This window comes from Cyprinodon tularosa, unplaced genomic scaffold (genome assembly GCF_016077235.1).
Source record: "Cyprinodon tularosa strain WSP-4 unplaced genomic scaffold, ASM1607723v1 ctg373, whole genome shotgun sequence".
Taxonomy (NCBI): domain Eukaryota; kingdom Metazoa; phylum Chordata; class Actinopteri; order Cyprinodontiformes; family Cyprinodontidae; genus Cyprinodon; species Cyprinodon tularosa.
Window position 1 is genome coordinate 399,682 of NW_024039089.1, and position 144,179 is coordinate 543,860.

The 144,179-nt window shown below is 39.5% G+C and overlaps 4 protein-coding genes across 5 annotated transcripts; 2 read left to right on the forward strand and 2 right to left on the reverse strand.

The window, feature by feature from the left end:
* Window positions 1-460: 460 nt before the first annotated feature.
* klhl22 (kelch-like family member 22) lies at window positions 461-14,400 on the forward strand. Of its 2 annotated transcripts, none has more exons than XM_038296624.1 (8): window positions 461-553; window positions 893-1,181; window positions 6,873-7,038; window positions 11,534-11,857; window positions 11,944-12,353; window positions 12,433-12,625; window positions 13,194-13,427; window positions 13,498-14,400. In XM_038296624.1, exons 2-8 carry the CDS (start codon window positions 946-948, stop codon window positions 13,837-13,839), a joined length of 1,905 nt encoding a protein of 634 aa, XP_038152552.1. In that variant the 5' UTR covers window positions 461-553; window positions 893-945; the 3' UTR covers window positions 13,840-14,400. The 2 variants fall into 2 exon arrangements, with proteins under 2 accessions (XP_038152552.1, XP_038152553.1); XM_038296625.1 differs by having other exon boundaries at window positions 11,534-11,845.
* Window positions 14,401-24,739: 10,339 nt separating this feature from the next.
* Window positions 24,740-27,288, reverse strand: tbx16 (T-box transcription factor 16). Its single transcript, XM_038296616.1, has 9 exons — window positions 27,051-27,288; window positions 26,785-26,941; window positions 26,592-26,694; window positions 26,163-26,327; window positions 25,938-26,084; window positions 25,782-25,852; window positions 25,614-25,702; window positions 25,326-25,539; window positions 24,740-25,252 (listed from the first exon to the last, which is right to left on the reverse strand). The coding sequence occupies exons 1-9, from the start codon at window positions 27,064-27,066 to the stop codon at window positions 24,829-24,831; spliced, it is 1,386 nt and encodes a 461-aa protein (XP_038152544.1). The 5' UTR covers window positions 27,067-27,288; the 3' UTR covers window positions 24,740-24,828.
* A 16,646-nt stretch (window positions 27,289-43,934) lies between these two features.
* On the reverse strand, window positions 43,935-120,711 carry cabin1 (calcineurin binding protein 1). The gene is made up of 39 exons (XM_038296626.1): window positions 120,536-120,711; window positions 118,446-118,506; window positions 118,275-118,367; window positions 118,070-118,183; window positions 116,906-117,040; window positions 116,627-116,807; window positions 109,284-109,413; window positions 108,726-108,875; window positions 108,247-108,551; window positions 107,873-108,050; window positions 107,662-107,795; window positions 107,365-107,582; window positions 107,076-107,148; window positions 104,383-104,570; window positions 104,157-104,294; window positions 103,850-104,038; window positions 101,763-102,005; window positions 101,531-101,684; window positions 101,332-101,447; window positions 98,728-98,889; window positions 95,281-95,487; window positions 95,004-95,149; window positions 94,544-94,805; window positions 93,157-93,327; window positions 90,404-90,493; window positions 90,142-90,302; window positions 89,847-90,058; window positions 83,895-83,960; window positions 83,208-83,387; window positions 81,955-82,340; window positions 80,064-80,177; window positions 63,295-63,458; window positions 63,111-63,207; window positions 62,317-63,006; window positions 59,087-59,161; window positions 47,898-48,162; window positions 46,527-46,685; window positions 45,301-45,551; window positions 43,935-45,213 (listed from the first exon to the last, which is right to left on the reverse strand). Exons 2-39 carry the CDS (start codon window positions 118,446-118,448, stop codon window positions 45,070-45,072), a joined length of 6,744 nt encoding a protein of 2,247 aa, XP_038152554.1. The 5' UTR covers window positions 118,449-118,506; window positions 120,536-120,711; the 3' UTR covers window positions 43,935-45,069.
* Window positions 120,712-125,088: 4,377 nt separating this feature from the next.
* On the forward strand, window positions 125,089-127,675 carry LOC119790892 (neurofilament light polypeptide-like). The gene is made up of 4 exons (XM_038296635.1): window positions 125,089-126,243; window positions 126,340-126,464; window positions 126,565-126,962; window positions 127,155-127,675. The coding sequence occupies exons 1-4, from the start codon at window positions 125,092-125,094 to the stop codon at window positions 127,352-127,354; spliced, it is 1,875 nt and encodes a 624-aa protein (XP_038152563.1). The 5' UTR covers window positions 125,089-125,091; the 3' UTR covers window positions 127,355-127,675.
* Window positions 127,676-144,179: the final 16,504 nt, after the last annotated feature.

The window sequence follows — 144,179 nt, forward strand, 5'->3', positions numbered from 1 at the left end:
TGAGATTAAAGTCAGAATGCTGACTTTTTTCCCATATTAAACTGAAATAATATTGAAAAATTAGTTAACTTTTTTTTTTATTTTCTCCAGAGGCCATAATCATCAAATCCGTAGATTTGTTAGTATATCTATGGTTAAAAAATTAGCAGGCTTGTTTTTAACCATTTTAGCCAAGATGATGAAGGGTCATTGTTGAGAATCTAAAGAGTCACTTTAGTTTGATAATCAAACCTGTCAAAGAGTGTAGGGAATCTACCATTACATTATATAACAAAATATAACATTTCCAGATTATTTTTATTTTATTTATCTATTTATTCTCCTTATATCTGGGAGGCCAAAACGTGCAGAAAACATTACTTTACTTTGACGAAGTTGAACAAGGCGTCCCAAAAGTCATTGAGCTGTGATTGGCTGAGCGGCAATAAGTGGGCGGGATTATAGAACAGTAAGTACCAATTGCGTTGAGCCCTCGAGCCCATACTAAAAGTAAACAGACTTGTTTTGATCTGTCAGAAAAAGAAAAACAGACAGCTCTCCTATCTGGAAGCAGGTATTTCTTTTGGTCCTAGCTGTGATTTTAGAGTGATTTTATATTTAAAGAAACGACGACATTTATCGAATATTATTCCTGTTGCATTTTTATGCCTTTTTTAAACATTCCGTTACAGCAGCTAACCTATTTTAGCTTAACACCTATCTACTAGCTTAGCAGGAGGAAAACAACTAACAGCTTTACGATAGGATGTAAGAAACGTTTTTAGATGTTCGTGTTTTTAGCTGCTTTGTATTTTAAACAGGGAATCGCCATGTAAACGTGTCGCCATGAATGTGAAAGCTGAAAAAGCAGCTTCCTCTGTGGCTAACTGAAGCCTTTCCTCCTGGTTGTTAGCAGTCAGACAGCGGATGATGGTGCTGCCAGGCAGTTAACCCCCCCCCGGCGGGATGAAGCCTGAAGCACAGCGCTTTGACATGGAGGGACAGCAGCTGGTTGGCTCCATCAAACAGCCGGGCCGCCCGGACCGGCAGGTGTTCAGGTGTAGGAGCCACTTCCCCGACCTGATGGACGGCATGCAGACCCTCAGGCAGAGCGGAACCCTGTTCGATGTGGTTCTGCTGGTGGAGGGTCGCTCCATCCAAGCCCACCGCGTCCTGCTGGCCGCCTCCTGTCATTATTTCAGGTACACACAATTTCATCTTTAGCTAAAGTTTTTCTTTCGTTTTCAAATTGATTCAGTTAATTTTTGATAGATGTCACGCGAGAGAAATAGTTAGGTACTTTCCTAGAACTTTTAGTTTCATTATTTTAAAAACGTCAATGCAGACCAGGGGAGGATCTAAGATTTGAGTGGATCAGGGGCTTAGCCCTGAGTGGCAAGATTAGGGTGTAGATTTTCAGGTAAATCCCGTTCTAATCTAACAGATTACTAGATTAAAGACATTTCTAGTATTCTACATGCATCACACATAACAATTCCCCTCTGTAACATGGGAAGAAATTATTTTAACTGCAAGTCTTTAACTGTGTTTGTTCCTCTCTTCATCAAGATCAAATCCCATGATTTTGGTAGCATTTGTTAGCCTGATGAAAGAGACTAGATGTGAAATTAAATGTGTGATTTAGTCTGGCCCTGATGAAAGAGACATGGGAAGATTGTTGATCAGAACTGTCGATAAAACAGCGAATATGTTCTTCTTAAAAATGAATGAGCGTAGAGCCTCTTCCAGCTCACGTTTCAATGAAAACCCCAAGTCTAATCCTTCCAAAACTGATTCCAAAGCTGAGTCAAACGAGAACTGTTCAATAGTTGCTGCCATCTTCCTTATTGTGCTTTCTTGTCACGCCCTCAAAACCCCGCCGGCTTTGCATCCAGAAATTCAAAACACTCTCTCTGCGTTGTGATTGGCCAGCCAGTTCTAGGGCCTGAAGCATTGTTCGAGGCAAGACCCACTCGCAGGCAAAAAAGATTTTGGCTGCTGGTGGGTGGGGCTGGTTTATTAGGCTAAGCATTTGTTCCTTATTTGCCAGGGTTAAGGGGGCACCAAATATTTTTTTGAAATAATCCGTTCCCCCTCCATAACATGGGATTAAATAAATGTACCTGCAACTCTTTAACTGTGTTTATTCCTCTCTTCATCAACAACAAACTCTGTGGATGTGGGTACATTTGATCATTATTTGCCAGTTATGAGAGTGAAATCTAATATTTTAGCCACCTGATATAATCTGTTCCCCCCCATAACCTAGGGATAAGATAAGTGGGTAATGAGAACTGGCTGGAGCTAAGCAGGTGTGTGAAATGAGTAATCAGCCCAGGCAATATTGCCAAGTTCATGACACAGTCTCCTATTGTACAGAATATGGCTACACTGATGCAACTCCACTTTCATCCGTTGTTCAGGAAAACACTGGATTATTTATCCTCCACATCCTCAACCTTTCCAGTACTGAACATTTTACTCAGCTCAGAGGTGAGATCTGGGGCTCTTTGGGAAACATCCAGGGCTGTAGCCCAAGTAACCGTCCCCTAAACCGCCACTGATGCAGACCCAATTCTTGAGTTTTTATAGAAATAGAGCTGCTAGGATATTGAAATGATTTATTTTAAGAGTTTTTCAAATTGGATTAAAAAATGCATGATGCAAGCTGATCGGATGTTGCAAATATCTGTAGTCTGACATCATTAAATTTAGCAACATGGTGCAGAGTCCAGTTTGAGCAATTCTTCTCAGCACATCCCAGGGCATCTTATCAACCTTGCCATATGATAAACACATGAACATTTAGGCGCTGTCCTCTTCCAACCTGGGAGTTATAAAGGTTTATTATGGATTGAAATAGTTTTCCTTTGCTTAGATTGAACTCAAAGATGTTAAAAAATGCATCTATGTTAGAAAATAACAACTGTACAGGTTCAGATTAATATTTTAATGGGTTTTTTTTGCCTTGTAAAAATTGGAAGCAGAAGATTTAATTTCAACCTTTTTTTTTCAGGTGAAATGTTATTTTTTTCCTGTATAAATCAGCTGAAAAACAAGTTGATCAGAGCAGGATTTTTGGGTTAAACGAATAAACCTCAACCCTGACTTTGCTGTACCATGAACCTGGGTTAATTCCTAGCAAGGCTAGTTACCTGGGTAACAGCACTAAACAAAACCTGCGTCATGGTAGGCTAACTTTCAGGATTGATCTGAATCCTTGTTAAACACTCCATCCAGCAGCCAATCAGCTGATCGGGAAACAATGAGCTGGTCCTTCATCGAAAACCCCATTTAATTCACATTAAAATAACTTAAAAATCAAATAACAGTAAAACTGAACTTAATTAAAGTTGAACTTAAAAAATAAATGTTCTTGAAAAATGTAGTATACTTTTAAATTATTCTTCCCTCCTTTTTGACATACATTTTACGACTGTGTATATGTTTTCCCCTGTAATGCACTTGTTTATTTTATAATTGATATATGAAGCTAAAAAAAAAGAAAAATATATAAACAGAGGGTTAATTCTGAGAAGATCATTTGGATCACTATGAAAATTACTTGTATAAGTGATAAAGGTTTAAATAAGCCAGACTGGCGTATATGCAAGATACTGGAACCAAAAATATATGAATATATATATATTTTTACAATTTTAGCATAATTACTGCTCTAAGTGGGTTTCTCTGTCAGCTAAAGGTATGTTTTAGAGTCTCTATACTTCAGTTAACAATTAATCTATTACTAAATTAGTTGATAATTAGTTCAATAATCAGTTAATCTGGATTAATCCGATTAAATATTTCAGCCCTAGTTGCCACCGAGTTTCCCTGTTGATATAGAGTTCTCATTATGAGCAGAGTGTCTTTATACCCATTTGCACTAATGGCATAAATGTTCCAGTTTAAATTCAGCATTCAACATCACATTCGCTCACATCTTTTTGGGATTTTTCTTGGGTGTTTTCTTAAGAGAAAAATGCAGAATGATGTTTTGCAGCTCTGCTCTTAAGTCCAGACTCATGGGGAACACAGGATATTGCTGTTAGAGGTGGTTGACCTCTTAGCATCCGTCCTCACCAGCTTCTATTTTTTCTGTCTTATTATTTTCGGTTAATTTTCCACTTACATAAACCTGCCTTTTTAATAGAGTTTTAACACTTTATTAATTTCCCCTCATTTAATAAATGCCTGTAATGCAGCAATGAAACTATTCCTATAGTTTATGGGAAGCTTTATATTTGCTTTCACTGGTATTTTTTATCATTGGTGATCAGCTCCATGTCTTCCAATTCAGGACTTGTTACCATCATCCTAATCTGTAGTTTGCTCCAAAGACTCTCTGTCCGAATAAAGTTGGGACTCTGCGTTAGCGTGTCTGTGATGCCCTGTACCTCTTGGATGGGCAGGCATGTTGGAATCTTTAATGACATTTAAAGCTTTGTTGAGCGAACTACTTTTAGTTCTAAAAATCCTAGCATATGTTGGTAAAGATTCTCACTAATCCAGGTCATAATCATTCCAAAGAAAGTAAAAAAATAAAATAAAAAAAAATCCACTGGAGTTGGGTTCCAGTTCAAATACCAACTGAAATGTCTTAAAACTTGGAAACCAAGCCCAGTGGTTGTTTTTTTTTTTACTTTTTTGAAAAATCCAAGCAATTAAAATCTTTTTCTAAAAGTTGTCATGAACCGAGGACAGATGGACACATTATTCAAGGAGAGACAGTCAGTAGGAAAGTTCAAAACGTTTATTAAAGGCTCAGTGGAAGAGGGTAGCCGAGACAGGATGTGGAACCAGAACTTGATGCAGGACTATAAACTGGTCTCCTCCCTGGAGCCAGCTGAGATAAAAACTGAACCTCCCCACATATAGAGCCAAAAACCCAGAGGGCTCCGCGGGGGAGGAACAGTGGACGATCAGGAGACGAGACAAACACAAAAACTCTCTTTTTACTGGCAGCTAGGATCCAGGACATGAACCATGAAATAAAACTGAACAGACAGACAAAAACAAATAATAATATGGCACTGAATGCTCAGGCTGAACCGAATATAACCCAGAGGAAACAGGTGAGAGGAATAAATTATAATTGAGGCAGGGAGGGAAAACGACAGGTGAAAGAAAAATCCAATTAAGGAGGAGCAAACAGGCCAGATCATGTCAAAAGTAGCAAATGCCAATCCTTAAACTGACTGTCAATCCTAGTGAATTGGTTGGAGATCTTAGTCTAACAGTATGAGTGAACATCAGATCAGATTCAGCGGTTATTGAGTCCATCTTTCAGTTTATCCCTTATTCTACAGTGAATAACTGATAATATTGCTTGAATCATGGACTACACTAAAAACAGGGAGCTGTATCACAGTCAGTGTCATTATAAATTAGTGTCTACTTCATTGAAAAGTAGTAACAAACAGTCTGACTTATTTCTAGATCGTTATTGCAGTGTAGTGAACACATAATATTTAGAACAAACATAAACTATAAGTGGTAACAGAATAATTGAACCGATCTAATCTCCAGATATTCATGACAGAGTTTTACAAAATGTACCGCAATATTGCACCATTTAGACATAAATACCATATAATATAACCCCATAAAGCACAACATAAATACACATATCCCAAAAAGTATTTACACCACTGCAGCCATTTTCAAATCACATTGTACAAGGATAACAAGGAGGACTTCGCTCAAATTACACATACTAAATTAAAAATGGCAGCAGCAGTAAGATTTCTTACCGGCTTCCTCTTCAGTTTTTTGACATGGTTCCTCAATTCTCTGCAATTAGTTTGCAGCAAGAATCTCTTACACAACTTGCAAGATTAACAGCTGCCTTCCTAGGTGCCTGTTATGTCTTCAACCACACACCAATAGCCCCGTCCTGGCCTGCCACCAATTAGCAGGTCAGTGCAACAATAATAAAAGATGAGAAGAAAGTGAAACATCATTTTTAAGGTACATAGATGTAGAACTATCATTAAAAGACAGGGTATGACGCTCAGACTTGCTGTCAGACTATCTGCTGCTTTGCTTCAATCAAGTAGAGGCTAACTGTGATATAGCGCTCTGTCCAGCAATTTAACGTGTTTCTTAAAAGTTAACCAGATGGAACAAATTTGTTTCTAATAAACCATTAGCCTACTGTGAATCATAAGTCGATTATTTGTTTATATCCCTTCCAGAGTTATGTAGAGGAACTGGCTGCTGGCTGGAAGCAGCCCATTTTAATTAGGAGGTTTAAGTCTAAAAAACTGATCTTTTACCAATCAGTGATCGCAGGACAGCGGAGCAAGTTAAACTCTAATGACTCCTTAGCGTGGAACGTTCTATAGTAGCCGTTTCCGCTACTAGTGAGAGGATCAACATGACGCCAGAGGATAAGATAAAAGAAGGAAGCTGTATTTTCTCTGACATGTCAGACAGAGAGACTGAACAGAGAGCAGGAAATGTCCTGTTTTCTAGCCTGGTTTGCTTTTAACTTCAGTCTTTGGGAGTGTTGTAATCCTAGCCTTGCTCATCTGCAGAATTAGATGGATCACTGCACCTCTAAACAACACTGGAGCTATTAAAAGCTGACATATCTGGCAGCTGGAATGAACAACAAGTTATGTGCAGTTTGACTTTTAGCTGATTTGCATGTTTAGCATTCACATTTTATCCAGCCAACAAACCAGCTTATTCTTACATTCATCTTATTTCTGCTGCTCTAACCCACTAGAAGCATAAGTACTTTACAACCCAAACAGGTTCTCGCATCAAAATATATTTCATAGATTGGAATAAATCAGAGAAGGTCAATTGAAATAAATCTGATTTAGTTAATTGATTGATTGTACTCAAACAGCATCTGGGCCTGTGCTTTAAACTTTCTCCACTAGGGGCATGTTCACTGGAGGCCTGCGGGAAACGCAGCAGACAGAGATTCCTATTCACGGAGTATCCTACACCGCCATGAAGAAGATCCTGGACTATATCTACACCTCAGAGATCGAGTTGGACCTGGAGAACGTTCAGGAAATCCTGATAGCTGCGACGCTCTTCCAGGTAAGCCGGGTCCAGTCTGTCAGGACCACTGATCTCTTTTTATTCACTAGATTGCTGATAGCATGTTGGTAGTACTGGGTTGAAGTGAAGCCACCGGCCACCATATTGGTACTCCCTAGTTAGAATTTTTTGTTTTTTTTTTATAAGCTCTATGCCAAAATCATCTGTATTAAGACAATAAAAGACCTGAGATATTTCAGTAAGTGTGCAATGAATCTAAAATATATTTATTTATGTGTTTATTTGAACAGGGACAGTGCACATTAATAAAAATTTCTGTAAATGAGCCAGTGTTAGCTAAGTAGCTAATTTTCAACTGTAGTCCCTGGGCAAGGTTTAAAATGCCAACATAATAAAAACAACAACATTAAAAATTAGCGCAAACAATAAAATACATAGGTAGTAATCTACATAAAAGTTGGACATTGATCTGTAAAAAACAAAGACGTTATTATAAATATAAGATTTAAAAAGCATTGATAAAAGTGCATCAGACAGGCAGACAGAAGTTATTGATTATGATTACAGGTTTGATTCTCCTGTAACCATGCTTTTAACATGTTTTTGAAAGTTCTGTATGTGTCTGCATTGCGTATATGAGTTGGAATGGTGTTCCAGGACTGAGCTGCTCGCACTGAGAAGGCTGACTGACCAAATGAGCTTTTTCTCAGTGGGACTGTAAGGTTATTTGAAGAGACAGATCTGGTGAGTCTGCTACCTTGTGTGAAAAAAGCAGTAAGTGGTGGTGGAGCAAAGCCATGTAAAATTTTAAAGACCAGATTTGCATCATGAAATGTAACTAAATTTTCCCAGTTTAACAGGACATGTATGTCCAGTATACTGCAATGATGAAAACGAAAGGGTTTCCTGTCCAAAACCTTTAGAGCCTGCTTGTAGACAGACTGGATTGGTTTTAATGTTGTTTTACAGCCCTGTGACCAGCTGCTAAGACAGTATGTTAAATGAGGCATAATCATTGCGTTAAAAATTTTTGCTGCATCTGTGTTCAGATTATTTCTTATGTATCTGAAGTTTACAAGGTTGAGTTTGACTGTTTGAGTGACTTTCTTTACATGTTTTTTAAATGTGAAACTTGAATCCAGAATGAGTCCAAGATATTTATACTCTGACACTACTGTGATGGACTGGCCTGCAACAAACACATCTGGGTCTGAGCAGTTTGATACTCTTTTGTAAAGAACATAGATACAGTTTTTTTAACATTTAAATTAGCCTTTTAACCATAATATTTGCGTTGCCTTAGAATTCGTTATTTATAATTACATAGGAGCGGGTCTCGCAGCCATGGAGGCAGACATCTTTGCGCTACGGCAGCGCAGAGGCAACAAACTAGCGATTGCGAGATCGCCCATTACGCTCGAAAATAACTACGGCAAGTTGAGAGAGATTAACTGAGACGGTACTGAACAGTAGATGGCAGTATTATGCCTGAGAAGCGTTTAGTCTGCCTGAAACCAAAGACGAAGAAGAAGCAGGTATACTGCGCCTCAGTAACAAGAAAGGTGAACAAGGCGGCAGGTGTGAGTTACTTTGCAAACTGTTTGGCAATTATTATTATCTAAAGTCTACATGAAATCTATACCCTACACAGACTAATGAAATACTATCTGTAAAATTATCTATGTAAACAAACCTCATCACTTGAGAAGGTAGGTGATTCCGACGTCGTGGAAGACATTTTGTCCCGTAACGCTCGCCGTACTGTTGGGGGGGAGAAGCGGTGGGGGGGAGACGTTCATGTTGCTGCGGTCTGCAGTCTGACCGCTAGATGTCGCTGAAAATTACACACTGTAGCTTTAACGGAGCATAATAATACAGATGTGTAAAGTGCTGAATTGGATGTATATATATGTGTATAGATATAGATATATATATCTATATCTATATATATATCTATATCTATATCTGTAACTCCCATTTTGGACTTTTTTTCTTTTTTGATAAATTGATACGATTGGTCAGTCCCCACGTGTGAACGTATGTTTTGGAAAATATTAACCAATTAAAAGTGTTGAAAAAGGGTTGGGACTTAATCTCGTTACTCCATTGGACTCTTCCGCTTTCGTTGTTTTTACAATTTCCTGTAAACTTTATGGTTTTGGACATACGAGGTTTCCGTCCGACAGCGACGATATATATATATATATATATACGTATATATATTGTCACTGTCGGACGGAAACCTTGTTACGTATATATATATATATATATATATATATATATATATATATATATATATATATATACGTATATATATATATATATATATATATATATACATATATGTATGTGTATGTATGTATATATGTATGTATGTATGCTTATATATATATATATATATATATATATATATATATATATACATATATATATGTATGTATATATATGTATAAATATATATGTATATATACATATATATGTATGTATATATATGTATAAATATATATGTATATATACATATATATGTATGTATATATATGTATAAATATATATGTATATATACATATATATGTATGTATATACACTCACCTGCCACTTTATTAGGTACACCTGTCCAACTGCTCGTTAACACTTAATTTCTAAGCAGCCAATCACATGGCGACAACTCAGTGCATTTAGGCGTGTAGACATGGTCAAGACAATCTCCTGCAGTTCAGACCGAGCATCAGTATGGGGAAGAAAGGTGATTTGAGTGACTTTGAACGTGGCATGATTGTTGGTGCCAGAAGGGCTGGTCTGAGTATTTCAGAAACTGCTGATCTACTGGGATTTTCACGCACAACCATCTCTAGGGTTTACAGAGAATGGTCCAAAAAAGAAAAAACATCCAGTGAGCGGCAGTTCTGTGGGCGGAAATGCCTTGTTAATGCCAGAGGTCAGAGGAGAATGGCCAGACTGGTTTGAGCTGATAGAAGGGCAACAGTGACTCAAATAACCACCCTTTACAACCAAGGTGGGCAGAAGAGCATCTCTGAACGCACAGTACGTCGAACTTTGAGGCAGATGGGCTACAGCAGCAGAAGACCACACCGGGTGCCACTCCTTTCAGCTAAGAACAGGAAACTGAGGCTACAATTTGCACAAGCTCATCGAAATTGGACAATAGAAGATTGGAAAAACGTTGCCTGGTCTGATGAGTCTCGATTTCTGCTGCGACATTCGGATGGTAGGGTCAGAATTTGGCGTCTACAGCATGAAAGCATGGATCCATCCTGCCTTGTATCAACGGTTCAGGCTGGTGGTGGTGGTGTCATGGTGTGGGGAATATTTTCTTGGCACTCTTTGGGCCCCTTGGTACCAATTGAGCATCGATGCAACGCCACAGCCCACCTGAGTATTGTTGCTGACCATGTCCATCCCTTTATGACCACAATGTACCCAACTTCTGATGGCTACTTTCAGCAGGATAATGCGCCATGTCATAAAGCTGGAATCATCTCAGACTGGTTTCTTGAACATGACAATGAGTTCACTGTACTCAAATGGCCTCCACAGTCACCCGATCTCAATCCAATAGAGCATCTTTGGGATGTGTTGGAACGGGAGATTCGCATCATGGATATGCAGCCGACAAATCTGCGGCAACTGTGTGATGCCATCATGTCAATATGGACCAAACTCCCTGAGGAATGCTTCCAGCACCTCGTTGAATCTATGCCACCAAGAATTGAGGCAGTTCTGAAGGCAAAAGGGGGTCCAACCCATTACTAGCATGGGGTACCTAATAAAGTGGCCGGTGAGTGTATATGTATAAATATATATGTATATATACATATATATGTATGTATATATATGTATAAATATATATGTATATATACATATATATGTATGTATATATATATGTATAAATATATATGTATATATACATATATATGTATGTATATATATATGTATAAATATATATGTACATACATATATATATTTTTTATATGTGTGTGTATATGTATGTAGCCTATTTATGTATGTATGTATAGGGCTCAAATGTTTCAGTTTATTTTTTTTCGTCAATATAGCGTGCAATATATTGAAATGTATTCAAATGAAATATACAACAAACATTACAAAAACGACAGCTTCATAACAGTGAATTACTTTCTATTTACTTACTTTCTATTTTCTTACATTAGACACAATGTCAATAGCTGATTTAGTGAATAATTTGAGTTAGGCTGGGATAGCCAGACTGTTACGCTGTTACGCTACATAGTATGCTATAGAATACATCACCGTATATATGAATTTTCTTGGTTAGTACATCCAATGACTGAAATTACCTCAACGTTAACAGAAAACTGCTTGTTTTTGCAGCCAAATGCTCCACAAGTAGGCATTTTTACTGCGTGTCTCCCTGGGAAGGGGGGAGTACCAGCATGGTAGACGGTGGCTTGATTTTTTTCGGCCAATCAGAATCCAGTGAATGAATAGAGATCAGAATCCAGAACCCGCTGTTCATCTAAAACATTTCTTCTTATAGCTCGATACCGTCATCAGCTTCTGCTGTGACTTCCTGATCTCCTGGATGGATGAAAGCAACATTTTAGAGGTGTTTCACTTGGCTGATGTCTATGGACTTGAACATCTGAAAGAAAAGGTGCAGTCCTACATCCAGAGCAACATTCAGACTTTGTCTCGGATGGACGTGTACCGGCAGCTCCCAGAGGAGGATGTCTTTGAAGCGCTGAGCAGCGACACGCTTCAGGTGGTCAGTGAGAACGAGGTGTACGAGGCCGCTCTTCATTATCACTACAGCCCGGAGGAGGTGGAAACTGACCAGGTTTACTTGCAGGTCAGTCCAAAGGTGCGTTTGGATATTAATATTTACATTAAATTTTTTTATTCAACATCAGCTTAGAAAATGACCATTTTTGCTCTTCTGACTCAAAGGCCAACCTCAGGATGCTCGACGCTGTCCGCTTCAGCCTGATTGAAAAGCAGGTGCTGCAGCGACTCCACAGCAGACTGAGTCCATGTCCGCTGAAGGACTCCGTGTCGGCGGCGCTGACGTACCACGAGCAGGAGCTGTTGCAGCCCGTCCTGCAGAGCCCCCTCACTCAGCCGCGCTCCACCTTCCACTGCATCCTCGGTTTTGGGGGGATGTACAGCTCCAGCTCCTACGTGGAAACGGATCACGTCTTTCAGCTGTTCCACCCGAGCTGGAGCGAGTGGAGGACTCTCAAAGCGTCTCACGCTCCCCGAATGTCCAACCAGGGCATCGCCGTGCTCAACAACTTCGTTTACCTTATTGGAGGAGATAAGAACAGCAGCGGCTTTCGTGCCGAGAGTCGTTGCTGGAGGTCAGGGAGGATTTTTTTTTCTCTGTTTTAATAACATCACTAGTTTGAAGTCCGTCTTCTAAGACTCAGCTTCTTTCAGATATGACCCTCGTTACAACAGCTGGTGCTCCATCCAGCCTCTGCAGAGGCAGCATGCAGACCACTGCGTCTGCGTGGCGGGCGGCCATATTTACGCAATCGGAGGACGCGACTACAGGAGTGAGCTGAACTGTGTGGAGCGCTACGATCCGAGCACAAACACGTGGGAGTTTGTAGCCCCGATGAAGAGAGAGGTAAGAGTTTAAAACACAATTATTCAGACTCTGTGAACAGCCTCTTCTGCCTGTTTACTCCAGATTCTCAGTTGGCTCTAGATCTACTTTGATTAGATCACAACCATACATTCTTATCCCACATCTGTTGCCCAAACAAGTTGTATTCTAGGATCCTAATGCCTTTACCTCCATCCATCTTTTCATCATCTCTGATGAGCTGATTAAAATTATTCTCACCACATGATGCTGCCACCACCGTGCTTTGCTATTGCTATGGACGGTATAGCATTTTGGATGGGTCCTTTTCCCTCTCTTCCATTAGAGCCTGTTATGTGGAGTCCACAGCTGATAGTTTCAGAGTCTATTTTGGTGTTTAAGTGTAAAGGAAGTAGAAATTTGTAAAATCAAACTTCTTTGTGTTAATTTATCACATGTAAAGCCGTGCATCCAGGTCCAAGGTTGTGTTAATGCTGCTGCCTACATGGTGGTGCTCTACACCAACCTGCTATCAATTCTCTGACCCAAACCCTTTGTACCTTTTAAGTTTCTTTTTTCTCCCTAATCTTCTGTGGAAACTTCCCTCTAGGTGTATGCTCACGCTGGGGCGGCGGTAGACGGCAAGATCTATGTAACGTGCGGCCGTCGAGGAATGGCGTACCTCAGGGAGACGTACTGCTTTGACCCCGCAGCCGATAACTGGACGGCGTGCGCAGACGGGCCGGTGGAGCGGGCGTGGCACGGCATGGCTGCTGTAAACGGGCGCCTCTATGTCATCGGCGGTAGCAACGACCAGCGCGGGATTCGCCGTGATGTCCTGCAGGTATGTTTATTTTATTTCTGTTTATCGCAGTCAGTCAGTTTGTTCTTCTTCTCTTCCTTTTTTTAATCAGGTGGCTTGCTTTGAGCCCAGCGCCAACTCCTGGTCTTTAGTGACCCCCCTCCCTTCTGGACACGGAGAAACCGGCATAGCTGTGCTGGACAGCCGCATCTACGTCCTGTGTGGGCGCTCCCACGACAGGGGCAACAGGATGAAGTACGTTCACGTGTACAACACAGACACGGGAGAGTGGGAAAGCCAGACCGAATTCAGGAGGCGCGTGTCCGGCCTGGCCGCCTGCGTGGCGCTCATGCCCCCCGCTGTGATCGCTCAGGCCCGGGGCTGGGAGCAAAGCTCAAAAGCTCCATCAGACGAAGCAGACATAGACAACTCGGAGGAATCCAGCGATGATTGAAAGGAATTCTGTGTATTTCCTATCCGGGGCGTCACCACTTTTAAGGGACGGAGCATTGATAACTCGTAGTGCCTCTGAATGAGATTTGCTTAGCACCTTATGCACATTTTTTTGTTACTTCTCAGATTCGAGGTACAGCACTCCATCCCACCTGCCATTATTTGCTCTTTATTCTTTATTTCTGTTCTCATCTTTTTGTAATATATGTTATTAAATTTGCTTAATTGCACAAACTCCTTAATCAAAGGGAGTGTCTTGATTGTCAAGTTTGAAACGTTCTTCCAAGTTTGATATGAGGATTAAATGCTAATATCTGCTCTAGTTCTTGTTGCATAAAAACTAAATATTCTTCACCATGATATCCATAACCGTGCCTTGTTTTGTGATCGCATCCTCTGTGTTTGATAATTTCAGAAGAATGGAGTTAATTTTGGTCCATTATTCTTGTAAGCAAAGAATATGTTTTGTAAATGGAAATATGGGGGGGAAAAATCCAGAAATTAAACTTTGGAAAATTTTAAAGAAAGCAACTTTGCTCCTTTCTCAGGATTTTGTTTTTGCATATTTTTTTTTTTTTTCATATGTTATTGTTTTTATGTTGTTTTTAACTGATTTTAGTATTTAGTTTTCAAATTTCTCTTTTGCAGATTGAGTTTCACAGATTGCTTTTTTGTTTTGAATTGCATTTTATAAAATTCACTCTGAAAATGGGAAAGTTGGAAAAATGAAATAAAAAATAAAATGTAAAAAATCTGGAAAAATATAGAAAAAAGTAATCAAGAAAAATAAAATAAAGTGAAATTGAATTTTGAAAAAAAAATGCTGAATATGAAACAAAAAGGAAACAGCAAAATTACTCTCAAAACCTTGTTGGATTTCTTGATTGTATCTGTTTCTTTAAATTTAATTTACAAAACGCTCTTTTCTTGCAACATTAATGGAACAAAGTTCACTCCATATCAGAGACCACCGTGTTTCTGGAGGTCCTTTAGCTTTACATGCCTCTAATCAAACACATGTCTTGGTTTACTCATACAGGAGCCATTATCAGAAGTTTTGTGTCGAAGACTTTTTTCAAGCTGCATGTAAACAAAATAAATATCCTGTTCTTCAAGAGTCGTCCTTAAGATCAATTTATTTACAAACGCAGAGCCTTTCCAAAGGGTTTGCAGCCTTGAAACATTGTTCTCACTTTAGGACGTGAGTGTAATAGGTTGATTAATGCAAAGATGTACAACACTTTAATAACTTTTATTGTCATACAGATTGTATACAGAACAAAATTTCATTTTTTCCAATTCTTAAAGGGCAGCAGTGATCAAATGTAAACATCATGGTGCAAAAAAAAAAATGCACTGATATGGTCAGAGATGTGATCAGCTGGTTTCTAAAGTTTTCAGCCTCCTGGGAAAGACTAACCGTCCCCAGTGATCGGTATTTTCTATTAGGATCAATTATATTATTTACACTCGCATCACTTCACATAAAACCAAACTTTTCATTGGGTTTTAAGAACACAGAAAAAAACACGGTGGAATTCCGTGGAGCGAAGACAAAACGTATCGTTTGGAGCTATTGGGGAGTAAAACAAGGTCTCCATGTAAACAAGAACAGGGAAGCTGGTTAAAGTTTATTGGGAAAATAAACTGAATGAAATGCTGAGAATTAGGCTGAGGAAAATCTGTTATTGATGTCTTATTCTGGGGCAGAAGGTTATTGTTTGGTCTAAAAGACCCAATGCCAGTGGGGGGGGGGGGGGGGGGGGGTGTCTTGCTGTAATTGGATTCTGATCGGACGTCCTGAGAAGTGCTCTGTAATCTTTTGCATGTTTATGAAGTGAATTTTCATCCATTAGTGTTGCAAGCCAAGATTTTTTTGCGAATGGAAATTTAAAAACAAATTAAGATTAGATTAGATTAGATTCAACTTTATTGTCATTACACAGGTACAGCTACAAGGCAACGAAATGCAGTTTAGGTCTAACCAGAAGTGCAAAAGCAGCAGCAAGTGCAGGATAAATAATGGTTCCATAAATACAGGACGTGGGTATTTCTACTGAATGAGTATAGAGATGAATACTATTATAAATAATGAATATAATATATAGATAACTAGTGTTATGAACTAAATTTACGGCTGGATATGTTCGAATATAATATACAGATGGGTTTTACTATAAAATGAATAAATAGAGTTTGACCAGAAGCTATCTAAATTAAAGTGCAGTGGAAGGTCATTGCATATTACAGTTAACCCCTAGAACCCTACGGACCCACCGGTGGGTCCAGCTGCTACGTGACCTCGTAATTTTAACAAACCCCCAGTATTGATGTAAAAAACACATTTGGCACAGTTTGGTGACATTTTTGGATAAATGTACCAAAATGGCCCCTCCGCCTAAGAAATTTCTCACTAATACCATTCTAAAATAAATATGATTCATCTGATTGAGTCCAAATTTGGTATATTTTTACACAACATTTAGATTTAAAAGTCTGTACTACTTTTTTGTGCTATAAATAATATTTTGGTAGTGTTTTGCAATGTTTATTTCAAAGAAAATTTTGGCGAGGTTCAAAAAATGCAAAATATTTTGTATTTTGTCCCTAATATTTCAGGCAGGGTCAAAGCTACAATGGTGCTGACACCAGAAAACCATTCTATGACATCTTACCTTTACAGACGTACCAAAAGTTTCTTCTTAAATCTAATAGCTGTGAGGCTATAAGTGATTTACTTTTGTGTGTTTTTGTCAGGCAGAAATTTATTTATACACCCTGAAGGTGTAAGAGGTTAAAGTACGTTATAGCAGATGTAAATTAAATCCAGAAAGGAAACTTTTAAAGCCTTTTTGAAAAAAATAAAAAAGGTTGCTCTTTTCTCTGATTTTATTTCTTCCAGAAATTTTCCTTTTTTTTATTTTTATTATATCTTAAAATGTTTGTATTTTTTTTTTTTACAGATTTTATGTTTTTCTCTTTTTCAGTTTGAGATTTATAAATTGTTTTCTTTTCAAGTAGTTCTTTACAGATCACATTCTCTTCATTTCAGCTTTTCTGACCAATAGAAAGGCATCTTCACTCCTCGCTGTGGAGGAAAGTCCACCGCTGGAGGGGAAGAAAATGTGATAAAAATGCAAATTAAATCTGAAAAATGAAAGAAAAGAAATGTACAGAAGAGGATTAGGGCCACTGAAAAAAAAAAAAAGTTAACTGATTTTTACATTTTATGTCAGTTTAACATGGGGAAAAAAGTCAGAATTCTGACTTTAAAGCTACAGTGTGTAATAATTACAGGGATATACAGTCAGAAATGTAATATATTATACATAACTATGTTATTTATCATAATCTACGAGCTCAGCCTCTTAACCTTAATATTTGCGTTGCCTTAGAATTCGTTATTTATAATTACATAGGAGCGGGTCTCGCAGCCATGGAGGCACACATCTTTGCACTACGGCAGCGCAGAGCCAACAAACTAGCGATTGCGAGATCGCCCATTAACGGATATATTTATTATCTTAAGTCTACATGAAATCTATACCCTACACAGACTAATGAAATACTATCTGTAAAATTATCTATGTAAACAAACCTCATCACTTGAGAAGGTAGGTGATGCGGACGTCGTGGAAGACATTTTGTGGGGGGGGGGGGAGACTTTTTTCTCAGAATTCTGACTTTTTTCTCAGAATTCTGACTTTAATCTCAGAATTTTGGATCTTAATGTAGATGGGCACCATGAAGGAAGAGATGTGGAGCACTCAGCTTCACTGACAAAGATGTGAGTTGTTTGAGAGGGGCCAGTGACACATTGGTGGAAAATGACTGAATTAGGTGAGTTTTTACGTGCCCGAGGGGTCCACTCATTAATGGAGGAGCAGAAGGTCATTAAAACAAGAGAGCTAGTCTCTAAAACAGACATGGCTATGGCTTGATGATAAAATATTTGTTATCTCTCAGAATTCTGAGAAAAAACTCAGAATTCTGACTTTTTTCCCATACTAAACTGAAATAAAATTCAAAAATCAGTTAACTTTTTTTTTTTTTTCAGTGGCCCTAATCCTCTTCCGTAGAAATGCAATCAAACAATCATTTTATTTTTTACATTTCCATTTAAAAGAAATGTTCTTTGCTTGCAGCAATAATGGAACAAAAAGATCCCCAGTGAGCAAAATTCAGGATGTATATCACTATTATTATTGGTCATTCTTAGGCATATTGGAATCGTTTCAATAAGTAAAACTGGGCCGATAATAAAAACTAAGGCTTATTTTCATGCAGTTGTTATTTTTGTTTCAGAAGGGGGAGGGGAAGGTTCAGATTTTGTTTGGTTATGTGATTATGATGCAGCTCAGGCTTATTGGTGTATAACAGAATCGGCCTTTAATAGATATTCTTATATCTCCCAAATTCCTTACTGATATTGCCGACTTTCCTGAGAAGCTTTTAACATTTATTTTCTGTCTGAAACAAACTTTTCTCAGAAAGTAATTTAAAATCTTTCAAGTGTGAATATTTCTAAACATCTCAATATTCAGGAAATATTCTCCCAAAAAATCTGTAGTTTCACATCATTTATTTACAAAAGAATGGATTTATTTTATAATCATCCTGTTTATTATAACACTTTGCATTGCTCTTATCATTTAAAATCCTAATAAAAAGGATTTGTGATATTAATGTGAAAATACTGCTTAAAGTTTTTTTCCTTCAGTAAATCATGAGGTGAAATAAGATGAGTCACACAGACTGATGCCTTTTATTGGAGTTATCATTATGAGGAAGTGTATTATAATTGATACATGAGTTTTGAGACCTCTGCATAATCGGTGTTTTTGTTGTTGAAACACATATTCTGACACACGTAGTGAACAGAAAATGTATAAAATATTATACTGAATTTCCTTATGTGTCAAATTAAATGCAAATAAATCATCTAATTTGACTTATACAACGTTTTCCAGAAAGTTCAATGACATTCTAATTTTGAAAAATGTGAATGTTCTTTCAATTATTTCCTGGTTCAGGCTTGAAAGGGTTAAAGAAAACATTAAATGAAGTTAAATATCATTTCAAAACAATAAAAAATGAACATTTTAATGCAGAATTGTGACCTTTTTTAAAAGTGTGTTTAAAAGCTGCTTAAAGGTTTTTTAAATTTTCTTTTATTCTGAGCCTCACCTTAACCTGTTCGTTGATTTACTGAGATGTGATCTGTAGGGTTAATCTGAGGGTTATTTAATCACTTCTTTCAGTGACTGAGCTGAAAGGTTTAAATGAATTGGAGCATTTTCCAGGTGATTTCGCCAGGTTACATGCACTGAAAAAATTATGCAACCACTTTTGGCATTTATTTAATGATATTTAGTTATTTTAACACAATTGTTTTATGTCCTTAGACTTAGATTTATTTTTGCCATTTTGTATACACAAGTGTAAACAAAAAGAAATTTCATTAAGTACAGCTCTCTAGATAATTTGATTTTTTTTAACCCTGTAATGCCAAATGTGTCATATTTGATACATACGGTTTCTGAAATGTTTTGCGTCTGACACCTTTTGCATAATTTAATGGTAAAAACGTTGCTCAAAATCCTATTGTACACAATCAGATAAACCTGATAACAGCCAGTAGAAGACTACACAAAAAATAATCTTGACTTATCGCATAGTAATAAATTATTAATATCAAAAATGTATTTCTGTTTTTTTTTTTTTTTTTTTTTCATATTTTGTTAAAAGGCCAAATAAGGACTTCAAACCCAAAAAAAGTCATTTTCTGTTTTGTTTTATTCTTGGATCAGGCTTTAAAGGGTTAAGTGCAGCCTTGAAAACAGTAAAAAATACATAAAAACAGTAATATAAACATATGACTATATTTACACTTCTATCATTTCGTTTTACATACTTTAACACAATTGTTTTATGTCCTACCCAGCTAACATGAAGCAGTTATGTTAAAGTATCTAAATATGATTAAGTTGCATTATCTTTTACGATCCCTTGTTTCTCTCCAGTTTGCTCGTCCTCGTTTGAACCTCCGGCAGCAGCGGCTGTTTACTTCCACCCAGTCTCCACCAGTTCCTCTCCATTTGGCTTTATGAAGGCTGACTGCCGCTTTCCTTTTCGGGGCTGTTTCATCTACATCTGTTACCCCCCACCAGCTCTAAGTGAGTGGCCCCCCCTCCCTCTGTTTTCACACTACTGTGCCAGCCCCCAGCGAGCTGTCTGCTGTGATCTGCTGACAGCAGCTCTGGACTTCCAGGATCAACAGTCTGCTGGCTTTACGTGCTCGTCCTTTTTATTATTATTTATTCCAGTGCTGTAGAGCCAACTGGGGGACACTTAAGACACACGTCCAGCACTTTAGTCACAAACATCTGAGCACGGGTCGATCAGCTGCTCTTTGCAGAGCAATTAAAAGGACAACATTAGCCATTGATGTAGAGCTATGCAGATTGAACCCAGAGGAGTTGAGGATGGTATATTTGTGAGTGAAGGGAATTTAGCAGATTGCTGGCTTTTACTGCTGCTGACCCCCCTGCTGTGGTGGAGTGAAGAAGGTGAATGGAAATCAATGCAAAACAAAAGAACGTTCACTTTCCTCCAGGAAATCTGCCTCTGATCAGAGCAGCTCCTCCTGCATGAACAGGAAACATGAAATGGCTCCCTTTGAATATTAGAGCAAACTTCACTGACATGGCATGCAGGATGGATGGTGCACAGTTAAACAAATACAAAAATCTTAAAAATCAGTGCATTTGATCTTGAATTGAGGAGGTATGTGAGAAATTTTGCAAATGGAACAAGACAATTTACTTAAAATAAGAAAACACAATTGCATTGTCTTATTTCAAGTCCATTTTATCTAATTATTTTATTTTAAGAGTAAAAATACTCATCGTATTGGCAAACTATCTCATTTACCTGCTCAAAATAAGACTAAATACACTTAATTTAATCAATTCGTTTTTCCAGTGTAAAGGTTTGCTTCCCTCTAAGAAGGCTAAAAACTGGAATATGGAATAACTGGTTTCTTCATTGTTGCGTGAGGTTTGCTTTTGTAGTTCAATCTGTAAAAGAAATCTAAAAGTCATTTTGTCTTAAAATAAGTGCATTTTTTCTTGAAATGAGTAACCAAGTCACACAGTTATACTTAAAATAAGGAAAAAACAACTGCATTTTCTTATTTCAAGTGCACATTATCTAATCATATCATTTTAAGATTAAAAATACTTATTCCATTAGCAAATCATCATATTTACCTTCTCAAATTCTGGGTTAATATGTCTAATTTAAGAGATTTTTACTTCTATCTAGATCCTTTTTGCAGCATATGAAAGGATTTAACAGCATTACAACAACTGAGCTTTAAATCAATTATTTTAAAATAAGTTCTCAATAAATGTTTACACAATAAGAAACTGTCCAACCTTCAACACATTTTAGTAAATTAAAACACCTACTTATTCCTCTGTGTCACTCAGTAAAAAACTTAAATTGAAAATTTTAAGTCGACAATTAAAACCAGACCTTGTTATTTATTTGTCATTCAAAATATGTTATCGTGGCCAAAAAGAGGTCAGTTTTATTATAAGTAAATATAAACAGACACTTATGGTAAAAAACAAAAATCACTTTTTTATGAAATTTGTGATAAAAACAATCAGAGAAAGACAGAAGCTCATTCTCCTGTGACAACATAACCTTTAGAACATGTTTTTTAACGTAGATTACGTAGATTATAAACTTCTTAAATTACCTGTTTAAATTTTTGCTAAGCTTATTGAGTTTTTAACTTAAATTGTCTACTTTTTTAAGCTAATTTACAGTAGATTACTGGTGTTAAAGTTTTATAAAGCAGCTTTGCAGATCACATTTGATCTGGTCTGCAGCCTTCTTTGCTTTTGTCTTCTTTGCTGCAAAGTTCCTTTTTTACATCAAAGTTACCAAATGTGTAATTTGGATTAAAACCAGTTAAATGCATTTTATTGGAATCTAATACGAAGGGCAGCAGGAAGTAGAGCATGCATTGAAGTGAAAGGAAACTGATTAGTTAAAAGTTTTGTTTAAGGTTTATTCTTTTTTTTCTCTGCAATGGTTGCTTGTCCATTTTAGAGCTCATTTTCATATTTCTCTGTTTTTAAACCTTTCTGTCTTTATTTCCCTGCTCCCTCCTTCAGATCAGCTGATGTTAGAAATATCAAAGTCTTGATTAAAGATGGACTGATGCAGGTTTCTTTTAAAGACCGATGTCGATTATTTAGCATCCGCTGAACTTATGCCTTATACATGCTGCTGATTGATTTAGGCTGATATTTATTTTCTTTCATGATAGAAAAAATTTTATTGGCCGATTTAGTGGCAAAGAATCAGATATCAGCCAATATCCTGCATTCCTACAGTTATTAAAACCCCTATCCCTAATCCGTACAGTAGTGGCAGCATCATGCTCAGGGAATGCATTTCATCAGTGACGTTGGTCTGAGTTGGTGGAAAGATAATTTTAAATATACTACAGGAGAATGCGGAAAAATAAAAAACTATTAGAGGCTGCAACATATTTTAGACCAGGAAAGAGATTAAGCTTCCGGTTCTGCATCGACTTCTGAACCAGAGCTACGGCGTGTTTTACATCACATCTGATGGAGCAGCTGGATGTTTTTTCAGTCCAGAAAGATAAAAACAAAGCAACAGCTTTAAACTCTAGATGTACAAACCTCAAAGAGACCAAATCAAAAAGACTTCCTTACTGCATGAATCCAAAAACAACATAAAAACACAAAATCTTCGTGGAAAGCAGTGAAACTATCTGTCCATGCTGGAAAAATAAATTCATTTAACCAGATTTCTTGAATTAAGATTATAGAGTACAGTTGGATACTTAAAAAAAGGAATTAACTCTTAAAAAAGATCAATTCTGTGATATTTTAGTAGCGATATATGTTTTTATTATTTTGCAGGTAGGATCTATGCTGCAAATTATGATATATAATCAAGTCATTATTTTTTTTTTTAAATAAGGGACTTTTTTTGCTAATTGAATATGATGATTTATTTTTAAAATAAAATGACTCCCTTAACCAATTTCAGCTGCTTAAGACATTAAATAATTATTCCATTGACAGACCTGCTCAAATTAATGGCAAATAAAATCATATTGAGTAATTTTTACATATTTTGAATCAGTTTTTGCAGTGAAGCAACATTTTCCAGGCGTAAATGTGTAAAACTTTTAAACCATATCTGTTAACCATCACTTTGTGTTTGTCTTGTGCATAAATCCAACTAAAATAGATGTTTTTTGTTCCTTTTAATTAAAAAGAAATAGTTTAGCTTCACATTGAGTTCCTCTGTTTGATGATTTTAATTCATTTTATTGTGTATTTTTAATACATTTATTTTGTGCTTCTTCTAGAAAGGGGATTAGTTGGTACAAATTAATTCTTTCAGTTGGGATTATTTGACTAAATGGTTATTTAAATTCAATATCACTCAAAGCCAAACCACGGTTAGGTTATTATTACTTTTATTTTGGAATTCAACCTGTGAGATTTAAACCTTTTTGTCAAAAGTCTTTGACTCTCTCCATCTTAAATGAGCAGGAGATGCTACCTATGCTAATGAAAAGCACTGAGTAAAACCCACATTACAGTGGGTTCCCCTCCCCGCTGTATTTTATAGCGGTCATTAGCGGCTCATCTCCACTCAGGATGAAGGTGATAGGCCCTGCCTGTGTTTTTTACCAGTGAAAAGGAGCCAATGGCCCCCATTTTCATGCTTTTTAAGGCTCATTGACGTGCAGAACGAGGGCCGTACAATGCTTTATGTGATGGTGGGTAAACCTCAGCAGGTGAACCGGAGTCACATTATAACAGAGTCTTTAAAGCATGCTGGGCTGGTCCAAAAGCACAGAGCAGACCCCATTAGTAGAAACACAAACAGGCGGCACCGACGGCCCTGACTCTGCAACACACTTACTGCAGGCCAAAGGTTTTACTGGATCAAAGCAGATAGAAAATCTCATTTTGATAAATTATTGAGCTAAAAAGAAGCATTTCTGCGAAAGGATCTAAAGCTTTGATGTGAAGCTGAAGGGTTTGGTACTTCAGGATAACTAAACTCTTAAGTTCTTGGAGATTAAAATGTTATTTCCCTGCAAGGCAAGTGAGAAATTCAAGAACAAGCATTTTACAGCATTGGGGTTTTATTTTCACGTCACATTACACGGCAAAGACACACATTATTTCCACACTTATGTTTAATTCTTATTATTCTGTACAAAAATAATATTTACGCTGGAGATGAGACAAAGTAGGAAATAAATAGACGGGGGCGAGCAGCCTGCAGGGCTGAGCAGGCCTTAAGCCAGGCATTTTTTGCCCTTTTCGGGCTGATTTTCCAGTTTATTTCGAACGGGTCATTAGTATACAGCGATTAACGAGGGGCGATCAGCCTCTGGCGACCACCTCCTGATCAGGAATCTTAAGGTCAGGAGAAAATCAAACATTTTTGAATCCCAATCGGCTGTTGTAAAGTCTTAATGGGCAAATCCTTCAGTTGAAGTAGAGCTACAAGCCGATTTACCAGAACCTTGAACTTTTCACTGTTAAACAAAGGAGTTCTTCTTCCAAATTGACGAATGCGACGAGTCCGATTTGTGGATTTTGGACGTTTAGTGAGAGCAGGTAGATCGCATTAGAGCCATACAGTTTAAGAAAAACCATCATGAGCTGTGTACTGTTAAACTCTGCGGTTTTGTCGTATAGTTTAAGCTGTAGCTGAGTGCAACGTTTGAAAATATTGTACAGTGTAAGCCCGGCTTTGGTTGTCCAGATTCTGCTTCCATACAATCGGAGCTGAAAACGTTTTCCCTGGTTTCAGAACCTGCGTCTGGCTGCAGGCGTTGTGGGCCTGTGTTCTCAGATCAGCCTGGCGCAGTAGACTCTATAAACGCTCACTCAGTCCACCCAGAACATCCTCCTCACCAGCAGGAGTAAGAGAACAGAGGATACTGGCTCCACTCGCTGACGTTGCCATGGTGATAGCCATGGTGCACGGCCTGTGCAGTGTAGTCGGCGGTCAGTGGGTGAGGAGGGGGATACTGGGCCGGTCCCGGACCGCTCCACTGGCCCAGCGGCTGCTCCGTGCCGTAAGGGCCGTAAATGTGGTGGCCGATGACCCCCGGCTTCCCACTCGGGGCCATGGCCATGTTCAGAACTCCGCTGTAGTCCTGAGGGCCCGCCAGGTGCTGGGGGCCACAGTGGGACGGGCCGGGCTTTGAGGAGTCATGATCGGGGACAGTGGAGATTTCCGGGACCCTGGACTCAAAACTCCTCCGTCCCGATCCGCTGATGCTGCTGCCGATGCTGGAGGAGGGGGACGGAGACTTCCCGTACTCCTGGGTCCTGCATATAACAGACAGTGAGTGTTCCGCTCATCACTACATCATCATCATCATCTTAAGGGCGCGGTGATCACCTGTACGGCTGGTAGGCCGCAGGAGCGGGAACTAGCTGCTCCGTGTTGTAGATATCTCTGGCGTCCGGCCCAGCAGGAGACTCGGGCCTCACACCCTGCTGCCTCTCGGCACCCCAGGGAGAGTACCGCTCTGCCTTCAAGGCGTCCTCGTCCTTCCTTTTGGCCAGGCCTCCTTCCTCTGCATCATAGCCATCGTAGGATGACTGGCAGAAGCCTGAAAAGACACGGATTAACAGATGGCATCAAAAAATACCAGGAAGATGTGAAGAAGTGAACTTAAAGCGGTACCTGGTGAGCTTCTCTCCTTGGAGTCCTCGTTCAACATGTCGGACATCTTGGCTCTTTTATCCATGCATGGAGGGTTTTTGTTTGCACGCCTGTAAGAAGTTTATCAGCTTCGTTAGAACGAGCAGCACTTCCTGGTCAGTAAGCTGCAGAGTAGCAACTGAAACCCACCTTTTCTTATTTGTGCCTTCATCCCTGAAACCCTTGGCGAAGGGGTTGTGGTCGATCTTCAGCTTTGTGATCTGCTCCAACAGAATTACAGTTTAAAGCTCTGTAATAGCCGATGGCCTCAGCAGAAGGCGGGGAAGGTGGAGCCAAGCGACTCACCTTGGTGTTCTGGTAGGCAGTGACTGCAGTGAAGGACATCTCTGGGAAGGTGAAAGTCTGGAAGACGCTCCAGCGGACGCTGAACAGGTCATCTGCTTGGACGACGTGGAAGCGCGGGTGGTAGCGATGCATCGAGTGCAAAATGATCTGCAGGCAGAACAGAAAGGTTTCCCTCAGAGATCCTAAACTCATCATCCGCCGGAAAGTTTCTGTTCTCTTGCTTACGTGCCCATGCTGGTCAAGTGTATTGTTGGTGAGCTTGAGCTTGAGGAAGGAGATGCTTTGCTTCATCCAGTGGCTCCCCAAGGCAGGAGAGTCTGGGTGGACGTAGGTCCTGCAGGGGGGCTGAGGCTCCGCTTTTCCTGCCACCTCCCATTTCTCTTTATTCCACTGCAGGGGAGGAGATGCATCGTAAGTCAATCAGCTTCAGAGAAAAGGTGATTTACAGAAGCAACTTCATCTTCCCTAACTTCCCACGATAGATTGGAGAGTGACGGCTCGGGGGATACCACCCACAGAGGTGGAGGAGGGGGGTACAGTGAGCTCCCAGCAGGGGATAGAAAAACAGGAAAAGATAGAGGTCTTTGATGTGCAACGTGAGGGGAGGGGGGCAAGGGATAAACAGAGGGGTAACTGCTGATTTATAGGCCTTACCTTATACCTGAAACCATCCTCAGGAACCATGTCAACCAGTAAGATGTACTTGGCACATGGAATAAGACCAGATAAACTCACTTTACAGTGTGGGAACATCCTCCTAAACAAAAAACAAAGCAAACACAGGTTAGAAAAAGGAGGATATTCCCAAATATTCAGAATGAAGATCAGCCTTTTCTTCCGGCCTTACCTGCCCGGTTTGGTGATGATCATCTCCGTTCCAATTTCATGGAAAGTCTTCCAGAGTTCAAGGTCTTCCAGAGTCATCCTGATGCTGCCCTGCAGATATGCATCAGGGCCGGCCGCCATGGAGGCAGGAGGTGCGCCACTGAAGTTAGACTTCAGCTCTGCAGAAAGTAACATTGACTAAACGGGTTGAGTTTCTGATCAGGGATGAGGTGAGGAAAATACTTTTGATTTGACTTCAAAATTGGGTTAAAGAAGTCGGACACTCACCCCTGATGGAATGCATGTTCCACTTTCAAAGGCAGCACGGAGAATGTCTCCTGTTTTTATGCATGAGATGACGAGTAATCCCAATTTCACATAGATCCAAAACAGTGGCCCCTGGCCCCCCCCTCCCTGTCTTGAGTTGAAGATAAATCCAGCAGTTTAGTTCAGTCCAAGCAGCTCAGTCCTGTGGCATCACATAGATGCTGCAGCAGAGGGATGACCATGACTTTTAAGGGAAACCCTTCAGTAGGTGGAGCCAGGAGGGCCATTCCCAGGCTTTGAAGTGACACAATGATGAGTCAGGGTCCAGCTGTGATTGGAGGGGCGCTGGAAATCAAAGAGACTTAACAGAGCCCTGATACCGTCCCCACAGGAAGAGGGAAGGAGGAAATGCGCCTTTATTAACTGCTAAGAGACTTTAAAACAAATATGGACGGACTCCCCTGCTGCAGAGCAGCTCTGGCTGCAGCTCCAGCAGCAGCGTGGATATCATTGACAGAAATGACATTTAGTGTGTTTGTGCAATGTGGTAAACGCTCACAGCCGGTCATTTCACACTATTAAGACAAATGGAGTGGAAAGAGTTGTTTTAAAGGATCTGTTTTCTCAAAAAGAAAAAAAATCTGTCATAGATTCATCCATAAGGGAACGGACAGATGTGAACCTGGGTGAAATGTCCCTGATTGAAAAAATACCTTTTCGCTTCCACGCTCTCGGATCTCCACCAATTTACAGAGTGGGTGGGGAAACTCTGTGTAAACCCATAATGGTGTGGTGATACCATGCAATCTTCCTGCAGGTAGGTTTTACCTGAGGGCATCCTCTGAGGCCCCCAGGGGACCACATGGCTGCTGGTTGTGTATTGGGTTGTCTAGACAAGCCCACGCTCTGAGAGATAATCTCATTAAAGGTAGTTTCCCCCTTGAAGAAACCAGTTTCTGCATCTGGAGAAAGCTCAGTGTATGGGGTGGGCAATTAACAGCCAGTTAGCACCGCATGCTCAATGTCAGGCTTGAATGATTGGGGTGGGGGGGAGTAAACCAAGCCGTATAAACTTCCAGGTGAAATCCGCAGGTGTCACAGTTGGTCGTACTGCCTCACTGCAGGCCAAACAGCTGCTATACATCAGTTATTAGCATAGAAAGGCAGGAGAACGGAGCGTTTCTTTTCCTGTTTCCTCTGCCGTGACTTCAGAAAACACAAACCATCTTATAGGTTTCCTCTTGAGGTCTGACGTCCGTGCTGCATACAATGCCCTCTGTAAGCGCGACGGTTTTACACCCCTGCACCAAGGAGGGCCTGAGATGAAACTGAAAGGAGAGCAAACTGCAGACGTAGGGTGAATGAGGGCGATGTTCACAGCAGCTTCCTGACACCTCAGGTAGTTTGGTGCATGAGGCCAATCTGGAAACGCTTTTTAATTTGGATTTTAGGTAATAGATCAGCACTAGATGGGTCATTATTAAAGGAAATAATAAATGGCTTTAAAATGTTTTAGAAGGAGGTGTGCATATCTATCCCATTGCTTTTATTATAACAGCCCTAAATCAAATCCAGTGTAAAACAGGGAAAATAAAATCATAATATAATGAGAATAAAGCGATACTTCTAGGGGGAAAAAATATTAAAAGTATGACTAGGAAAATAATGTAATAATATTATTAGACAGCAAAGTTGTGTTATTAAGATGAGATATTAAGATTAAGCTCATGTAGAAATACATAGAAAAAGTTTACATACTAAATCAATCTCACCTCAACTGAGCAATTTAACTATTTTTAATTTAACTATTAAAGTAAGCTTCTTCTTTAATCTCATAATATGTTTTTATACTCATTATATTACAGTTATATACATATATAATAAATGCATTTTCACCATCATGTACCATGATGTCATTATAATCATTTATCTAAAATATGATTCAAATATTAATGTTCTATTAAATAAACAATTACAAGAATAAAAAATATATTTTCTATTAAATAGTCATATTAATCAAATGGAAAAAAAAAACACTTTGGGCAAATAACTAAAAATACTTTTCAAATGACAACATAAGTTATTAAATGTAATTTAACAGTGACTTTATTTTACTTTAGATGTATAAATACAAATATTGAATTAATTGAAGGTGTAATTATGGGGCCACTGCCTGTTGCATGGTTATTTTGGGGTCATAGGGTGAAATGCTTTGGGGCCCCTGATATAGAGAGTTCCCAGACTCCGTCATGTTAGCTGCAGCACAGCAGCATCATCCTATTCACAACTCCATGGTGAGTTTTTGTTGGGTTCAGAGGTGTAAAAACCGAGCTGATAAAACAGCAAAGAGACGTTTTTTTCACACCGGGGATCAGAGGATGTAAATGTGAGCAAACTTTGCATCTAAGCATCGAGGAGCGTCGCTGGTTAATAGACAGACAAGCCGTCTAAAACATCACAGATTTGCTTTATTGATGGGAAGGACATTTTTAAAATTCAGAAAAATGGATGCAGTTTTTAAAATGTAAAGCTACAGCAATGTACACTGCAAAAACGATGCAGAAATAAGAAAAAATTTCTTAAATTAAGTGTATTTAACCTTAATTTCGGTAGGTAAACAAGATGATCTGCCAATGAAATTAGTATTTTTACTCTTAAAATAAGATAATTAGATAATATACACTTGAAATAAGAGAATGGAATTGTTTTTTCTTATTTTAAATGTAAATTGTCTTGTACCATTGGCAAAGTGTCTCATTTACCTCCTCAATTTAAGACAAAATGCACTTATTTTTAAGAAAAAAATGACTTATTAAGATTTACATTTTTTGCAGTGTAAAGATTAGAAAGTAGAACGGAAACGCCTCATTGTTTCATATAAAGGCACATATTTCTGCTACTTTCTTGTAAAAACAAATCATATTAAATTCACTTTTACTTTTAATTTTTAGACAATAAAGACTATTTATCAGTTACTTTGAGAAAAAAAAAAACCAATTTTATTAAAACCTGCTATTAGCATGTATCCATTTAAACCATAACAGCCATCTTCACTGTATCTCTGTCTAAGGACGCATCATCTAATGCGTCTCTGTAACCTGCTAAAGCCACAGCTCACATAATTCATAAATAAATATTGAATAAAGCCCGTTTGATGTTGCTTTTAATGCTATTCCCATGTTATAATACGTACCTGTATTCTACCAATATGCATTTCTAGGTCATTTACTTCCACTTCCAGACTTGTGAAAACAATCTGTACTCGTACACTGCAAAAAATCTGAATCTAGATAAGTCATTTTTTCTTAAAATAATTGCATTTGTTCTCGAATTGAGGGGGTAAAAGAGACATTTTGCCAATGGAACAAGACAATTTACATTTAAAATAAGAAAACACAATTGCATTGTCTTATTTCAAGTGCATTTTATCTAATTATCTTATTTTAAGAGTAAAATTACTCATTCCATTGGCAAACTATCTCATTTACCTACTCAAATTAAGGGTAAATACACTTGATTTAAGAAATTTTTACTTATTTCTAGATAGTTTTTGCAGCGTAAAATTAAGACTTTATTCCGGTTTTAGTTTAATCTCATAATGTGATCTTACAATAGTCCAACTTTATTCCACTATAACTTCATTTCTTCTAACAACTTTCTGCTTGTCACGTTATGACTGTATTCTGCTAGTATTACAACTTTAATCTCATAATGTTTTGATTCTAATCTTGAAATATTCCGATTTTATTCCAACACTTTGTAAAACTTTTTATGACGGCGTAACAAGTTTAATCTCCCTATGTTACAATTTTATTCTTGTAATTTTACAACTATATTGTGGAGATATTATTGCCTTGATCCCGTAAAGTTTTCATTATAATATTGCAATGTTATGACTTTTTATTCTAGTGCAACTTGATCTCATAATGTAATGATTTTATTCTTGTAATACTACAACTACCTTTTTGTAATAAATAAATAAAACTATATATTAGTGTGGCACTAAGACACAGCCATGCTCAGTTTCCTTTAGAAGTTACATTAGTTAGTAATCAGTAATGAAGACCATGGGACACTCATCACAGGTTAGGTAACAGTCAGTAACAGATCTCTACCGACCGTGAAAAAACTCAGCAAACCTGTGGTCCAACATGTGGTGCTTCTTTAAAATGAGCCCAAAATCGAATGTTTTGGCCGACAAAACCCTGAACAAAGCTCTCCCCCACTGTAAAGCACGGCAGTGGGAGCATCATGCTTATACTCAGCATGCACAGGGAAGCTGACCTGCTTATATGGCAGGGCAGATGGAGGTTAATCTGGGATAATCCTGAAAAAAATGGCAGCAGAAAGCTTGAAATATGAGTGATGGTATAAATCCTTAACATAGAGCTACAGTGGAATGAATCAGATCAACTTAAAAATCCATGTTCACATGTCCTCTGCACTGCAAAAATGATCTGAAATTAAGTAAAAATGTCTTAATTCAAGTATATTTACCCTTAATTTGAGCAGGTAAATAAGATAGTTTGCCAATGGAATGAGTATTTTTACACTTAAATTAAGATAATTAGAAAATATGCACTTGAAATAAGACTAAGAAATAGTTTTTTTCTTATTTCAAATGTAAATTATCTTGTTCCATTGGCAAAGTGTATCACTTAGATCCTCAATTTAAGAAAAAATGACTTATTTAGATTTACATTTGTGCGTTCATTCTGACTGAGCTTGAGCTAGTTTGCATTGAGGAATTGGTAACAATTCTTCACATATACATCTCAAAGTTCTGACAACGAGGGACAAATAAATATAAAAATCTTGCATCAGTTTTTTCCTTTAAAAGTTCGGCTGTGGCCTTAAAACGGTCCTGTTAGTGTCCACAGAGAGGTGCGACGCGTTCCAGATCCCTGTGAATATATTGACAAGCTCCAGAGCCGAGATCAATGTGAAATAAAAAGGATGCATTCAGGTTGTAAAGCTGCACTTAAAGATCTAATGTGGGTTTTTATTTTACTGCTCTCAGGTCTCCTCCTGAAACTGAAACTTTGGCCTCTATGAGGTGCTTCATGTCAGGGAGTTATTAACCACGGCTGGAGCACCGGCCTCCTCAGCTCCTCTGGTGACGATGCCAAAGGTGAACGGGTGACACAGGTGGGGGGGGGTGTACTCACGGATTTGGAGCTAAGAGGTGTATGTTTCAGCAGCAGCAGTGTCATCCTTGTTACTGAAAGGGTAAAAGGCGACAGGGACAAGACGACTGGAAACAAGGAGGGGGGGGCACACTGGTTGTCTGGAAAATGGAGGCTGCAGAGTTCTATTTATCTTTACCATTTATCTTTCTTTTATACACCGACTCATTAAATCTCCCATGTTAATCTGTAGAAGCGTTCCTTACTGGTTATATCCTAGTTCACCTCCCCACCTTCAGCCATTTGCCTCGGCTGCTCAGAGATCTCCAAACTGTCTTCAAGTTAACAGCTGCCAATATACAGCCAGGACCGGGGGATCAGACGGCTCTGCAGCAGGCCCATAAAGAGCCCCTGGAGAGGAAGGACGAGAAATCTCACACCTTTCGCTCACATTAGCCATGCAGCACGTCCTTTTGATGCGGAAAGAGACACGTTTCTTACTGTAGAGGAAGTGCAGTCATGGAGGAAAACATTACGGACGCTTTTATCAGTTTTATTTATTTTTTATTAATTTGCAGATTTTTTCTTGTGTGCCATTTGGTTCAGATCGAGCATTTGATGTGTCACAGCTTCTTGGATCTGCTTTTAAAGTCATTTTCTATATATAAAACTGATTGTGCATCATTTTGAGGTTTAGAACGACCCGTTTTAGATAATATATTAATAGGAAGCCTGCACTTTAAGTGTCCAAAGCGTTCAATTAGCTGGATCCTGTTCCTCTCTTCTTAAATTATAAAAGGAGTTCTGCAGGGTTCAGTTCTAGGACTACTTCACTGGAAAAAATCAAAATCTAGATAAGTCAGTTTTTCATACAATAAGTGCATTTGTTCTTAAATTGAGGAGATTAAAAAGACATTTTCCCAATGGAACAAGACAATTTAGATTTAAAATAAGAAAACAATATTGCATTGTCTTATTTCAAGTGCATATTATCTAATTATCTTATTTTAAGGGTAAAAATACTCATTCCATTGGTAAATTATTAAATTTACCTATTCAAATCAAGGGTAAATACACTTAATTTAAGACATTTTTACTTATTTCTAGATCATTTTTGCAGTGTTTGGTTATCTTTTTTTCCTTTTTTTAAACTTGTTTTTATTGAAAGTGATAAAATATACAGCAATAGTTACAATGTTTCTTTCTTTTTCTTTTTTTCTAACACGGAACAGATAACACCACCCCCCACCCTCAACACATCCTGACTGGACCTGAATAGTAAAATAAGTACAAATGTTATACAAGAAGGGAAATGAAAGACAATAGAAACCCCAATTTCCAATCACAAGTATAGACTTGTACAGAAAAAATTTAACTCAGACTACTACTCCAGTATACCACCAAATACAGTCATTGATTAGGGCATGCTACTTTGGTAATGTATCAAGTCCATAAAAATATGAGATTAAAGGTCCCCAAACTGAATGAAACTAGTCGGAATCTTGTATGATGAATTAATTTTTCTCCAAGTGTAAGAACATCATCACATCTTGCAGCCACCGTGCTGCAGTCGGTGGAGTGTGTGATTTCAAATTCAATAAAGTTTGCCTATGCGGCAATAAAACCTCAGACAATTCATTGAAGACCGTTAAACCGATATTGTGTAAGTGTGTGACAGAACCAGAAACCTTTGTTTTCTATTTTTATAAATATTTATTTTTTATTCATTTTTATATACCTTTAACCATTTGTATGCTGTTGATTTGCTAATATATGCTGCTCTGCTTCACTCTCACAGGCCAAAGTTCTTTTCTGTCATCTTTCAATATAATTTAATCTAGTTTTTACAAACTCTTTAAAATGGCTTTGAATGTAGATAATAGAAAAAAAACTTGGTCAGTACCCTCCTGGGGGGTTCGCAAAAAAGATTCTGGGGTCGTGGGATGATTTTCATAATTACTGTGATTTAATTCCTAAACATTAATACAATATAAATAACTAAATGTACCATAAAAAATGGAGATATTACATTTTTAGATAGTCATCTGCATTTGTATTGATTCAAATATTACTGTAAATATACCTATAAATTATGAAATATACATTTAAATAATAAATGTTGAATTAAATGATATAGAAATACATAAAAATGAAAAATAAAATTTCTATTTTACAATAAAAACAGAGGGAAATAATAATATGTCTCTTTAGGGGGTAGCCTGTCTGTAGCCGTGTTATGTTGGGGGCTGTAAAGTTGCTTACAGAATAAATACTGTTGGTTGCTTTTGATAGTATTGTATAACAAAATTGGTTAAAGCTACAGTGTGTAACTTTTAGCGACATCTAGCGCTCAGACTGCAGCAACATGATCATCTCCCCCCCACCGCTTCTCCCCCCCAACAGTACGGCGAGCGTTACGGGACAAAATGTCTTCCACGACGTCCGCATCACCTACCTTCTCAAGGGATGAGGTTTGTTTACATAGATAATTTTACAGATAGTATTTCATTAGTCTGTGTAGGGTATAGATTTCATGTAGACTTAAGATAATAAATATACCCGTTATGTTTTCTACATCGTTGTGACGTTTTGGCGATCTCGCAATCACTAGCTTGTTGGCTCTGCGCTGCCGTAGCGCAAAGATGTCTGCCTCCATGGCTGCGAGACCCGCTCCTATGTAATTATAAATAACGAATTCTAAGGCAACGCAAATATTAAGGTTAAGAGGCTGAGCTGGTAGATGATGATAAAATAACATACTTATGTATAATATATTACAGTTCTGACTGTATATCCCTGTAATTATTACACACTGTAGCTTTAAAAAAAAATAACAAAAAAAAAATGTGAAGATTTTGTTTTTTAATCAATTATTACTGGATCTCGTTTGTCTCTTAGAGCAGGGGTATTCAACGTTTTCCAGGCCAAGGACCCCAAACTGATGGCAAGTTGGAGCAGGGACCCCCTAATTATATACAGGTGCTGGTCATAAAATTAGAATATCATGAAAAAGTAGATTGATTTCAGTAATTCCATTTAAAAAGTGAAACTTGTATATTATATTCATACATTACATACAAACTCATATATTTCAGATGTTTATTTTGTTTAATTTTGATGATTACAAATGACAACAAATGAAAATCTCAAATTCATCATATCAGAAAATTAGAATATTACTGAAGACCAATAAAAACAAAGGATTTATAGAAATGTTGGCCAACTGAAAAGTATGAACATGAAAAGTATGAGCATGTACAGCACTCAGTATTTAGTTGGGCCTCCTTTGGCCTGTATTACTGCAGCAATGCGGCGTGGCATGGAGTCGATCAGTCTGTGGCACTGCTCAGGTGTTATGATAGCCCAGGTTGCTCTAATAGTGGCTTTTAGCTCTTCTGAATTGTTGGGTCTGGTGTATTGCATCTTCTTCTTCACAATACCCCATAGATTTTCTATGGGGTTAAGGTCAGGAGAGTTTGCTGGCCAATTAAGAACAGGGATACCATGGTCCTTCAACCAGGTACTGGTAGCTTTGGCACTGTGTGCAGGTGCCAAGTCCTGTTGGAAAATGAAATCTGCATCTCCAAAAAGTTGGTCAGCTGCAGGAAGCATGAAGTGCTCTAAAACTTCCTGGTATGTGGCTGCGTTGACCCTGGACCTCAGAAAACACAATGGACCAACACCAGCAGATGACATGGCACCCCAAACCATCACTGACTGTGGAAACTTTACACTGGACTTCAAGCAACGTGGATGAAGTGCCTCTCTTCTTTTCCTCCAGACTCTGGGACCTTGATTTCCAAAGGAAATGCAAAATTTACTTTCATCAGAGAACATGACTTTGGACCACTCACCAGCAGTCCAGTCCTGTTTCTCTTTAGCCCAGGCAAGACGCTTCTGACGCTGTCTGTGGTTCAAGAGTGGCTTGACACAAGGAATGCGACAGCAGAAACCCATGTCTTTCATACGTCTGTGTGTGGTGGTTCTTGAAGCACTCACTCCAGCTGCAGTCCACTCTTTGTGAATCTCCCCCACATTTTTGAATGGGTTTTGTTTCACAATCCTCTCCAGGGTGCGGTTATCTCTCTTGCTTGTACACTTTTTTCGACCACATCTTTTCCTTCCCTTCGCCTCTCTATTAATGTGCTTGGACACTGAGCTCTGTGAACAGCCAGCCTCTTTAGCGATGACCTTTTGTGTCTTGCCCTCCTTGTGCAAGGTGTCGATGGTCGTCTTTTGGACAACTGTCAAGTCAGCAGTCTTCCCCATGATTGTGTAGCCTATAGAACTAGACTGAAAGACCATTTAAAGGCTTTTGCAGGTGGTTTGAGTTAATTAGCTGATTAGAGTGTGGCACCAGGGGCCATCAATTTTGAACCTTTTCACAATATTCTAATTTTCTGATATGATGAATTTGAGATTTTCATTTGTTGTCATTTGTAATCATCAAAATTAAACAAAATAAACATCTGAAATATATGAGTTTGTATGTAATGTATGAATATAATATACAAGTTTCACTTTTTAAATGGAATTACTGAAATCAATCTACTTTTTCATGATATTCTAATTTTATGACCAGCACCTGTATATTCTATGAAATTGTGCAATTGTGCATTGAGGACTGAAAGACATCTTCTGCCTCCATTTATCTGTTTATTACAGTGTGTTGAATTCATGTTTGTGTGTATTTAAAGACATTTCAATTAGTGGAAAAAATTGCAGGAGGGAATATAAAAAAAAAAGTCTTATTGACCCGGATTCAGTACCTCTGTGGACCCCCTAGGGGTCGCGGACCCCCAGTTGAAGACCTCCGTCTTAGAGCAAAATAATTAAGTAATTATTAAATAATTGGTCTCTGCTCTCCTTGTTGCAACTCCTTGATGAAATGTTCTGTTAATGAATCATAAATGCTTCTGCTAAACGTCTTCAGCCACTGAACGTCGTTCATCACAGAGCCTTGAGGTTGGTAGCAGGCTGCAGACGTCGAACGCATCGCTGTAAGCTCTGGCTGGCCTCCTTTGAGTGAGCAGAGATTTCAGGACTTTGATCCATTAAACTCTGCTTGTCGCTGTTCCTTTATATTTAAATGTTCTGCTGCAAAAATATACAACTGGCTCCTCTAAAGCTGGCGGAAATACGCAGTATGAATCTATTAATCCTGCATCATCAATCGTAGTTATACGTTTTGGTTGTATTATCTTTAATTTGTCTGAGTTGCTTATTATCTCTCTGTGTCTGCTGTTGACTTTCCTCTGGGTAAAAAAAAAAACGGAAAGTAATAAATCATAGAGAAAAATCTCCTTTTCTTTTTTATTTAGCCTTTTGAAGTAGACTTTCTGTGTTGTTCTGACTTTGGATCATTGTCACTTAGTGACCCCAGTTTTTGATCCTAAAAGTCCAACACGGTCAGCCTTTCCTGCAGGATTTTCTTGCTAAAAGCAGAAAGTTTCATATGTTGCACCAAGTCCTGAAAGACAAAAGCAGGCCCAGAGCATCACTCCACCACTGCCCTGTCAGTATGATGTTCTTTTTTCTGACATCCTGAGCTGAAATGGGATGTTTGCTTTCTAGAAACATCCACGTTTGTCTTCAGTCCACAGAATATTATTCTAGAAGTCTTGAGGATCATCAGGAGGATTTTTCCAAACTTTTGATCCTTTTTATTCTGCCAGCCTGCTTTGGGAGCTCCTCCATGTTCCTGGTCCATGTTTTCTCCATTTGTAAATAATTGTTCTCACTGAACCTGTGTTTTATGTTCTTCAATTTCAATTCAGTTTATTTATATAGCGCCAAATTCGCAACACATGTCATCTCAAGGCACTTTACAGTTCACCCAGATCATACAGTCAAATTGATACAAAGTTTTCTATCTAAGGAAAACCAGTTGATTGCATTGACTCAAATACAATCCCTCACACTAAGCATGTTTGTGGCTACAGTGGAGAGGAAAAACTCCCTTTTAACAGGAAGAAACCTCCAGCAGAACCAGGCTCAGTGTGAGCGGCCATCTGCTGAGGCCGACTGGGGTTCAAGGAGACAGAAGCAGAGACAAAGCATGAGGCTTTTCCGTATCTTTTTACTTACTTCATGTCATCAGTTTGGTTTCTATTTTTAAAGATCTGGAAGCACTGGCTCTGGGTGTGTCTGTAGGAAAAGGAATGTTAAAATATGGGTGGAAAATACATTAATTAAGAGACAGGTAAGGCTTTATCTAGGTAAAAAAGTAGTTTTAAATATTTTGAGTATTTGTTCAGGTTATAATAAACTAAAAACATTTGAGTGTGACAAATTGATAAATATTTAAGGGAGATTATACTTACTTATTATACTACCATGTAACAGTTATTAGTAGTAACAAAGAAAATGTGTTCCCAAAGTTTTATTTCTAACAACAGATGAAGAATCTTCACCCAAAGCGAAGCTGAAAAGCAGAAACCAGGGGCCGGCAGGCTCACATTTGGCCCCCAACATAGCAAAACAAACCTCACATCTACCGTAGTTTTCCTGGCAAAGGGAACAAATGACAACTTCACAGCACTTTATAAGAGACTCCTGGAAGTTGCTAATGAAGACTAATGACTTCCCTGGTGTCGAAGAGTTCACACTACAGTGTATGAGCCCTTTGAGCAGAAGCTCCATGCCCCCAGCTGCTCCCCAGGAAGCCCAAAGATCCCAGTTCATGTCACTTCGAAAGTATTAAAAAAATCATGATTAGTTTTTTTTCTTTTTTTATAAAGACTTTTAAAAGTTTATTTTAACACAAATAAAGAAGCAAATGGCTCTCTGCCCAGGGTGGCATCTCACAGGGAGCAATGAAAAAGCCCCCAATCAGGTTTATTATAGTTTCATTTCATGTCAGCGCAATAGAAAGTAATGACCTTTTATTAAAGGTCATAGATAACACTTATTCATCAACATTTTACAAAAAAATTACTATTGGTGCATGATCCTTTGTGTTGATGTTGACCTCTTCAAATGTATAAAACAAGTATATATATATATATATATATATATATATATATATATATATATATATATATATATATATATATATTTTGTTTGTTTGTTTTTTGTTTGTTTGTTTGTTTCATCAACACAAACTAATATGCACCAATAGTAATAGTAGGTTGAAGTCATGCGAGTGGAAGGTGAGGAGTTTCTTTGTGAAACGGCTTCTCCTCAGTGTTACTATATTTTAGATTCAAGCCAAAATTATGGGAGCATTATTGGTACAAAATTATTTGCAAATATGTGTGGAGAATTGTGTGTCTGTATGTGTAATGTGTGAGAAGATTTGTTTGTAAATGTGTAAAATACCCTGTGTGTAATTGTTTTGCAAATGTGTAAAAAAAATCCACAAATCTGTATTCAGATCTACAAATGTGTAGATCAGTCTGTAAACACACAGAGACACTTAAGTCTGGTGTATTTTTGCTTCGACAACCAGAAATACAGACAAATCTTCGGTTAGAAGTCAAGCAGTTTCTCAGTTGGCTCTCTTTACACAGGTGATTTTTGCTACACTTCTGCCGTGTGAGATCCGCAAATGCATAGAGAGGATTCGTATGTGAAATATGTTTATTTGCTGCCCTGAGCGCAGGCTCGCAGGCTTATGGCAGCTTTGATCATAAAATCAGCTTTTCTGACCATCAGTAATTACTTCTAAGACAGAAAGAAAAGTTTTGACTTGGAAAAACTAAATTTTTAATACCCTGAATGATACTTTAATATGTCTGATTATATTATGACCAGTGAAAATAATAATTCAAGATATCAATCACATTTTGGAGAGTCAATATGCAACCAGGGGTCTAATTTCACTTGCGCCCCTTCTCCTGTTAATACGGTAAAGCCCTCTGGTGTGCCCAGCTCCAGGCTACACGTGATCCAAATTAGCCAATGAGCTGCTGTCAGTCTGGGTTGCTGCTGCTGCTACTTTTAGACGCAGCAGGCAAACCTGTGGCAAGCCGGGCGATGGGAAAGAAGGAGAAGATGATGAGAAAAAGAGAGCAGAGAAAGTGTGGACTGCTGGAAGAACTGCGGTGAACTGGTGAAAGAAAAGTGAAATGGTGCTCAAAGATGACCCTGCACATTTAGAGGATGTTTGGCTCAACCTGCTGCTGTGAAGCAGGATTCTCCACCATGAACAGAATAAAAATAAATCTGGATCCAGGCTCAAAATGAGCACCTTGATATGTGCTTGAGAATGGCTTAGTCTCCATTCAAACCCAGGTTTAAAGCCTTGCAGGGCAGCCTAAAGCCCACTGCCAACATTAAGGAAACGTTCAGTTCAGGTGTTTTATAAAATATATGAATCAGGAAATGGTCTATTTACCAAACTGAACGATTGTTGTTCAAATAACTAGATTTTAAAATGGATTTTTTTTAAATATATTTATATTATTTGGACCCTGCTGATTTGAATTGGTTTCCCCTGCTCTAAAGTTTTTGTTACTTATTTCCACTTTAAGGAGGCCAATAGGCTCAGAAATGATGCAGGGGGCTGCTAATAAGCCTCTGAACTCAAACATGGTCACCACAGGAAACATAAGGAAGTAGGGGAGTTGTGCATAAAGCCAATTTGCCGTTTTTTGGAGAAATTCCAAATTCTTCTGTTGAAGATCCTGTGGTTTTCCAGGCTAAAGAAGATCAAACTGATCTTTCAGACATTCACTTCCCTCATTTGAGTTGATATAATCAAGCATCAGATGATTATATTTGAATTCAATTAAGGACAAAAAAATCAATGCATTATGGTCAATTTATTCTTGGGAGAGATTACTTAGCAAGGAGGAAAACCAAAAACATTTTGCTAAAGAAGTGCCGTATCTTGGCAGATTGGTGGAAATTGTGAGTGGAAGGAAATATTGCAGAATAAAAGGTCCACGAAAAACAATGGAAACTTATCTTTGTGACAGAGGATCGTGAAGCAAAAAACATGCACGTTTTTGGGGGAAACTCACAAGATTGTTGAGTCTATCACTCATGGATCTACGGGCTACGAATCTTTGCATTCCTCCCATCAAATTGCTCCCTAACCACAGACGACATCAGAAGGATCTTACCTTGGATAAGGAAATTAATAGGGGGATTCACTGCTGGCCTAAAATCAATCAGAAACACTAACCTACATTCATAACCTAAATTTTTATTTTCTTCTGTCCTGTTTATTTAGTAGCAATTATTTTGACTGTGCTGCTCCCATTACATTTATGTGGTTGTAATCAGCATTTCTGGTGTGTGTGATATATTTTATTTTCATTCTTTGTGCACCATATTAGCAGGTAATTAGGCTTAAAACTCTCCTTTTTGATAAAGATTATAGTTAAAGTGTCTCAGGTTATCCTGAGCTACACTATATTGCCAAAAGTATTTGCTCACCTGCCTTGACTCACATATGAGCTTAAGTGACATCCCGTTCCTAATCCATAGGGTTCAATATGACGTCGGTCCACCCTTTGCAGCTAGAACAGCTTCAACTCTTCTGGGAAGGCTGTCCACAAGGTTTAGGAGTGTGTTTATGGGAATTTTTGACCATTCTTCCAGAAGCGCATTTGTGAGGTCGCACACTGATGTTGGACGAGAAGGCCTGGCTCTCAGTCTCCGCTCTAATTCATCCCAAAGGTGTTCTATCGGGTTGAGGTCAGGACTCTGTGCAGGCCAGTCAAGTTCATCCACACCAGACTCTGTCATCCATGTCTTTATGGACCTTGCTTTGTGCACTGGTGCACAGTCATGTTGGAAGAGGAAGGGGCCAGCTCCAAACTGTTCCCACAAAGTTGGGAGCATGGAATTGTCCAAAATGTCTTGGTATGCTGAAGCATTCAGAGTTCCTTTCACTGGAACTAAGGGGCCAAGCCCAGCTCCTGAAAAACAACCTCACACCATAATCCCCCCTCCACCAAACTTTACACTTGGCACAATGCAGTCAGACAAGTACCGTTCTCCTGGCAACCGCCAAACCCAGACCCGTCCATCAGATTGCCAGATGGAGAAGCGCGATTCGTCACTCCAGAGAACGCGTCTCCACTGCTCTAGAGTCCAGTGGCGGCGTGCTTTACACCACCGCATCCGACGCTTTGCATTGCACTTGGTGATGTATGGCTTGGATGCAGCTGCTCGACCATGGAAACCCATTCCATGAAGCTCTCTGCGCACTGTTCTTGAGCTAATCTGAAGGCCACATGAAGTTTGGAGGTCTGTAGTGATTGACTCTGCAGAAAGTTGGCGACCTCTTCGCACTATGCGCGTCAGCATCCGCTGACCCCGCTCCGTCAGTTTACGTGGCCTACCACTTCGTGGCTGAGTTGCTGTCGTTCCCAAACACTTCCATTTTCTTATAATACAGCTGACAGTTGACTGTGGAATATTTAGGAGCGAGGAAATTTCACGACTGGATTTGTTGCACAGGTGGCATCCTATCACAGTTCCACGCTGGAATTCACTGAGCTCCTGAGAGCGACCCATTCTTTCACAAATGTTTGTAAAAACAGTCTGCATGCCTAGGTGCTTGAATTTATACACCTGTGGCCATGGAAGTGATTGGAACACCTGATTCCAATAATTTGGATGGGTGAGCAAATACTTTTGGCAATATAGTGTATCTCTATAGTTATGCTGCTATAGGCTTAGACTGATGGAGGACATAGGGACCCCTTTTTTATCATTCTATCTCTGTTTTCCCACTCTGCAGAATCTTAGTTTAATCTCTAACGTTCTGCTCTCATTGCTTTTTCTCATAGTAGCTTCATCTGGTCTGTTCCTGTTTAGCTGTGACTCCATCCTGGAGAGAAACATCAGCTGTGCTGCTGCCATCAACACCTTTGTTTATAGATGCTGGAGCTTGGCCTGTTTTTTTGCAGTGTATTCCTGTTTCTCTGACTGACTAACTTTATATCTGCCTGGCTGTGTGTTTCCTGGACGGGGCCGCCTTTTACAGCTGCCTTTTGTATCTCTGCTTCTGTCTCCCTTAACCTCAGCCGGCCTCAGCAGATGGTCGCTCGCACTAAACCTTGTTTTGCTGGAGGTTTCCACCTGTTAAAAGGGATTCTTTTCCTCTCCACTGTCGCTCCAAGCATCCTTCGTGTGAGGGATTACATTAGAGTTAATGAGTTGGTTTTCCTCGGATAGAAAGCTTTGAACTAATCTGACTGGATGCTCTGGTTGAATTGTCTCTGTAAAGTGCCTTGAGATGACGTGTTGTGAACTGGTTCTCTAGAAATAAACTGAATTGAACGGCTCCTTATGATGTAAACATGGCTGAGCTGTGATTATAGAGGATTGCCTTCTTAATTGGGCTTTTTGATTAATTTCTCTCTGTATTAAGGGAGGTATATTCTTATCCGTTATATCTGGGCTTGTTACATTTAATATTCAAATTATTTTGGTTTGTTTTATTAAAATGCAAAAGTGGTGATATCAGCCCCTCTGACACCCATCGTTGCAAATATAGTTTATAGTTTACAGTTTATATTATATTTATATATATATATATTTTTTTTCCTGACATAATGGGGTTAAGCAGTAGATTCAGTTGAAGGGTGCCAACTGAAGGCCCAGCTGCATGGCCCGCCGCTGGTTTGATTAATCATGTTTCACTGGTTTCACATAATTTTCTGCAACATTCTTGAAGTTTCTCATCAATGAGTCTAAGTTTATGAATTTAATAAAAAAAAAAAATACTTTCCAATAATTTATTGAGTTGCCTTCATACTATGAATACATTCAAATAACGAGAAGAGGTTTGATTTGGTTTAAAGAATCAAAACAACAAACGTGTTTCTCAAATATATATATTTGGTTTGACATCAATGATTCGTTCAGTTCAGAACCAGAGAATATTTCCTACTGGAGTGGTCTCAGGACTTCAGCACCCCCCCATCCCCCCCAAACAAATAAACAACAGAACAAAAAGCTGTTTTTTTTTTTCTTTGTGCCCTTTGTCTTTAAAAACGATCACACGCGGCTGCCCGAGACACACCAGTCTCTCTCTCTCTTTATAGAAAACTATCGGTAAAAAACATTCTGCGTGTCTTCCTCTGAGATAGGCGAGAAATGTGACAAATTCTCCTTGAATGAGTTCGGTGGGAAAAGGCATCGGGAGGGGAGGGTCCTCATCGCCATGCATATCGGCTCCTCTTACCTCGGCTGTAAAACCCAACATTCCTCATATTTTTTTTTTTTTTTTTGCTGAAAGCCTCTGGTTCTCATTGATGTCCAATCAGTGCTGGTGACAGGACGTCATCCTGGCGAGAAGAGTTTCCGTAGCTACAAATGCACACAGGAGAGGAAATAATACCAGAAATACGTTCGGTACAAAAAAACCCAGAACAGAAGCCCAAAGTTAAATGCCAGCTGAAAAGTGTTCAGTGTAAACATCTTCAGTCTGCTACAGGTTATGAGGCTTGGCGAATCGTTAGCCGGCATGGCGGCCGCCTGTCTTCGTAATGCATCGTGTAGCAATGCCGGAGTAAACAGTGGACGACAGAAAGTGCATGCTGCTGGGTGTCGGGTTCGAATCGAGGCACCTCACCGTAGGTGAGCTCAAGACGAGCGGTTAGCTGCAAGGAATTAGCACAAAACATCAAAAAAAGATGCATAAACATGTCGCTGGTAGCTGTTAAAGGCAAAGTCTGTCCTTTTTAAATTATTTTTTTTGGGAGTAAAGCAAGAGAGTGGTAGAAGCTGATGTGATATGCAGCCATGGCACATTTCAGTCATGCTGCGGGACAGAGGTCTGATGGAGCGACACGTCCAGCAGCGGGCGCTGGGAATACTGCCATCGTCTGTCCTTTAATGGCACGTGAGGGAACATTAGCGTCGACACAGACGGCTGCTGAGGAATCAACACGTTCTCAAAGAGAAAAGAAAAACAGAGGAAGATCCAGTCGATACTGGAGTTCGCTTTCAGCTCAGATGTCCATGTAGTCGTCCTCCTCGTCCGACTCGCTCTCCAGAGACGACTCCTGGCTGGACGTTTCCTGCACCTCCAGCACCGGCTGGGTCAGGGTGTCCTTCTTCACCGTGGCCGCAGACTGGGAGGATAAGATGACGTTCTGTAAGGGAAACAGGCAGCAGGGGGCAGCGTTCAGGGCTTCCTGCAGATCTCAGAGGAGGTCAGAGTCGGGAGGCGGACAGCTTACCTTCAGCCTCTGCTTGGTTTCCTCTGAGATGCTGCCTTTAGGAGAGAGCAGCGTGGGCGTCGGAGGCGTTACTGTGATTTCTGGAGGGAACTTGGTGACGGTGGAAGGGATGAGAAGCTTTGGCATGTTTGCTGGGACTTTGGAGCGGATTCGGCTTGGGTCTGGAAGCTTGGACTGCTCGCTGCTGGCATACTGCTGCTGGTCTGGGAGGGAGGTTTTAAGAGGACGTTCTGGAAGAACGTTTTTAACTCCTGTAGAAACACAAATACAGTCCTCCTTATACTGAAGATCACTCTTCATTTCACCCACAGTCTATCAGCTTTTCCTTCCACTTAATTTTCCATTACAGTGATTTTTATCAGCCTCTTTGACGTTTTCCTTCTGAATGACTGTGTGCTACTTAATAATAGATAATTAATAATTTAATATGTTCCCTCTGATTGTTCACCCTGAAACATTTAAAAAGATTGGACTGAAAGAAACAGTTTTCTTTTTTTTAAATAATCAGAATCACTTTATTAATAAATTCTTTCATCTTTAATTCTTTAATCTGAAAGCGATGGTAATTATATTAAATATAAAAGCTTGAAATATGTTAGTTTCATCACTTTTTTTTTATGAAAAAGCAGATCCCTTTCCAGTGATACTGTAAAGCTACGTTCACACCGCAAACAGCAGAAGCAGCTGGTTTACATGCAAAGTCAAAGGTTGACGTGCATCAAGGCGCAGCAAAAGCTCCCAGGAGCTTCTGAGCATCTGACGTGTGGAACGCGCTGCAAAAGCAGCTGCTGGAGTTGGAAAAATATAACTTCTGCTGCTCGACGCGCCACATCAACCAATCAGAGAAGCTGATCTGAGAGCTGGCAGGGAGAGAGACACAGCACTGCTGATGCAGAGCGCTATGATCACAGTTTATTAACGCCTAAATTAACTTAAAATGTAGAAACCTGCCGGCAAAATGTGTTTGATTTCATTATTCTGGTGCCTGTAGTTTGGATTAAATACATGAAAACCACTAACATCTACTTCCTGCCACAGCAAACAGTAGCGGAAAATCGCGAAGAGACCCACTTTCCACCGTGCAGCTAGAGCAGCAACGATGCTTCAGCCGCGCTTCAGAACTAAACTTGTACCAGCATCAAAAATTAACGCATTTTTCCTGCTCCTTCTGCTTGCGGTCTAAACGTAGCGTAATTGACTGAGATGTGTGATGAAAAGGCGCTGACCTGAACAAGTTTGCGTCGAGCTACATGTTGCAGTTTCCTCCTGAAACCAACCAGCTGGAGCTTCTTTCCCCTGGGAGACGGTGGCCAGTTTCATCTGCTGACAGAGGTGGGACTCCTGCTGGCGGTACAGCAGGCCCTCTGAGGGCTCCTCCCGCTCCTCTGTGGAAACCAACATGGCAGATATCAGTTTACTATTAACAGATCAGTGCAACATGGAAACACTTGCATTATCAAACAACAAAGCACATTATTTCTAAGAAACATATTCAAATGCATGATGATTAAGAAATAAAAATGCATTAAATAATCAGGAGTTTAAAAAAATTATGAAACATAAAATTAAATGTGGAAAAATTTATAATTTTATTTTATAATTTCTCAGGCCAACTTTGCAGAACTACATTGCAACATTGGAACAACATTCCCTCCGTAGAAGCGAACGCTGAACGCTTTCTTCAACCTAAAGGCAGATCGTTTTTAAGTGGTGGAAACTTTGTCACATCACAAACATTTCCGCAGGGGAATGTCTCCTTTTCAGATTCCCTGCAATTGGAAAAAAAAAATCCTCTGCAGTCGTGAGAGGAATTTTTACACACAAATTAATACACACAAGCAACTGAGCTACAACTCTGTGATTGTTGCCTATAGGAAACCTGATTTACATCGCTGAGATGCTGCATGTAGAAACGCTGTTGATCCAAACACGTTTGCATGAATTTGGACACGTCAGGAAACTTTGGGAAATCCAAAGCAGATTCACTGCTGTGTAACACTAAGTGATATCTGTGTTGTTAATGTTTAATAAAAAAAATGTGGTTTGTAGCATAAAAACAAATATCAACACCTTAAAAGGTTTGTTTTAGACAAAAGGTAAAAAAAATATCCCTTAAAATGCAAAGTTAGCAACAACAAAACCATCTTTAAAGGTCTCTAGAATTCAAGTTTAAACACCCAAAGACTAATGAAACAAAAGCATGTTGATATTAAAGATCCAAGTAGTAAAGGATTTGCTTCTTGGGATATTAATCACGGCATAAACTGAATATTCATGGTTGATTCTGAGACAATTAAACCAAATTCTCCCTGAAACTCATTGAGACAGAAGGAACTCTGAGTCTGGAAGACGCTGCAACAGAAAATCTGTCTGGGGAGACAGAAGGAGGCAAAACAAACTGCACAGAGACAGACCTGTGTTATGTAACACATGTCAGGAAGAATGCAGGCGCCCCCTGCTGGCTGCAAGGAGTGAAACAACATTACAACCTTATAATGGAAAATAAACAGTTTGGTTTAAAAACAGATAAATAAATGTAGGTTTTAGATGAAGAATCTCGTTTTCTGATGAGATCAGATGGGATTAGGTGACGGTACCTGCAGGTGGGAGGAACGTGTTGGCTGCAGCAGACTGGCCACCTGCTCTTCTCTGCTGCTGCTGATGATCATGGAAGCCTGAGCTCTGAGGTCTGGACATCTTGCTGAGGGGCTCACCGGCCGCCCTGGGCAGGCCGTCCTGGCCAGGCAGCGGGTGGCAGGCGGAGTGGCTGACGAGGACGGGCGTCGGCAGGGAGGTGGGGAAGAAGAGGTCTCTGTGCTCCTTGGTGTATTTGGGAGTGGTCGGGGTGTCCCCTGTTGACTGCTGGAGACAGAAACGAAGGAAAGCTGTTAAAGCGGTTTGATTAAGTGGGGCGGGGGGGTGTCGGTCCTATTCCGTTCCACCCTGAGGAAACAGAGGCGACTGTAAGGTTCTGCACCTCTGAGGCACTTTCCCAGCCGATCTTTAGAGGAGCACTTATGAACACGAGAGGCGCACAAACAAACTGCCACAACAGTCGGCCTGCTCCCACAGCCGCTGTCATGGTAACACGGAGGAGCACAGCTGAAAAGAAATGAATAAAGCGACTCTGGTTTTCAATTTCCAACAAAAGAAATGGTGGACGACGACTAACCTTCAGAGCGAATCTGCGCCGCGTGAGACAAATGGGTCTCCAATAATTACAGCCAAACTAAACAGGACCTCAGTCAAAGTAAAGACAGTGTGGCTTCAGAGGGGCCTGTGCTTAAAGGTTAACTACAACAATAAAAAAAATAAAAAGGCAGTTCTGGTAAGATGTCAAACGCCTGGGCTGAACTCCTACAAACACGCTGCACAATGTCACCATGACAAACGCACTCTGCACACAGTAATTTGGCTCATCTGCCATTTTCTCTCAGTAGTCTTCTGGGAGTTGAAGTCGAATTGTGCTCTGAATCACAGCAGAGTGTGACAAAATTTCCCCCACAGGATTCACACAACAATTTTCACCAAACAGCCTGATAGGAGAGTGGATCCTTCAGCTCTGGAGCAGAGTGGCTCAGCAGCTCCACTCCTGCTTTGATGATTCATATCTCATGAATTAAACATCAACAGCTCAGAAACCACTGAGTCAGCTGGGCCGCCGCGCATCGCAGGACAGGCAGACTGTAAAGGAGCGGTCCAAGAAGGTACGCTTTCTTTGTTAATAAGTGAGATCAAAGAAAATGTGGATGTGATGAACAAATTATACTGAGAAAAAAACTATCCTGAACAGTCATTAAAAAAAGCCTCTTAGACACAACCATCAAGTTTATAGACTTTATGACCACAAACTTTAATAGATTTTAATCCTGACCTTATCTTCAAACCGACAAACCCCTCACTAAAGCACGGTGGTGGCAGCATGGAGCCAAAACGTTTATAGGAAGATGGATGAAGCTAAATGAAGGTCAGTCCTTGAAGAACAGCAGAAAGGCTGAATACTACACCACCAAAGCAATCCTGGTTTAGAACATAGTCTCCATTCATGGATGGAGAAGAATGGACAAAGGCCAGTTTTAAAATTTGTTCAACAACAGATCAACAGCTGTGATTGCTGTGAATTTGAAATCCTCCTGTAAAGCCCTGAATAACCAACCTCCATCTTATATCAGGGATCTGATCATTCCCTATGTTCCAAACAGAGCAGTCTGCTCTCAATAAGCAGGTTTATTAGTGGTTCCTAGAGTTTCTATAAGTGAATTGGAAGGCAGTTTCCTCTCCATTGGAACCAACTATGAGGCAGAAACCCTGTCTACGTTTAAGGCTAGGCTTACAGCTTTCCTATTTGACAAAGCTTAAAATAAGAGAGTCTATCTCTATAATTCTGCTGCTATAGGCTTAGACTGATGGAGGACATAGGGACCCCTTTTCCTCACTCTGCTTCATTACAATCTCTGTTCTGCAGTTCCACCCATAGCTTTTTTTGCATCATAGTATCTTCATCTGGTCTGTTTGGATGTGACACCATCCTGGAGAGAAATGTCAGCTGGGCAGCTGCCATCAACACCTCTGTATGTAGATGATAGAGCTGAGCCATTTTTTCAGCTTTTAGTCCCGTTTCTCTCCTAGAGATTGATGGGCTCAGCTTTTACTGTGACTAACTAGATGTGCTCCCTTTCATCCCTTTGATATGAAATCTGGCTCAGAATTCGTCTGTTTAACTGTTTCTTTCCCGGACAGAGACCCATGCAGAGCTAGTTTACAGTTACCTTTTCTAACCTCTTACACCCTAAGGGGGTATAAATAAATTTCTGCCTGACAAAAACACACAAAAGTAAATAACTTATAGCCTCAAAGCTATTAGATTTAAGAAGAAACTTTTGGTACGTCTGTAAAGGTAAGATGTCATAGAATGGTTTTCTGGTGTCAGCACCATTGTAGCTTTGACCCTGCCTGAAATGTTAGGGACAAAATACAAAATATTTTGCATTTTTTGAACCTCGCCAAAATTTTCTTTGAAATAAACATTGCAAAACACTACCAAAATATTATTTATAGCACAAAAAAGTAGTACAGACTTTCAAATCTAAATGTTGTGTAAAAGTATACCAAGTTTGGACTCAATCAGATGAATCATAATTATTTTAGAATGGTATTAGTGAGAAATTTCTTAGGCGGAGAGGCCATTTTGGCACATTTATCCATAAATGTCACCAAACTGTGCCAAATATGTTTTTTACATCAATACTGGGGGTTTGGTAAAATTACGAGGTCATGTAGCAGCTGGACCCGCCGGTGGGTCCGTAGGGTTCAAGGGGCTAACATAGAAAGTATTTATAAATCAAGTGTTTTTAAGTTCCTTTTGTTTGTCTGCTTCTGTCTCCTTGAACCCCGGTCGGCCTCGGCAGATGGCCGCTCACACCGAGCCTGGTTCTTACAGGTTTCTTCCTACTAAAAGGGAGATTTCCTCTCCACTGTTGCTACATGCATGCTTGGTGTGAGGGATTGCTGTACAGTAGAATCAAAGACAGAATCAAAGCGACTGTAAACTCTCTCCATGTGAATCCTGCAAAGTCAATGACGAGGCAATACACTGTTTTTGTTTTTGATTTAGATAGAAACTTGAAACCAGTTTGAATGTATGAACAGATTGACCTCTTTTTGTAAAGTGCCGTGAGAGGAAGAGTGCTGTGAAGACGTGCTATAGAATTAAAATCTCAATAAAATAAAACTTTCTAGTTACAACATGCCGACTGTGAACAGTTAAAACATTAGGAATGTGTTGTGCAAGGGTGTGTGTATACTCTTCATATTTTATCACGCTTATTATGCCTAAAAAATCTAAACCAGTTTATTTTCAGAAGAACGCAAGAGGCATAAACAGAATTAGAAAAAAAAACTATCGGAGTGTTAAAAGAAGAGACACTTTCCTCCCAAATTTGGCATCAAAGGCAGAGCTAACATACACACATGCGATAGGAGCCGATGGTTTCCAGCCCGGCCCTATAAGGGCAGATCTCCCTGCGAACATGCTGAGGCTGGAAGGACATGCATGACTCTGTAGGATACTACCTTGTACTAAAGCAGGAATCGACTGCTGTTGGCACGGTTACAGCAGACTGAGCTGTGGGCCAGATTGTGGTGGTGGGAATATATTTCTTCTGTTTTACAGCAGAGTGACCCGCTACTCAGGTTGGGAGGTGTTCATGGTGTTCATCAGACTGACAGCCTGGGGGAAGGAACCGTCTCTGTGGTTAGGGTTAGGGAAGGTAAAAGGCTAAACTGTTTTTGTCCAGGATGTGTGGGGTCTGCAGAGATGGTAGCAGAACCTTTTCCTGACCACTTGGAATGATGGAGGACCGCAGGACAGACTCAATGGAGGTGATACAGAACAACCCATGACCAGCAGTATGATGTCACTACAGGGCGGAGCTTTCACATTCACAGCTGCATCTTTTGGAAAACATCTCTACTTGCTTGGAACATCTAGGAAGGCGTCTCAACCTGTTATTCTTGTTTTTTCTGATTTGATGGTGATCATCTGTCAGTTTGTGCCACAGATTCTCAATGGGATTGAGGTCTGAAGGCGGACTGATACACGTTTTTTAAGGCTGATGTTGGTTAAGGGTGTGCAAAATAATCGTCATGACGATGCATTGCGATTCTATTTTTTTGTGATATACTGCATCGATTCTTGAAGGCAAGAATCGATTATAAAAATAAAAAAAATGAACAAATAAAATACATTAATGGTTGGCGCACATCAGCTAAAACAAGTGGAATACAACTTCCAGTCCAGCAGATGTCGTTGCGGATGTGTTGACGCCCGCTGCCTTGTGTCACAAGCATTTCCGGCCGCGGGATACTGCGACGAGTCATTCGTAAACAAAATATGGAGGAGACTGAGAAAATTCGCCTCGCTTGGATGCATTTTGGCTTTAAAAACAAAGAAGGTAAAAATGAAATCGATATAATGCATGTAATTTGCAAAAGGACCACTGAGGCCATGTAAACGGCACTGATTATCCTTATTTTGTTATTTTAAGTTTGATGAATCCTAAGATCTTTTTGACAGTGTGTCCACACCAGTAATAGTAAGTAATTTCAATAAATACAGCTATGTATGATACAGTTGCTTTCAGTTATGTATCAATTGAAGACACCATCCAGGTCACACACAGTCAGTCAGCCAATGGTAAGGGCTGTATCGTTTTCCTACAGTGTTCAGTGAAAATAACGCAACGCATCGCGATGCATCGCAATATTTCAAGTCATGATGCATCGTGATAGAATCGCATCGTGGCATGTGAACCGTGATTCGAATCGAATCATAACTTCTTTGCCAATACCCACCCCTAATGTTGGTACCGATTATTTTCATATCAGAGGCAGGGCTTATATTTCCTCTGTTTGTCTTCAGTATTATACTTCTGGACTTAACATAAAATAAAGAACAAAATGGCAGAATTGTTAGTTCAGGATTTTTAAAAAGATCAGTGACCAACCAGGTAACTGCAATCAGTGCAACCCTATTTTCAATTCAGTTCAGTTTATTTCTATAGCGCCAATTCACAACACGTCATCTCGAGGCACTTTACAGTTCACCAGATCATCCAGTCAGATTGATTCAGTTTTCTATCTAAGGAAAACCAGTTGATTGCATCGACTCATTGACTCTAAGGCAATCCCTCACACTAAGCATGCTTGTAGCGACAGTGGAGAGGAAAAACTCCCTTTTAACCGATAGAAACCTGCAGCAGTTCAAGTCCCTTAACCCCAGACTGCTCCCCGGGCGCCGCACAATGGCAGCCCACTGCTCCCCAGGATGGGTCAAATGCAGAGTGAATTTCCCCATTCTAACAATAAAGTGATTTACATTTATCATCCAACAAAATTTCCTATGGTGACAGACCTAATCCTGATCATAAGCCTGAGAAAGGCTGCAAACATTTCCAAATTTCCAGATTCTTAAAAGAATAAATCTACGACTCTGTTGTACTGTGACAAGCCTTGCTCTTATCTGATCAAAGTCTTGCTGTCTCTCGCCGTCCCGCAGCCCAAAAGAACCACAGAGATGCCCGGATAATAAAGTTCCGCCTTACCAGCTTGTTTGCATCTTTCGCTCCTCTGATTTTTACGTTCCAAAAAATCTACGATGATGAGAATCGCTGACTTTCTAAAGCGCAACATTCACAGCAGGGAGTTGTGGTTGACCCTGAGGTACAACACCGATTGGTGGAAATTCACTCATTATCTTTCAGACCCGATCAAACTGAAAACCAGCTAATTTCTGGGTTTGTCTGTTTATCTGAAAACCTGGTGCATGTTTCCTCTTTGCTGTATTCATTTAAAAATAGACCTTCAGGATAATTGGAGCTGCAATGCGCACCATCTGAAATGTGCTAAACTGATTTAATAAAGTGGCGATTCCACCACTTGGTCTGTCCCTTCCAGGCTCGCCAGAGCTAAATTTATCCTCTAAACCTGCTCAGTTGGATCTCCGTTTCTTTGTTTTCAGCTTTCCATCAGTGTAAAGCTGGATATTTACATGACCAAGGAGCTCGTAAAGTTAAACCAACATGATGCCTCTAGGAGCAATTTAAAAAGTTGATACCCCTTCTTGCTGGAAGTGCCGCAATGCTTCTCGTTTTTTTTTTTCCTCTCTCTCTTTTTCAACATGTTCTCCATCGAATCATTAGTTTCTCCGCTTCACTCTGTGTCGGAGTCTCAGTGTTCCTCTCGTCCCTCCTCCTCCCACCCACATAGTCATCAAGGGTCTCTCTGCCCACATGCTGTTGTCACGGTGATGTTCCCTGAACCTCCAGCTCATCCGCCAAATAGATGTTGGCAAAATAAATCTGGTTTTCTTAGTTCACTGATCTTCATTTCTCAAACATCATTTTTTGGTTTGTTGTTTATAATCACAGCTTGAAAGCTAATTAGGTTCCAATCTTGTTTTTTTTTCTAATATTCATGTTTTATCATATCAACACAAACCTCAATTCGTGTAAACAAAGCAGTGAAGTTTTCGTTTTTCTCAGAGGTAGAAATTGAATCTTGTTTTTGCATTCAGCTCCTTCTCTGAAAGCCTTCGATTAATTCTAATGCATCTTATCTCCTCCAGAAGTCACCTAATTATTAAACGCTTCTCTGAGAAAGTCTTACTGACTAAACCCAGGAATGAAGGAATGAGTTGTTAAATCCTATCGATCTCACAGAAGCTCTTAGTCGCACCTAAAATGGATCCAGAAAGTTTGGGCAAAAAGAAAAATATGATAAGAAAGGAAAGAATAGCGGTGGATATGTACAAACTTAACCAAACTTGAGTGCATAAATAATTAGTATTTTGCTGAAAATATTAATCAGATTAATTTAATTATTGAAATTATCTTCAATTAATTTTGTAATGTATTAATTGTTTACACTAGTAGAGATTTGGAAAACATGCCTTTAAAGGGCGATCCACTTGGAGCAGTAATTATACCAAAACTGTTACAAAAAGAAATTACCGTAAATTCCGGACTATAAAGCGCACCTGATTACAAGCCGCACGCTCTAATTTTAGAAAGAAAATACATTTTGTACTTTTATAAGTACACAAGGGGCAGCAGTACAATAAGACATATAAAAACACATAAAAACAACATAATAAAATCAATCATAAACTAGACTCTAGAATAACAGTTACAATTTTCTGTGCAAGCGGTGCGGTACACGTGAGCATTTTTTTTAACGTTTGATTTAATCCGTATGATAAAACAAACAAATACGGTACATATTATGAATGCTTTTTTTTTTTTTCAAACTACCTGTAACACGTTTGAATATACGTATGTGTCGGTAACACGCAAATAACGCTGCATATACCCGTACTTTTAATTGAACAACGCACAGAACATTGCAGCCGACCAGGAAAAGTCATTAATCACTTTATTCTTCCTCCTGCACACTAAAACCCTCAAAGTCCTCTTCCTCTGTGTCTGAATGGAACAGCTTCAGAATGCCGAACTGACTTCAGTCTCATCCTTGTCGCTCTCACTTGAGCACTCGAGCTCCTCTTCATCCCGCAGCAGCCCAGCCTTCTGAAACCTGGCTCCGAGCATTGAGAACTCACTGGCAGACGTCAGTGAATTTCGCGCCATGAAAATAAACATGTATCAGCCGCACTGTATTATAGGCCGCAGCGTTCAAACAGCAGGAAAAAAGTAGCGGCTTATAGTCCGGAATTTACGGTATATGTCAACATTTTGCATTTAAAAAGCAAAATTTTTCCTCTTTCAATATGCTGCTAGACACATAATGCTGAAGCAGAAAGAAGTATGTAGTAGTGGTAACATTTTTCAGTGTTCTCATGTTTCTCTGACTGTGACTGGCTGGATGTGCTCTCTACATCCTCTGACATGTGAGCTGGCTCGGAGCTCGTCTGCCTGGCTGTGTGTTTCCTGGACGGGGCCGCCTTTTACATTTGCAGCTGCTCACACTGAGCCCGGTTCTGCTGGAGGTTTCTTCCTGTTAAAAGGGAGTTTTTCCTCCCCCCTGTCGCTACAAGCCTTCGAGTCAATAAGTCGATGCGATCAACTGGTTTTCCTTAGGTAGAAAACTTTGAACCAATCTGACTGGATGATCTGGTGAACTGTAAAGTGCCTTGAGATAACGTGTTGTGAATTGGCGCTATATAAATAAACTGAATTGAATTGAACTCAGAGACTCCGGGACCCAAGCACAATGCTCTAACCAATAGACTCCCAAAATTCTCTAAAACTCATAGTGATAAAGGATAGTATTTTATATCGAGACTGTTTTTAACCTATATAACGATAAGGCAAGTATACCCTCTTTAAAGTTATTAAACTTTAATTTGTAGAGAGCACTGGAACTGGAAGACATTTAGAAAATTATTCTAAATCAACAATAAAGATATATGAAGTAGACTCTTAGTATTTGTTTGCAGGAAAAGCTGCTAAATATAAACCAAACCAAACAAAAATCAATAAAATGGAGATAAAATTCCCAAAACAACCAGGATGGCTATGTTTTATTTTGCATATCTTATGCATAGTTTTTTAGGAAAAAGAAAAAAAGCTTTTCAACTAAATGAAATTGCTGTTTGTCATTAGCGAAGTACAATATCTTTGATGGGCATTATTTTGCGCTGACTTTTTTGTATTTCTCATGGCGATGAAATGCAGCAGTGACAGATGATTATCAGGAAAACAGGCGGCAGACTGGTTGGGGAAACCTCCAGGGGGCGACTGTAGGCTGCAAGTTTTGTTCTAATGCTGTTTTTAGTGGCTTCTGCTTTGGACTGGCTTGTCCAGGTGAAGAGGTTGACATTTGGCTGAAATCCAGATAACAATGCCGCTGTCGTGTTTAAACCAAATCCATTTATTTTTCAAAACCTCCACAGGTCCATCCGCCTGCTTAGTAACTGACCCCTGAGTTCACTCCTCCCTGCACTGAGGAAACGACAAGGAAGGGTCGAGTGGAGACCGAAGCACCAGGAAAAAACCTTTTACCATCCGATTGTGTGATTCATGGTTTTATTGCTCATGGTGAAAGGCCTGGATTGAGGCTCTCTAGAATACTGTTATGAGGCCAAAAATGAACAAAACCGCTGGCAGAATACCAGGGTTAGGACTCCTTTACAAAAAACCAAGTCTTGATATTTTTGCTCGAGTTTCTAAAACATTATTTAATTTTAACACGAAATTAAATGTTTCAGTAATCACAAGGACAGAAACAAGCTCCTAATATTGCAAAGAGTCAACAAATCAATGTATGTGTGTAAAAACCTCCCCCTTTAGAGTTTTTAATTTAACTCACAATAGAAATTTATTTATTTTTTAATGGGTGCATATGAAGAGTTTAAATTAAAACAAAACTTCTGATGGATAAGGTGTTAAAATGAATGACTGCCATCGTCATTTAAGAGGAAATCTACAGCGTTTATTTTAGCTCCTCCCTCACATACAGTAGGACTACACCTTTGATCCTAACATTGATAATTAATAACTCGTAGCAGCAAGTAAAGAAAAACGTTCTCAGTGTTTTTATGATAAATATAAATAAGTCAAATTTAATTCAATTCAGTCCAGGAAACACACAGCCAGGCAGAAGAGCTCCGAGCCAGCTCCCATGTCAGAGGATGTAGAGAGCACATCCAGCCAGTCACAGTCAGAGAAACAGGACTACACTGAAAAATGTTACCACTATCACATACTTCTTTCCACTTCAGCATTATGCGTCGAGCAAATGCGACTCTACCTAAAGGTTCCTAAAGAAGATTTTTTACAAAATTAAACAAGGTGAAAGTAAATAGTTTCTACATGAGGAGTTCTGGATAGAGCACATTGAAAGAGGAAAAAGGTTTGCACCTTAAATGCAACATTTTTATGTGTAATTCTTTTTTTTTTTTACATTTTGGTATAATTACTGCTCCAAGTGGGTTGCTCTTCACATTAAAGGCATGTTTTACAAATCTATACTTGTGTAAATTACTAAATTAGTTGAAGATTATTTCAATAATTCATTAATCTGATTAATTTTTTAAGCCATATACTAATTATTTATGTACTCAAGTTTGGTTAATTTATTATTATTTATTTTATTTATATAGCACCAATTAACAACATGTTATCTCAAGACACTTTACAGTTCACCAGATCATCCAGTCAGATTGATTCAGTTTTCTATCTAAGGAAAACCTGTTAATTGCATCGACTTATTGACTCTTCAGCAATCCCTCACACTAAGCATGCTTGTAGCGACAGTGGAGAGGAAGAACTACCTTTTAACAGGAAGAAACCTCCAGCAGAACCAGGCTCAGTGTGAGCGGCCATCTGCCGAGGCTGATTGGGGTTCAAGGAGACAGTAGAGTACTAAAGGCAACTGATTTTAGATATATTAATGTGGTATTTGCTGACAGAAGAAACTCACTCTGGTTGGTGCATCTCTGCAAAAGGTAACAGCAACAAATAAGTAATATCTAAGACAGGGGTTCTAAAAGTGGGGGTCAGGACCCCCAGGTAGGTCACTTGACACCAATAGAGGAGCCATGAGATGGTTTTTGACAATCACTGTGATGTGATCCCAGATGTATGAGGGACAGAATACATACATGTGACTGTCCCATAAATTAATCAAACGTTTAATAAAATAACTTCATGTTATTTTCTTTATGTATCAAATTCTAACATACAGCATTAAATAGCTAAACATGTCCTATTAACCCTTTAAAGCCTGATCCAAGAATAAAACAAAACAGAAAATAACTTCTTTTTTGGTTTGAAGTCCTTATTTGCCCTTTTAACAAAATAAGTAAAAAGAAAAAACAGAAATACATTTTTGATATTAATAATTTATTACTATGCGATAAGTCAAGATTATTTTTTGTGTAGTTCTTCTGCCCTCTGTTATCAGGTATATCTGATTGTGTACAATAGGATTTTGAGCAAAGTTTTTACCATTAAATTAAGCAAAGGGTGTCAGATGCAAAGCATTTCAGAAACCGTATGTATCAAATATGATACATTTGGCATTAAAATAAACAGAATCACAAAAATGAAGTTATATTTATTCTTGGGGAGTGGACAGTCTGTTCTGTTATTTTTGGGTCACAGGTTGAAATGCTTAAGAAGCTCTGATCTAAAGTTGCATTACTAAAAAAGAAAATTCAGTCAAACCTTATATCTGCAGTAATAATCCCAGTTAATGGGAGCGTTAGAGATCTAGCAGACTAGAAAAGGCCCTGAAGAGGTAAAAAGTGAGGTGTGTCGCCCCAACTTACCTGTCTTTGTGCCGAGGTGGCCAGCTGGATCTGGCAGAACTTCACTGCTTGGTCCAGAGCTACATCTTCATCAACCTGCAACAGACAGACAGACAGTAGCGGACGTTAGCACAGAACGGGATGCATCTTTAATCGCATTCTGCACCAGAGCCTGTGGGATTTCAGCGAAGCGTCACCTCCTGATCACTGGAAGAATAACAAGATGGCCTGCGTGGTGTAGAAAGTCAGCAGGATCAGCTGCAGAACCAGCTGCTTCATTAGCTACGCAGGTTTAAGCAGAGTTCATGTCCGGCTCCTACTCGGTTAAACCGTAGTGATGATTTTATTTGTCACTTCTGTTAAAATGACTCAAACAGAAATCAGTCTGTCTGCTCCAGGGGATGATTTTAGGGAGTTTTTCTTCACGAAACAAAACCCACACAGCTACATAATCTGGCATGAATGGGATACAACCTTAAAAAAAAATATATTTTCTGCACTTTTATCACGCAGGTTCATAATTAACCCGATTACACCCAGGAGCTTCATCTGCAGCAGAGCGGCACACATGGATGAAGCGTGGGTAAAACTGAGCCTCTGACATTCATAACCCGTCAAACTGAGACAGGTTTGACAGCGGAAGCTCTTTCTGCGTGGAGCAAAAGACACTGTGGGTGTTTTATTTTCTCACCTTTAGTAGGTGAAACAAAACAGAAGTATAAAACCAGCAGCATGGTATGAAGAAGAAGTTTATTTGTGCTCCTCTTGCACACAATTAAATAAATTAGCAGCACCTAGAGTTGTTAAATAAAACGTTGATAATAAAACAGTTGAGTTTGTAGATTTCTGAATTATTTGAATGTTAAAATAATGATACCTCGGACAAGCTTAATAGTTTTTCAAATGATGTTATATTATGCTGATTTATTTTGTTTTTATGTGGAAACTTATTTAACGAGCATCTGGGTTTCTGCTGAGAAAGCATTAAAGAAAATCAGCAGATTTAAATATAACTCCAAAAGTCAAACCCATTTAAAACATTCGAAAGAATTTAAAGACATTGGCAGTGTTTCATAGAGTCGTAAATTTTGTACTTAAAATGGTTCAAAAGTACTAAGATCTAAGTATAAGTTCAGACTGGAGATGATTCCAGAAGCCATGATGCTGAATTATTGTTTCCATCTCTCTGTCGGCAACCATTGCGATAATAAAACCAGTCAACTTCAGTTTTTGAACTCAATTTGCAAAGTGCATCATGAAGGAGAGCCCTTCATCCAGTAAAAACCTAGGTATTCATCATTAGCAACAAACTCAACTAGTCTGCCTTAGACAATAATCAGAGGTGTAAATTCTCAAAGCCTTAAATGCCAGAAAATCATTGCTTTCATTTTATCAACATTCAAACTAATTTCCGTTTCTAAACAGACTGAACTGTTAAAAACAGACTGTAAACACTCCAAAGAGCAACAATGCATTAAAAAAAATCATCCCTGTATAAAAAATATGAAAGGGCATTTTTTAAATTGTCACAAAAATTATTTATATAAATGGAAAATAAAAGTGGTCCCATGACAAAGCCCTGCAGAACTCCTTTTGTGATTTTTTTACAGGGTGTATTTTAGAGTAAAAGTGTCTAATGTTAAACGCCTTAAACACTTCAAACAATTAGGCAAGACAATTTTCGCAATTAAGGGCTAGAAGGTAATTTAAAAACTTTAAAGTGCAATAATTGTTTTCTGTAAATGAAATAGAATGGATTTAACTCTAAAAACACCTTTAGATGATCCTAAACTAGTTTTTCCAAAACTTTTAATTAATATACATCAATTGGAAATTGGTCTATAATTAATAAATATCGATAATCCGTCCCCCTTTGAACAGTAATGATATATAAACTGACTTAACTAGCTACTGGGAAGAGAATTCATTATTTCCATCTCACCAACACGGTTTTAATGGATAAGTTTAGGCTGGTTAAAACCTACTGTTTATAGACTGATTTTTGTACCTTCTTAAAAATTTTACAGCTGCATAAACTAGCGTCTGCAATTTATTTGTATAAAAGAAATAAGAGCTGAATACACCATACCTGCAGTCCATGTGATAAATATCAGTAAACATGTCAGAATATTGTTCAAATTTGCTATAATCATACAAGCTGTAGAAAAAAAAAAATAAGTTAAAGTTTCTTAAAATCTTATTTTATATTTTCCTTCAAATAAGCTGATCTACCAATGTTTAATCTGGGGCTCAGAATTAGATATTTAGATATTATGCACTTGCAATAAGGTAATCAGGTGTTTTTTTCTTATTTTGAATTTCAATCATCTTATTCCGTTGGTAAATTACCTAACTTACATACTTAAATCTAGGGAGAATATATTAATTTGAAAACAGGACTTAAATTTTTGTAATGCTATTAATAGCATGATTAACTAAGATTTACTGCTTTGTGATATGCATATTGCCCTGCTATAACTAGGGCTGCAACTAACGATTATTTTGCAAATCGTTTAATCTGTTGATTCATTTTCCAATTAATAATCAGATTGCCAAAGTTTGCTTAAAAAAGGCTTTACTAAATTAAACCAGGGGAAACCAAAACCATTGATTTAAGGATTTTTATGATGGATCATATTGACAAAGACTTTTTTTTTTTTATCTTAAATGCAAAATGTTCACATATTTTTTCACAATTATGATATATTTACTGCTGTAAGTGGGTTGCTCTGTCAGCTAAAGTCCTATTTTACAGCCTCTATACTCCATTTAAACGATCAGTTACTAAATTATTTGACACAATTAATCCGATTCATTATTGCAGCCCTAGATATAACTAAAAATCACTATTACTACTGCTTTATTCATACTTTTTTAACTTTATTTACAGTATAACTTGCTTTAACATTGGAAACCTGCCCCTGTCTTGCAGTTGTGACCCAGTTATTTTAGTGCATATATGTCAGGAGTACATTAAAAGCTATTTTTAGATGTAGTTTCCTGTCAAACAACTAGCAGCAAAGTGAGAAAAATCACAGAGGAGGGATTCACGTTTCAGAGTAAAAAGAAAAGCTTGTGGATGTTTGAAGAAGCCCCTGAAAACAGAGGAGGGAAAGTCCCTCTTCTTCTCATAGTAATTCTGTTAGCGGAGGGGTTTCCCAAAAGAGGACTCATATTCAGCGTGCGTGACTTGGCAAAATGAGTGAGAAGAGTACAGAACAGATATAGGACAGCTGTCATGTTCAGTTTACCTGCTTGATGAGCATATAGGTCTCAGACATTATCTTCTCGATGCGCCCCAGGTCGTAGGTCATGATTTTCTGCCCTTGCTGCCACACTCTGTAGGCATCAAGCAGCAGGGTTTTTCCAGACTCTACATCCTCTATAAGTTTCCTTTTCCTGTTTGGCTTCCGCTGCGAGGCCTGATCAGTCCCACCTGCCACTGCCGCCGCGGCTTTCGGCGCGGCCGCCTGCAGCTGCTGCTGCCGTGAACTGATGCTCAGCTCCTCCAGGGACAGCTCCGGCGCCCGGCTGATCTCAGCCGCCTTCTGCTGGGCTTCCAAGCCGCTGAGGCAGGCGATCTCAGTCCCCGTCTGGTTGCCCTGAGAGTCTGTGATGGTGGAAGGCTTCCTCCAGAGGGATGTTTCCATCTCCATTGGTTCATCCGGTCCTGCTTTGTTCCCTTCATTCCCAGAAGTTTCCACTTTCCCAGGGAAGCCCTCCTGAGCTACGCTCCCTTTATCTGTTGACAGCGGTGGTGAGGTTAGCTGAGGCTGCGAAGCTTCCCTAGGCCCGGTATCAGTGACACAGGCTCCTTCTGGAAGTCCAGGCCTCTTAGGCAGCGTATGTTTGCTGTCCTCCGAACTGGGCCTGTTGGATGTGTCTGTTGTGGTCATCTCCCCCATGGAGGGTGCAGGCGCTTTGTGGAGCTGCTCAGTCACCTGAAAGAAAGCAGAGGCTGTCAAAACATGAAGTAGCAGCATGCCAGACCCCGGGTCACCCGTGGCTGTCGGCGCATTTAGCACGCCGGCTTGTTCTTCCTTACCCCTGTGAGACTGCTTAGATTCTCCTCCAGGACTTTTACAGTTAGGAAAAATGCTCTCTTGGCCAAAACCTGCCGATCAACATCCCGTAAATATTTCCTTTGTGGAAAACGAGAGGAGATGTCAAGGAGCCAAAACATAAAAGCTAACACAAGCTGTATAAATCGTACAAAACGGCGTCCTTACTTTCCCTGGTCAGGGTTTTTGTGCAGCATGAAAGAGACTTTTAGGAGAGTGTTGTGATCCTTGAGCTGAGACAGCACCTCCAGCAAGAGGACGACGGATCGGTTCATATGAGACGCAAAACTTCCTGGGCGATCAATCTCATCCACTGGGATACGCCAGATTCCCTGGGGAGAAAAACAAAAAGCAGGATAGAAGGTTTAACGGTTAAAATTTGCGGTTTTGAATTCCTCTAATCTAATTTCAGGTATTCGGTTTGGAGTTCTGATAAAGAATTTCTGCATAAAGGGTCTACTTTCTGTGATTCATAGAGCTGTCAGCAGCATAGTACCTCAACAATCCTTACAAAGATGTTTAGTTAGAGAGAGAGAGACTGTCTTCGCTGCTGCAGCCTCTATTTTTCTGCATCATCTGACTTTTTGTATTGTTTTATTGTCATTACACTTTCACAAGTACAGAGCAACAAAATTAAGTCCAACACTTAAGTGTTGGCGTTAGAGTGAACGATCTTGCCTAAGGACCCACACTGGTACTGGTGAAGATTATTAGTCATCCAGGACATAGTCATTCCAAAAAAAGAAAATTTCCTAGTTTGAAGACGTTTCGCTTCCCATCCAGGGAGCTTTCTCAATTCAAAATGTCAGAAATAGTGTTGAGTTTGAGGTTTTATACAAAAGCCCAACAAAGCCTTTTTGTGTTTTTTTTCTTTTCAGAATTGAAACAGACCCGCACTGGCATCTCTTTCCCCCTAGCTGCAGTACGAACCCAGGCCTCCTGTTTGCAGGACAGCTCACTCTCCACTTGAGCTAGCCAGTCACTACAAATCATCTTTGCATTTAACCTATCCCCTTAGGGAGCAGTGGGGTGCCATTGTGGGGCACCAGGGGAGCAATCGGGGGTTAAGGGTCTTGCTCAGAGACCCAGAGTGGCAGTCTGTGGGAGTGGGGCTCAAACTCAGAACCTCTGGATTCCAAGCCCTATATCCTAACCAGTAAGCCGCCACTCCCCAAACCCAGTCTTTGCACTATGCACACATCATCCGGTTCAGATATCTTAAGCAGTTCTGGTAGGTTTTATTAACAAATCAACAGTCTTTACATTTCATGACCTTTGAAGGTTCTTTCCGCATTAATAACCTCAACCAAGGAATCATATCAAAACGGAGAGGAAACGCATAGCGTTCTCAACTTCCACCACAGATAAAAACATTGACATGAAGGAGGAGGACGTTTTTTAAAAATGTATTAAGTAATGTATTAAGTCCAATATGCGTTAGGAAAATGACTTCTGGTATTAAAATCCTGTGACATGAGATTATGTCTTATTGGATAAATTTTACAATGAGGCCATAACTTGAAAATTATGTACCAACATAGTACATTGTGCAGCTCTTACTGCAGTAATGCCCAACATAGAAACATCAAGTCTCCTTCCCTTTTTGATTGCTAGCATCTTGGTTGCTAAGATCTATATGCGTTGTGGATTTAAAAGGCAGGACCACTGTCTTTCCAACTGGCTCAATCATATCACTAGGCAGGAGGAGAGTGAATGCCCTGCAGCTGAAGAATAAAAGCCTGTCGATTATTGCATATTATCAAAAACAGGCATGAGCCTGTTACTGGTTTGTCGGGAATAAAAAAGTCCCAGGAAACTAATCGTCGCATAGCAAAGTTTTTGGCGTCAACTCAAACAATAAACACTTAAAGTTTTTATCTTTTACCAAGACAGTACATTACCCCAGGCAAATTAAACAGCCATAACTCAATGTTCCAGACACGGTTTAAATGTTGAACTCTGAAGAGCTCTTTGTATCACTGTATTTGAGACTGTTCCAAAGTTTATAAGTTCTGGATGGAAGTTGTGAATGTGGTAAAGTCAGGTTATTGAAGAAATCATACCAATGGATCCATATTCATTGACATTCAGATTTTTTTTTCTGTGATAGGCTCACATTTAAGAATATGAAGACTCTACTGAACATTGGTATTCTGGAGGACACAAGACCAAAACATGTCGACTTTCAATGGCTGAGTGGCTCACAATGAATGTGGCCTTGGGAAACAAAAAAAGCAACCTCTTAAGGCAAGGTTATCCTTGGAGCAATCCCCTTTCGATTTTAAATTGCAGTTTTCACGCCTCCTCCGACCAATCCTTTAGACAAAAAACAAAGAAAGTCGTGTTGCGCCAATGCCATTTTTTGGCCCAGATACCCAATACCTGGCTGTGCAGTATTGGCCGATACCATCTGTTTGAAATTGATGTGTGTGTGTATATATGAAGAACTGCATACTACTTGGATGTAGTATGATGATGAATCCAGTAGAACTTTTTATTGCCTATCTAGAATGGGGGACAATAGTTGAATAAACGTTTGGATCTCAAAGTGGTATCGGTACCCTATTTGTCAGTACTCGCTGATACAGATACCACCATTTTAGTACTGAATCGGGGCCCCGCCCGATACTGGTATCGGTGCAACACTAAAAGAAAGCCAACTGGAGTACTTCGTATTGTGAAACACTAATAATCACCCAACTATCACTTTTGAATAGTCATTATTTAAAGTTGAAATGTTTACTTTACTGTGAAAAATTATTCAACAATGAAGCCATGAGCCATCAAATTCTTACCTCTCAAGATTAATTTCACCCCTGCAATTATACTAAGCCCTCCCTAGGGGGCGCATCCCCCACTTTGGGAACAAACATCTTAGGGAAACTTGTCATGTTCCTGGAAATATCAGTGTGGGTGTATGTTGTAGCTTTTTTGTTTTGTTTTACGTGATATAATGGTGCAATGTTCTTTATTTTATGTGATGCGAAATAAAAAATTTTTAAAAAAGGAACAAATAAAAGCTCCCTCATCCTAAATGTATCCGATTTAAGTCTAGAAATATCACTAATATAAACACGTAATAGCTTGTAATGTGTATATTATATTTATAAAGTGATGTTTTTTGTATATATTATTGCAAACATTTTGTTAATGGAAATAAAAACTGATTTTTTTTCTCTTCACTTTTGGGGGCGGGGTTTCCTCTGGAATGGGGAGCAAAGATGCATTACTATTGGTCTGCTGGACTTTAGCATCATTTTTATTGGTCAATGTGTGTTTAAGAGGGAATGTTGTATTAGACTTAAAGTGAATAAAATGTAATCTGTAAAAACGCTGTTTAGGAAGAACGTTATTTCTAAAACAAAAACAGAAAAACTGAAATTTGAAACAAAGGAATCAAAAATATAAATCTGTAAAAAATATATATATATATAATTGACTCCATATGTATAGATATAGGACCGGGATTCTTACAGATGGTCCCATATTGCTAAAGAACTTCAGGTACAAACCGATTCAGGATAAACTGATATTTCTCATCAACATTAATGTGGACATCACTGTTTATTTTTAGCTAATTTATTTTATAGACAAACTGCTCAGTTACCCAACACTGGTTACTGTAAATCGTCTAAGGCCTTGGCATTTCAGACACATGGAAACAATTAACAGCAGGACATGGGGAAGAAAAAGGCGTTGAACTAGTGCAAGTGAAGCACACGCCTTTCAAAGAAGCCCTAATGAGGAGACGGAAAGGCTTCCGGAGAGATCGTGCGAACGAGTCGGTTCTGTAGCAGGTGGGAAGGAGGAATTGGGGGAAAGTTTCTCTCTATACAGGATAGCCAGCCTCATTAGTGCTCAGTTCTGTCCAAGACTTGTAACAAGTAAGCAGACAGGCTGCCAAGAACTGATGAGGGATATTTTCTGATGGAAGCGTTCTTTAGCAGAGAGCACATGTCCTCTCAGCAGGTACGCCGAGGTGGGCCGAGGCCTTCTGAAGCTGCTGACGTGAGTGCAGATGGCGCTCGGGCGGAGAACGGGCCACAGTCAGAAAGCATGTGGCCCACAGCTCAGTCACACTCTCAGGAAAAAAAATAAATAAGAAGAAGTGTGTGAAACAAAAACAGAGATGACAGAATCAGAATGGAGCCACACGAAGCAGGAGGCTGCGTCCGCTCCGGGCGGGAGCCCCAAACAGACAACTCCAGATTGTCAGATGACATTTTCAAAGCCAGTGGAGAGGAACACAACAAAGCCAAATCCTGGGAAGCGGGAAGGCCTCAGATCGGGTTATGTGAACAAAACTCAGAGCAGTTTCTGAGAAACGCCACAATCTTTTTTTTTTTACTTTCCTTTGAAAAATCCAGAGTGGATCCCGAGTTCAAATGGAAATATTACAGCTGTAACTATAAGCTCTGAGCTCCTTTCAGACAGATGCCTAGAAGAGTATGGGACTAATGGACGTCTGATCAGAAGGGCTGTTACTGCAACATGATGGGATCAAGCGGAGCTTCAGGAAGGTTTTTACCCTTTCTGTGCAAAATGTATGAAAAGCTTCCAACAAGAGAGGAGCCAGCCCCATGGAGGCAGGAAAGACCCGTCAACCTGTTCCTCATCAGAGGACCATCCAATGACAGCAGAGCCATGGCTTTACACAGATTATGGAGCAAACCAACAGCTAAAGCAGATTTGTAAGACTTTACTGCAATTATGTTAAGCCCCTCCCCCCACAATAGTAAAAAAAAAAAAGAACTATGACAGCTTTGGCACAGTTAAAACAACAAGATTTAGAGTAAATGGTGGAAAACACCAGACCGTTACAATAAACATGAACATGTGGAGCTGCTGCCTTATTAGCTACAGATAAAAGGAAAAAAATCCAGCCAGTTTCCTATTGGTGAATGACTAGCAACACTCTTCAATGTGGTAGCTAGTAGGGATGCACGATATTGGGATTTTGGCCGATATCCGATATGCCGATATTTTAAAACAAATGTTGCTGATAACCGATATCGATACTGATGTTAAAGCTGGACAAAAATAAGTAGTCATTGAAAATAGCAGTTTTATTATCCATTTCTGACACTTTGAAAAATAATATACTCAAATATATTTTCATATGCTGATATCAAATTGATTTTTAAAAACGCGGTATCGATCTATTTTACTTTCAAAATCTGGTGAAATTTCATCGTTCTGTTACAAACTCTGGTGATATTTTGCAAATTCTTGTGAGATTTTGTAAGTAAAATAGATAGATACCGCGTCAATATATCAACATATAAAAATATGGCAACATTTGGTGAATTTTCGGGGGATTTCGTAGCATAACGATGACGTATAGCAATATTTCATTAGTAAAAGAGATTGATATGGTGTTTTTAAATGGCAATATATCAGCATATGAAGATATTGGGATATTTTAATGTATCAATATTTTTTCCCTCGTCTTTAGAAGTTTTTAAGTCTGTAAAAAAGAAGTTTTTGAGGAAGAAGTAGTATTGTTTTTTTTTTTTGACTTTAGAAACTCAGAAGCTGATCAAATATCGGGTTAAATATCGGTGGGGTGGCCGATTATATCGTGCATCCCTAGTAGCTAGTTTTATTATCAGCAGTAGAGCAGATATAAGGAAGCTGCTCTACAGGATGCCGGGACACGTCTGGAGTTCATTCATGCTGGAAGAGAGAGAGGGCGCTTATCGTAATAAGTTTCTAGTCATGATTAGAATTATATCGTCTAAACCAGGCATCCCCAAAGTCGGTCCTCCAAGGCCGCTGTCCTGCAGGTTTTAGAGGTTTCCCTGCTCCAGCACAGCTGATTTTAATTGAAAACTGATTAACAGGCTTTTACCCCAATGCAATGATCAGAATCAGCTGTGCTAAAGCAGGGAAATCCTTCCGTAAAAATTCAAAAAAATTCAAAAAATATCCACTGGACTTGGTTTTCAAGATTTGAAGACGTTTCGCCACCTCTCCAGGAAGCTTTCTCAATTCAAATGAGCAAGGGAAGCAGGGAAACCTCCAAAACCTGCAGGGCAGCGGCCCTCGAGGACCGACGTCGGGGATGCCTGGTCTAAAAAAATAGACTTAAATCAATCATGATTAAAAACTTCAGAATTGTCAGAAATTTATTTTAAATATGTTTCTCCCATTGAGGCATTGGCAAGACATTCAGATAAGACATTTCATCACAGCCCTGCGTGTCCCGAGCCCATAGCATCATAAATGACCCCTCACACCCCCAACATGGACTGTTCTAACTGCTGCCCTCTGGGAAGAGACTATATATATAACAATATTTATTACTTTTTTTTAAGGCTGCAGGTTAAAAAAAGAAATTGTCTAGAGCTGTTTTAAACAAATTTTTTTGCATACAAAATGACAAAATAAATCTGTCTAAGGTAGGGTTGTCAAAAGTATCGATACTCAAAAAAGTATCGATACCGAAACGTTGTATCCGGATACAATACTCATTTTCAAAAGTATCGATACAGTGCCACCACCAGTGGCACCTAAACAGTCATTCATCTTATGCGCAGATTAGAGGACAATGCACTTTCTGAACACTGTGTGATTGAATAATTCTGTGCACTTTTCAGTTTCAGACTTTTTCTGTAACAGGTGCAGCTGCTGAGAATTTTTGTTTTTTAACCGGTTTGGCTAGTGTCATTGTTATGTGTGCAAAGCATAGCCAAGGAAGGAACACTTCATTTTAATTTTAAGTTTTTTATCAAGCTTGCTTAATATTGTGCACAGCATACAACCTCAAAATGTTGTTTATTGTATTTATCTATTTATTGTATTTTGTTTATTAATGAAAACATTTCTGTAGAATTTTGGAGTCTTTGTTTTTATTCTTGTGGTATCGAAAAGGGTATCGAGTATCGAATATTTTACTTAGTATCGGTATCGAGTTGAAAAGTTTAGTATTGTGACAACCCTAGTCTAAGGCATTGACGAATTTAAAGGATACGATTAAATGAGGTTATTATGCGATACTACAAATAAATCATATAATTTAACTTGTGTCCTGAAGAAGCTGATTTTAAATAAGTATGCGCAGTGATACAGTTACCCAAGAAAGACTGAAGTAGAAACGCTTTTTTAAACTTCACTTTTATCGTTATGATCAAATCATCTAATATCCTGATAAGATAAGCCCTTCATTGTTGCTATATTTAGCGACTTTTTCCCTCTGTTGCTGAAAACGTGAAAGCACCCTCCTCTGATTTTACCATCTTCAGAGAGCAGTGAGTGCTGCTGCGAGCCCCTCCCTCCCACAAAGCCTGACAGCCAATCAAAACTCAGCAGCAAACTCTGCCTTCAGCCACAAAGAGTCTTTGTTTCCCAGTTGAAAATGGAGTCAAATAAATACAAAGTTTTTAATAATCCCCCCTGGATTAAAAATAGGGATGTAAATTTTAATATATAATGTTATTTCTTTTAAAACAGTTTGGCTAAAATAGATCCTCCCTGTATTTAATTGATAAACAGCCTCATCCACTGTGCACATAACTGTCTTTAAGTTAGGTTTGGTAACGTAAGAAAAATCATTAATAAAGTTTCAATTTAGGCAAAATATCATTAAACATACACTGGAAAAATAATCTAGAAATAAGTAAAAATGTCTTAAGTTAAGTGTATTTACCCTGTTATGAGTATTTTTACTCTTAAAATAAGATATTTAGATAAAATGCACTTGAAATAAGACAATGCAATTGTCTTTTCTTATTTTAAATGTAAATTGTCTTGTTCCATTAGCAAAATGTCTCTTTTACCTCCTCAATTCAAGAACAAATGCACTTATTTTAAGAAAAACTGACTTATCTAGATTTAGTTTATTTCTAGAGTATGTATCCCTTTATGTCTAGCTGGTGTTGATCTTTGTCTCTCCGACAGCTGAAGCAAAGCTTAACCAGATATGCAAATTAGGCAATGGCGTCTTCTGGTGACTTTTAGGAGCCAATAGCGACTTTCCTTACTGAAGAATTAGCCCCATTTACACTACCATCTGAAAACTGATCCGTCCCAACATTGGATCAGTTAACCGTGCCAATCTCGGTTCCTTACGACCATTTAGACATCATGCTAGCGCGGTTCGATGCCTCCTAGTGGCGATCTACGGTACCACTGCTCTCTATAGGGAAACACACAAATCAACATGGCGGCGCCCGTAACATTCAGGAAGTTTGCAGAGAGTCAGGCATTTAATGAAGGCCTTTGGCGAATTTACTTGACAGAGTCGGCTTTTGGGAAGCGGACACGACAAACGATAGTCTAATCAGGGCTTACAGACGCAGGAAACGACGACAGACGTTGACGTTCATCACACTACTAAGCAGAATCCTCACTGGAAATCATGTGGCACGGTATGGAAGCTAGTATTTTTTACAAATGTCTGAAATTTCATGATTACGGAGGCTGACTGTAAGGAAATTATGCGGTCTGCTCATGTTCTCTTTGTTATCTGAGAACCGAGCCTGAACTGAACCACGCTGAGCCCTACTGATGAACTAGTACCAGGTTAACGCGGTTCGGTTGTGTTTGGCACGGTCCGGTTCAATTCTGCGTACCATTTACAATCAACAGTTATCGCTGTTATCATGCTCAGACCAGTCTTGGCATGGTTTCAAAAAGGGAAGTGGAAACGGGGCTATTGGCAACACATTTTTAAGCAGATAACCTGAGCACTAAACATGACATTCTCCTTTAAAGGACCACAATAGCTAAAAGGTTGAATATTTGCCAGCATGTCGTATGTTAAATCGTCACAAATAAGCTCTGCATATTAATAGTTTAGACAGATGATGGACTTTAACTGCTCTGAATGGACGTTAACCCTAAACCTTTCTAATATCATCCATCCTTCTTCTCTACGCTAGGCAACTTTCAATAATGCTAGTTGTGCTAATAGCTCATTAAGATGATTTTAAATATAAACTCAGCAACTTCTTTCTCACCCAGGAGGTGATTTGAATAATGAATGATCATGGCAGGAAAGACGGAAACATCATCAATGCTGTTTTTCAGATTTATCTTAACAGTTAATAAACAGAAACCTGAATCAACTCAAATCTGTATCAGTGGGTTTAACAGAAAAATCAGCCTTAAAACTGATGCAAAACATCTGTTGGATTCATTGAATCAAACACCAGGACTGAATTTAGAGGAAATATAAATTTTTTCTTTCAAGATGATCAACATAAAGTTAACTGGAAAAAAAGCCTTAAAAGCCAAAGCATCTGGAGGCGAATCCACAACCCTTCATCCAACCCACTTCTAATCATGTCTCTACATGCCGCCTGATGACAAGAGGAGCTTAGGGAGAAAGTTGCACAAACTGTTCTGTACGTTCGCCTGAGAGCTCGTCAGGGAACAGGCAGCCATGGTAGCCGACCACTGCAGCAGAGGTAGTCACGAGAAAATTTACAAAAGCTTTTTCCAACTTTCAAACAGAGAAAGGTTTATGATGAAGCTCCAGAAGCGAAGAAAACAATCTTCTCCAAACAGCTCTGTGTGCTTTAAAAAAAACAAATTATGTTTTTTGCCTTTTAAGTCACGAGAAAAGCAGTAAAGCAACTCACCATCACCAACTAAAGCTACTCCACAGCGATTGTGCTAGTACTCCTTTTGGACAGTTTCCTGCTAGTTGTCAGCAGAACCTGCAGCCCAGGCTGCGCCTCCACCCTGAAGAAAAAACAAACCCAGAGAGGCTGGCGCTCTAAGAGCCAGTGGCGGGTTGCGTTTGGGTGCTGGATCTTGGAGCTGGTGAGGAGAAGAGGGAAGCACAGCTGCACATGGCCGAGCAGGAATAGAAGAGGAGAATGGCAGCTGGCTTGGCAGGACGAGAAACAGCGCCGGCGTCAGGGGCAACGAGCCCAGGATGCTGCTGACAGTCAAGCTGACTCGATCCTCTCCTGGTTTCAAACCCAGCCATCTCAAAACAAAAACGCCCACGCACTTTAGCTGCGCTCTACCCTGACCCCCAGCTCACTGGAGCTCTCTCTCCCCCCTCCTCCTCCTCCTTTTCTTCCTCTCCCACTATATAGAGCGTGAGGGCCAATCACAGTGGGCCTCTTCCAGCCAATCGGAACCTGGAGGAGAAAAGCCCTCCCATTAGTGTACACCCACATAATACACACACAAACAGGGGAGTGACAGAAAGAGAGAGTGACGAGGGAAAAAGAACGAAGAGTGGAGGGAAAAAAACCCAAACTATGGGTGGGGTTGAGCGTGAGCAACCTGTAGACCGAGCAACAGGAAGAAGAAGAACAGAAGCTCCTCTGAGCTTCTTCATCAGTGTGATAAGAGGAAAACAGAGAAAGATCACAATCAAAACGCTCCTAAAAACATATATTAAAAGAAAAACCTTGTTGGAGTGTGCAGGACAGCGCTGCCTGAACTCTGGTTCCTCTTTCAGCTGTGCTCGTGCCGCGTCAGCTGGCAAGCAAGCAAACACACACGGAGTAAACACACCTTGTTTTTTTCCTGCTTCCTGTTGTGTCGGTGAAAGAACAACTCCCCACCAGCTAAACGGAGTAAAAGGAGGCAAAGGAATGCATGCCGACAGCCGAGGGGGGGTGGAATAAAGAACTGCCAACATGCAAATCCAAAATATCAACTTCCAGCATGTAGATTCACTGAATCTTTATAACAACAACAAACCAAAACAATGGTCTGCTGAGTAAGGCTCCACCTCCAGAACGCTGCACAGCTGAACACACACATTTTTGAGTTGCACATCAAACCACAGCAAGTAACAGAAGTGGAACTGCCACCACCCCCCCTCCTCCGGGGACGGGCCCCGACTCGTGCAACAGGACTCAGGGGCCTCAGTTCCTTTTAAGCACAGCAGGAAACTGCTTCTGATCGCTAACCATGAAATGACTGGGGTGCAACAGGGACGTCCATTTTTTCTGAGTGGGAGGAAGAATATGTACAAGATGTAAGCATGTGTGCGGCGTGGAAGGAGAGGTAGAACCGCACCTGGGAGCAACTCCAGCGTCTTCCCAGGCAGCTGGGTTCGCCACCGGCTGAAACGCAGAATCAAATTCAACAAAGCGTTCTAGAAACGCTGGGGGACGACTAACGCAACCAGAGAATAATATGCAAATCTGCACAACCAATACAACTGAACAACGCCACTAACATCTGATTGAGAAATAAAAAGTAACCCTAATATTGACTTTTTTAACCTTTGCATGATTTTATGCTACTCTTTCTGCCATGCACACGTAATGCAACCCTAACAAGTTTAAATCTGCAACCATAACATTAGTTATAAGATTATTGGTCAAATAAAAGTGGGCTAGTTCTAGAAATCCCTCATAAATAATGCAGCACAGCCTGATTTGGATCATTTTGTTGCAGCACTATGTGGGTTACTTTATGAAGGCTGCAGTAAATGCAAACGCAGCCAAACCATCAAGGCGACGCGGGGCATCATAACCTACATTAGCAATAAATTAGTAAATCTATCCGTAAAAAAAAATAGTCGCGTTTAATTAAGAATAACCACATGGGAAATAAGAAGGGCAGTGTTTTAGTTAACTTTGAAGTTTTTAAATGTTCAAAAATGATCCATTAGTGAAGCGAGGTTTTTTTTTTTCGCCTGCGTCGCCACAACTGTAGCCCAGAGGGGACAAATAAACAACATCAAAGGGGTCTATTGCGTCTACTGTGGCTCTGGTATTTTAAGCAAAAGGGGAAAAGTTGTAAAATGATTTTTATGTGTCCTGCACAGTGCAGCTTTCTCCCATTCATGAGCTTCTTTTTTAGCTTCTTTCTGATATTTAAAAAGTAGATACATCGGCTGGCAAACATTTTGGATCGATATTTGCTGTCGTTTTTCATATATCAAACGACACGTGCACAAATTCTTTGAGTAATTAATGCATTTATGGAGTGAATTTGGTTCCATTATTGTAGAAAGCAATTAAGATATTTTATAAATAGAAATTTGAGGGGAAAAAAACCCGCAAAAAATGCAATCCAGGAATAAAAAAAAAATAAAAAATACTTTTCATATTTTATTTTGTTAATTAGATTTTTTTCCGGACTAAGTTCTGCAAAATGCATTCATTCAAATAGTATTTTGCAGATATCCAACACAAAATCTCGCTCTTGACCAATAAAAATGTTGCTGCTAACGTCCAGCAGAAAAATAGAAAAACATCATGTCTCCTCACCTTAGAGGAAAGCCCTAAAGAAGTGAAGAGCGTGTGATCAGTGAAATGCAATTTGAAAAGAATTTAATGTATAAAAGTAAATATGTAAAAAGGGAAATATAGAATATTATTTAAAACAAAAAAGTTCATTTATTAACTGTAAAGTGCCTTGAGATGACATGTGTTGTGAATTAGAGCTATATAAACAAACTGAATTGAAATTTAATTGAATTTATTCATTTATATATATATAAAAAAAAAAAAATTCAGTACATTTGAAAAAAAAATGAAATCTAACAAAAGTCAGAGTAACTAAAAAGTATTTTTGGATAAGTTTTTCATTGTTTCATTTCCGGATTTCATTTTTTTCTTTTTTTAAACTTGCAATAATAAAATGTGTTCTTTGTTTACAACAATAATTGAACAACATTCCCTCCATAAATCTGTTTTTTTAAGATCTAAACCAACCATCTGAGGTCATCATAACCAGATTTTAAAATAATTTAAACATGTTATAATTTGCTTTACTTTGAAAAGCCAACACCGCGGGCTCCTGTATGTCTTGCTGGGAAGTCGGTTTGTGTTTGAGGCTACCTGGTGGCTCCAACGCGCTGCTCTGGCGACAGTGTTGACAGTTCAGCAACTTTGTCTCCATATTTGCAGACTTTTCTGACCCTTCTAGAAACTTGTTTTTATTTATAGATTTCTTTTTACTTATTTAAATGGATAAAAGAAAATCTAGTGGCTTTCCTCTGGATTGTTGGAGAGTTTAGGAAACAAATTAAACATCTTTCTGTTTTCTAGAAAAGAGTTGACCTGATTTTATATAACCATTTTAAAGGGCTGCAAAAAAATTGGTCAAACTGGTTCTAGAAACTCTGATTCTGTGATATCTGCACAGAGCTATCAGAACAGAGGATGTGTTGGATTTCAGTTAAAACAAATATGTGTGTGTTTATTTGGCTGGGACAGAGGGTTTGGTTGTCAGAGGACAGCAAAGCTCAAACAGTTGGCGAGCCACGGCGGCAGGTTTGCATCCAGAAGGAGCTCTTCGGGAACCCAGCGGGAGCCAGAACGCTGCAGAGCTCTTCTCCAGCTCAGACCTGGCCAACATCACACACACAGCCTGACACCAGAAGCTTCTATGGACTCCACAGCCCCCAGATTCACCTGTTTCACAGTGAATGTTCACTACTGAAGCGAACCAGGAGGGGAATGACAAAATAATCTATAGAAACCGACACACAGAGCAATGTTCTACAAACACTACTACAGCTCCAGTAACTCAACATTAGTTGTGCTGTTTTGAAAGGCAGATATTTTAACAGTGTCCTGGTGTAATGCACCAAATAAAAGAGTGTTTGTTATTTGAAGCTTGGGTCATTTCAGTGGGGAGGAGCTAAACACTGATAGGTCACATGGTTGAGTTCAGTAGTCCCACACTGAAAAGAAAAGTCTAAATAAGTAATTTTTTCTTATTTTTTTTTTGCTGTTCCAACCGTTGCATTTCCGAATTCTCCCGCCTGACTTTACACGAGTGAATAAAGTGAATGTGATTGGTCGATTATCAACAGAGCGGGATTGTTGTGGCAGAAGCAAGTTTGGTTGTGGCCGGTTTGTCGGAAACATCTTGCTAAGCAGTTAGCAACTTAGCGCTAGTAGGTTCCCAATGGGAAATTCCATTGGGACCAAGTAGCACTAAATTGGTGACTTAGAAACGACGCTGTCAAGGAACGCTATGGACAGAGGAAACATGCAAGAGGAGGAGAGTTTAGTGTCGGAGGTCGTGGATGAGTCTCCTCCGTCATCCATTTTTTATTTAGACGAGGAAAGCGGGGACGAAGATGTTGTGGAAGAGGACGCCAGGGCGGCAGAAGCTTGGTTTGGTGTAGAAGGCTTCCAGCCGTACATGTTTGAGCCCTTGCCTCGCAACGCTGCCAGTTCTGTTAGCTCTACGCCTGCTGAAGACACAGATGTCCATCCCCGTGAACACTGGGACGGAACTCAATGGGAAAGGAAAGGATTCTTATTTCTTATTTCAACGGTTGAGTATATTAGCTGCTACATATGAAGATGATAGATGACCGATGATATGATTGGCCGAATTTAGGTGTACAAGCTGATGCATAACTAACTGGCCTGCATAAGATAACGAAAAAAAAACAAAAAACATAGATTTTAAGACAGGATTTTTTTTTTTTTATAGAAATGTTCTAAATTTTGGGACAATATCATCTGATAAAGAGTACATTTATATACATGTTTAAGCCGGAATGATTTGACATTTACACATGATTTCCCTAGGACTTTAAAATAAGGGCATTTTGTCTGGAATTGAGGAGGTAAGTGACACACTTTGCCAATGGTACAAGATGATTTACATTCAAAATAAGAAATAATAATGGCATTTTCTTATTTCAAGTGCATATTATCTAATTATCTTTTTTTTTAAGAGTAAAAGCACTCATTCCATTGGCAAATTATCTTATTTACCACCTGGAATTAAGGCTAAATAAACTTTATTTAAGAAATGTTGACTTATTTCTAGATTCTTTTTGTAGTGCAACATTTTTTTTGGTGGGCTTGACTTGGATTAAAAAGAAGCTTTCATTCCTCCCTCTGATTGAACTCTCAGAAAGTTTAAAAAAAAGTCAACCATTGAACCATATTCTAACAACGCAGACCTTCAGCAAGCATCAAACTTATTCTGAATTCCTACAGTTAAAACTCTCACATGATCTGGATCATCAACAGAGTTTAACAGATTTTTTTCCTTTGCAATGCATGTGGCAGAAGTTGAGGCCCAGAAGTGTATTACAGTCCGCAAACATCCCAGCAGGGGGTACAACGTCGAGTAAAATGAACAGACAGATAATAAAAAACTAGAACATTATAGATCAGGGCCAATTTAAATGGTCTCTCAGTACAGGGTTGCTGCAGCTTGAAGGTAAATAGTAAGGCTGCATGTAGTAAACACAAAAACGACAACAGTAAAAACTTTTTTGAATTGATTGAATTTCGAATTGCTTCCTGGATGGCAAGCGAAACATCTTCAAACTTGGAAACAAAGTCCAGTGGATTGTTTTTAATTAACTTTTTATGTCACATTAAAAGCTAATATCCACCGCCTAACAAACTTGCTTTGGGTCTGTGGCACAACCGCTCTGCTTAATAGAATAACGGTTCCATCAGAGTTAGTCCAATATGAGGATTACGGTAACAGCAATGGGTGGGAAAGCGATGCTGAAACAGGGAAGGGGATTTTAAACCAGGGAGATGTAAAATTAAGATGTAAAATTAAGCAAAAAAAAAAAAAAAAAGAGTAAAAATTAAAGTAATGTATAATTATGTTGAAAAGCTTGGAAAAGCCTTTAAATCTAGTAATTGAAAACCTCCAACCTTGCACTAGCCTTCCCTAGTTTAAACTTTATTTTTCATAAAAAAGAAACAAACAAAAAAATGTATAAAGATAAACTTAAATTTAATCTGATAATGGATCTATTGGCGATCATGTCTTTGCTCCAGTAGGGGGCAAAATGGGAGAGAAATCGAAAATACGTTAAAGTAGTCTCCATCAATGCCCAAACTTGGGATTTTTATTAATTTAAATGCTTATTTTTGGAGTTATAAAGAATTTTAAAAGGTTTGTCCAGGTGAATAATCTCCATTGACGTGAACTAAACATTTTTGTGTTTTACAAATATTTTACCATTCATCTTCTGTTCACTTTTTTGACTCCCCAGTTTTAATTTTCTATTGATAATATCCAGAAAAACAATTAATCTAACATTACTCTACAAGTTCTTTGTATGATCACAGTTCGGTTCTGAGAGTAACTGCTGATTCTCAGATAAAAAAAAGAAACAGACTTTATATTTTTATTTTTTTTGTCTTCCTCACAGCTTTCGCCCTCCTGATCGTCTCCTGACACCAACTATATAAACTGCTGTATAAATTTCAGTGCTTTGTACTTTTGACAATGTAATGACAATAATTTGAATTTTCTATTATTTTAGATATTTTTTTTACAGAATATATATATATATTTTTTTTTTCCTTCCTAATTTATTCCTACTTTTTGTTTTTCAGATTAAATTTTTATGAATTCTATCTATTTTTGGGGGTGAGCTTTCCTTTTTAGTGAGGAACAGAGACGCATTTCTAAGGGTCCTCTGGATCTTAGCAGCAACATTTGATTGGTCAAGAAGCGAGCGTTTGTATTGGGCCTGAAGAGGATGTAATCTGGGAAATAATATTAAAAAATCAGGGAGAAAAACTTTTTTTATTAAATTTTAAAACATAAAATCAACATAAACTTATTTTAAAAAAATAAAAACTGAAATAAATAATCTGAAATGATAAAATTAATGAAAATAGCAAAATTACCCTCAAAACCTTATTTGATTAGAATATTTATATAAGTTTGGATTTCAAATGTCCATTTACAAACCCTGTTCATTTGGTTGCAAAAATAATGGAACACATTTCACTCCGTAAAAGTCTGCAAACCAGAATTAAACTATCTGATGAACTTCTTTGCAGCAGCTAGATCAGTAGTCCCCCATTTTAGTTGTTTTATTGTTAAATTAAGAAAACTCAAAGACAGAAATGTTGACCCATTAATGTTTCTATAACCCCAAAACTTTTAACCAAATTGGTATCAAACTAATTTTCTCTTAAATTGTCCGGTAAGCCTTTAATGTTTCCTCACTGAGTGACGTGAAACTCGTGAAACTGAAATGGGGCACGCATGAGAGCTCTTTGACTTACGTTGAACAGGTTGGTCTTGTTTCTTTCACAGAAAAGTCCTTGTGCTGGCATGTGCTTCAGCTGTTGCCATGGGACACTGCTTCCTAGCAACACATCTCTGGCCCAGTGTAGGTTCTGTGATGGAAAATGGAAGAAAAAAAGAAAAAAAAAGAAAATAAATAAAATATTATTTGCATTTATATTATGAAAACACACCCACAAATCCACACACATACACACCGAAGACGCAACCATCAAAATGAATGGAGGGAATAAATCTGAAAGAGAAGATGAGAGCAGCTCATTTGCAATCAGGAAAGCACGGACCTCTTCACCAGTAAGTGACTCAGATCAGTGGGGACACGAGCGCCCTGTTTAAAAAGAGCGACCAGAATCCACTTGGTGTTATCTTCCCTGATGCTGCGGCGCAGAAACCAAAAGCTCTCTATGAAAAAAGTCCAGTCAGTGAGACTGGGAGAGATTCTGAGTCTTTTAACGCTCTGAGGGCGGATAAGCAACCTGTGTATACAGCCACGCATCAAATTTGCCTTCATCCTCACTGCTGACTGTAAAAGCCCAAAGATGGTTGGAAAACAAACTTTCCCTTTTACAAATTCAGAAAACTTCATTTGAAACAAAGAAAAAAGAGAATTGCATCTAAACAGGAACCATAAGGCAGCAAACCTGCAGACGATGACAAGGAGGCTACGTTCACACTGCAGGCCTTGATGCTCAATTCCGACTTTTTTTTTTGCGTTGCAGTTCACATTTCCGAATATATGCGACTTGTATGTGATCTCCTGTGTGATCAAGAGTCATACAACAGAAGTGAACATAGATGGTAGCGATCTTTCCCGCCCATAAAAACACAACCTTTTCAAGATGGTTAAAAATAAATGCTGCTCTCCGTATCTTCTTGCCTCTTTTTCATAGCAGGACCCAGAATAGTGACCTTTGTCGGGTATTAATGGCGTTCAGGTCGGATATATGAGACCTGGCCGCTCAGACACAGGTCGCATTTGAAAAGATCAGGTTCGTATCAGATTCAGGACCGCATAGCCAAGAGGCCTAGCCTCATGAGACCATCCTGATCTCGCGAGCTTTCAAGGTTTGACTCGCTAATCAGTCTGGAGACTCTCCGTTAAAGAAAATTTGGAGCTGTTCACCAAACGAACGTCCAACAGCGTTGGCTTTGAGGCGGGTTGAGGTGTGACGCAACGAGAAGCGTGACAGTGCAGTCTAAAGAACATGGCGGCTTCAGCCAATGAAACTAGCGTTAGCGTGGCTATCGAGCAAGTTTTATCGGAATTACAGAGTATTTCTTCACTGAAAGAAGAGCAAAACACTGATCTGGAGGCTTTTCTCAGAGGAAAAGATGTTTTTGCTCTTCTCCCGATTGGTTTCGGCAAGAGTAGCCTGGCTTGTGGTTGTGTTTTCGTGGTCGCTCTGTTAGTACGTCATATGCTTCGTTGATCTTCCCAAAATTACTTCAACTGAAGGTTTCCAGATGGATATGCGGAGCAAATCCATCTGGCGGAGTCAGGTTACAAGAGGCCTGGGTCGCACTGGAAAAAATCAGATCCGTGTTGTTCAGACTGCAATGAAAAGATCAGATACAGGTAGCATCCGGTTCCCACACCATTGTAAAAATAAGTACACACACAAAACTTTGTACTATTTAAACTTTACTTTGACTTACATTCATTTTAGTCACTGCATTTAAGCCTAACCTTAACCCTAACCATTATCAGCAATATCCTAACCCTAAAACCAGACATACATTGTGTGATTTTATTTGCCCTGATAAAACATTGGAAAATGGCTGATCCTATTGGGCTTAACTATTAAACCTGTAACATCTTATTTGCTCATCCTCATTGCAGGGAGACTTACAGCGTAGAGGTAAACCAACCTGATGTGTCTTGCTGTTGCTGTAGAAGTAGGCCAGCCGGTAGAGGCTCTTGTAGTGCTGAGGGAAGCGGCTAAGGCAGAGGAACAGAGCACGGATGCACATCTCCACCAGCATCCGCCTCTGATCCGACCGCTCCACCGGCAGAGCCTTGGGCACTTCCATCACCTCAGCGGGGGGCTCGGGCTTCTTCTTGCCCTCGCTGGCCGTGCTCTGAGCGGCGCCCTGCTGGGAGGCTGCAGGCTTCGGTGGCGTGGCGAGGGCAGGGACACAGGGGTCTACTGGGACCTTAGGGGCAGATCCGTCAGGGGCTTCCACCACCATGGTCACGACTTTCTCCTGGACGACTTTCTCTTCCATCTGGACGCCTGCTTGGTCTCTGTGGAAACCTAAAATAAAGACATATTTTATATTCTGGTGGGTTTAGATGAAGAAACATTTATTTCAGCAGATTCTGACGTGAGGCTGAAAAACTCTCCTGTACACCAGTGATTCCCAACCGGGGGTACAAGTACCCCTAGTGGTCTGTGAGTGCATTGCAAGCTGTACATGAAAATATTTTATTTATTAGATAGTAAAATAAAATGGCTCTGGGATCTGTTTGCTTTGAGAATATGCATATGAAAAATTAAACAAGCTTTAATAAACCGTAAAGTAAGTTTTCGTTATATGTTTGAGTTCACCAAAAAAAAGTGAGGTGTGTTGATGAAAACAAAGTAAAACTAATAAAATCAGTCTGAATTTATTTCTTGATCTAAATTCGTCAAGTTTAAATGTGATAATAATGGAGTTACTCAGAGGTTCATAAATACAGATTTATAATATGATAATATAATATCATATGATGGTTTATAATTTTATGACTTTCTCATTGTGACTTTTTTGTCGTAATATAACAAATTTATTCCCGTGATGTTACGAATTTATTCCCGTGATGTTACGAATTTATTCCCGTGGTGTTAGGACTTTATTCCCGTGATTTTACGGCTTTATTCCCAAGGAGACCAACTAGAGCGTTTTTTTTTTTAACCTTGTTTTATTGAATTCATACATTATAGAGAGAATCTGGGTTCCCGTGGCTCAGATTCACTCGCTCTCTTAGTGATTGAGCTAAAAAAATGTTTATCAAGTGTAAAATCTCACAAATAATGGAAAACAGCAGCAGAGTGGTGAGATATGGAGTTCAAGTGATAGAAAGAAGTAATCTGCTCATGTCTCTGTAAAATGAAATAAAAATAAAAAGTCTTTGTGCCTACCTGCTTCCTCGGTGGGGGGCTGCTTGTCCTTCACTGGGGTGGTGCTCTCTGACGACGATGGGCTGGCTTTGACGGAGGCGGGCCTGTGACTGGTGTCCTGGGAGCTGGCGGGATCTGTGAAGGCATCCTGGGTGGAGTTGGAGTCAGAGAGCAGCACCACCTCGCTGTCCTGACTTTGCTCTGAGCGAACAGACAAAAAGTAATGTTACTCTGCCGGCTGGGCCGCCTTGCTGGAAATAATCTGGGATTACCTTAGCAAATAAAGAACATGAAAGTAAACCTTTAAGATCTGTCACATTTTGTGTACACCTGCCAGAAAACTGTGCAATTACTTAACTAAAATAACTCCTGAGTCAGACGTCCCTGTTTCTGCATAATTAATCACACATTGCAAGGAGAGATGGTCCAAATTCAAAATGCCAGCTTTCCTCCCAATTACCATGCTCTGCAGCCTCATCAGAAAAACCTCGGCAGGGAACTGTTAATAAAGAAGCAGTTTGGCTTTGCTACTTTAAAAAATGCACACAAAAAAAATAAAAATGCACACAAGGGCGTTTTTCTCAAAACATTTGCAGTCATGAGCAAAGCTACTACGCTACTGTGAAGTTGGTGTAAACTAAAAAGAGTTGTGTATTCAATGTTTGCTATGAGAGAGCGTTTTTATTTTGGTGTTTGGGAGGAGAGTACCATTGAAGGAAGCCAGCCATACTGCAGACCTGGGCAGGCAGTATTCATGGTCAAACCCTGGTGAGGCTGTTGAAGATATGAGGAAGCTGCTTTAAAAAAAATAAATGGTGAGAAAGAACTTTTGCAGCTCGAAATTTATTGGAAAAAAAATAAATCCAGCAGTAATCTTAAATCATAAGGGAGGGAAAAAATCCCCATGAAGATGAAGAACCTAAATCAGACAAGTATTTATTCATTTAAGAGGACAAAAGAAGCAGAGTTTATATGCATAATACTCACTGCAAAAAATATAAATCTCAATAAGTTATTTTTTCTTAAAATAAGTGTGTTTTTCCTTGATTTGAGGAGGTAAGTAAGACACTTTGCCAATGGAACAAGACAATTTCCTTTTAAAATAAGAAAAAACTATTTTATCGTCTTATTTCAAGTAAATATTATCTAACTATCTTATTTTAAGAGTGAAAATACTCATTCCATTGGCAAATCATCTTATTTACCTGCTCAAATTAAGGCTAAATATACTTAATTTAAGCCATTTTTTACTTATTTCTGGATTGTTTTTGCAGTGCTGAACTTTACCAATCCTGTCTGGAAGAAAACTCAGGTTTTTGTGCCCTTTACGGCAACACTCCTTAAATATAGCTGCAAGAGGCTCCAGAGGAACTCGAAGCTATAACTGATTCAATAACTGAGAGGCTAAAAACGTTTTAATCCAACATTTTCTCTAACAGTGGTTTCCAAACTTTCCTTGCTGAAGACTCATCTTTGGTTTAATATAAAGTTTTTGTTTCCCCCAGTGGTGGATCCTTCCACCTCCACCACAAAGTGATTGTATAGTTTTATAGTTTGTATTTAGTTTCAGAATTAGTTTGTTATTGCATTTAGATGTATATTTTCTAACGGGTGCAAACTTTAGTTAATATGTCCGAATGGTTTAACTCACGCTTGTTCTTTTCTTTGAAGTTCTGCAATCAGCTGAAGGTGAAAACCAGGAACGAACCACTTTCCCAAAGAACTGGAGGGGGATTTTGTTTAAGTTGACCTTAGCTATTTTGTCACCTTAAAATGTACTTATTATTTTTGCTAAGTTAAAGAGTTGTTTTATTTGTTTAAAGGGAAAGTCCGGTCATATTCAGGATTCTAATTTCTGAAAGTACTTTAAATATGACATTTTATGGAAGTGTTCTTAATTAAGAGTAATTTAATTTGAATGTGCTTTACTGGAGGCATCCATGTTTGTCAAAGAACACTACTGCCACCTACTGGTTTGTGACGTCACTGTGCGGTATCGGCTGTTGATCAAGTCCCGGTGCTGTATCTGGTGTTTGTTATAATGTCATTTAATTTCGTCGTGATGGCAGAACAGTTTTCATTAATTGTTTGTTTCGCAAGTCAGTCTTTTTTAAATTTTTGTGATTCGTACTGCCGTGCAGAAAAATTGCAGCTGTTGGAAGATGTGTGAATAATGTTCTGTATACCGTTATGGTAACTGTACTTTTTCAATAAATTAATCTAGTATTTTAAAGGTTCAAAGAGACACAAAATCTCGTTTTTATTCATTCCACTGGTAGTCTGTTGTGATCAAAGAGAAATAGAGGCCTGCCTCTAATTCTGGCCTCCTTCCAATAATGGCCTGGACAAAGATGTACCTGAGTGAAATAAAGGCCCCGTCCTATATTAAAGGATTTCCGGTAACTTTTTTCTTCTACTTTTACCTGATGTATTACAACGTCAAGCTGCCATGCACGTGGGCATTGTCAGTTTCACTATAGCTGTGGTGAATTTCAATGGTGAAGTCCTCTGGAAATCTTCAATAATTGTTGTTGATTGCAGATGTGTCTAGTAGTTCCCATTGATTTTGCTTGTAAAGCTGGGAGAATGGAGCTAGGCTTACCGCACCGTGACATCACCGCTGGAAGATGGCAGGAGGGAGGGGTTACTATATTTGGGCAAAAATGGCCGCTCCCAGACTCAGTGATCATGAAGAAAAGTATAATGCTAAATTCATTAAATCACAGTGAACATATTAGTTTTAGGTATAAATAATGATCCACAGATTATTCCTCGCTGACCGGACTTTTCCTTTAATATATGTTTTAGTTTAGTAGGGATTTTTGTATGGATCGTTGAGTTTCAGGGTCTATAGAGCAGCGCAACAAAGCCTTGTTTGTTGCGATTGAGTTGATTCTTTCCCGCCATCATCTCAACCTCAACGCCATGCAGGGGGCCGAAACATCTCGCCTGAACAGCCAGGCCAACGACGACCCAACCGACTCCCCTTTTTAGAGGCATAGACCAGTTTTGGGTATTGCAGGCTTATAAAGACCTCAATGACCCCCATTCCTAAGGGGTGGACCTGTTCTTTTCGTTCAATTTGAATGTTTTCTTTACTGGGCTGTTCTATAAAGCTTTTTCAATTCAATGCTAATCCAGTCATTTTGAATTGAAAAAGCTTCCTGGATGGGAAGCGAAACGTCTTCAAACCACAAAGACCAGTGGTTTGTTTTTTTACTTTTTTGAAATATTACATGTCCTTTTAATAAAACGCATCCTACTGTTTGCATTAAATAGCCATCATAGGAAGTCTGTTGCCATCTTAACCCAACAACAGTTTTATGTGTATTTTAAAAACAATTAATAGATATGAGGAATGGATTCACTTCTATAGGGTATTATTATTTTTTGATATAGCAGAGCAAGTAAATGTATAATTTCAAAGCTAATAAAAATACAAACAGTTCTAAAATCTCCAAAAACATATTTCTGGGTCTTTCAAGGACATTCTGTGTTGAAAAAAGAATTCAAATATTTTTTATAGAAAACAATTAAGCTCCTAAAACTTATATTATTTTTATTTTTCTTTATTAAGAGAGGATCTGAGGAGCCAAATGCGGCTCAAGAGCTGCATGTTATAGATCTGTTTTTCTATTCTCCAGATAACAATTTGATGATTGTTTCAATAATCAAATCATTTTTAACCTGATTAACTGCTTAAGCCCTGATCAATTTTATTTTTATTAAATAGCTCTAAAAACAAGTAATTTATTCAATTCATTTTAGTGCAGTTACCCTGGGCCCCCTCTAGGGGGTTGCACCTGACACTTAAGGAACCACTGTATGCATAATATTCCATCCACTTCATGATTATCAGCTACTTGGTGTTAGTTTGTCACATAAAATCCCAATAAAAAGAATTGAAATCAGATGTTTTGATGTCGTCAAGTATAAGCAGTATGAATACCTGAACATACAGCTTCACATGATCAGTTTCATACCGTCAGGAATGAAAAGAAACTTGAAAACAAAGAGAATTTTTGAGTCTGGTTTAAAAATAGCGTGTCTGATTCAGGTTCAACATTCGCCTCAGTGCCCGGTCAGCAGCAATCAATCAAAAGGTGGGACACCTACCAGCAGCAATGTGCATGGAGAGGTAGTTTCTAACTGCAGCCAACAAATGGAAGCCACCTTCTTTTACAGCTTGGCATTTTCACACTAATTGGCCGTAATTAGAAATTGTACCCAATTAGAAAAAGAGAGCAAACATGATCCACGTGACAATTTCAGAATATCTCCCCAGCTCGTTTTTTTTTTTTCTGTGCAAGTGAACCCACACACCCACACTCTAATGAAATGTGGTCACACATGACATCAGACAAGTTTGGTAGACTGATTGATTCAGGGACTGGATTGGTCCAGCTGTTAAAGCAAATCACCCCATTAGAACTACATGCATATAAATGGCAAAGCAGGTGGTAAAAGCAAGCAGGCAAAGAGGTAGCAGGCAGGTAGGTAGGTAGGTAGGTAGGTAGGTAGGTAGGAAGGAATCTTGGAAAGGGTGACAAAAAACTGGCAACGTGGGCAATATGGCTGCATTATTTGCACATTTTACTTATTTGTGTGAAGGGTTTGAGGGAGTGATGCAACATTTTTATCAAACGGGGGGTCGGTACAGTTTCAAATACTGAGATCAAATTTAATTATAAGCATCAGGTGGGTTTTTTTTAGATCAAGCCTCTCTGGTGTGGATGATGCTATTTAATGATACTTTAGCATTGTTTTTTTAAGTGTGTATAATTTCAAGACAAGCCTGGAAATAGATTGAGGAACTTAAAAGAAAAAGAGAGCTTAGTTTTCAGCAGATAACAGGAAGGTTTCGTAGATAACAGCTTTAAACACCTGTCTATTGTGAAATACATAAATAAAACATATATATAGACATTTTATTCGTGTTTTCCCCATTCAGTGAAATGCCGTATTAAAATAGTTAATGTTACTAAATAAATAGAAATTAAGGTAAAGTACAGTTTGTAACAGCAATTATAACTACATAATAACATACACTGTGACTAACACTGGGGTGATGCAAAAATGCTATGGTGGCTGTTTGCTTACACTGCAAAAATGTTCTGAAAATTAGTTAAAATGTCTTAAAATAAGTGTATTTACCCTTGATACGAATAGGAAATAACATGATCTACCAATGGAATGACTTTTTTTACTCTTAAAATAAGATAAATAGATATTATGCAGTTGAAATAAGTAATAAAACTGCAGTTGTTTTTGTTTCTTTTTTCAGGGTTTATACATGAATGAGTAACTCTTATTTAATGCTCTTAGAAATAATCTTAATGTCAACAAATTTTGCCGTGTATATATATATATATATATATATATATATATATATATATATATATATATATATATATATATATATATATATATATATATATATATATATATATATATATATATATATATATATATACGGCTGGCCCGAGTTCCTCGTTTTCCCACCACTTTGGTTCAAATTTAGCCTTTTCTCCGCCTCAGGCTTCTTTTCCGAAGCATTTTAATGCCACAATTATCAAATTTAATGAATTTTAATGCCAATTAAGGCCGTAATTTAAAAAGTTATAATTTAATGAATGTTAATGATTTTTAATGACCCGCAGAAACCCTGTTTTTAAAATGTACATTGTGTTGTTCCAATGGCAGTCTCACTTACCTGCTCAATTCCAGAAAAAAATGCTCTTATTTTAGGAAAAATTTGACTTTACATTGTTTTTTTATATTTTTTGCAGTGTAATAAAAGTGGTTTGTTGCTTATTAGGATCAACAGGAATCAAAGGGTTATGAAACAAGCGGCCACTTTTAATGGAACTTCGCTTCTCTTCCCATTATAAATAACAGAAAACATGTTGTTCTCTTGTCTCTCTCTCCCTCTATCTATCTATCTATATGTTTTTTTTTTTGTTTTTTTACAGCATTTATGCAAGCGAAAACAAAATGCAAAACCAGTGATGGAAATTGGCCTCAAATTTCCTAAAGCTGCATCTCTGATTAATATCTGGATGGATTCTAAATTAAATTCAAAGCAAAAATCCTGCAAACTATGTCAGATGATTTTGGAATCATTTTACAAGGCTTATATTGGTTCTATTCTATATTTAACCGTATGGATAATTATATATCCAGGTCAGGAAAGCACCTGGAATTGCTCTTTTTTAGAGTATGTTGCCAAATAACAGCAGCTGAAGGATGCTGCAAGACCAACTGTGACACAAAAAGCTGAAAATGCTTTGCAGAGAAAAGAAAACATATCAGTTCCAAGTGAGAAGCAAAATTATTGGAAATAATATAGGAAGCCACAAGAGACTGATGTCACATGCTCACAGAAATGCAAACACATAAGACCAATTACCTTCAGCGCACACCGACCCAAGATGGCCGCCCTTTTTCCATGCAAAAGCATCTTAACCAAATAATCAGAAGCCATATTGCCCATTTCACCACATCCCAATCACCCAGTGCACGGGGGACCATAGTGACTGAAAACGAAGCCTGCTGAGCGTGGCGGTTAGCGATTTGAGCGCTCCCCAGTGGGCCTTTCTGTCCCAGCGCAGAAACGGCAAAGAGCCCAACCCCAGAGGCAGTCTAGGACTGGGACTGTACCATCAGCCTGCTGCTCCTCATGCCGTTGCTGCTGCCACTGCTGCCTTCGGAGTGTTTTGCGTTTGGCGTAATCGTGGTCAAACGGCGTGGCCACGTAAGGAGGGGAAGTCACACCTGGGGTGGCAGCCGAGGGTAGGGAGGGGCTGCGGACGGTGCCTATGCAAACCGTAGAGCAGTTAAATTCTTCTTCTGTCATGGTAGGGGGTTTCTCTCTGAAAAATAAAAAAACAATCACAATCACATTAACGGCTTTTTCTGTCTGTTTGTTTTTTGAATAACTGAAGAAGAAGCTTACTTTTCATTGGACCTTGGTAAGCTTGGCATGCTCTTCTCTTCCCCCTTTGCAAACGGCCCGGTCGCTGCTTCCACCAACAGGTTAAACAAAAGCTCGTGATCCAGATCGGGCTCAGTAGCTTGTAATAATTTCAGGATGGAGGCACTCAGACGGAAATGCAGCTAGATTTAAAAGGAAAGAAAAATAAATGAACATAAAAGCCAAGTTGAATAGGTAAAGTCAATGATCCCAGGTGAGAACAAGTGAGAACAGGCGTGATTACCTCCAAGGCCTCCATGGCCAAGTCAGGAGGATTGTGGTAGTGAATTTTCCGTGGGTACCGGGCAGCTTCCTCATGAAGATACTGTGCCGCCTATGAACACAGGAAACAGCAGAGTAACCAGCTAATTCTGATAAAGGACAGCTGATCAGGAAGGCCAGCTCTGTGATTGGATGCCCTCTGGACTCAGTGCAAGAGGCGGGAAACAAAAGGATCCTGACTAAATTAACATCCCTGTTGGATAATGTTTCTCACCCCATGCATGAAGCTGGTGCTGAACTGGAGAGCTCCTTCAGTGACAGACTGCTGCACCCTAATTCCCCATTAACACTACCCTTGAAAAACCGATCCATGCCTAGACCGGTCCGAGCTCGGATCAGTTAACCAGGCCGAGCTCGGTTCTGATGACCGTTTACACATCACGCTATCTCGGTTCCTCAACTCCTCGCCGGTTGGTAAACAATTTTCGGTGCATTACCGCCACCAACTGCTTGATTTCCTCCTTCAATACTGGCAGTAATACCGCAGATCGTCACTAGGAGGCGAGGAACCGAGATAGCCTGATGTGTAAACGGTCATCAGAACCGAGCAAGGATCAGTTAACCAGGCCGAGCTCGGTTTTGATGACCGTTTACACATCAGGCTATCTCGGTTCCTCGACTCCTCGCCTCCTAGTGACGATCTGCGGTATTACTGCCAGTATTGAAGGAGGAAATCAAGCAGTTGGTGGCGGTAATGCACCGAAAGTTGTTTGCCAACAGCCATAAAACACAAGAAGAAGACGAAGAAGGAGGGAATCGAGCAAATCAAAATGGCGGCGCCCGTCACATTCAGAAAGTTATGCTTGATTATTATTGCTGTACTTCGGTGTTATTGTTTAAAATGCAATTATTTAAAATGTTGCGTGGAGAAGATGTCGATTGTTGTTTATAGTTGAAGAAGAAGTTGTTCTTCTTCTTCTTTTTCTGGAGGGGCATTACCGCCAACTACTGGAATGGAGTGTGAATCGGGATGCGCAGCCAGACGGAGATGACGCGTTCTGTTACCAGAGAACCGAGGCAGGGAAAAACCGAGCTGAGCCCACCTCTGGAACTGGTCTGCAGTTAGCGTGGTTCGGTTCAGTTTGCTTTCCATTTACACACGATAAGTTATCTCAGTTACTGAGTTGGACCGGTATCAGCACGGTTTTTCAAGGGTAGTGTAAATGGGGTATTAATGCACCAGGGAGCGTTATCACAGATTCTTCCTCCCAGCTGCTGTAAAACGCTACAACCTTCACTGATCCCAACAATCTCAATAAGTTGTTACATTCATGCTGATTTTGCACAGTTTCAACCATAGTCAGTTAAATAACATGCTGCTGTCATTCTGCACATCTCTGATGTTGCTGCTAATTTCAAATATCCATTACTGTAAAAATGTCCATAGCTTTATATTAGTTATTTAACCTCCAGGTGCACAGCTTTATAGTATTTTATTGTTTATCTTTTAACTCTTCACTACTATGTCATTCTTAGACATTTTTCTAAGGTCCACATTTGTGTGACAATTTTTTTTCAATTATCTTTTTGCTGCTGTAAACACCAGAATTTCCCCCATTGTGGGACAATAAAGGGATTTTCAATTCTAATTCCGCTCATTAAACAAACATGGATAAATGAGCAGAATAAACAGATAAAAATATTTAAATCTGACTGGCATGTTGTTTGACCCTCCAGCAATAAAACAGCAACTGTTAGAACTATTTTAACTGATCCTTGGTGCCCCCTCCACCTTTTCTTTCACTTTTTATCTATTGTTCTTTGGAAAAAAGCTCCATCAATAAGGATTAAGTGCCTCACCACAGACTCTCCATCAGATTCAGGATTAGATCTCAACTACGCTGAAAAATCAGATCTGTAAATAAGCTAACAATTCTTAAAATGTGTGTATTTTCCTTTAACCGGTAAATATGACGATCTGCCACTGGTATTTCTCTGCTTCTGTCTCCTTGAACCCCAGTCAGCAGATGGCCGCTCACACTGAGCCTGGTTCTACAGGAGGTTTCTTCCTGTTCAAAGGGAGTTTTTCCTCTCCACTGTCGCTACAAGCATGCTTAGTGTGAGGGATTACATTTGAGTCAATGAGTCAATGTAATCAACTGGTTTTCCTTAGATAGAAAACTTTAAATCAATTTGACTGGATGACCTGTTTGAACTGTAAAGTGCCTTGACATGACATGATGTGAATTGAATTGAACTGCAATTGGATTTTCTGCCTTTGAAATAAGAAAACTACATATGCATTTGAAATAATATAATGGAAATAAGAAAATCATCATATTCTATTGGAAAATTGTCTTAGTAACCTGCTCAAAAAGACTTAAAAATAAAAAAAAAGACTTTCTAAAGCTTCTCTTTTTGCATTTCAGACCTTTTAATGCATCGATTTGCTTTAGTTGAACCGATGCTGCTGTCTGAAATCCTCCATCGCTTCAGACACTTTTTCTTTCTCCAATTACCTTCCTGTTATCACTAATCCCATTGCCAGAGCATGATTCTGCCACCACCATGTTTCCCAGTCTAATAGTGACAATGAAAGTCGTTCTGAACAAAACTGATCATTTTTGACCTGAAAACCTCTTTCTGGGACAAGAGGAGAAAAAAAAGAAATGCTGTAGCAGAGTGGAGGTTCCCCTGGGTCAGTTTGATATAAAGCAGCTTTTATTTTTCTGTGTCTGCTTTGTAACACCGCAGAAGGATGAAAAGCAGCTTGACCTTTTTGTACAGCTGCAGATATTCAACAGGCGGCTCCCTGCGCTTTTCGGCGATCTTCCCCAGCATGTAGTGAATGAGCCACTCTTCTTCGTCACTGTCACCCTCACAGCGGGAGGCTCCTTGGAAACACTGAAACGCCGTCTCCAGCATAGAGTCTCTTCTTTCCTCCATCTGATGGAGAAAAAAAACAAACATACAACGTTAGACGTGTTTTCTCTCTTATCAATAAGCTCTTCTGTATAAGAAATAATGCTACGGCTGAGCCCAACATCTGCCTTCAAAGCAGACGGAACCAGTGGCGGCTGGCCAATAGAGGGCGCTACGGCGCTGCCCCACCCAACCAATGACCCTTATTAAGACAGTCTTGCTCCATTGGCTCAGTTCAAGAACAAATGCACTTATCTTAACAAAGATTAGTTATCTAGATTTTGATTTTTTCTAGAGTGGAGACGCTTTGGAGGGAGAGAGGGGGAGGAGGGAGGGATGGAGAGACAGAGAAAAGGCGCAAGAAAGATCCTTTTACTGTCCCTGTTTTAGCTACAAGGCTTAGCTAACACTTTATTCTGTTGCCCTGACTGCCTCCACTGGAAAAAATCAAAATCTAGATAAGTCAATTTTTCTTAAATGAAGTGCATTTGTTCTTGAATTTAGGAGGTAAGTGAGACACTTTGCCAATGGAAAAAGACAATTACATTTAAAATCGGAAAAAACAATTGCATTGTCTTATTTCAAGTGCATATTATCTAATTATCTTGTTTTAAGAGTAAACTTTCTCATTCCATTGGCCAACCATCTTATTTACCTGCTTAAATTAAGGGTAAATACAATTAATTTAAGACATTTTCACTTATTGCAGTGTCCCTCCTTCTTCAACCGTCAGGATCTGACCCAGCATAGACAGACAGGTAGGACTGATTTAAAGCATTTTTTAGAAAAGGCAAAGGAGAATGAACAATCTGGGATTCACATGGAAAATAATATGTTTGTTAGATTGCATATTTGCTCTTATATAAACACATTCTGAGAAAATCTATTGTTTTTATATATTAAAAAATATATGGCTGACTAATAGCTTCTCCATTAATAAACTGGTACATAATTTTTTTAGGTTTGTGACACAATATAGGACCATGCAAAACCTTCACAAAACCTCAGAAGGGCAACATTTATGTACCAAAAGTAATCCTGTAGATTAAATTATGATTAATTTTTGTAATGTTTTTGTTGTTGGCATTCATATAAATATACTAATATATTCATATAAGTATACGTTTGATTGGTTTTTGGTATACGTTTATTTTGAATTCATAGCCCCCCCCAGAGAAAACTCCACCAGCCGCCACTGGACGGAACCCAAACCGCCACGGGACGCGTTAAGGAGCCTCACCTGTTTGACCACTTCTGGAGGGAGCTCGTTCCGCCATTGTTTGAGCTGCCGAGAAGCAAATGAATGCAGCGCGTACGATATGGTTCCGTACTCGATCCACAGGGACAGATTGGAGCTGTCGATCTCTAAGGCCCTCTTGAAGCAGTTCAGCACGGCCTGGGAGTGCTTCCATATTGGGACGTCGCTTTTCAGCTCATTGGAATTGAGCTTCTCTTGGATCCGGCTGGCTCGGGCTAAAGCCATGCCTGCCCAGGAATCGAACCTGAAGGGAGACGGTTTTTGCTATTAAAGGCAGTCTTGAAACATTTCAAATGAAAGAAAAAAGCAGAGGAACTGCAGATTATATGTGAATACTGGGAGCAGATCTAGAGAGCAAGAAGCAAAGAGGACTTTATTAGAAGCTGAAAGATATGCTGAAGACAAATGTAATTACGTGCAACAGTGTGGAGAAGCGACCGACCTGTTGGGACAGACGCAGATGTCATGCATGTAGAATTTGATGGCTTTGGACTGCTCCTTGTTCTTGAAGTGATAATCAGCCAACAGATAGTAGATCTCATCGATGATCGGGGGAGCAGGGGGGCTGCCTGCTGGAAGGCACGGCACCTTAAAGAGATCAACGTTGAATATCAATCAGATGGTTTTAAAAGCACATATTTGCACATTTAAACCAAAAAGGTGCCGATTTGATCCGTGTTTAGCAGAACTTCCATCCAGCAGGAACCCAGCTGACCAACCTTCTCCGTCATGTCCTCGATGTACGCCGCCACCTCATCCATGGTGAAGATGGGAGTCTCACTTGGGGGCGCTATGTTTGCAAATCTCCTCAGCAGGTTGGCCAGCTCTGCGGACACGGTGCTCGTCTTATAGCTGTCGAACTCAGGCAGCGACTTTGGTTTGAAATACTGGAACATGAAGAGCGCGTCGCTCCACTGGAGCTCAACCTGTGCAACGGAAACCAGCACCGGGGCCAATAGATTAGAGGGTTGTCTTCTCACTGATGATAAATAACTGGTTGCAAATTCAATGCACCCACTCCCACTAGTGGCCGGACCTGGGTACTGCAGGAACCAGCAGAATTATTTCTACCTGAGCTCCTCCTCATGAATTAACTCAAATTTCCCTTTCCAAGTTAATTTTAGTCACAAAGTAACTAAAATGAACATATTCGATACCATTAATTATCCTCCTTAAAGATCTGGCTTTTTTTATTCTTCTAATTTTAAGCTTAAAAACAATGAATGACTCCCCACAAAAATTGGCAATTGGATTCAGTTTTACAAAAATCTTCACAGTACAAAAATGTATGTATATATATATATTAGGGATGGGACGATTTATGAAAACCCTCAGAATCGTTCGGTTCGACTGTCTCGGTTCGGTTCGCGTGTGTTTCGTTCGGTTCATGCGCTGCTCCTTTTTCTCATAGGCGAAGCGCTTACACTCCAGAGCAGAAGGTGGCGGTACTGCGACCAAAGCCAACCGCCAGTAGTAAACAAGAAGAAGAAGAAGCGAAGCAGCGTAGCCGGGTGTAGCAGGGGAAAAAAATCAGTTGTTGTGGAGAATTGTGTGGGTATGGCGAGTGGGAAAGAACAGGAGTTGGAAGACGCGCCAGCAGCACTTTATAGGTCTGCTGTATGGGACCACTTTGCATTTAGAGTGACCTACGATGACGGCGGAAAGAAAGTTGTGGATAAAAGTAAAACAGTGTGCAAGCATTGTGCAACACGTTTTGTTTATGCTAACAGCAACATGTCACGCCAACCCCGAAATCCCTCATACTCCGTCAGCAACCCCCGCTCCAGACCGGCTGCTCAAAGCTGAGTCCCTTGGAGATGTTAGAGAGCATGCTCGAGATAATTAAATTCAAAGCAGCAAAACATACGGAAATGATCCAGGGTTTCTGCGGATCATTTAAAATAATTACAATCCATTATTTTTTGGGGGATTTTTTCATTAATTTCATAAATTTTTATGGGATTTCGGTGTAACAATCAACATGTATCGAATCGAACCGAAAACCGTGAATCGAACCGAACCGTGGATTTTGTGAACGTTCCACCCCTAATATATATATATATATATATATATATATATATATATATATATATATATAGACACACACAGTTCCGAATTGCCCCAAGTGGTGCCCGATTTACAGTGAGTAAAGTGAATGTGATTGGCGGGATTGTTTTGGAGGAAGGTTCGCAAGCAATTTTGGTTGTGGCCATTGTCTCAGAAGCATCTTGCTAACCAGTTAGCAACTTAGTGCTAGTAGGTTCCCAATGGGAAATTCCATTGGGACAAAGTAGCACTAAATTGGTGACTTAGAAACGACACTGTCTAGGAACGCTATGGACAACGGAAACATGCAAGAGGAGGAGAGTTTAGTGTCGGAGGTCGTGGATGAGTCTCCTCCGTCATCCATTTTTTTATTTAGAGGGGAAAAGCGGCAAAGTTGTAGGGGTGTAACGTTTCACAAAATCCACGGTTCGGTTCGGTTCACGGTTTCGTGGTCACGGTTTTCGGTTCGGTCCGGTATATGTTGATTGTTAGCCTGACACATTGGTCATGTTACTGTTAGCATAAACAAAACGTGTTGCACAATGCTTACACACTGTTGCACTTTTATCCGCAACTTTCTTTCCGCCGTCATCGTAGGTCACTCTAAATGCAAAGTGGTCCCATACAGCAGACCTATAAAGTGCTGCTGGCGCGTCTTCCAACTCCTGTTCTTTCCCACTCGCCATACCCTCATAATTCTCCACAACAACTGATTTTTTTCTGCTACACCCGGCTACGCTGCTTCGCTTCTTCTTCTTCTTGTTTACTACTGGTGGTTGGCTTTGGTCGCAGTACCGCCACCTTCTGCTCTGGAGTGTAAACGCTTCGCCTATGAGAAAATAGAGCAGCACATAAACCGAACGAAAAGCACGCGAACTGAACCGAGACAGTCGAAACCGAACGGTTCGGACGGTTTTCATAAATCGTTCCATCCCTACAAAGATGTTGTGGAAGAGGACACCAGGGCGGCAGAAGCTTGGTTTGGTGTAGAAGGCTTCCAGCCGTACATGTTTGAGCCCTTGCCTCGCAACGCTGCCAGTTCTGTTAGCTCTACGCCTGCTGAAGACACAGACGTCCATCCCCGTGAACACTGGGACGGAACTCAATGGGAAAGGAAAGTATTCTTATTCCTTATTTCAACCGTTGCGTATATTAGCTGCGACATATGAATTAAGATGATACGACTGAAAAAATTGGATTGACAGATGACCGTTGATATATGATTGGCCGAATTTAGGTGTTCAGGCTGATATAACTGACTGGCCTGCATAAGATAAAAAAACACAGATTTTAAGACAGGATTTTATCCTTTTTAAATAGAAATGTTCCAACTTTTGGGACAATATGTTCTGATAAAGAGTAAATTTATCTACATGTTTAAGCCAGAATGATTTGACATTTAAATACGACTTCCTTACTACTTCAAGGTCGGTTTTCCTCAAAATCTGTTGTCACATCTCAGGGTTATTTAATACATATAAGTGATGAAGTGTTATTTAAGTTTGTCCAGAGCTATCTCTTTTCAGGAAAAACGAACTGGAGAGATAGAGCTTCAAGGTGTAGACACACATCTTTACTAAATCCGTATTTATGTGTAGTAACTGAAAGGAATTTTAGAATTAAAACAAGAAAATCCTTTGCCAAAAAACCCACTGAAGTCGCATCAGACTCTGCATCAAGTAACTTATTTTACAGATATGTTGTTTGCTGCTCCCACAAATATTTTCTGATTTGGAATAAAAATAGTCTTTGAACAATGCCGCTTCAGAGCCTCGGTTTATTTCCCTGACACCTGTTTTGTTCGGCTCAGCAGCAAACCTGTTAATGGATATATCTGACCGATTCAGCAGCGAGAGGTTCAGCGAGGGTGCGTGTTTGCGTCATCGGCAGTCTGCTCTTTTTCATTGGCTCCTCTTACATAAGTTTGGCAATACAACTGAGAGATACCAATTAGTCAAAGCCTTGAGCCACCTCTTCACTATTGCACCGTCTCTTCATCACCATTTGCCCAGCTCTGTGGCAGCTCTGTTGTTTTGTTGGAATAATGAAATAAGACAAAAAGCCTGTTTACCTCTGATTGGACAGTCAGGATTCTAACTATGAGAACTTGGAGGACTAACCTGTGGAGATGAGTGGTCCTCTAGGTAACGGGCTTTGCTCTTCTTACTGGGGTAGGCAAACAAACAGAAGAAGCATTGCTCCAAGGCCATCTCCAGCTCCTCCTTGTACGGATGAGAGTCACTGTTGGTGGAAGCGGCAAATTCCTTCTCCAGCACCCGGATCTGCAATCAGAAAAAAAAAAAATATTATGTTTTTGTTTAAATCATTTTATATGACAGAAATAATAACTGGAGAAAGTATGTAGACTTCCTGAAATTCTATATTTTGTCACTAATACCAACATTAAACAAGAGCAAATCATAACGTGAAGCATGGGTGGAATTACTACAAATCCCCCTGAAAGGATCGCTCTGAGCCATCAGGCTGTAAAAATGGCTTCCTCGGCTGCATAGAGAAAATGCAGGGGACCTGTGGGGGGAAAAAAAAGGCAGAAGGCAAAGTTCCCCTTTTAGGGCCCTGGCATACCTTGACGTTTTAGCCAGCATATGCCCAACGTCCTAGAATCTCCTAAGATGCTGGCATACGCTGAACTTTTTAAGTATTTTTTTTTTCCAATTTTGGGCGTATACATAGAGTTTTCATAAAGAGTTCAGAATTTATGTCCAACGACAGTCTAACTTATGCATAACGCACGGCAGCGTTACAAGGGATCAGTTGTAGCTGCTCCCATCAGGTGCTTTGCCACGCCTGATGGGAGCAGCGATGTGCCCAGAGGTGCCCGTTCTGCATAAAAAGATGTCTTTGATTGCTGCATTAACCTAGCTGCTGTTTACTGCCTTCCAAAATAAAAATAAAAAGAATAAATAAAAATAAAAAGAAAGATGGCAGATTCAGCATCATGTCTGCTAGGAAGTTTGTTGGCTGAGGCCGTGGGCGTGAACGCAGGGAGGATCCATCACACTCACCTTCACGCTCACTTATGAACGGGAAACTGATGGTTTCCCTCTGCGAACCCCCTTTATATCAAAATACGCCAATACGCCTTTATACAGTAGCTGGAAGTTAGAAACGTGTTCAGTGGTTGTCTGAAACACGTCAGATAAATTGATATGCATGGAGATACGCTGGCATATGGCATTACTTTATTCTTGTAATGGTACGACTTCATTCTCGTAATGGTACGACTTCATTCTCGTAATGGTACGACTTTATATTCTCGTAATGGTACGACTTTATATTCTCGTAATGGTACGACTTCATTCTCGTAATGGCACGACTTCATTCTCGTAATGGTACGACTTTATATTCTCGTAATGGTACGACTTTATATTCTCGTAATGGTACGACTTTATATTCTCGTAATGGTACGACTTTATATCCTCGTAATGGTACGACTTTATATTCTCGTAATGGTACGACTTCATTCTCGTAATGGTACGACTTCATTCTCGTAATGGTACGACTTTATATTCTCGTAATGGTACGACTTTATATTCTCGTAATGGTACGACTTTATATTCTCGTAATGGTACGACTTTATATCCTCGTAATGGTACGACTTTATATTCTCGTAATGGTACGACTTCATTCTCGTAATGGTACGACTTTATTCTCGTAATGGTACGACTTTATTCTCGTAATGGTACGACTTTATTCTCGTAATGGTACGACTTCATTCTCCTAATGTTACGACTTCATTCTCGTAAGGTTACGACTTCATTCTCGTAATGGTACGACTTTATACTCGTAATGGTACGACTTTATACTCGTAATGGTACGACTTTATACTCGTAATGGTACGACTTTATTCTCGTAATGGTACGACTTTATTCTCGTAATGGTACGACTTTATTCTCGTAATGGTACGACTCCATTCTCCTAATGTTACGACTTCATTCTCCTAATGTTACGACCTCATTCTCGTAAGGTTACCACCTCATTCTCGTAAGGTTACCACTTTATTCTCGTAAGGTTACCACTTTATTCTCGTAAGGTTACCACTTTATTCTCGTAAGGTTACCACTTTATTCTCGTAAGGTTACCACTTTATTCTCGTAAGGTTACCACTTTATTCTTGAAATAGAAGAAAAAAAAATCTCTAGCTTGGCCCTAATACTCCGTCGTAGCCGAGGAATTTACTTTAATGAAAAGTTTATTTTATGGATAATGTTCTAGAAAGTTTTTACATTAAAATCCTACAAATTTAGCACTGTTACCAGTATAAGTAACTGGTTAGATTACCTTTTTTTTTTTTTTTTTTATTGACAAGTATTTCTGAAAGGGGTTTTTGCGTTCAAACACAAAGAAAAAAAAAAAAAAAAGAAAAAAAAAGAAAAAAAAGCTTTAGCTCAAAGATCGTTGTATAACGGTTCAAAGTTCAGCCTCGGATCCAATTAGTAAACTCTAGTTAGGCTTAAGAATCACGTTCAGCCTGGCTGCATGAGCCTGAAATTAATCCACAAAGAAAAAAATAATAGTGCCATGATCTGAAAAATCACGTAATTAAATAAAATTTGATCTTTTTTCTTTAAAAAAACCAAACACCTTTGTTTCTTTACCATCAAATAAAATCCTCGAGAAGTACAGGTAGGGTTATTATGATGAAATGTGAAACTTTGAATCAAAGCCGTTTAAAACAGAGTGAGGACTGTGAGGGGTCTTACATAGAACTTAAGGAGGGCCCCGTCAGAGCTGCAGCATAAGGATCGACGCCCCAGATACTCATGAGCTGTACTCAGAAGCATCAGAGAGGAGGGAAGCATCGGCGCCTCTGGTTCATCTGGAAATCAGATAACATTAATAAAAAGAAGAAGATAAAGTGAAGATGCATCAATGATGGGGAAAGAAATCTCTCAAGAAAACCTTCGTCATCATCTAAAGACATGTGCTGCCGAAGCATGCGGTCGAAAGCTGCCTCCTCGTGTTTGATAATCCGGTATAAAATAATCCACGGCACGACTGAGAAGAAGTATGGCTCCTTTGGATCGTCTGAAGTACTCATGCTGAGATCAATCAGCTGCAGGGTAAAACAGGTCAGAGTGAAGCCGCTTGTTTATGAATCAGGTGTTAATGTGCTGCCTTCTCTGTTTCAAACCTGGATGAGGTTGTTGGCTAGTCGAGCCATGCTTGAGAAGTGAGGGATTTTGCTCAGAAGGTCCGGCTCCTTGCTGAAGCAGATTTCGATGCCATCCAGCAGCTTTCTTATGGTGCTGACCCACTCTTCCTTGGTAGGAGCGGATCCTCCAGGGGCCGAGTTGAGCTGCTGCAGAGCTTCATTCAAAGCCAGCTCGCTGCATTCCAGGCACTGCTGGTAGTTCTGCAGCTTCAACAGGGAGTTCTGGAGAAAAGAGTGAGCAGAGGTGAACAAAACGCAAACACATCAGGGTTATAGAGCAGCAGCTTCTTTCCTCCAAAGGTAATCTGAACACCTAGGATGATATAGCGTCAGTTTTTAACAATATCAGAGCTTAGGGCAACAAAGAGAGAGAGAGTGAGAGAGAAACAGCTACAGAAAAAAATTCACACTTCCATCTTCCTCCGCTTATCCGGGATCGGGTCACGGGGGCAGCAGCTTAAGAAGGGAGGCCCAGACTTCCCTCTCCCCAGCCACTTCTTCTAGCCCCTCAGGAGGAACCCCAAGGCGTTCCCAGGCCAGCCGAGAAACATGGTCTCTCCAGCGTGTCCTGGGCCTCCTCCCGGTGGGACGTGCCCAGAACACCTCACCAGGGAGGCGTCCAGGAGGCATCCTAACCAGATGCCCGAGCCACCTCAACTGGCTCCTCTCGACGTGGAGAAGCAGCGGCTCTACTCCGAGTCCCTCCCGGATGACCGAGCTTCTCACCCTATCTCTAAGGGAGAGCCCAGCCACCCTAAAAAAATTCACACACATTACTTCAAAATAAACTACAGGATGAATTTAAGGGAGGTTTTTTTTAGAAATGGAAAGAGCAATAAAAACAAAAAAAAAACCCAAAGGAAGGAAGGAAGGAAGGAATTGACAGACAGATAGATGAAGCGGTGGGTAGATGGATGAAGTGATAAAAGGATGGAGGGACAAAAGACTGGAAGATGGATGGACCAACTGACAGTAGAACGCATGGATGAATCGAGGATTGATGGACGGATGCGCTTAGATGAAGGAACAAAAGACAAAAAGCTAGAAAAAGACTTTTTTTGTATTTCCATTTTCATTCCAAATTGTTCTGTCCTTTAAGATTAATTCAATCTGCAGACAGTCTAATAATCCTGGATCCGTTAAGCCGGGCCTACACTGTGCGATTTTCCAGTAGTGCGAGAATCTTTCGATCGGCCCGACTTTCAGCCTGATCGTGCGTCGTGAGTCGTGTAGTGTACAGATGTTAATGAGGGGAAATCGACTAGGGATGCACGATATTGGGATTTTGGCCGATATCCGATATGCCGATATTTTAAAACTCATGCAGCCGATAACTGATATCGATACCGATGTTAAAGCTGGACGAAAATAAGTAGTCATTGAAAATAGCAGTTTTGTTATCCATTTCTGACACTTTGAAAAATAATATACTCAAATATATTTTCATATGCTGATATCAAATTGATTTTTAAAAACGCGGTATCGATCTATTTTACTTTCAAAATCTGGTGAAATTTCATCGTTCTGTTACAAACTCTTGTGATATTTTGCAAATTCTTGTGAGATTTTGTTAGTAAAATAGATCGATACCGCGTCAATATATCAACATATAAAAATTTTGTGAATTTTCGGGGGATTTCGTAGCATAACGATGACATATAGCAATATTTCATTAGTAAAAGAGATTGATATGGTGTTTTTAAATGGCAATATATCAGCATATGAAGATATTGTGATATTTTAATGTATCAATATTTTTAAGTTTTTATGTCTGTAAAAAAGAAGTTTTTAGAGGAAGAAGAAGAAGTAGTTTTTTTTTGTTTTTTTTTAGACTTTAGAAACTCAGAAGCTGATCAAATATCGGGTTCAATATCGTGGTTTTTAGTCGTACAGTGTGAGCGGTAGCTGCGTGCAATGGCTAAAAAAAAAAAATCTACAAAAAAAAAAATTTGCACAGTGTATGCCCGGCTTTAGAGACGCTGAATGATGCGCCTGCTTTGTAAATCTATGCAGAAACTTTCCCTGAGGAGACTGCAGTGGAGAAAGAGCTTCACAGCGCTGCCAACCTGCAGTAACTTGAGCTGGGCGGGACGCTCCGGGGTGGAGCTCACAAACTCCAGAGCTTTGCTCCTGCTTTCATAGTTAAGAGTGGGTTGGAGCAGGCGAACAACAGACTCAAAGTCTGCAGCCTCAAAGAGACGCTGGATCTCCTCTAAAGACTGACAGCGCTCCAACGACTTCAGCCTCTTGTCGATCTGCAGACAGGATGAGAGAAAACGCCATTAAACGCCTTAAATCCATCATCCTAAAAGACACGGTTTGTTTATTGCAGATTAGACAGTGAGAAATAATCCAGCTGAGTGTTTTACTGACCTCCTCTACAGAGATGGCTGCATCTACTCTGAGGTTTGGCAGGTTGATGGTATAATGTTTCCCCTCAGCCGTCTTTGGCTTGCTCTGCAGCAGGCCTATACATACATCATAGCTCTCGAGGGCTAACTCCATATCTCCCTGTCAGAGACAAAAGCAAAGCAGCATCAAATGACAGCTCCAGGTAAACTGTGTGAGAAAGACTCATGAGAAACACCAGGTAATTTACCTGCAGAGACAGGAAGCGAGCTTTCAGCCAGTAGACTCGCACCATGACATCTAACCAATCACTCTCAAACAGGTCCCTCTGGGAAGAGCCGAGGGCCAGGACCAACAGGTCGCCCTGGAAGTGTTGCCCGGGGAATTCAGCGTCCGACAGTTCACTGCTCGTTCCTGAACTATTTCTCCTCATTCCACCTGGATGAGATTTAATTAACGGTAAAAACCGACCCATTCAAACCACCGGAGAGAAACTGTGCTGATATTTGTGCAAAAAACATCTCTACGTCACTCCCAAGTTTATTTTTATTTTTTTTATTCATTTCAGGCAAAGAAACATTTAGTCTATGCCAGTTCTTCAATTTAAACATATGAGTCATATTATAAGTAACAAAAAAAAAAAACAACAAACAAAAAAAACAGGAGTGGGATGAAGAAAACCTACATATACACATATATAGAAACATATACAAACTAGGGGTGGAGTGGTTCACAAAATCCACAGTTTGGTTCGGTTCACGCTTTCGTGGTCGCGGTTTTCGGTTCGGTATATGTTGATTGTTAGCCTGACATGTTGGTCATTTTGCTGTTAGCATAAACAAAACGTGTTGCACAATGCTTGCACACTGTTGCACTTTTATCCCCAACTTTCTTTCCGCCGTCATCGTAGGTCACTCTAAATGCAAAGTGGTCCCATACAGCAGACCTATAAAGTGCTGCTGGCGCGTCTTCCAACTCCTGTTCTTTCCCACTCGCCATACCCACACAATTCTCCACAACAACAGATTTTTTTCTGCTACACCCAGCTAAGCTGCTTCGCTTCTTCTTCTTGTTTACTACTGGTGGTTGGCTTTGGTCGCAGTACCGCCACCTTCTGCACTGGAGTGTAAACGCTTCGCCTATGAGAAAAAGGAGCAGCGCATGAACCGAACGCAACACAAGCGAATCGAACCGAGACAGTCGAACCGAACGGTTCGGACGGTTTTCATAAACCGTTCCATCCCTAATACATATATATACATACATACATACATACATACATACATATAGACATATTATCCGGAAGGAAAACTCATATTATAGAATACGTATATTACTGTTAGACCTAGATTTTAAAGGGAAAGTCTGTTCACATTCAGAATACAAACTTCTAAAAGTACTTTAAATATGAAATGATTACATACTGTTCAATAAATTATGTTTTTAATTAAGAGACATCCATGTTTGTCAAAGAACACTACTGCCAAGTCCTAGTGCTGTATCTGGTGTTTGTCACAACTCACTATTATCTGTAACGGCAACGACCAGTGCACTATGTGAAGCAGAGATGCATGTTTTTTCTGTTCATCATGTTCGATGGCAAATCCTCCCTCTTTAAATTGGCAATTCCAAGATGTACCCGTCCGTGGAGGATCAGAAATCAGAAACTTGAAATATCTCATTGTTTTTTCATTTTTACCCAATGTATTCCAGCATCCAGCTGCCATGCACGTGGACATTGTCAGTTTCACTATAGCTCTGGTGAATTTCAATGGTGAAGTCCTCTGGAAATCTTCAATAATTGTTGTTGATTGCAGATGTGTCTAGTAGTTCCCATTAATTTTGCTTGTAAAGCGGAGAGAATGGCGCTAGGCTTACCGCACCGTGACGTCACTGCTAGAAAGATGGCAGGAGGCAGGGGTTACTATATTTGGGCAAAAAATGGCCGCTCCCAGACTCTGTGATCGCGACGAAAATTATAGTTGTTTTTTTGGGGTTTTTTTTACCGATTAACGCTTAATTCATTAAATCACTACAAACGTATTAGTTTTAGGTATAAATAACGACCCATTGATTATTCCTTGCTGATCGGACTTTTTCTTTAAAAATCTGAGCAGATATGCAACAATTAAAACCTCCCAGAATGCCTCAATAAACAATGCATAAAGAAAAATTATAAATGTAGACGTTTGGTCTAAATTAGGGATGCACGATATTGGGATTTTGGCCGATATCCGATATGTTAAAACTCATGTAGCCGATAACCGATATCGATACCGATGTTAAAGCTGGACAAAAATAAGTAGTCATTGAAAATTGCAGTTTTGTTATCCATTTCTGACACTTTGAAAAATAATATACTTAAATATATTTTCATATGCTGATATCAAATTGATTTTTAAAAACGCGGTATCGATCTATTTTACTTTCAAAATCTGGTGAAATTTCATCGTTCTGTTACAAACTCTTGTGATATTTTGCAAATTCTTGTGAGATTTTGTTAGTAAAATAGATCGATACCGCGTCAATATATCAACATATAAAAATTTCGTGAATTTTCAGGGGATTTCGTAGCATAACGATGACATATAGCAATATTTAATTAGTAAAAGAGATTGATATGGTGTTTTTCAATGGCAATATATCAGCATATGAAGATATTGGGATATTTTAATGTATCAATATTTTTTCCCTCGTCTTTAGAAGTTTTTAAGTCTGTAAAAAAGAAGTTTTGGAGGAAGAAGAAGAAGTAGTATTTTATTTTTTTTTAGACTTTAGAAACTCAGAAGCTGATCAAATATCGGGTTAAATATCGGTGGGGTGGCCGATGTCCGATATTCAGTTTTAAGGCCGATACAGGCCGATACCGATAGGGGGCCGATTATATCGTGCATCCCTAGTCTAAATGTTAAGTTTAGCTCTTTAAAATCTGCTCTAACTTACCGATCTTTCCTTTGCTGTGTAACCACTGCTCCAGCTGCAGCTCCATACAGGCTAAGCTCATCGCCAGCATCTCCTAAAGAAAAACGAGCAGAAATGGAGTTATTGTTTTAAGCTGCCTGGAAGGCGAGTTTGATTTCATTTTTAAACACTTCTCGAAAAGAGAAAGAAGAAAGTCCGGATGTGATGATCTCCCTCTCATTTTTTCTGGAGGGGGAAGCCTCTCAGAAAAAAAGATAAAGACGGATTCTTTTGTTAGCCTGAAAAGGGAAAAGTTATTTTTTTTCTTTACCCTGATGTGCCGGTTGCTGCAGTCCCTGAGCAGGGGGTTGGGCAGGCCCATGCTGTGTTTCCTCCAGGTCTGATAGACCTCCAGCACCACGGCGGTCAGCCCCCGCGGCCACTCCTCCATGAACTTCTGACCGACTGCCTTCAGATAGCGCATCATCAGATCCAGGATTCCTCCATTGGTCATATTGCTGAGCAAGAAGTTGTGAACATCTTGTTGCTCTAAAAGAAACATTTCTTTTGTTAACATGTTTCAATAAAGAGCCAGCCTACACTTGACAGAGCTATGATGACGATGTACCAGATTCCATCAGTTCAACCGAGTCGGCTGGTAAGCAGCTTCCATGATAGGGCTGAACGTCATCCTTCCCATCAGGCTGCGTCTCTGGATTCCCCAGGCTCTCATCATCGTTATCCGGATCAAACTTCTTTAACCTAAAACCAACCAAAAGACAAGGTTTAAAACAAAAGATTTAATTTCTATTTTATGGGTAAGCTTCAGGCCAACCTACCTGGAAGGTAAATATTTAAAAAGAAGCTCCTGAAAATCAACCTTCTCCTCCTTCTTGCATTTCGTGTTTCGGACGCGCGCCGAGCGGCGTTTGGCCGTCTCGCCGCTGTCCTCCACCGCGCGTTTTCTTTTTGGAGCCTTCTTCGCCTTGTCTGCCAGGGATAGCTCCATGCCTGCGGCTGTGGACGTAATGGGACAATAAAAACATTTAGAAATAACGAAAGCATGCACCTTTTTAAGAAAAACCTCCTGTCTTTCACAACAAACTCCAAGAAAAATATGATGGGAAAAAAATATGAAAAGGTTTCATTCAAAATCATTAAATAGTATTAAAAAAATGTAATTTCCCAAAGAAATAGTAAAACTAGAACTAACCAGCAGGGGGAGCTGTAGTAGTGACCTCCACAGTAGTCTGGCCCAGGGTAAGCTGAGGCTGAGAGGCAGGCTGGGGGGCGGCTGCAGGCTCACTGAAGGCTACCGGTGGAAGAGAGGAGCTGGGGCTGCTCAGCACGGCGGTCAGACCCATACTGACAGGGCTGCTGGGCTGAGGAAGGTTTTGAGGGAAGCTGGGGTCACGGTACGCCGACAAGTCAATTCTGCGGCCCAGGCTGGGCCGTGGAGGCTCACAGGTGGTCTGATGTTTGTACATCGCTAGAAGGCTTTCACCAACATGCTTCCATCTGGGGTCCAACAAATAAAAAAATAAAGAGGTTGATCTATGATCAGTATTTTAAAATCCACTGCTAACACCTCAATTTGCACCTTAAACAAACCGTGCAAACATTAAATAAACTGGACTGTAAGAAAAAGAGTTGGATGAAAAAGCGTTGTAGGAATCCAACATGAGGACTAACGAGAAGCGGTGGATAGGCTTGATCAGGACGAGGTCCGGTTTGGGTTCGGAGTGGGAGAGAGCCTGCCTTCGCCTCCTGATCTCCAGAGCCTCCTCGATGATGGATCGCCGCTCCTCCTCGTCAACCTCCACATAATGAATGGACACGTCGCTGCAAGAATCCACAGGAAAATACAGGCAAGCTTTCAGAACGGTGCAAACTCACTGGAAAAAAAATCCAAATCTGAATAAGTCATTCTTTCTTAAAATAAGTGATTTTTTTCTTGGATTAAGGAGGTAAAAGAGACATTTTACGAACGGAACAAGACAATTTACACTTAAAATAAGAAAACTCAATTGCATTGTCTTATTTCAAGTGCATATTATCTAATTATCTTATTTCAAGATTAAAAACACTCATTCCATTGGCCAACTATAGCATTTACCTACTCAAAATAAGGATAAATAACACTAAATTATAGAAAAGTTTTACTTATTTCTAGATGGTTTTTCCAGTGCTCAGAGCAGCAGCTTCTTTTGGTTCAGTTAAATAAAAGAGCAGACAGTGAAGTGCCTTTACCACTTTGTAAACATTTGCATGGTGTCCCTCTTCAAACAAGGCTGTTCCTTAAAGATCTTTTCCTTTAACACCAGGCCTTTAGTGTAGCAGTGGTCTTTCTCCAGGGCTTTGGCAATAAAGTATAAACAATCTGCAAAAAAAGTAGAAAACACCTTAAGTTATGTTTTGAAAGACTCCAAGGCAGGATTTGTGTGAACTTTTCATTCTATGTGAAGGAATACAAAGACAAAAATGATCCCAATTGTGGTCACATTTCATTAAATATGAGTCTGACTACTACTACCGTATTTTCACGACTATAAGGCGCATATAAACGCCATGAGAACGTTAAAGGGGGAAGTGTGGGCGTGGATTGTGTATAAAAGAACAGGTATGTGTTTTATGCAGAACGTTGTTGTCTTAACAACCCTGAAAATGGCAAAGAGACACGCCTATGAAGCACAGTTTAAACTGAAGGCCATCAGCTACGCAGAGGAACATGGAAATCGAGCAGCTGTGAGGGAATTCAAGATTAATGCATCGATGGTTCGCAAGTGGAGGAAGATGGAAAACGAACTCAGACAGGTGAAGAAGACGCAGCTAAGGCGAGGTGGCCTCGCCTTATGTTACATTTGCGTGTTGTGCTTGGCTGCCACGCAAATGGACAGAAACTGCCGCCTATGGTGATTTTTAAGGGAAAGACTTTGCCTAAAGAGACTTTTCCAGCTGGAGTCGTTGTTAAGGCAAATGAAAAGGGTTGAATAGATGAGGAGATGATGAAAGAGTGGCTGAGGGAGGTGTATGTGAGGAGACCAGGTGGTTTTTTCCACGCATCACCATCGCAGTTAATCTGTGACTCCATGCGTGCCCATCTCACAGCTGATGTGAAAAACATGGTGAAACAAATAAACGCTGTTCTTGCTGTTATCCCGGGGGGTCTGACAAAGGAACTTCAAACGCTCGACATCGGTGTGAACCGGCCGTTCAAAGTAAGGCTGCGAGCGGCGTGGGAGCGATGGATGACAGACGGAGACCACAGTTTCACGAAAAATGGAAGGCGGCGCCGGGCAAGTTACGCCACAGTTTGCGGATGGATTGTAGATGCTTGGACTAACGTTTCTGCTGGCTCTGTTGTTCAAGCTTTCGCAAAAGCCGGCATTATTTCCAAGGAGCCGCCCGGCACGGAAAGTGACTCTGACAGTGAAGAAGGGGAAATTGGCATGTCTGATTTAGCGCAGCTGTTTAATTCAGAAACAGAGGATGATGACTTTGATGGGTTTGATTAATACTTTGTAATAAATAAATGAATAAAGCACAAACATACTCAGTTTTGCTCCTGCTCTATTTTTAAATACGCAGTAGAGGTATTTATACATAGTAGAGGACATGTACCGGTGTATAAAACCCGCGCACTATAGTCCGGTGCGCCTTATGTGTGTGTTAAATACAGAAATGGCACACATAACTGAGACTGCGCCTTTTAGTACGGTGCGCCTTATGGTCGTGAAAATACGGTACTACTGCCACTGACTCCTTAGGTGGCAGTAGTACGCTTAAAAGAGAGACGGCATCCATCCCACTTTGGATGGTGCAGCTCTTCTTTCTAGGAATCTGGCCACATTTATTAGTCCTCCAAAACCCTGACCACCCAGGGTGCAGACCAGGAAGCAGAGTTGTAGTTTAACACACATCTCTGCAGCTTCTCTACTGTTACCCACTCTTTACTCCATCCAGACAGTGTCTTGCCCACGACCAAAATCTAATAAATTAGCAAAGATTCCCAAAGGAGTAAATCATGATAATCTAATTAAAATCAAAATAACTCCAATTGGGGAAAAAGTTAAAACAATTAAATGCGGTCTGTTTAACATAAGATCGCTTTCCTCTAAAAGTCTACTAGTTAATGACTTGATTTGTGATAATCACATTGACTTGTTTTGCCTTACAGAAACCTGGCTGCAGCAAGAGGATTATGTGAGCATAAATGAGGCAACTCCTTCAAGCTATTTAAATTTTCACATCCCCAGAAGTTCTGGGCGAGGAGGAGGAGTAGCAACAATCTTCCAGTCTGACTTACTGATTACTCCAAAAACAGTTAATACCTACAACTCTTTTGAACATTTAACCCTTAATTTCCCTGATCCAAATTTCAAGGCAAGAAAACCTCTTCTTTTTGTAACTTTGTATCGTCCACCAGGTCCTTACTCTGAATTTTTAGATGAGTTTTCAGAGTTCCTTTCTGATTTGGTATTAAATACTGACAGGGTCATCATAGTGGGAGATTTTAACATCCATGCTGACATTGAAGGCGATAGCTTAAGAGCAGCCTTTAATGCTATCTTAGACACTATTGGCTTTGTTCAAAATGTGAATAGTCCCACGCATTCTCATCTTCATACTTTGGATCTTGTGCTGACATACGGCATAGAATGTGAAGAAATAACAGTATTTCCTCACAACCCTGTCCTCTCTGACCACTTTCTAATAACCTTCAGGATTACTTTAACAGAGTTCTCCTCCCCCAAAAGAAGGTTCAATTTTAGTAGATCTTTATCAGATAGTGCAGTTATAAATTTTAAAGAATCTGCTTCACTTTCTCTCTCCTCTGTGTCACTGAGCAGTGCTGCAGAGTGCAAAAGTTTAGCTTATTCCCCTTCACAGGTTGATGATTTTGTTGATGGGGTTGCTAGTTCTCTGCGTATTGCCTTAGACAACGCAGCTCCTTTGAAAATGAAAACCGTTAAAAATAGAAAGCTTGCTCCTTGGTTTAATGCAGAGCTGCGTACTTTGAAGCAAAATGCTAGGAAACTGGAGAGAAAATATCGCTCCACAGGCCTGCGAGAGTCCTTCCTAGTCTGGAAAAATGGTTTACTGCTGTATAAGAGGACCCTTTGTAAAGCAAGAGCAGCATACTTCTCCTCATTAATAGAGGAGAATAAGAATAATCCTAGATTTCTTTTTAATACAGTTGCCAAACTCACCCAGAGCCATAGCTCTGTTGAACCGTCCATTCCACCTGCTCTTAGCAGCAATGACTTTATGGGATTCTTTATAAATAAGATTGATCTTATTAAAAATAAGATCATAAGCACTCCTCTATCCGCGATTGTACCTGAGGTAGTCATGGAATCTGAACTGGGTTTAGACTGCTTTGATCCAGTTGAACTCTCTGAATTAGCAAAATTATTGTCTTCATCTAAGCCTTCAACTTGTATGTTAGATCCAGTTCCAACCAGGTTATTTAAGGAGGTATTCCCTTTGATCTCCTCCTCCATTTTAGATGTGATTAATCTATCTCTGTTACAGGGATATGTACCTAAAGCTTTTAAGGTTGCTGTAATTAAACCTCTGCTTAAGAAACCGTCTCTTGACCCAGATGACTTGGTCAATTATAGACCTATATCCAATCTTCCTTTCTTATCCAAAATTCTTGAGAAAGTAGTTGCCAAACAAGTTTGCGATCACTTCCACCATAATGAACTTTTTGAAGAGTTTCAGTCTGGCTTTAGAGCTCATCATAGCACTGAAACAGCTCTGGTGAAAGTCACTAATGATATTCTCATGGCCTCAGATAATGGACTTGTATCTGTGCTCGTCCTGTTGGATCTTAGTGCTGCATTTGATACAGTTGACCATAATATTCTTTTAGAAAGACTTGAATATTTTGTTGGAATTAAAGGAACAGCACTAGACTGGTTTAAATCTTATCTATCTGATCGAATTCAGTTTGTTCATGTTAATGATAGATCTTCAACACGCTCAAAGGTTACCTGTGGAGTACCACAGGGATCAGTGCTAGGACCAATTCTCTTTACTTTATACATGCTCCCAATTGGTAGAATTATTAGACAGCATGGGATTAATTTCCACTGTTATGCTGATGATACCCAGCTATATCTGTCTATAAATCCAGATGAAGCTAACCCATTACATAGATTACAGGCATGTCTTGAAGACATAAAAACCTGGATGACTCTTAACTTTCTGCTTCTGAATGCAGACAAAACAGAAGTTATAGTCTTTGGACCAGAGTCTCTGAAAAAGAAACTGATTAGCCAGTCACTTCATTTGGATGGGATTAAACTGATTTCAGATAATAAAGTAAAAAATCTTGGTGTTGTTTTTGATCAGGACCTGTCATTTAAATCCCACATCAAAGAGGTTTCTAGAATTTCCTTCTTTCATCTGAGGAACATTGCAAAAATTAGAAATATCCTGTCCAGGGGTGATGCTGAGAAACTAGTCCATGCATTTGTTACTTCAAGGCTGGACTATTGTAATTCTTTACTATCAGGAAGTCCACAAACTGTAGTTAAAAGCCTTCAGCTGATCCAAAATGCTGCAGCCAGAGTTCTAATGAAAATTAAAAAGAGAGATCATATCTCGCCTATCCTGGCTTCTCTTCATTGGCTTCCTGTTAAATCAAGAATAGAATTTAAAATCCTCCTTCTCACATATAAAGCCTTAAATGGCCAAGCTCCATCTTATATCAGAGATCTGATTGTTCCTTATGTTCCTAACAGAGCACTTCGCTCTCAATCTGCAGGTTTACTAGTGGTTCCTAGAATTTCTAAAAGTAGAATGGGAGGCAGATCTTTTAGTTATCAGGCTCCTCTCCTGTGGAACCAACTACCAGTTTTAGTCCGTGAGGCAGACACCCTGTCTACTTTTAAGGCTAGGCTTAAAACTTTCCTTTTTGATAAAGCTTATAGTTAGAGTGGCTCAGGTTATCCTGAGCTATCTCTATAGTTATGCTGCTATAGGCTTAGACTTTTGGAGGACATAGGGACCCCCATTTCATCATTCTGCTTCATTCTCTCTCTGTTCTCCTATTCTGCAGAATCTGTTAGTTCAATCTCTAACCTTCTGCTCTCTCTGCTTTTCCTCAGAGTAGCTTTGCCTCGTCTGTTCCTGTTTGGCTGTGACGTCATCCTGGAAAGAAACATCAGCTGTGCTGCTTCTATCAACACCCTTGTTTATAGATGTTGGAGATCGGCCTGTTTTCCAGTGTGGTCCTGTTTCTCTGACCGTGACTGAGTGGATGTGCTTTCTTCGTCCTCTGGCATGGGAGCTGCCTTGGAGCTCGTCTGCCTGGCTGTGTGTTTCCTGGACGGGGCCGCCTTTTACAGCTGCTTTTTGTATCTCTGCTTCTGTCTCCTTGAACCCCAGTCGGCCTCGGCAGATGGCCGCTCACACTGAGCCTGGTTCTGCTGGAGGTTTCTTCCTGTTAAAAGGGAGTTTTTCCTCTCCACTGTCGCTACAAGCATGCTTAGTGTGGGGGATTGTATTTGAGTCAATGAGTCAATGCAATCAACTGGTTTTCCTTAGATAGAAAACTTTGTATCAATTTGATCTGGTTGAACTGTAAAGTGCCTTGAGATGACATGTGTTGTGAATTTGGCGCTATATAAATAAACTGAATTGAATTGAATTGAATTGAATTAAAGGGGATTTGCCAAAACAGAGAGAGTGGAGAGAGAGAATTGCAGCTGGTGGAGTGAATTTTGTTTCATTATAGTTGCAAGCAAAGAACAGGTAAAAGGGAATTTGAGAAAAAAAGTAATCCCCTCATCAAAAAAAGGTTTCTAGAGTACGACAGAGTATTGGGGCCATATATCTCATCAATTATGAGTAACTTCCAAAAATCTTCAATAGACACTTAAAGGAATAGTACACCCAAAACATGATTAGCCTTCATTTTCTACTCACCCCCATGCTGAACAACACTCTGGAGTACTTTTTTGATATCTCAAATGCATCTGGAGATCTGGGAGGCTCCTTGCTGTCTGCTGACATTCAATCCAATGTATTCCAAGTGTCCTGAGTGGGTAGCATCCAGAATTTACTCGAAACGAAGTCATTTAGAATGTTTTTAGAGCATAAACAGTAGTGTATAGGATTTCCTAAAAGCGCGTCCACGACGCTACGGAAACCGCGGCAGACCAAACCAGCGCATTCAGCTCGGCAAAGAACTCATGCTCTTCCTCAACACTGAAGTCCTCAGACATTTTTCTTTCGTTGTTTCTTTCTTTGCACAGGTAAACAGCACATTTCTTCTTCTACGCTTGCATTATTGGCAGAGCAGACGCTGAATGCGCACTTTCATCTGGTTTGGTCTGCCGCAGTTTCCGTAGACTCGTGAACGCGCTTTTAGGAAATCCTATACACTACTGTTTATGCTCTAAAAACATTCTAAATGACTTTGTTTCGGGTAAATTCTGGATGCTACCCACTCAGGACACTTGGAATACATTGGACGAGCAGTATGGAGGAATATTGACACGTTTTTTGTGGACTTTTATGGACCTTTCTGCCTCGGGCGCCATAGACCTCCATTATTTGAATGTCAGCAGACAGCAAGAAGCCTCCCAGATCTCCAGATGCATTTGAGATATCAAAAAAGTACTCCAGAGTGTTGTTCAGCATGGGGGTGAGTAGAAAATGAAGGCTAATCATGTTTTGGGTGTACTATTCCTTTAAAGGAGGGAGGCTCAATATATCACCTGATCTAATGGCTGCTGACTACCTCAGCATGCATGAAGGCATCAGCTGAAGCCAAAACAAGAAAGAAACGCTAATATCATTAGAGCTACCAGCTGGATGATGCATCAGTTTATCTCTAAAGGCGGATTTATACTCAGTAACCAGGTCGTCTGCATGTGTGTCGCCGTGAATGCAAATGAGCCTCCGCCCCTTCCTCAGACACTCTGCTGCACCTCTCCAATTTTAGGTGAGCGCAGACAGTGCTGCAGACAGGAGGCCTCTGATTGGTCAAATCTACATCCGCTTTACTCATGCGTATATCCTGTTTGGTACCTTTTTAAATTGGGACGCTTTTTCCACCTGGATCCCTGCTCTTTTTTGCCCTCATGTCCCTCCATTGTCGCACAAACTTGCCCCCACTTCCTCACCGCCTCGGCCGTATCTAGACCCACAGCTGGTTCCTGATTGTCCCTCTTGAGTTGTGGTGTGGAATAACATAGCTCAGACTACGCTTCTATATTGGGCATCAATCAAAAACTGCGTCACACTGCTGCAGGACAATAAGTCCTTAAGATAAGTAGAAATCTTTGGACATAAGTGATTAAACTGTGTTGGTTTTAGTTTACAGCAGTTTTTTTAAGGTCTAAAGCAGCACATGGAGGCTGACCTGCAGAAACTCCAACAGGGAGAAAATATATCACTATACTAAGAAATATTTTCAATTACTAAACATTAATTTCTATAATACTGCAATTAAATCTCACCCAGTTCTAAAGCAGATTAAAGGCTTTGACTGAACTTAAACCCAGAATCAGCCCGACCTGGTATCAATCCTGTGTGACTCAAACGGAGCCGAGCTCCTGATGCTAAGCGTTACGTACACGTGTAATCGCTGAGGGTGTACAGGATGGTGATGAGGTTGTCCAGGCACGGCCAGTGATCCGGGTTGCAGTTCAGGCCTTCCTCAAACGCGTGACGAGCAAGAGGGATGCGCACCAGCCGCACGGCCACCTGCCCGATTTTATACCACATGTTCACATCGGTGGAGTCCAACATGACGGCCTGAAGGCAAAAATTAAAACACATACAGTTTATACCAGTAAAAATTCCAGCAAAGCAGGTTCATCTCCAGAAGACACAAAACCAGGAATATTTTTTACCTCCAAATAAAACTCCATCGCTTTCTCCAAGTCGTCGCGCGACGCCGCCATGCTAGCCAGGTTTTTAAAGGTGGAGTATTTTAGCATCAGCCCAGGATGCTTCAGACCCACTCTCTGATCCTCTGAGGGCATGGCCTAAAATATCAAACAGCAGAGATGAAGCGCAGTGAGGCAGCAGCCCCGCCTCACAACGACAGACCGGAAACTCCTCACACCCCGGGTTACAACCGAACACACAACCAGGAACCTCCGCCATTTAATACCACGCCATTTGGTGGGAAAGACGGCACAATAGGGAAGTGGAAAGAAAATTATGCATCATTTCCCAAATAAAATGCACTGCTTTAAGAAGCCATGTTATTGATATATAGTTATAAATTAGCAATTGAATAACATCAATTATTCATAAGATTAATCCTTAAAGAAACGCTTTCAGAAAATTAACATTTATAAATAGAAAATTATAAATAAAAAAATGAAAATGTTGTGTCTTAATCATGTTATTCTCTCAGCAAACGGCCTGTTTTAGAGTTTATGTAACATTATTTGGGTCACATTTCAGCCTCAGAGCCCAAGAATAACTCAAACTCTCCAACAATAAATATAACCATTTATTTTAATAGAACTAAATTAGTTTTCTATAATCTTTTTTGCTGCTGTAAACATCAGAATTTCCCCTTTGTGGGACAATAAAGGGATTTTCAATTCTATTCTATTATTGCTTTTAAAATCTAAACCCTTAAAAGAAGCTTTATGAGAGAAGATGTCCAGCTAGTACTGAACACAACATAAACAGCAGATCTACACTTGAAAAAATATCTAGAAATAAGTAAAAATGTCTTAAATTAAGTGTATTTACCCTTAATTTTAGTTGGTAAATGAGGTATTTTGCCAATGGAGTGAGTATTTTTGCTCTTAAAATAAGATAATAGGATAAGATGCACTTGAAATAAGACAATGAAGTTGTGTCTTCTTATTTTAAATCTAAATTGTCTTGTTCCATTGGCAAAAATTCTCTTTCACCTCCTCAATCCAAGAACAAATGCACTTATTTTAAGAAAAAAATGACTTATCTAGATTTCCATTTTTTCCTGTGATATTATATAAGTGACGGTGATTCTGAACCGCAGCATCAGATCTTTAGCAATCGAGTGACTGATTTACCTCTTTGAGCAGCGGCGTTTTAAGCAGCTCATGGTAGGCCTTGGCAGACTCCTCGAACCTGTCATGTTTCTGCAGATCCAAAGCTTTATGATACAAAGCAAAAGCCTCGGCTTCCTGCGGAGGCAGAATGAAAGTTAAAAGGCATGAACTCGCTTCCATCTAAAGAAATGCCTGGAAATGCTGCCCAGCATCAATCAGCCTGTACCTGAGCCTCCTTCGTCTGACTTTTGCTGCTCCTCAGCGGGTCCTGGGACTCATCGGCGGCTGCCGAAGCAGCATTTAGAGCGGCAATCCGAATCTGGAATGATTCAAAAACCATTAACTCAGGCAATACTGAATTAAATACATAAAGAACGTATTATTCTCCTTAGCTTACCATTTTAATATCTTTGAAGCAGCTTCTCTCTGCCTTTATGGTTGGTGATCTCTAGCTGGCTCTGCAGGATAGAGAATATGATCCAGCATGAATCAGAAGTTTGCACAGACTCATCAATGATCTTAGCGGGATATTGATAAAAAAATGCATTTGAACAGCTCTTTTTCCAGGATGAAACAAGCAATGGGTTCCATTTTTAAATCACAAAGTTATCGATTATATATGATGCCTTTTAAATGAATAAAATAAAAGGGAACACCTAAAGGCTGAGAATCAATGTGCTGCAAAGTTGGTGAAAATTAAATAAGGCGTTGTCCTCCACCCTTAGCCTGGATGCCATTCCGAACTTAGTCCCGCCCACAACGTTTGAGGTCGGGAAGTTCGGTCTGGCATTGCTCAATAGTAGCGGGAGTATGCTCGCACAATATCTGGCGGGCCAATCAAATTGTCAGGGCGGGCTTTAAACGATGATGGACAGATGATCAACAGTAACGTAATCAACCACGTGACCAAAGCGCGCTTGGGTGACAACAACAATGGCTGCCGCTGGAGAGTTGAGGTGAGTAGATTCTGCTATTAGGTCTGTTCTAGAAGATATCGACAGCAAATTAATTTTAAAAGAGGAACAGAGAAACGCGATCAAGGCTCATCTTCTTATTCTAGGTGTGCAACTGCACGCTTTGATTTTTGTTGACAACAACTATGCCTGGCTTAACATACGTCACGCACGCCGTTGCTCTTATTGGTTGTAGGTCTATCCAATTGAGTGCAGAGGCATTTTTTTTCCCTGGTTCGTTCGAAACACGCCCCATAATCACAGCTCTATGGAGCAGCATCAGACTCATATTCTGACTAGAATTGAGTAGGACTACGTCAGGCTAGGGATTAGGCTTAGGGATTTATTTCTGCCTTTTCTTGTTTCAGCATATTTTAAATCAAACCTTAAAGTAGTGATAGAATGAAGGACAGACAGACAGACAGACAGACAGACAGACAGAAAGAAAGAAGAACGATAAATCAATACTCTTGCAGACGTGTCAATGCATCGGATCGCTGGCTGTTGTATTGGTGCATCGATACAAAACGATTATTAATCACACCCCTAGTGAATTGTAAAGTGCCCCGAGATAACATGTGTTGTAAATTGGCTCCATAGAAATAAACTAAATTGAAATTAACCAAAAAAAACTAATTTGTTGATAAGTCAGGGGTCATTAAAATCACTAGCAATTTTTATACATTAACATGTTGTTAATTAGAGATTTTTTTTCTTTTTAACTATTAAAAACAGTCACACTTAATGCTATGCTTGTGACTGCCTTCAAATCAAAATTATTGAATGTTTACTATAATAGTTTTTTTGACAACAACTAATTTGCCTTTATTTGAGAAGGCGTTCTCTAGGTTTGTTAAATGGCCTGCTTGTCAAATATAATAAACATTGCTGTAAATGGAGAGGTTCTACTCCATGTTTTCATATTTTTCTTAACCAATTTAAATTTTCTTACACCTCATTGAAACATTTGAAATCTCAAGAAAGTAACTGCCAGTATTTCTACTTTTCTTTAGTCTTAAACCTTGCTCTATATTTATTAATTGGCCTTATTAATATTTTATTTAATTTTTTTCCTAATGTTTCTACCTCAGTCTTTGTACACTATTGGTTTGTTATAGTAATAAAGTGAAAAAAAGAAGAACAGTCTCACTCATGCTAGTTCACTATTTGTTGTTTTTATTCATCATTTTAACTGCCTCTGTTAGTCTCCGAGTCCGAGAAATAAGATACACAAACATAAACTGCAGTTTAAAAACATAAACAGCAGTAAAAAGCAGGAGGATGCTAACTTTAGCTAACTGCTCCTCCAACCAGCCTGTTAGCCGAATAACACCGCGGGTCGGAACCCAAAGGAACTATGGGTAATTAATTCATTACTGCTCATTAGCTCAGACTACATGACTTTTATTTATATCATATAAAGCTCTACCTTTGTTCTAAATTCGCTATTTGTTCAGAAACAAATCATGTTAGCTAGCATTAGCTTTAGTCTCAGAGCAACCACCTTTTTTTTTTCCTAACCTCTGTAACTTACCCTCCATCACCTTCCAGGCCACAGCTTCGGATTACGGATGCCTCAGTGGGACTTAAAACTCTGATGGGGTAGCGATTAAAGCTCAGACATAAATTAAGAAATTCAATTTGTTGATCATCCTTTGTTGCTGTTAAGTCATTGACCAGAGACGTTTGCAGCAGGAGAAGACGTTTGCTACCCGCCAATTAGTAAACCGCTCCCTCATTGGTCCAGACATCTGGGTGTATGCAGGCGACCAATGACGTGCTTCAATACAAGTGAAGCGACATAAACAACAGGAAAGCGGGTCCGCACCATTTGTCAGCCGGTACGGCGGATTGCTATGGTTCGTTTAGAAACCGTGATAGTTGACACATAAAGCAGGAAAAGAAGTTTTCTTAGCTGTCTCTTTTTAATTATTTAAATTTTTTTGTTCTGATTTTTATTATATAAATTTTTTTATTGTAAAATGAACAAAGACTAAACTCGTGAGTCGTGAGAATCCAGAGTGTAATAGAGGAAGCAACCAGGAGTGTGAAAAAATAAAAGCAAATATAATGACATAAACCTTATTTAAAAAAACATGCTGCTGTCATTTTGCACATCTTTGATGTTGCTGCTATTTTCAAATATCCACGACTGTAAAAATGTCCATAGCTGGACATTGGTTATTTATTCTCAAGGTGCACAGTTTTATATTGTTAAAACACTTGACAGTATTTTATTGTTTATTTTTTTACTATTCCCTATTATGTTATTCTCATACATTTTTCTAAGGTCCACATTTGTGTGAGCACATTGTGGGACAATAACGACATTTTCTATTCTATTTTATTCTATTCTATTAAAGTAAAAGAAAGATATAAGTAAATCTAAACCATGTATGTATATAAAATATATCTGCAAAATCTCAAATGTTCAACAACAAAAAATAATTAGTTAAGCAAATTGTGCTAAATAACAATGAAAAAATAAAAATCCTATCAGATTTATAGTCCCCACCATGCAGATATACTAGAATCTGTCCTTAAATTACGGCCAAACACATTTATACAGTAAGAGATAAAAAACTTTAGATAAATCAAGCATTATCTGCTACATATCTGACTCAATAACCGTTCAATCAAATATTTTCATTAATTTCTGACGGAACTATTCAAACTTGTTTTATTAAACTGAACTTCCAATATTCTCCACTGTTTGGCGCTAAGTACCATTTCCTCTGATCACTGAGCAGCCGGCTTGCTTGGTCTCGCAATGAATCCTGGGATATCCAAGGATACGGAGGATACATCGTACCCGTCCTTCAAATCAGGCGAAAAGAAGGACGCATTTGAAGGGCGTGACGCCGCTCTATGACGTAATCATCCTTCGAATCTGGCCTTCTGAGGATGCATCCCATGAATTCGAACAGAGCATTTATGTCACAGCCGGAACACACATTTAAATTCTTGACTAAAATTAAAAGTTGTCCCTACAAAGGAGAGTGTGATTCGTTGGGGGGGGGGGGGGGGGGGGGGGGGGGGGGGGGGGGAGGAAAATGATTAATAGGCGATGCATGAATAGGGAGAACATGTAAACCCACTTTAGAGGCTCATTATAAACACCAAAAAATAACCATGAATATATCCATGCATGATGGCGGAGGCAGGTAGGAGTTATATGCATACATATATTGTACTGGAATGTATTGTGTTATATCATATTATAGACATACGTTCAGCCTTGGCTCTACCTTTCTCATACATCATCCAATATGTGTAGGTTGCCCTAAGCTATTTTCTATATTTATGCTGCTATAGGCTTAGCGTGCTAGAGGACACAGGGACCACTATTCATCATCCTCCTCCATTTTATCTTTATCCTCTTCTTTTGTTACTTTAACCTATAACTTTATATTCTGCCTGATTTTCTCGCGATAACAGCGTTATCTGGTTTGTTTCTTTTTGGCTGTGTCAGGGTTTTTTTCAGTGCTTAGTCCTGTTTCTCTGCTAGACATATAGCTAGTGGCTCATATTTTACTGTGTCTAACTGTATGTTAGGTTCTTCCTGTTAAGAGGGAGTTTTTTTCTCCACTATCTCTGCATGCATCCTTAGTGTGAGGGATTGTTGTTGAGTCAATGATAAAGGTCAGGAGAAGGTCATCATCGCAAGCTCCTCCAGGACGGGTGTTCTTCAAGTCAATGACTCAATGCAATCACCTGTTTTTTTTCAGATTGGCACTTTTTACAAATCTGACTGTATTTTGTGATTGAATGGTGTCTGCAGAATCAGAATGTCTTGAGATGACACATGTTGTAAAAATAGTCCTTTATTTAATAAACTGAATTGAACTGATGATATGATATTATATATAATTGAAAACTTAATCATGGTGTGATGGTCACATGGTCAGTAACCCCACACACAACCACTTTTTCATAAGTTTTAATACACAGTAGCATAAATATATTGGTTTGTTTATTTTGACAATATTGAAGACATTAGTTCCAATTGTAGCGCGCACATTTGGTTAACTTTTGTATATTTAATTTTGTCAAATGCTTAATATATTCTGCCATCAACTAGGAGAATGTGGCTGACATGATCATGGACTGATTGGGTGGTACCATCTGGAGTTCCACTATGGGGGAAAACCATGGACTCAACATTTTAAATATGTTGCATAATTTCTTCTTCTTACTTTTGTGATTTGCTCATTTTGTTAATTTGTTTAATTGTCATTTAAGTTTAATCCGTAAGCTAACTGTTCAGTTATGTCAGGTCAGTTTTATTTGTTCAGTTAGTTTGAGGTTTGATATGTTTGAACTTGATGTTTTTTGCCCTTAGTTAGTCCTTTCATTTGACCTCTTTTAAGGGCCCTGAAATTTTTGTTTGGATTACTGTTACTATGGGGAAATAAAACCCAGTTTTCTTGACAATCACCACTGTGTCCTCATGCTTGACTGGCTCGGTCCCTCACACATGGATTGTCACCTTTAGAAAAAAATATTTACCTCCATTTAAAACTAGAGCTCCTCCTACTCTGTTTTGTCATCACTCTCCTGCTTATTCTCCAGTTGACTTAAGAGGTGCTCCCACTCAATGCAGGACCACAAAAAACAACCACAAAAAATATAATACATTTTTTTATTTATGACATTCAAAAAAGCTATTGTCCCACACAGGGAGAAATCTTTAAAATGACAGTGAATTGATATCTATGAATTTAGCTGCTTGAATAAAGTAGGAATTAATTAAGAATGCAGTCTCATCAGATCATGTGACGAATATTAAAACACACTTGATTTATTTTTGAACTTCAAAACTCCTCCTGTTGCAGGTAATCTGAAGGAAATTATCTATCCAGCATACAGAAGCAGCCATTCAAAACGGCCCTTGCTGAATGTCAGCCCACTTCCCTGCAACTCCCAGCAATATCCTCTCGAACTCCCAGCCACTGGAGTGACCCACTCTTCCATATTGTTTTCTCTGACTCCACCCTTTCACTGAATTACAGGGTCTGACCAGGAGATAAAGCTTCTCTTTAGATCTTAATGTCCACAAATCATGACAGAAAGAATATTTTAGTACAAAGATTGATGTTTCAAAAGGGAATTGTAGGGGAGCAGATAAGGGCCCATCAAGAAAAGTGGGGATATTTTGAATGGCTACTACTGTAACTGAGGATTTACGCCACTGGATGTCAAGTTTCCAAAAAAAAAATTCTCAAATATTAAAATGAATTAGATTAAATGAAATTAAAAGCTGATCAATTGTTCACATATCAGTAAATCAATTAATGACACTATTAAAAATATTCCTCTATCTCTCAAGTTTTGTTTTGTTTTGTTTTTTACATGAAATGTGTATTTTGACGGGTTTGAGCTGCATGTCCATCATATGACCGCTAGAGGGCGGCGTGTAAATTTGTTCTTTCTTTCTTTCTTTCTTTCTTTCTTTCTTTCTTTCTTTCTTTCTTTCTTTCTTTCTTTCTTTCTTTCTTTCTTTCTTTCTTTCTTTCTTTCTTTCTTTCTTTCTTTCTTTCTTTCTTTCTTTCTATCTTTCTTTCTTTCTTTCTTTTCTTTCTTCCCATATATTTGATTCCCAAGCTTCCTCTTTTATACAGAAGAGCTATATGTGTATATATTTTATCTCTTTTTATTCTTATTTTTTATCTTTATTATATTGTATAGTTGGATGTGTGTATATATTATATAAAACTGTAACTGGAGCGTGTAACAAAAGTAATTTCCCTCTGGGATTATTAAAGTATTTCTGATTCTGATTATTTTCCATAATGTAAAATGCAAACTGATAGTTTTTAATGTTGACAAATAGGCTGATGTTTTCCTATGGATTTATGCAGTCAAACTGTAGCTTCCTCTGCATTTTTCAGGAGTAACAGTAGACTGCTAATGTCCGCAGTGACCCTGTCTGTTGCAGCCCATTTTGCTCCATCGTTACTTATCCCCGCCTCATCTACCCACAAACACACCCCTCCCCTGTTCTGCTGGCTGGCAAAGACCATGATCAATTCTTTCTGTCAGCATTGAGGGAAAAAAAAAAAAGGAAAGAAAGTTGACGTCACAGTCATTATGGGCTCTATAAAAGCAAGAGTAATGCAGATTCACTTTGCAGACGACGCAGCTACCTTCACTGGCACGAAGCGGCATATCTCCGACATCATGACTTCCACTGGCTTTGACCATTATTTCCCTTCTACCTACAAGAGGAGAGTGGTGGTACGCAATGCAGGATATGGAGCTGCAGGAGGGATTGGATCCAGGTCTGCTTACTCGACACACTCCGCCCCAATGCCCTCCTATGCGTCTTCACGCAGAAGTTATCAAACATCCACCAGAGCTCCTTCCAGCTACTCATCCATCCTTCCTACTGCCGCTTCAGCTGAGCTCCGCCTTGAGCAAGCAGTCCAGGTTAGCTCTGAGTTTAAACAGCTGAGAACCCAGGAGAAGGCTGAGCTTCAGGACCTCAATGACCGCTTTGCAAGCTTCATAGATAGGGTCCATGAGCTGGAGCAGCAGAACAAGCTGCTGGAGACGGAGCTGCTGCTGCTCAGGCAGAGGCAGGCAGAGCCATCCAATCTTCGGGCCCTGTATGAGCATGAGATCCGCCAACTCAATGCCGCTGTTGAAGAGGCCCGCCATGAGAAGCAAGTGGCACAGGACCATAGAGACGAGATGGAGGATGTCCTGAAGAACCTGCAGAAACGCTACGAGGACGAAGTCCTCGGTAGAGAGGAAGCAGAGGGACGGCTCATGGATGACAGGAAGGGAGCAGATGAAGCCGCTCTGGGCCAGGCCGAGCTGGAGAAAAGGGTCGGCACCCTCCTGGACGAGTTGGCCTTCCTGAAGCGCCTCTGCGAAAGCGAGATTGCCGAGCTGCAGGCCCAAATTCAATACAGCGTGGATGTGGCAGTGGGGATGGAGGTCTCCAAGCCAGACCTGTCCACAGCTCTCCGTGACATCCGCAGCCAGTACGAGACGATGGCTCAACGCAACCTGCAAGCGGCTGAAGATTGGTTCTGCAACAAGATGAGCGTGATGACCGTGGGCTCCTCACGCAGCACAGAGAACGCACGCAGCGCCAAAGACGAAGCCGGGGAGTACCGTCGACTGCTCAAAGACCGAACCCTGGAGATCGATGCATGTCGGGAGATGATCCAGTCGATGGAAAATCAGCTGCAAGAGGTGGAAGAGAAACAGAGTGCAGAGATCTCTGCACTGCAGGTAAATGACATGAGCACTAAAAGAAGAGAAGCAGAGCAGAGTGTAAACAGATTGTAAGAATCTGATGAGCTTCAGCTAGACTTTCTCTTTTTGCAGGAAACCATAAGTCAACTGGAGGAGGAGTTGAGGGGAAACAAGAATGACATGGCCCGCTACCTAAAAGATTATCAAGACCTCCTGAATGTAAAGATGGCATTGGATATTGAGATCGCAGCATATCGGTAATTGCTTAACGCATAGTTTGTTGTGGAATTTCAATGCACGGTATTGTAACTGTCAAACGTAATGTTTTTTTTGGCACTTCCTGTCTCATTACATCAGGAAGCTTCTTGAAGGGGAGGAGAATCGCTTAAATGTGCCAAAACCAGCATCTTTCACCCATTACTCCCAGAGCATGGCCTCCGCTCCAGTTTACAGACAAGCCCAGGTCTCCAGGCAGTCTCTGCTGAGCTCTGCCGCTCCTTACATGCTGAGCTCGCGCTTGTACTCTCCGTCGCTCTACAGCGAGGATGCGATAACCGCCAGCCAGGCCCAACAGGCGGAGGCCAGCCCTCCTCAAGAGGAGGAGGAAGACCAGGTGGAAGAGGAGGAGGGAGAGGGAGGAGAGGAAGAAGGAGCAGATGAGAAGGAGGAGGAACAAGAAAAGGCTGAGGGGGATGAGGAAGAAGAGGGAGAGGAAGGCGTAGAAAAAGAAGAGGGAGAAGAGGAAGCAGAAGGAGGTCAGTTTCACAAGTTTACCTAATTGAAAATGAATAGAACATTTTTTTTTTACTTTTTTTAACTTAAAAATAATAAAGAAATAATAGAAAATAAAAAATAAAGAAAAATAATAATACAATTTGAAAAAGTAAAATAAAAAAATAAAAATATGTATATTAAAAAATGTTAATTAGCCTCAACTGTTCTCACAGAGCAAGAGGGCGATGAAGAGGAGGGTGAAGATGAAAAACACGAGGAAGACGGAGGAGAAGAAAGCCAACCTCAAGAGGAAGAAGAACCTGAGCAAAAAGATGATGGAGAAAGTGTAAAGGAGGAGGAAGAGGGTGAAAAAAAAGCTGAAGAGGTGGAAAGTGAAGAGAAAACTGCAAAAACAACCGAGAAGAAAGCCTAGACAAAACCAAAGATTTCTGGAGCTCAATTTGCAGCAATACCTCGTTAAAAAAAGATGCAAACCTGCTGAACTCTGTAGTCTGGGTCACTGAGGTCTGCAGTTTTACTAACAGCATGTATGCCCATGTTTACAGCTAAATTAATAAAGTAGATGTCAGGAGCAGAATCTGCAAACCGGTGCTTTAACTCTCACCAAAATGTGCTTATCCAGCTGTCTTAAGACGCAACCTGCAGTTAAAAAATGCCTTACCTAAACTCCTCTGAGTGCTTAGAGTCTCAAAATCTGTTGCATTTAAGTTCAATAAAGCCTGGTCGACCAGAAGATGCCTCTCTGCCTTTCATTTCACACTCATATAAACCAGTGGCTGCAATTTGTCAATTTAAATCACCTTTACCACACAGAGAAAATGCATAACCAGCTGCATTACTCACAAACAAGAAAGAAGATTTTTCATGCATTTTTTTTAGCCTGGAGATGTCTCTTCATTCTGACCTTAAAACAACATGCCTCGTTTTCAGCAGAAAGTTAATGGAGGTTAATGCGGAAAATAGGAGCGTAAATGCTGGGCGGAAGACCTTTGCTGGGTTCCTTATTGATATACTGGAGCTGAAAGGGAGGAAGCAGAATAGTTCAGTCAGCAAGTCAGTCAGTGCATTAAAGATGAAACAGGTTTAGCAGACATTCATTTCCAGAAATCAGTATAAAACAAACTGATTTCTACATGTTTTAGTTTCTTCTGTCTTCATCTGAAGTCAGCAGATGGTTGCTGTGCTGACATACGTCTTTGTGATCAGTAAGCTGATGCCAGTGGTTTTTTTCCCCCTGTTTCACCCACCGCCACCCCCCACCCTCCAACCGACACCCTCTTCCACATCACTGTCCATAAATCAGGCCACTGAAACCTTTATGACTCAGCTTCTGCTGCACCGGAGAATCTGGCCAAGTGTCGATTTAAGCAGAGCAGCAAGGAGAGACGGGGGAGGAAAAAAGAGAGGAATGCAATTATTTCATTAGGAAAAAGGAGGAAAAGAGGAGGAGGAGGGAGAGAAACACACATCTCGCCGCACTAAAACCTTGACAGAGGACAGACTGTCTGTTCTTCGGCAGCGAGGTGGTGGAGATGAGGGTATCTCTGAGGCATTTGCAGAGATTTCCACCTGCCACTTGTCAAACTTAAAGATCACTTGATAATTCCCAAGTAAACCCATGGAAATAATCCACTTTTGGACAATTTTACTTTCTCCTGTCCTGGATTTATACAAACACACACAGTAGTGAGAAAAACATCTCTTAAACCACCATTTTTAGAAAATGCTGGTCCGTTAAAACAACAGTAGTGTGTTTAAATATTAACACCTGTTTTTATCAAGTAAATATAATAAAACATGGAATATCTATCTAATATTTTTTCAATTTATCTTGAAATAAATAAGTTTTTCTTTTGAGCAGGTAGGTAAGATAATTTTGCAATGGAATATGATGATTTATGCATAACATAAGAAAAAAAATTATTGTATTTCAAGTGCTTAATATCATATCATTTTTAAGAAATGTTAACTTATTGTCATATTTCACTACAGTATAAAGAAAACATAGAAATTAGCTAAATATTTTATTCAGCTTTTGTGAGTATTTTTATATCAATCTAAAAAAAACTTTAGTTTAACAGGGGATTAATATACACAAGGGACGTAAAGACAAATAGCCTGGTCTAATAGTGGAGGATGAAGAAAGTAGCTAAATGGCTCATGATTATTTTTCTAATAACAATCAAACAGGTGTTGCATCTATATGCATTCAGACGCTTTTATTTTGAAGCCCCTGTCACACCTTGACGATTTAGCCTGACGTTGTAACGATCTTGGTTCTGTTGTTTTTCTCTAAGTTTCCAGTTTCAAGTTCATCCAGGTTTTTCCTTGTTTTCTAGCTTTATTGGTGTCTGGATTCATTTAAGTTTCTTAGGTTTTTCTGTCTGTCCTCTGTTGCCCCTTGTGTTTTCTTTTCCCTTGGCTTCTTCATCAGCTCTAGTCACACCTGCTCCTTATCAGCTCGTTAGTCCTTCCTTTGTTCAGTCAGCCATAAACACTCTCCCTCTGCAGTCCCCCTTTGCTGGTTCCCCGTCTTATTTCATCCTACCCTGGCTCCTCATGACTTTTTCTCCTGATGTTTCCATGGTCCTGGTTAGTGTTCAATTCTTGTGTTGGTTTTTTTTGGATTTCTGTTTTGATTTACATTTTTAAGTTGGATTTTTGGATTCCTGTTTTTGCTGCCTGATTTTTCATTAAACCTTCCAAGATCTCACCCCTGCCTCTCAGCTTCTGATTTTGGGTCCTAACAAAAACCTTAAAACCAAATCCTGACAGACGTACGAAAAATCTAGAAAGAAAAGCTGACATACGTTGGATAATTTATGGTTATGTTTTTGTATAAGTTATGAGCACACTGAAGTACGCTAAACAATTCCGGACGTATGCTCAAACATGGGCCATAAGTTACGGGTAAGTATCTGATCATTGACATACATTAAGCATTGTAAAAAGGATAGGGTTAGGGTTAGTAAAATAACTAAAAATCTCTTATATTAAGTGTATTTACTCTTAATTTGAGTGGGTAAATGAAATGCTTTGCCAATGGAATGAGTATTTTTACTCTTAAAAGAAGAAATTTAGATAAAATGCGCTTGAAATAAGACAATGCAATTGTGTTTTCTTATTTTAAATGTAAATTGTCCTGTTCAATTGGCAAAATGTCTCTTGCACCTGCTCAATCCAAGAACAAATGCACTTATTTTAGGAAAAAATAACTTATCTAGATTTCCATTTTTTTCCAGTGAGAGTAAGTTACTCATAAGTCATTACATCTAGCTTATCTGAATCCTATGAGTAACTTGTGCATAACTTAAGGGTAACTTATGAAGAATTTCTCTCCAGTGCATATCAATGTATGTAGCTAATGTGTTGCAGATAACCGCTGAACGTGTTTCTAACTTCCAGGTACTGTATAATGGTGTATTGGTATTTGGTATAAAAGGTATTTGGTATAAAATGAGGTTCACAGGAGGAAACAGTCTATTCTCCTCCAGACTTCATCCCCATCATGGGTGAGTGGGAAGGTGAGTGTGATGGATCCTCCCTGCTTTCACGCCCACAACCACTACCAAAAAACTTTCTAGCAGACATAAGGCTGAATCTGCTGCGACTGCAAACCGTCTTCCTTTCGTTTTTTTTCTTTTTATTTATTAATTTGGGGTTTTTGGGGGGTGAGTGGTAAACAGCAGCTAAGTTAGTAAATGGTGCAAACACCAATAGGGGTGTTTTGCTCACCAAAGTCAAAAAGCAGAACCCAGAGGAAGAATAGACTTGGATAAAATAGTCCCAAGCCACCTTGGGCTTGGATGGTTGTAGTCAGAAAAAATATAAATAAATTCAAAGGGTTACACTGCAAAAACAATAGAGAAATTAGAAAAAAATTTCTAAAAACTAAGTGTATTTGCCGTTAATTTCAGTAGGTAAATAAGACGATTTGCCAATGGAATGAGTATATTTAATCCTAAAGTAAGATAATTAGATATAATGCCCTTGAAATAAGACAATGCAATAGTTTTTTCTTATATTATTTTTTATTTTTTTATTTTTTTACAGTGTCCTGTCTGGCAATGTGGCAATAAGAATAATTGTCTTGATGCCAAAAAGAGCCCAACAGATTTTACTTTCACAAGTGGAGCAGTATGGCAATTGCCATACTGTTTTTTTGTTTTTTTTGTTTGAAATACACTGGATGGTACCTTATCCCTGCAAAAAAATTAATAAATAAACTAACCACGTATACTTTAAATACACACAGTAGAAACGGTATTACATATTTCACTTGCAAAACACTTAATAGTTCTTTTAAGTGCTGGAGTTACAGTCTTTAACCCTCTATCACCTTCACTTGCTGCAGACTCCACCCATCCTAATCTACTCAGATTAATAAATAAATAAATAAATAAAATGACTTTGTGAAGAAACTTTGCTATGAGGCCCAGTTTCACGACTAAAACAGTCAGCAATACTGGAAATGCTTCCTTACTGGATTACATAAAGCTGCAGTGATAGTGATAATGCTCCTTCCAACAGACACAGGAGCCGTTCTGCCATTGCCCCGCCTCCATACATAATGTGTCTCAGTGCTTCCAAGGCTGCTGTGGCTCACACATCCCCTGTAAGTGCAGCGTATTAAAGCACTTATGTATTATTTTTATCACATCCCATCTTTCACACATTGAGTTTCCCTCCGCGTTTCATTAGCCACATTTTGGCCGTGAACTGACTGCTACATAAAGTCAGGGACTCTGCTCATTGTTGGGGCCACGCTGGGTCACTTTTTGCTTTGGAGACACAGAATAGTTGGATCAAAAACAAACTTAACTAATGCACAGTGAGGCAACAAGAATAACAGTTTTCTGAAATGACTACACAGCATGATAATGCAAAAGCAGAAATATGATAAATATGTATGGGAGGAGTAGCTTTTATTCTTTAAGATAAGATAAGGTAAGATAAGATGAAAAGTTAGTACACAGTGTGATCATGCTTTGAGCGTTTTTCTCAATTTTGTAAATTAATTTGATATAAATTGTGTTAATTTCTTGACTGCCAACACACAACAAGGAAATCCACTTTTTTTTTGGTGGTTCAATTGCATCCACTTGGCTGATGTTTTGTTTCAGCCATAATTTATATGTATATGTGAACATACATGTAAAGCCAAAGGAGAAGAATAGAACTAGTCTTCATAGAAACAATATTAAAAGTCATTACAAGTCTTCAAGCTGCACTGCTTAGAATGCACGACCCGTGTACAGAGGCCTTAGTCCTTGGTGTGGGTTCGAATCTGGCCTGGGGTTCTTTCCTGCATGTCTCTCCCTCTCTCTCATACCCTTTCCTTTCAGCCTATGGTTGAACAAATGAGCCACTGTCAAAAAAAATAAATTAATTAAAAAAAAAAGTCTCAAGCCAGCTATGGAAAAAATACAAAACATGTAGAAAAAAAGGTTGAATTAAATGAGACTTAAGGTTATTTTTTCATTCAAATCCCTGGTGCTGGTGGCATCATGCTGTTGGAAGGGGTTTCCTCAGAAGGACCAGATAACCTGGAAACAGTTTTTAGGGAGATGTAGGAGATCAGATCCTGGAAAAATACAAAAGAAACACCCCAAACTGTAAAAACGATCCAGAAATAAGTCAACATTTCTGAAATTAAGTGATTGATTTGCCAATGGAATGAGCTGTCATGTTATATTACTGTTTTTATACATTTTTTTTACTATTTTTCAAGGCTGCACTTTAAAAATAAAGAAATTGTCCAGAGAGCTGTTCTAAATGAAATTTCTTTTTGTTTTACACTTGTGTAATGAAAATGACAAATAAATCTGACTAAATCTAAATCTTAAAATTAATATTTCTACTCTTAAAGTAAGATAATTAGATAATATGCACTTGAAATAATACAATGCACTTGTTTTTTGATTACTTTAAATATAAATTGAATTGTTCCATTGGTAAAGTTTCACACTTAGCTCCTCAATTCAAGAAAATAGCACTTATAATAAGAAAAAATGACACTGAGATTTCATTTTTATTTTCTGTGCACGCCACCCACCCCACCCCCAACCCAAAAAACCAAAAACAAATCAAGACAACAAAACAGATTGAGGCCGTTGACGACCAAGGTGCAAACAGGAACGTGGGATAAGCATTATGATGGTTTAATAATAAAATGGAAAAAAATTACAACATTCTGACAAGGAACATGAAACACTAGAAGAGAAACAAGCAGCACAGTAGGAGCAATGGAGGAAAAAGTGGCAAAAAGATAACAGAGGTGTAAGAGGAGGATCCTGTTAAGAATAAAGACCAAATGAGAACTTAAATACGGAGGTACGAGTGGAGAATGACGTATATGCAGGTAAGTCTTTAGGGGGATGTTGGCCTAGTGGTTAGAGCGGTGCACTTCTGCTATGAGAAGGTTGCAAATGCACGGTTCGATCCCACAGCCTGAACTCTGGGTCCCTGAGCTAAATTTCTAAGAGGTAAATTTCTCCAGTGTGAGATGAATAAAGTTCAATTATTATTTTTTAAAGTTGACCAAGGGAGAATGTAGAGCAGCAGAAGCAGGGAAGATGACTACTTAAGACAGAAGGGTGGGGTAGGAGGGCAAAAACTGACCTATGGCGGTAAAATACAAAAACGTGATGTAACAGAGATGGATTTAATAGCCGAAAGTTGTACTTGTTAGGTTTATTCAATGATGATTATAAAGTTAATGTGTGTACATATAGAACATTGGAGAAATGAGATGCTTCACTCTGTTTACTGCAAACTGTCATGCAACGGTGGTAGAAAATTGCTGATGTTTGTGCAAGGCTAATCACAGTTATCAGGAGACCACTCTATTCTGTGCTTCAATTAGAGGAGCATTTTGTCCTATGACCTGATCAATTGCCTTGTCAGAAGAACACTCTATTTTGTAACCCACCCCATGTGTTATGATCTGCTAATAAAAAGGCTTTGCAGAAGAAGTCAGTCAGAGAGTAGATGCAGCTGAACGTGGCTCTCTCCTTCTGCAGAAGCCATTAAAAAAATCCCTCTTCTGTGTGGACTCAGTTTCTCTTTTATGAACCTACATTTTCGAACGTAACAGTACTTCAACCTATCCTCAATCAAGTAAAATTAAAAAGTAAAAAATATCATAAATAATTAGGAAACTGAACCCAAAGGAATTAAATAACACGGAAAGAGCATGTATCATGAAAAATAACAATAAAACAAAAGCAACAGGAAGAAAACCAAAACCCATTCCTAAAACTTTTTAATTGAAATATTCCAGTCAAAATCTATACCTTTATTCATTGCAGAATCGGTGAGAATAGCTTTAAAGTTCATGTTTACAAACTCTCTCCATCCTCATAACTGAACCTTTGTTATTTTGCAAATAATGGAGACAAATTTTATTCCTTAGAAGGTGAAAACATGTAGAGACATACATGCAACTGTAATTGCAGTGAAGGTTAATTCTACCAATCCAAGTATTGACCGCAGGGAGTAAAATAGAAATGCATTCCACACTTTTCAGAATTTGTTGGAGAATTAAATGAAAGGTTTTTTTTATTTATTTTTCTTTCAATTTGTTGAAAGTTATCGCAAAATACACCCAAAAATACATTGCAACCAGCAGCAATGAATGTTAAAACCACTTAAATGTGGAACTGAAATGAACAAATAGATACTGGATGTTACTAAATATCAGAATTGTTTATCTCCCTTTCAAATTAATGTTATTTTCCCTTCAAGAGAAACAGTTTTCATTAGAATTTTTTATTTTTTCAATATTCTGTGGCCACCCACAGCCTTCTCCGGCTCTCGTCCAAAGGGGGATTGTCGCCATACTGCAGTCTGTCGTTTCAGATATCAAACAGCTGCAGGCAGTCTGCCCAAAGAAAAAGGAAATCTAGATAAGAGCTGGAGCTCCCTCTGCTGATATGAGGCAATCACCTAATTAAAAACCCTCCTAGAGAGAGCCTTTATGATCTCCTGGAGGACAGCACAGAGACAATTCCATGCAAACACACCTCTCTTTCCTTTCTAAACCTGATATTTCCTCTTTTGCTGTACATAAAGATTACAGCTTGGGATGTCAGATGGCTTCATCTGCTCACCACACTGAGACATCTGGCCTGAGGGTACAATCTTGTCCTCTGATGCAACCTGGAAATGAGACATGAGTGAAGCTGTGCAAATGCTATTTTTTTCTGCAGAATCAAATTCCAGGAATGTCTGCTTTTAACTTTCTACTTCCTGTAGTCATGTTAATTCTTAATTAAGCTAGATGACCCAAAAAAAAATACAAAAATGCAACCTGGCTCTGCAAAATAACACAATTTCCATCCATCCATTTTCCAGCACGCTTATTCCGAGTGGGGTTGGGAGGGGTGCTGGTGCCTATCTCCAGCAGTCAATGGGTGAGAGGCGGGGTCCATCCTGGACGGGTCGCCAGTCCATCGCAGGGCAACACAGAGACAAACAACCATTCACACACACACCTAAGGGAACTGAAGAGAAGCCAATTAACCTAACAGTCATGTTTTTGGACTGTGGGAGGAAGTCGGAGTACCCAGAGAGAACCCACGCATGCTCAGGGAGAACATGCAAACTCCATGCAAAAATAGATCCAGGCCAGGAATTGAACCCAGAACCTTCTTGCTGCAAGGCAGCAGTGCTACCCACTGAGCAGCCAAATAACATGACTATGGAGATGACGGATGATTACTGGACATAATGGATGGATAAATGAAGTTTATTTTAGTGGGACTAACACAAAGTGGTACATAATCAGTACTCGAGTTGAGGGGGGATGAGGGGGGAAGGCATCCCCCTTCTTAAAAAGATCTTAAATATCCTCCCCCCTTCTTTAATGACCATCCCCTGTGACATTTTATTAATTAATGTGTACATTTCTACTATATATTTACAGTAATGGCAATAATATTGCCCTTTCAACATTTCAGGCTGTGGGCTTAGGAGTAGCCTGAGCAAAATAAATAAAATCCAAGAAGTGTCCTACCATGACTATGAAGCTGATCCCAGTGGGAAATTAGTCCCTAACTATGTAGGGGCAGTAAAAGCCATGGCAGTCCAGGGACCGACTGCAGTTCTACTGTAATGTGCATTGGTCAGGGTCAATGACCGACGTACCTGACATGGAACAACCAGACCATGCATATTGCTTTAGGTTAATAGAATATATTAATCAGGCTTTGTATGCTTCCAAAAATTTAAAAAAACAATCCACTGGACTTTGTTTCCAAGTTTGAAGACGTTTCGCTTTCCATCCAGGAAGCTTTTCCAATTAAAAATGTCAGAATTAGCGTTGAGTAGGAAGGTTTATATAGTTGCCCTAAAACGTGTTTTGGCTTAGAAAACATTAAAATTGAACCAGAAGAAAAAAATAAAAGTTTTAGGGCTAAACTCAATACTATTTCTGACATTTTGATTTTTAAAAAGCCTTCTGAAAGGGAAGTGAAACATCTTCATACTTGGAAAGAGACTCCAGGGGATTTTTTTTTTTTCCTTTTTGGAATGACTATGACCTATACCACTGATTATCTTCACCAGCATACCACTATGTATGTTTCCAAAAAATAAAATAAAATAATTCCACCACCCGTGTTCTTTTTTTTTTTTTTTTTTTTTTTTTTATAACTATACTTCTGTACATAATGATTGTACACATACACCCCATTTTTTCTTAAAATAAATGCATTTGTTCTTGGATTGAGGAGGTAAAAGAGATATTTTGCCAATGGAACAAGACAATTTACACTTAAAATAAGAAATACAAATACATATTATCTAATTATCTTATGTTAAAAGTAAAAATACTCATTCCATTGGCAAACTATCTCAATTACCTACTCAAATTAAGGTTAAATACACTTAATTTAAGAAATTTTTACTTATTTCTTGATCGTTTTTCCAGTGTAAAGCGTTACAAAGTTGGTCTTCTATCACCTAAAGAAGGTCTCGAGAATTAAAGGACTAATATCTCAGCAGGACCTTGAAAAACTAATTTATTCATCTTTAGTAGAATTGATCAGTGCAGCAGTTTCCTCACAAGTCTGCCTGAAATAATGATCAGACAGCTGCAGACGATCTAGAATGCTGCTGCCTGCGTCCTCACTAAAACTGAGTCAGTGAGTGGAGCAGTGGTTAGCGTGCACAACCCATTTATGGAGGCCTCAGTCTTTCACATGACCCTGGTTCAAATCTGGCCTGTGGTCTTGTGCCGCATGCCCCCCCTCTTGTAGCCCCTTTCTGTTCAACCCACTTTAGAATAGATGAGCCACGAGTGCTATAGAAACTAGTGCTGGACTGATGCCAAATTGATGTGTTTGTTTATATATGAAGAACTGCATACTACTTTGTCAAGCTGCTGCCTACCTTTGCACTTGAAAAAATCTAGATAAGTCATTTATTCTTAAAATAAGTGCATTTGTTCTTGGATTGAGGAGTTAAAAGAGATATTTTGCCAATGGAACAAGACAATGTACATTTGAAATAAGAAAACACAATTGCGTTGTTTTATTTCAAGTGCATGTTATCCTATTATCCAATTTTAAGAATAAAAATATTCATTCCATTGGCAACCTATCTCATTTACCTACTCAAATTAAGGGTAAATACATTTAATTTAAGAAATGTTTGCTTAATTCTAGATGGTTTTTCCAGTGTGTGAAGCAGGAAAAAGACGAATACAAAGTGAATCCAGTAGAACTTTTTACTGCCTACCTGGAATGGGCGACAATAGTTCAAGAAACTTTTGGCTCTCAAAATGGTATTGTTGCCCTATTTGTTGGTAGTCGCCGATACAATACCACCATTTTAGTGCTGGATCAGGGCCCAGGCTGATACTGGTATCAGTATCGCTGCAACACTAGTAAAAACCTCAAAAAAAGAAGAGCGTAGAGCCAATCCGCCCAGTTCTCCTTCCTCTGGCTCCCTGTACATCAGAATATCCTTTAAAATACTTCTGTTATTCCCTTAGTACCAAAATACATCTCAGACTTGTCAGTGGAACCACCACCCAGACTTTCGGGTCTTCTGGCTCTAATATACTCTGCATACCTCCAAACAGAACCAGACATGGAGAAGCATATTTTATTTCTATTACAGTTTTCTTGGAGAATTAACTCCATTAACTCCGAGATTTTAAAATAATGTGTTAATTTAGAGTTGCCTTTGACTGAATCTAAATATTCTTACATTTTCATTCCAACTTTTCTTTCATTTTATTTTATTTTTTTTACCAATCATTTGATCTGTTTAATATAATTATTCTGATTATTAATTTCTATTCTCTTTGATTATTTGGGTTGCCTCTATGCCACAGCAGTCTACTTTTCTTTTTTCTGACATCAGTCTACTCCATGTAGATTATTTTCACCTTTTTCTTCTGTTAGTTTAGTATACTTCTACTTCCCATCTCTTTCAGCTGCTCAGCCTTCCCTCTGCCCTGGTGTCTGGCAATTAAACTAATTCTTCCCACTTTTGCCTGCCAATTACCTTGATTTCTCTCACCTTTGTCTCCATGCCTTTGCCTTACCTCTCCTCTGTACTTCAGTTTGCTGGTTTTCAGTTCAGTTTGCTTATATAGACCCAATTCAAAACACGTCATCTCAAGACACTTTACAGAGACAATAGATTGGTTAGGAAAACCAGTTGATTGCATCTAGTCATTAACATGCTCCTCCTGGATGAGCTTGCGGCATCGACCTTTGTTTACATTTTGTTCGGTCTGGTTTTAGATTTTTTTCTAAACTTTTTAAGCTACGGTAGTTGGTCCAGCCCAGGGCAACTTACCCCCCATTTTTATTTTTATACATGTATGATTATTTTTTATATGATTACACTAAGAAAAACACAATATTTTCTGATAAATTGCATTTATTTGGCATTAATACATCATGTAGATGAGCCTCAAATAACAATGTTAAATGTGCGAGTTTTTAAGTAGAGCTTTTGCATCAATATTTAGATATATTTCCAAAGTTTTAAAGGAGTAATCGTATAACTTAAAGTTGTTTGTTGCTGATGTTGAACCAAAGATGATAGATTTTAAACATTAAAAGTGCAGTCTTAAAGAATAAAAAAATTATCAACATGTTTAGTGTAAATAGTAAACCAATTCAATTCAATTCAGTTTATTTAATTAGCGCCAAATTTGCAACACATGTCATCTCAAGGCAATTTACAGTTCAAACAGATCATACAGTCAGATTGATTCAAAGTTTTCTATCTAAGGAAAACCAGTTGATTGCATTGACTCAAATACAATCCCTCACACTAAGCATGCTTGTAGTGACAGTGGAGAGGAAAAACTCCCTTTTAACAGGAAGAAACCTCCAGCAAAACCAGGCTCAGTGTGAGCGGCCATCTGCTGAGGCCGACGGGGGTTCAAGGAGACAGAAGCAGAGATACAAAAAGCAACTGTAAAGGGCCGCCCCATCCAGGAAACACACAGCCAGGCAGACGAGCTCTGAGCCAGCTCCCATGTCAGGATGTAGAGAGCACATCCAGCCAGTCACGGTCAGAGAAACAGGACCACACTGGAAAACAGGCCGATCTCCAGCATCTATAAACAAGGGTGTTGATGGCAGCAGCACAGCTGATATTTCTCTCCAGGATGGAGTCACAGCCAAACAGGAACAGACTAGATATATTTAATATAATCAATCATGCCAGAGCTGGAGTGACTCTATTAAAAGTGTGTTAACATTCTGATGATCAGACTGTTAATTGCAGATGTCCATATAATTAGCAGAAATAGAGGGCCCCAAAATCAAATTTCAGTCAGGGCCCCTTGCAGTCTGAATATTTAAAAGTGTGCTGCTCTGGCAAGATAATATACAGCCATTAAAGTTGCAAAGTGTGCACAGGACTTCCTTCAATAAAAGCCATAACATCAGTCCAAGGATGCTGAACACTTGTGCACAAACAGTGCACTAATCTGTCCTCAAAGCACAGCTAGACCCACCAATCACCTAGACCAGCAGACAGACAGACAGGCAGGTGGATGCTCGACCCCTATGCTTCAGATGTCATGCGTTTTCTGGCTGTGGAACCGTAAATCCATGAGGAATTTGTTTGGTCTGTTTGTGTCTCTGGAATAAAACCCCCCTCCCGGTGTGGTCAGATCAATCTCTGATCAAACCTCCTTTCTCTGGAGCGATGTAGTTTCACACACCATAAAGAAATCCCTTTGCAGTGAGCTCACCTATCAGCCACCGATGATATTCAAGTCAAGTTTTATCTACTCTATATTTCATGCATATGGATTCTTTACGTGCTTCATCGTTATGCAGCCGTAGTGAATGAAACAGTCTTTCAGTCAGAAGCACTGAAGCACACAAGCAAAATAAAAAAAAGGGAACAAAACAGAAAAACTGGAAAAGGTAGGAGAGAGAGGGAGGTAGGTAGGGAGCATATTCATTAGTCTGTCTGTCATCCAGAATGTGCATTCATCTGTTTGGCAACACACTGAGAAGCCTGTAGGCAAAGTAAACAGACAGTATATCCCCATATGAGGACAACAACCGTACCTCCATGGCTGCCTTTTTCATCTACAGTGACTAAGCTGGCTCTCACCAAGACTTCCTCCAGCCTTTCATGCTGAAAACGAGCGCACACAACCTTTTTATGTCCCAGCTGCTCCTGTTCCCTGTCGACATGTACACCTGTTTCCATTTACTGCACACATCTGCTGCTGTCTGGATTATAAATTAACATATAGGTAAACCTTTTAAGAAACAAACACAAAAAAAAGAACCCAACCCTAATCACTTAAACGCCTGAGGCTTCTGCAGCTCAGCTCACAGCGTGAAATGTCCTGTAAAGGGTTCAGCTTGTCCATTTCCAGGTTAAATGAGGAGCTGTATGTTAGGACAGCAGTATGCAGATTTAATGAGGAACCAACTGTTCGATGTGTGCAGTAACACAAGGCCGACAGGTGATGGCAATATTGCAATTCTTTTAAACACTTGTTCCTTTTTTTTACATTCTGAAAGCCTAAAATCAGTCCTTTCTCTTCGACACAGCTGGTTCTGCTAAATGTATTATGAAAATCAAAGGTGAAACGGCATGAACAGATAAGCAGACCCCCACCCCCAACATGTAATACATCTGAATTCTTTGCAAGCGTCTAGCTCAGACAGAAATAGGTCACAGTTATCTTGTAAAAAGCTCAAGCAAAATACAACATATACACAAAAAAACAAACATGTATAGTCCCTATGACTTAGGCTCGCTATAAGACAACAAAATCAGATCTTCGAGAAGTAAAAAGAAAATCTATGGCAACACCTTTGTGTTAAAAAAAAGGGACCAGTTTAACAGAATAAATACCAGTGAGCACAGAGCTGGACCAGGTGAACTCATCACCCATCCAGTACATCAAAGACACGATCTTAGATGTCTGTTCTTAATTCTTTTTGCGCTTTGGATTTACTACCTGTATTAGTTTAATATGTGGATGCTATGGTTCTCTGCCCAGGGCTTCACACATTTGATTTTCTCGTGGGGGGTGGGTTTAAATGTGGTGTAAACCTTTGTTTTAACAGATAACTGAGCTTTGGTTAAGATTTACTGCAACATTTATTTGATTATTTCCTGATTGTTTTAAAATGAGGAACAATTTAGATTTGGACAAGTGTTTATTCATAAAGTGAAGAATATTATCGACAACAGTTAGCGTCCTCTTCAGAAGATTTTTGAACCACAGTGTCTTGTTTTTTTGTTTTTTTTACAGTGTCCTGCCTGGCAATGTGGCAATAACAATAATTGTCTTGATGCCAAAAAGAGCCCAACAGATTTTACTTTCACAAGTGTAGCAGTATGGCTATTGCCATATTGCATCATGCATATAAATTGCTTTATTATAATAATGCAGGGAGTTTTACAGTTTATATGGACACTGCAATGTAAATAGAGCAGAAAAACAGAAGAAGAAAAGTAAAAAAAGAGAAAAGATGAAAGAAAGAGGAGATAGAAGGAGACAATGACTAAACATTTTCAGTCTGATTCATCACCTGCAACGAGATGCAAAAAGAACAGCACAACCAAGAGACATGGTACGAGATATACAATAAAGCAACACCTTGAAACTATCGCTAAAGTAATATTATGAAGTCTGACATGTACTCTGTGTTACCTGAAGATATGAATGTGGGGTTTCTGTTTGGAAGTGAATCTCTAAGTACCTGAAACCAAGCACCTGTAATTGTTTTTGAGGGTGCACTTGTGCATGTAAAGTTTATGCATAGAAAAAATGCTCAATAGTGGTTGTGGAGAGCCGAAGAGGCGCCCCCCCAGAGCACAGAGTCCAGCGCCGGTAGACCCAAAGCCCCAGACGCCCAAAGGGACTCCAAGAGCGAAGGCACCAAGGAGGGGCCAGCCCCGGAAATCAGACCCCCACCAAGGGAGGAGGAGAGACAGCCCCGAGGAAGCCAGCAGCCACCCGGGCATCCACCCCCAAACCCCGAGCTCCACCAGTGTGCCGGTGAGCCCCGACGCCTGCCAGCGGAGGGAGAGCAGGACGGGGGGAATGGGCTCCGCCCTTAGCGGAGACTTGAGAACAACAGCTTCTTCAGTCAGAGGCTTCTCCAGATCTGGTGCATGACAGACTGCTCCTGCGTACAGCTATCAACACCTACAACACCTGTATAAATAAATAACGTATAAGTTACTGCAAAATTTAATTTCTGTTTGGGATTAATAAAGTATTTTCGAATTGAATTGAATCAATCCATGTCATGTGTATGAAACTAAAGGTAAGCGGGCTGCATACGACCTGCCACAAAAACTCAAAATTGAAATATTATTACATAAACCATGTTGTTTGTACTGTAATATTTTATGCTTGCTTCTGATGTTTTCCTTTGGCGTCAGCATAAAATTTGACGAATAGCTAACCAATGAGTGCGTTATATGACTCATCCAATTACACTAGTTTTCACTAGATGTGGATGGAGCCAATGATCTGCATTGGATGGAGCACATGACATGAAATAAAAATGTATAAACATTAAACCAAAGCCAAGAGTAACGTTTGTTTTAAAAATGTAAGGAATAGAAAGTACAGATACTTGTGTGAAAATGTAATGTGTAGAAGTCAGAAGTTGGAAGAAAAATAAGTAATGGAGTAAAGTATAGATACCTAAAAAGTGTACTTAAGTACAGTAACAAAGTATTTGTACTTTGTTACTTGAAACCTCTGCAAAAAAGGCATATCATAAAGTAGAGGCATATGTTCTTATAAGGATTATACAGGTGCTGGTCATAAAATTAGAATATCATGAAAAAGTAGATTGATTTCAGTAATTCCATTTAAAAAGTGAAACTTGTATATTATATTCATACATTACATACAAACTCATATATTTCAGATGTTTATTTTGTTTAATTTTGATGATTACAAATGACAACAAATGAAAATCTCAAATTCATCATATCAGAAAATTAGAATATTGTGAAAAGGTTCAAAATTGATGGCCCCTGGTGCCACACTCTAATCAGCTAATTAACTCAAACCACCTGCAAAAGCCTTTAAATGGTCTTTCAGTCTAGTTCTATAGGCTACACAATCATGGGGAAGACTGCTGACTTGACAGTTGTCCAAAAGACGACCATCGACACCTTGCACAAGGAGGGCAAGACACAAAAGGTCATCGCTAAAGAGGCTGGCTGTTCACAGAGCTCAGTGTCCAAGCACATTAATAGAGAGGCGAAGGGAAGGAAAAGATGTGGTCGAAAAAAGTGTACAAGCAAGAGAGATAACCGCACCCTGGAGAGGATTGTGAAACGAAACCCATTCAAAAATGTGGGGGAGATTCACAAAGAGTGGACTGCAGCTGGAGTGAGTGCTTCAAGAACCACCACACACAGACGTATGAAAGACATGGGTTTCTGCTGTCGCATTCCTTGTGTCAAGCCACTCTTGAACCACAGACAGCGTCAGAAGCGTCTTGCCTGGGCTAAAGAGAAACAGGACTGGACTGCTGGTGAGTGGTCCAAAGTCATGTTCTCTGATGAAAGTAAATTTTGCATTTCCTTTGGAAATCAAGGTCCCAGAGTCTGGAGGAAAAGAAGAGAGGCACTTCATCCACGTTGCTTGAAGTCCAGTGTAAAGTTTCCACAGTCAGTGATGGTTTGGGGTGCCATGTCATCTGCTGGTGTTGGTCCATTGTGTTTTCTGAGGTCCAGGGTCAACGCAGCCACATACCAGGAAGTTT

What these genes read in the sequence shown, in the direction of transcription:
- klhl22 (XM_038296624.1), top strand. Translation starts at nt 946, where the DNA reads ATGAAGCCTGAAGCACAGCGCTTTGACATGGAGGGACAGCAGCTGGTT. An exon ending in GCCGAGAGTCGTTGCTGGAG is followed by an intron (nt 12,354 to 12,432) that starts GTCAGGGAGGAT and finishes AGCTTCTTTCAG; the next exon opens with ATATGACCCTCGTTACAACA. An exon ending in TTCGCCGTGATGTCCTGCAG is followed by an intron (nt 13,428 to 13,497) that starts GTATGTTTATTT and finishes TTTTTTAATCAG; the next exon opens with GTGGCTTGCTTTGAGCCCAG.
- tbx16 (XM_038296616.1), bottom strand. An exon ending in AGGATGGTTTCAGGTATAAG is followed by an intron (nt 26,328 to 26,591) that starts GTAAGGCCTATA and finishes CCTCCCCTGCAG; the next exon opens with TGGAATAAAGAGAAATGGGA. An exon ending in GAAGGCACAAATAAGAAAAG is followed by an intron (nt 25,703 to 25,781) that starts GTGGGTTTCAGT and finishes AACTTCTTACAG; the next exon opens with GCGTGCAAACAAAAACCCTC.
- cabin1 (XM_038296626.1), bottom strand. An exon ending in CTCGCTTCCTGTCTCTGCAG is followed by an intron (nt 104,295 to 104,382) that starts GTAAATTACCTG and finishes TGTCTCTGACAG; the next exon opens with GGAGATATGGAGTTAGCCCT. An exon ending in GTCTTTAGATGATGACGAAG is followed by an intron (nt 101,448 to 101,530) that starts GTTTTCTTGAGA and finishes TCTGATTTCCAG; the next exon opens with ATGAACCAGAGGCGCCGATG.
- LOC119790892 (XM_038296635.1), top strand. Translation starts at nt 125,092, where the DNA reads ATGGGCTCTATAAAAGCAAGAGTAATGCAGATTCACTTTGCAGACGAC. An exon ending in ATTGAGATCGCAGCATATCG is followed by an intron (nt 126,465 to 126,564) that starts GTAATTGCTTAA and finishes TCATTACATCAG; the next exon opens with GAAGCTTCTTGAAGGGGAGG. An exon ending in AGAAGAGGAAGCAGAAGGAG is followed by an intron (nt 126,963 to 127,154) that starts GTCAGTTTCACA and finishes CTGTTCTCACAG; the next exon opens with AGCAAGAGGGCGATGAAGAG.